Genomic DNA, 144179 nt, shown 5'->3' on the forward strand with positions numbered 1-144179 from the left:
CTTTTCCACTGGACCTGGCAGCCGAAACTCAGATTATGTGTTGTCCACCCCATTGGAATGAGCTCCTGGGGAGCAGACTCTCTCTTTCTGTTGGTATCTTCAGTGCTTTGCATAAGGTCAGCACTTCAAGGTTATTTTCAATCCTTCCTTCACTTATTCCCACTGACACATGCCGCTCTCTTCCTGGGAATGACAACCGGAGGCTCAGCCCGGCCCCAGGCCGGCTTTCTCTAACTGCAGCCCTCCTGGGGCCGAGATGGGGCTTCATCCTCTAGAAGAAACCGCTGCCCGGGGAGAAGGGACGGGCCCAAGTGGCAGAACTGGCATGCCTGGCCTCCACCAGCAGTCCACCACGCTGGCCTGCCCGCCAAGCCCACGCGGGAAAGCTAGCCGTGGGGGAGAGGCGCGCGGCTCCCAGGCTCGGCCCGGAGGCTGCGAGTCCCGCCCCGCCCCGCCCGGCCCCGCCCCGCGCCGGCCCTCACCCTGCGGGCGGGACCGCTCATGAATATGCAGATCGCGGAGGAAGGCTATTTAAAGGCATCTGGCCACGCGCCGTTTCCCTCCGACTGCTGCCCGCCGCCCGCCTTGGCCTCGGCCTCCCTGCGGCCTCGGCGCCCCCATCCCCGAAGTCTCCGCGCCCTGGTCTTTGCTGAGTGATCACATTAAGGGATTACGGAGGAGGCCGTAACATGGCTGACAAACTGCCCTACAAAGTCGGTAAGACGGCGGGGGTTGGGGGTACCGTGGGGTCACGGCACACTCCGGGGCTGCACGGCCCGGGGTTTGCAGCCGGCCCCGGAGGTTGCACGGGGGCGGCGCTAGGCCCGGCCTGGGGGGGACCCGCGGATTTGGTCTCATTGAATTGGAGGTTGGGCACGTTGGCCTGGGACACCCTAGCGGGGCGCTCGCGCGGTGCCCACTGGGGGCTGTAGTTCTCTGGTGGTTCGCGTATTACAACAACCCAAGGCGGAATGTGGAAATGAAACTACTAGTCCCAGCGTGCCCTACGTCGTGGGGCTGCCGGAAGACTCGGGGCGGCGGACGGCGTGCTGCGGGGCGGGGCTTTCACCGGCAGGTGGCTGGAGGACCCTGGGAAAGCGCGCCGGCCTGGGCTGCCCGGGGCACCCCTCCCCCAGCCCCCCAGCCTCCCCCCCTCGGGAGGCCCTCCTGGCAGGGCGCAACCCGAGAGGCGGGAGACGCCGACCGGCACCCCCCTGCCGGTGACCTCGGCCCCCGCTCCCCACCCCCGGCCGCCTGCGAGGAAGTGGGACGGACGGACGGACGGACGTGCCCCGGGACTTGTTGCTTTGGGGCTCCGAGGGGGCTCCAGAGTGGGAAGGGTCCAGGCCACCTCCCGCCGCTTGACCCCCGACCTGCAGCTGGTGACGAAACACAGCCCTGCTGAGTCCCTTTTTTCCAAAGCTATTAAAAAAGTTGAATGAATGGCCCTTTTTCTTAAATGGGGAGAAAAATAGCACTGACCTCGCAGGTTCACTAGGATTAAATAAGGCCTTATTTGCTTAAGTAATCACTTAATAAAACTGTCTCTGGCTATCTCTCCTCTATTTGTCTCTGTATCTCCATCTCCCTCTCAACTCTGTCTATGCATCTGTATCTGTCTGTCTCGGAGCCCGGCTCCGGTTCCCTCCCTGCCCCAAAGGAATTTACGGGTGAGGTGAGGAGACCCTTCCTGCACGTACATAGATAAACGAGCTCCCGAAGGCCTACGCGTCAAACTCTGTGCCAGCCCCAGGGGAGGTAGGGTTTGAGCTGGACTCTGGAAGAGTATTAACAAGTACCTGGAAGGTCTGCTGAGGAGGTTTTTGTCTGTGTGTCTGCCTGTTTGTGTGCTGTAGAGGTGGAAAGAGTGCCATGCTTTTTCTACAATACCTTGTCTGCTCAGTGGTACTTAGGGAGGATTTTGTGGTGGACCTCTGTTGGCCTGGCAGAAGGGCTAGGGATGGTGATGGTATTTTGTCTCTGCACATAGGACATAGTGTTCTTCTCTATCCCTGAGGCCCTGTTGATCTTCTGTCTTTTTCTTCCCTTGGTTCTTCCCCTCTCTGTCTTGCCAAAAATAAGCTAGTTCCCCCCCCCCCCCCCACTGGATTAGAGATCCACTCAAAGAAGCCCAAGAAACTTTTCTGAGTCTGGAAACCCCTTAGGGGTCAGGGAAAGGAATGGTGACTGATAGAACACAAAATTAATTCAATAAATATTTATTAAACACCAATTATGTCCTCTGTCTATAGGACTTTTGGCACCCAGGATTACTCAGATACACATTAGGTGATGGGACATGCCTTTCACAGGAATCGGAGCCTCTCCACAGTACTAGATTGGATGTTAGGACAATCCTTTTTGTTTCAGCTTTGACTCAATGGCTTGATGTAAGACATGGGGCAAGACCCTTTCCTTTTCTGCTTCTCAGTTTCCTTTTCAGTAAAGTGAGGGTGATAGGGCTCAGATGATCTCTACCAGCTTAGTCTGTATTCTGTAGTTTAAGGCCCCTTTCTAGTTCTAACAGGAAATGACATAGGAAATGTTTTAGAAATGTTTTCTGAATTGAACCTTCTGTGCTGTTAACCTTCAGAGCTCCCTCTGACAGTCTGTATTCTATTCCAGTCCCTTTTGATCTCCCTCATAACATTGAATCTATGTTGCTTTATACTGTATATAATCAAACCTTTGCTGCAGACTGTCTCCTAGTATCTTTGGCTATTTATGCCATTATGGCACCTTTTGAGGGTGTTTTATAGTTTATGACGTACTTTTCCTCACAATCAACCCTGTGAAGGAGTTAAATGAACATATTAACCTTATTTTACAGCTGGGGAAACTGAAAGGTTTATGTGACTTCCACAATATATTATATGTCTAGGGTTTGTAATAATCAGTCAAGGGGAGTTGAAGCCCTCACTGTTCCATGATGGGGAGCAGACATCCTTCCCTTTCATACTTTTGAAGATCTAGGAGGGAAATAAGGGCATGACTAGCAGATGGTTTAAATAAATATCTTTATAGCAATGTTTGGTCTCATTATTTTTTCAACGAATTCTGTGATCAGAGGAAGAAAGAATAATAATGAGCAATCAACAAGCATTTATTAAGCACCTACTGGTTGCCAAGTAGTATACTGGGAATACAGAGAAAAGTAAAACACATCCCCCCCCCCAAAAAAAACACCCCAAACAAAAACATCCTTTGCTCTCAAGGAGTTCACAGACTAAAGGGGAAGAAAACATGCAAATAGCTACAATGTACAATCAAGAGAGACTAGATAAATGGGAAATCATATTAGAGGACATTAAGAAGTTTTAAGGAAAATCTTGTGGAAGATGGGATGTTAGCTGAGGCTTGAAGGAAGCCAGGAACAGGAAGAAAGTTTTAGACATGAAGTAGTGAAAACAATTTTGTTTTTTTTGGTGAATTGACAATCAGGGTTAAGTGACTTGCTCAGTATCACACAATTAGTTTTTGGGGTCAACTTTGAACTCAACTCCTCCTGACTCCTGGGCCAGTGTGCAATCCAATGGCCACCTAACCACTGGATTTTAAAGAGTACCCCCATCCTCAAGGAGCTTTTATTCTATTGGAAACTATATATACCTATAAGTAAATACAAATATATATATTCCCACAATAAATTCTAGATAGATTACACATAAAGGGTAATTTTGCTAAGGTGTGGGTAGGTACTGGGCAATTTGGGGAAGCCAGTAAAGACTTGATGTAAGAGACTACTTGGATTGAGCTGTGGATGAAAATGAGCAACATCAAAAGCAGAGGTGAGGAGAGAATGCATTCCAGCAATGAAAAACAGTCTTGTAAAATCTTGAAATATTGCTTGAATAAGAAGCAAATCATTTTGGGGTGGCTGCAGAATTTAGGAAGGGATATGATGTGTTACTATACAAATCTGGAAAGATAGCCTTATATCATTGTCAAAAAAGAGCAGTTTGTATTTAGAGACAGTAGGAAATTGCTTTTAACGTTTTTGAACAGGAGAATGATGATTATATAGTGACACATTTAGAAATAATGTAAGTAACTGATTTTTATCAGTTGTTAAAGCACTCTTTTATTTTTATTTTTAAAGCACTCTTTAAAGTTTGTAAAGCATTGTGTGTGTATGTGATTTGAATCTCATAAAAACTCTGGTAGGTACTATAGATTCTACTTTATTTTTACAGATAAGAAACTCAGAAAGATTGATTTGCCCCTGATCATATAGCTTATGGGGAGAAAGAGAAGAGATTCAAATCCAGATTTTGACTACCAAGTTCAGTATTCTAGTCAAAATGATAGGCCACTTTTCTGTCTTATACACTTCTGTAGCCAACGTCAGATCAGTGTTTTCATTCAATAACCTAACCATCTGGCATATTGCACTAAGTCTTTGAGGACACTGGTCTATATGTGATGTATATATTTTTGAAATTTATTTTCCCTACTTACATGTAAAAACAATTTTTAACATTCTTTTTTTAAAACTTGAGCTCCAAATCCCCCCCCCCCCACTTCACCCTGCCCCTACGTTGAGAAGGCAAGGGTTATAGACAAAGTTGTGCAAAACATTTCCATGTTAATTGTGTTGTAATAGAAAAGATAGACCAAAAAAAAAAACCCCTCAAGAAAAAGTAAAAAAGTATGCATCAATCTGTATTCAGAGAACATCAGTCCTTTCTCTGGGAATGGGTAGCATTTTTCATAAGGCCTTCAGATTTGTCTTGGATCATTGTATTGCTAAAGAATAGAAAAATCATTCCCAGCTGACCATCTTATAATATTGCTGTTATTTTGTACAAAGTACGTTTCACTTTGTATCAGCTAATGTAAGTCTTCCTAGGTTTTTCTGATAGGATTCTGCTCATTGTGTCTTTTAGCACAATAGAATTCCATCATAATCACACACCACAATATGTTCAGCTATTCCCCAGTTGATGGATATCCTCTGAATTTCCAATTTTTTTTGTCACCAGAAAAGAATTGTTATAAATATTATTGTACATCCAGGTCCTTTTAATTTTCTTAAATCTCTTTAGATACAAATCTACTAGGGCTATTGCTAGATTAAAGGGTTTTATATAGTTTATATAGTTACATAGATCAAAGGGTTTAAATAGTTCCAAATAGAGATATTCAATCAGTTTACAACTCTACCAACAATGCATTAATGTCTCATTTTTCCCATATTCCCTCCAACATTTGTCATTTTCATTTTCTGTCCCATTAGCCAATCTAATAGATATGAGGTAGTTCCTCAGAATTGTCTTGATTTGCATCTCTCCAATCAATAGTGAGCTAGAGCATTTCTTCATGACTTTATTTTATTTAATTTTTTAATATATAAATATTTTATTTGTTTTTCAATTATATACAATTGTAGTTTCTACCTGTCATTGATTTTTTGGTAAGGTTTTGAATTTTACACTTTTTTCCATCCTCCCTTCCCTCCCCCCTCACAGAAGGGAATCTGATAATCTTTATATTGTTTCCATCTTCATATGACTTTAGATAGCTTTGAATATATCTTTTGATCATTTATCAGTTGGGGAATGACTCTTATTTTTTCATAAATTTGGCTCAGTTCTCAGTGAGGCCCTTATCAGAAAAACAATTCAAAATTTTTTTCACAGTTGTTATTGGTAATTATATTTCCCTCCAACCTATTTTCCCCTACCTCCCACTTGTTCTGTTTTCTCTTCTTTTACCCTGGCCTTTCTCAAAAATATTTTGCTTCTGACTACTCCTTCCCCCATTCATCCTCCCATCTATGGAGCCCCTTCTCTTTTCTCCTTCCCCTTCTTCTTTCCTGTAGGATAAGATAGATTTCTATTCTCATTTGAGTGTATATGTTATTCCCCCTCTGATTCAGTTTTCATGAGAGTAAGGTTTATTTACACTTCTCCATCTCCCCCTCTTCCCTTCCACTGTAAAAACTTTTTCTTGCCTCTTTTATGTGAGATAATTTACCTCATTCTACCTCTCCCTTTCTTCCAATATATTCCTTTCTCATTCTTTTATTTGTTTAGATATCATCCCTTTGTATTTAACACATACCTATACCCTCTTCTTTCTTTCCTCTCTCTATGTATATCCACACCTACATCTATCTATCTATCTATCTACTCCTCACTCTGAATAATGAGAAAATTCTTATGAATTACAAGCATCCCTTGGGTAGCTAGGTGGCAAAGCGGATATAGCACTGTCCTTGGAATCAGGAGGATGGCAGTTCAAATCTGGCCTCAGCCTCTTGACAGTAACTAGCCATATAGGCCATATATGGCCTTGGGCAAGTCATTTAACTTTGATTGCCTCATGTCCAGGGCCTTCTCTAGTTGTCCTGATTTATATCTGGCCATTGGACTCACATGTCTCTGGAGGTGAATGTGAAACTGGTGACTTTGCACATCACCTCCTCTATCCAATTCATGTACTTATCATGGCATCATTTTACCCTGATGCATTGGTCTTCTAGATTGAAGGACAGACATCTTTATCCACATCTTTCCATGCATGAATGTGAACCTTTTAACTGTATTAAGTCCCTTATGATTTCCCTTTCCTGTTTACCATTTTATGTTTCTTCTGCATTTGAGAGTTACAATTTCTATTCCTCTCTGGCCTTTTCAACAAGAATGCTTGGAAGTCCTCTGTTTCATTGAATGTCCAGTTCCCCCCCCCCCCCCCCCCCCGACAGAATATACTCAGTTTTTCTGGATAGGTTACTCTTGGTGGTAATCCTAGTTCCTTTTTGTCCTCCAGAATATACTATCAAGACCTGATCCTTCACAGAAGCTGCTCGATCTTGTATTTATCCTGACTATGACTCCATATACTTGTATTGTTTCTTTCTGTCTTCTTGGAATATTTTCTTGAGCTGGGAGCTCTGGAATTTATAATATTCCTGGGAGCTTTGTTTTGGGATCTCTTTCAGTAGCACATAAGTGGATTCTTTCAAATTTCTATTTTACCCTCTGATTCTAGAATATCAGGGCAGTTGTTCTTGATAATTACTTGAAAGATGATATCCAGGCACTTTTTTGATCATGGTTTCCAAATAGTCCAATAACTTTTTTTAAGGCAATGGGGTTAAGTGACTTGCCCAAGGTCATACAGCTAGGCAGTTATTAAGCATCTGAGATCAAATTTAAATTCAGGTTCTCCTGACTCCAGATGGGTGCGCTACCCACTGTGCCACCTAGCTGCCCAGTCCAATAGTTTTTAAAGGATCTTTCCTGAATCTGGTTTCCAGGTCAGTTGTTTTAACAGTGACATATTTCACATTGTCTCCTATTCTTTCATCCTTTTGATTTTTGTTTCATTGTTTTTTTGATTTCTCATAAAGTCATTAGCTTCCATTTGCTCAGTTCTAATTTTTAGGGAATTATGTTCTTCATGAGCTTTTCTGTTTAACCAGTTCTACTTTTTAAGAAGTTTTTTCTTTTAGTGAATTTTTGTGCTTCTTTTTCCATTTGGCCAGTTCTGCTTTTTTTATGGTATTCTTCTCATTGACTTTTTAATTCGTCTTACTATATAGCCTAGTCTGTTTTTTAAAGTATTATTTTCTTCAGCATTTGTATGACTCCTTTACCAATTTGTTGACTCCTTTTTCATGATTTTCTTGCATCACTCTCATTTCTCTTCCCAATTTTTCCACTACTTTTCTCACTTGATTTTCAAAATCTTTTTTGAGCTCTTCTATGACGTGAGATCAATTTATATTTTTCTTGGAGGCTTTGGTTGTAGGAACTTTTACTTTGTTAGCTTCTTCTGAGTGTGTGTTTTGATCTTCGCTGTCACCATAGTAGCTTTCTGTGATCAGAAGTTTTTTCTATTTGCTTATTTTCTTGACTTTTAACTCTTTGTTAATTTTGTTAAAAGTAGGATTCTGCTTCCACAGTGGAAAGTACACTGTTCCAAGCTTCAGGGATTTTGTACAGTTATTTTCAAAGGTACTTCCAGAGACCTGTAGGTTTTCAGTTCTTCCAAAATAGTATGATCTTTGTTTACTACTCTTCTGATCTGTGCCCTGATCTGTGAGTGACCATAAGTACTCTTTTCTATCCTGGAACTGTGACAAGGGCCCTTGCTCTTCTGGGGCCACAAATTCTAGAGTGCTAGTGCTCCTCCTTGCCCTGGGACTGCTACTCAGAACTGTGATCTGGATCACAGTAAGGGTAAAAAAAGTGAGTCTAGTTTCAGTACTAGCAAAGAGACCCCTATAATCTTTTTTTTTTTCATTTTTAACACGATTTGTTTTCTAATTATATACAATAGTAATATGTACCCATCATTTTTTGCAAGGCTCTGAATTCTACAATTTCCCCCCCTTTCCCCTCCACAGAAGGCTGTCTGATAGTCTCTACATTGTTTCCAGGCCATACATTGATGTAAATAGAATGTGTTATAAGAGTAAACATAACCCCCCCTCCCCCAAGAAGATGAGAAATCTCAAGAATAGAGAGAGAGATAAAAAAAAATGTACTTCAGTCTGTGTTCAGATTCCAATGGCTCTGTCTCTGGGAGTGAGTTGCTTTCTTTATCATAAGTCCACTAGAGAAGTTGCTTCAATATTTTTCCCACAGTTGCTATTACTAGCTGTACCTCCACTCTTTCTCCCCACTCTCATTTATTCTATTCTCTCTCTTTCTCCTTTCATCCTGACCCTGTCCAAAAGTGTGTTGAATTTGAGTACTCCTATAATCTTCTGACTAATTGTTTGACTACCTCACCATTGATGGACTGAGAAGCAGTCATTGCCGCTGCCACTGATAATTCAGTGTCTCCCAAAGCCTGCTCCTAGTTTACTGAAGCTGGGTCTATGATGGACTGTGCTCCACTCTCAGAGTTTTGGGAAGTGTTCTGGCAAATCACTGCCTTTTCTCTGTCATCTTTGCTCTGCTCCCTGTGATGTATATTTTATTTTATTTTTTCCAGTTACATGCAAAAACAAGTTTCAACATTTACTTTTAAAACCTTGAGTTCTGAATTCTCTCCCTTCCTCCTACCCCAATCCCTCTCATTGAGGAAACAAGTTATTTAATATAATTACACATAAAAATGTGTAATGGTGAAAAACATTACCACAGTAGTTATGTTGTAAAGGTAAACAAAACAGCTCTTGGAATTCTGGGATTTCCTGAGGCTTTCCATCTCTAGCTTGGGTTCACTAAGATTGACAAGGTCCCTGCCCTCAGAGAGCTTGCAACTTTGTCAGCAAGTTCAGAATATACTGGATGATAGGAGAGCAAGGGGGGAGTGGGGGGATTTCATCCTCATTTTCCACCCCTCCACTGTGGTGCTTAGTTTGTCTTGTCCTCTGTTCTTGCAGCTGACATTAGCCTGGCCGCCTGGGGACGCAAGGCCCTGGACATAGCAGAGAATGAGATGCCTGGCCTGATGAAACTTCGAGAGATGTATTCCACCACCAAACCCCTGAAGGGTGCCCGGATTGCTGGCTGCCTCCACATGACCGTGGAGACAGCTGTTCTTATTGAGACACTGGTGGCCCTGGGAGCCGAGGTGAGTCCTCATGTTGCTTCTGAAGGTAAAAACACATGGGGCTTGCAGTAGTTTAGTCTGTTCTGGAGGCCTTCCTGGATAGTGACCTCTCTACGGTGGAAAGAGTTCTGGATTTGGAACCAGAGGGACTTTGGTTCCAATCTCAGTTCTGACATTTACCACCTGTATGGTCTTGGGGAAGTCAGTTGATCTCTTGGGACCCCAGTTTCCTTATTTGTAAAAATTGGACCTCAAAGGCTAGTCAGTCTCTTTCAATTCTAAATCTATAAAAGTAAATAATCCCTCCCTTTTTTACTGGCATACTTGTCATACTTTTTATTTTTTAATTGTCCCTATTTTACAAATAAGGAAACAATCACAGAGAGGGGAAAATGACTTGTGCAAGGCTATACAGTGAATGGCAGTTAGATCTTGAACCTGCTTTCCCTTATGCTCACCAGAGAAATTTTTTAATCTACTTGTTATGAGTTGACCATAATCCATCATATGGTACTGATTGATAGCTCCTTTGGCCTCCATCCTAGTTGACATCACTCCATTGACTTTGGGCTGCTGTTCTCTACTTTTGTGAATGACCCCTTGTCCCCTGATCTTTATAGGTACAGTGGTCCAGTTGCAACATTTTCTCTACTCAGGACCACGCAGCAGCTGCTATTGCCAAAACTGGCATTCCTGGTAAGTCCTCTTCCTGTGAGTCTAGCTCCCATCAAGGCCAGGGATTCTTGGGGAACAGGAAGCTGGAGGAAAAGGCCTTCAGGAAAGGAAGAGTAAAGCTACTTATAGGGCATATGCATGTGGAAGAGACACCAGACTTATTCTGTATGGTTCAGAGGGAATAAAGAGTACCAACCAGAGAGAGTTATAGGGATGCAGATTATGACTGGTTTGAAGGAAGAACTTAACGATTAGAGCTGCCTCAGTAGATGGTGGTGCGGATAACTTTGAAGATGCCACTCAAAGAACTCCTGCCTTGGCATGATGCTGGAGGTGGGAAAGAGGGCAATCAGTCCTCTCTGAGGTCATAGGAGATGCTGCTTAGATGCTTGGGAGCATGAGGGGGCTGCCCTAGACAGGCTCCCACTAAAGCAGAGAGCAGCCAGAAGTGCCTGTGATTCTCATGCTCTGGCTTGTTGGGGAGGTTTGCAGAGTGGGCAGCCCTCTTTGGTTTTCCATCTCTGTGTGTTGGGGCACTGGACTTTGAACTAAAAGGAAACAGCTTTGTTTGCAGAATGTTTCTTTTTTGCCCTTTGCCCAGAGTTTGCAACATTAGTGGCTTGGTGTCTTATTTCCTAAACTACCAAAATGCCTTGCTTGTAGATGGCCCTTGTTTGTTGAAATATGATTAAATTCCAGCTAAATAATAGATTTGGATATCATTACATATTATTAGTCCTTTTCCTGTCTACAATAAAAGCATTCCACTTTTACTTAGGTTGATTTGGTAGCCATTCTATTTATGGCATCCATGCAAACCTTTGAATTCCATATAGGCCAGAAAAATAAAGTTTTTAACAATTATTTTTTTAAAAAATAAATATATATTAAGTTCTTATTATGTTCTAGGCAGTATGCTAAGCTCTAGGGTTACAAAAAGAGGCAAAAATCTCCTCAAGGAGCTTACAATTCAATAAGAAAGATAACAGGCAAACAAATACATGTAATGCCAAGCCAGAGAAAGATTAAACAGGAAATAACTAACAGATGGGAGGCACTAGAATTAAGAGAGTTTGGGAAAGGCTTCTTGGAAAAGATGGCATTGAATGACAAAACCCAAGACTCTAAAAATCACTTCCAATAACTTGAAATTAAATAGGGATATGTAAATTCCTATACTTGAGTTCCAAAAATTATACAGTGGCAGGATGGGGGAGGCACAGCTAAACAACAGTTTTTAATGAAAAAAGATCTGTTATTTAGGGGCAAAAATGATCAACTGTGTAGTATGACAACCAAAAAAATTATAATATTGGGCAGAATTTATAAGGAGAATGAAAAAAATGTTAGTTCTGTTGTATCTTGCCCTGACTTCCAGAATACTGTTTTCAGTTTGGGGTAGTAACAATTCTTTTTGCTAACAAAATGGTGGTCTAGAAAGATTAAAAACATAAACCTGATAGTCATGTGAGAAGTGAGAAATTTTTCCTTCCTACTCCAGAGCTTTTCTCCAGCAATTACTCATTTGGGTACCTAATATCCAAGTGAATGAAGAGTCAAAGTCCAGAAACTCTTAATACCTCACTGTGGATAGTTGTTTAGTAATCTTAAAATTCATCCAAATTACTCAATCAGAAAACGAAGTTGTTTTCATGTGATGAGCTGGTAATAATTGAAGGAAGAATTGTAAATAGCATGACATTTAAAAAATATTGACCATTCATATTTCATTTTTAAATTTTTTGTAAATTTTTTTACTTTAAATACCTTGAAATTCAATTTGGACTGTTAAATATGCATGAGTTATTTATTAACATTACATAAAGAATATTCAAAATGTTTTAATGGCTAAAGTTAAGAAATCTGATTTCTTCTATTTTTCTGCCACTTGAAACCTCATCTTAATCTTGTATGCTTCAATTTATTTGCTAATTGTCATGAAAAAAATTCTTTGAACTACTTGGAAGAAAGGTGCCATCAATACAAAAATTGCCAAGTTGAATTAAATGTAAAAAATATACTAAAATTTTTTTTGAAATTAATTTAAAATGATTTCCATATAAATTTTAACCCAAAGCATTTAATAATTGCATTTATAAAAGAAAAAATAAATAAGAACTTGGAAAAAAAATTAGTAGTATAAAGCCGATCCTTTGCAATACCCTTTTCTTCCCAGACTGTGCTTGGATCAGAAGTTTCTGGTGTTTGTACACTGAGATGGAAGATGGCATCATGAGTTGCTGCTCACTTCTCCCTGCTCCTTCTTGGCAGTGTCTTATAAAATTCTTTATTATTCTCTGATTCTTCTCTACTTTTATCTCTACCACACCACTCCCTCAACACAGACTTTGTGATAAATATGACTGCTATAGTGTTGGTGAAGCCCTATGGTTCAGGGGTAGTCTTTGGTTCTTAGATTAGGGTTAGGTGGAAAATCTCATAGGTCTCTGATACAACTATAAAAGGCAAGAAAGACACATTGGGAACACTAAGGTTCCTTGGGTAGAGACAGTGAGACTCTTCTACCCTTAGGAGCCTTGCTTAGAATTTAGAGGAAAGCTCTTAGTGGAAAACTTCTCCCTGTTCCCCAGCCCTGGAGATCAGGGCCAGGGAGATTGGGGTTTTCCTGGTGCCAGCTACTAGTTGGGTGGGCTATGTATGAGAGCTGGCCCTGATTCTTCCTTCAGTTGCTCTTTATTTGCCTATAGAATTAAAAAAATGTCTGGCAGGAGTATGCGTCTCCATAATGTACCTGTCCAGACTTATATCATCATTCTATTTTCTTTCCTCTTCTGGACTCTAGATGAACTGTACCATTGTCTGTTCCCTGATCTTGCCCTGTCTGCCTTCATGCAGGCCTGAACCTCTTTTCTGTCTTTTGTCTCCATTTGCTGAAATCTTCTTATTCAAGACCTTGCCCAAGGGTCACCTCTGTGGGATACTTTCCCTGATGGTCCCTAGTTGAAAGTTATATCTTCTCAAGTGTTCCTAGAGCACTTTGTCTAGGTCTCTCCTCTGCCCCATCACATGCTTTCTTAACTTCCTTGTTTATGTAAATTTTGTATACTTAGCTTTGTCAGCTGTAAGCTCCTTGAGGGCAGAGCCTTTGTGATATCTCTAGTTTTGTGCCTCCTGTACCAAGAAGAAGGCTTTTAATACTCAAATGTTTGGTCAGTTGCATTGAATTCTCCACCCCCATCTCCCACTCTTGTTCAGTGTATGCTTGGAAGGGAGAGACTGATGAGGAATATCTCTGGTGCATTGAGCAGACCCTCTTTTTCAAGAATGGGCAGCCCCTCAACATGATCCTGGATGATGGTGGGGACCTCACCAACCTCGTGCACACCAAATACCCTGATCTCCTGAAGGGTAAGGAGGAACATGGGGGTTGGGATGGACAAGAGTAGACTCCTGGGGATGTGCAGGGATGATGTGTGGGGGTCCTTGTAAGGAGTCTAGTTAGGGAAGAGGCTGCCGGGCCTTGAAATCTTGGCTTCATGAAGGAAGGGTGGCTGGATGATGTCAAGAGTTCCCCTGTGTTACTGATGAGGAGGTCTCAATGGCTGTTTTTGGCCCTCTAAAGGAGAAGAATACCTTTCTCTGTGGTTAAATGACTTGCCTTAGGGTCATACAGCTAGTAGGTGCCAAATGTCTGAGGTTGGAGTTGAACTCAGACTATCCTGACTCCAGGACCTGTGCTCTCTCCCAACCCAGATCTCAACTCTGTTACTAGCTCAGTCACCTTGGACAAGTCATTTTCCTTAGCTGAGCTTAGTTTATTCATCTGTAAAGTGGGAGTTGGACTAGATAATCTTGAGGGTCTCTTCTTTTGCTGGTAAAGAAAGCTCAAGGGGCCATTTGTTTATGGAAGATCTAAGGTGGAATCTCTGCTCTTGGCCCTTAGCAGACAGACTTTAGAATCTCCAGGCTTTGCCCTCCTGGGGAGCAGGTAAGACCAGGATGATAAAGTGACAGCTCATAGCTGCAGCCTTCCCTCCTGAGCTCCTCTGCCTCTGCCTGGGTCCCTCCTCTAACATGGAATCATCTTCAGATTAAGCCTCCTCCGAGGCTAGAGTGGGAGGGGAAAAGGGGAGGAACCTTCTAATGGCCTTGGGAACTTTTTTCCTGGATTTAACTATAATCTCAAGTTCTGAGAGGGAGGAAGGACATTTCTCTGTATTGGTTTGGCCTCACTTTGGAGTCTGGCTCTATTCTGGAATAGGGGCCTCCCTTTTTGCTGGAGTTTGTACAGGAAGATTTGTATATGTGCTGCCGAATCGAGCGCTGTCCAGGAAGATTTGAAAGAGGAATTATCTAAGATTGGAGTCAGGGTTGGGGTGGAATGGTAGAGTACCCTATGTGTAGGCATATTGGGATCTTGGATTCCTTTTCCCAAGTATCCCTGGCCCAGACCCCTTTCCTCAGCCTTAGGTCAGAGGGACTTTAAAGCCCTATACAATAAAAAAAAAAATTGAGTTTGGGGACTAGAGAAAAAAATCGGTGACTTGGACTGAAGTAGGTGTTTCTCCTGTTCCTCTCATCTGAGTCGTGGATCAGAGGTTTACTGCTTTTGGGGGCTGGAGAGAGTACCTTTGTTAAGCCTCTGAGTTATTCCCTGATTGCTACTGATATGCAGTAGCATTATTGGGGGTAGGGAGAATGATGAAGTGATAAGAGGAATGGATTTGGATCTCAGTTTCTTCCTTTTAAAAACAAGGGACCAGACTAGATCATCTCAGACCTACCTCCCAACTTCACTTCCAAAATCTGAAAAAAAATGAGAATATATGATTCCAAGTAGTAGTTGTTGTTTGTCCATCCTTTTTTTTTTTTAAGAGATTTTATTTGAATTTTACAGTTTTTCCCCACATTCTTGCTTCCCTCCCCGTACCCCCAACAGAAGGCATTGTTAGTCTTTACATTGGTTCTATGTTATACATTGATCTCAGTTGAATGTGATGACAGAGAAATCATATCCTTAAGGAAGAAAAATAAAGTATAAGAGATAGAAAAATTATATAATAAGATAATATGTTGGGTTTTTTTTTTCTAATTTTACGGTAATAGTCTTTGGTCTTTGAACAAAGTCCTTATTTCTTTCTCTGGATGCAGATGGTATTCTCCATTGCAGATAGCCCAAAATTGTCCCTGGTTGTTGCACTGAGGGATGAGCAAGTCCATTGTTGATCATCACCCCCATGTTGCCCATCCTTTTTTTTTAAGATTTTATTTATTTTGAGTTTTACAATTTTTCCCCTAATCTTACCTCCCTCCCCCCACCCTCACAGAAGGCAATTTGCCAGTCTTTACATTGTTTCCATGGTATACAATGATTCAAATTGAATGTGATGCAAAAGAAATCATATCCTTAAGGAAGAAACATAAAGTAAAAGAGATAGCAATATCAGACAATAAGATATCAGGGTTTTTTTACAAACTCCACAGTTGTTTCTCTGGATACAGATGGTATTCTCCATTGGAGACAGCCCCAAATTGTTGCACTGATGGAATGAGCAAGTCCATCAAGGTTGATCATCACCTGCATGGTTCTGTTAGGGTGTACATTGTTTTTCTGGTTCTGCTCATGTCACTCAGCATCAGTTCTTGCAAATCCTTCCAATCTTCCCTGAATTCCCATCCCTCCTGGTTTCTAATAGAACAATAGTGTTCCATGACAAACATATACCACAGTTTGCAAAGCTATTCCCCATTTGAAGGACATTTACTTGATTTCCAATTCTTTGCCACCGCAAACAGGGCTGCTATGAATATTTTTGTACAAGTGATGTTTTTAACCCTTTTTCATCATCTCTTCAGGGTATAGACCCAGTAATGGTATTGCTGGGTCAAAGGGTATGCACATTTTTATTGCCCTTTGGGCATAGTTCCAAATTTTTCTCCAGAAAGGTTGAATGAGTTCACAGCTCCACCAACAATGTATTAGTGTCCCAGATTTCCCACAACCTTTCCAACAATGATCATTGTCCTTTCTGGTCATATTGGCCAATCTGAGAGGTGTGAGGTGGTACCTCAGAGAAGCTTTAATTTGCATTTTTCTAATAAGTAATGATTTAGAGCCATTTTTCATATAACTATGGATCGCTTTGATCTCCTCATCTGTAAATTGCCTTTGCATATTCTTTGACCATTTGTTAATTGGGGAATTTGCCCATCTTTCTTGAAGAAGACCAAGACATCAGGGAGGCCAGGGCTCTATCTGCTACACCATCTAGCTGGGTCCTAGCAACACAGTGAAAGGGGTATCTGAAGGGGAGAGATAGAAGGGCTTGAAACTTCCTCCACTCACCTTAATACAACTTGAAATTATAATTTTTTCTTTCATTTTTGAAGAAGGTCATGACATCAGGGAGGTGATGCCATGACAAGCACGTGAATTGGATTTGAGTGAGGTGATGTTGTGCTAAGTCACCAGCCTCACTTTCTCCTCCATAGCCATCTGGATCCAGTGGTCTGATATGAATCAGGATGATTGGAGATGACCCTAGATGTGGGGCAGTCAGTTAAGTGACTTGCTCAAGGTCACACAGCTAGCAAGCGGCAAGTGTCTGAGGCTGGATTCAAATTCCTGTCCTCCTGAATCCAAGGCCAGTACTCTATCCACTACATGAAATTACTTCATTGTGGGGAGTGAAGGGAGGGTGAAAAAACAGTTGACTTACTTCATTACTGGTCTTTTCCTTCTTCCTCCTCCCTCAGGGATTGGGGGGAGTTTACTTCCCACCACCATCCTCTTAAGCTGCAGGCTGTGAGCAAGGTAGCACCTGTGAAATATTTGTTGAAGGGGATTTAATTAAGGTAGTTCAGATGGCTAGAATAGTAGGGGACTGGACTTGATGGAACATCCTTTGACTTAGGTATTAGAGGCATCTCAGAGGAAACCACCACAGGCGTCCACAATCTATACAAGATGAAGGCCAATGGAGTTCTGAAAGTGCCAGCCATCAATGTGAATGATTCTGTTACCAAGGTATTATCTGAATTCCAAATCCCCTCTTTTCCAGGGACTCAGTTCCTACCCCCCCACCCATTCCCAAAGAGTGGCATTTGCCTGGCTTCTATACAGGGGAAGATTTAGTTTATAGGATCCTTTCTACAGTTTTCAGGGATACACACACACAGATTATATTATTAAATATTATAATAATGTGATATATCATAACATACAATATAATTTTTAAAATTATAGAGCATATTTTATAATGTATAATTATTATAATATATTATTTGCATTATTTATAATCTGTTTATTCATATATATATATTCTCTCATCTGAGTCCCACAAATAGCCCTTGTCAGCAAACCAGGTGAGATTGTCTCTAAGGCTAGAATGATATAATGGACAGTGTGAGATTTGAATTTATATACAGATTCCCCTTATGTCACATGCTAGCTATGTTACTTGAGGTAAGTCACTTCACCACTCTGGGCCTTAGTTCCCGCTTCTATAAAATGACAGGGTTGAATTGGATGATTTCTGAGGTTCCTTCCAGCTCTCAATCTGTGATTGTCAGATTCTATGATTTATTAGCTCTGTGAGCGAGACAAGACATACAAACATTGAACCTGTTTACACATCTGTAAAATAGGGATTAAAATGCTTGCACTGCCTATCCCACAGGATTGTTGTGCTAAAAGTGTTTTGTAAATCTTGAAGTGCTTGAGAACATATGTTGTTACTTACAGATGTTCTTGTAAAAGGTTAGGAAATTAGACCCTCAGATTCATAAAGTCACAGAATGAATTGGAAGGACCCTTAAAAGAGATAAAACTGAGGTCTCAAAAAAAGAGGATGTGACTTACCAAAGGCCATATCACATTAGTAGTAGAGCTGGAACTAGGGTCTAGGGCTCCTAGATTCAGAGGGATATCTATATTTATACCTGTACCTATATCTATATATATTTATATCTACATCTATATATATATGAATTCTTGAGCTGGAGAGAGACACAAAGCTTCCTGGTATCCATGTGGTATTGTTTCTTCCTTTCCCTCTCTCCCTACTCTCCCTCCACCCTCCAGAGCAAGTTTGACAACCTGTATGGCTGCCGTGAGTCCCTCATTGATGGCATCAAACGAGCCACAGATGTGATGATTGCAGGCAAGGTGGCTGTGGTGGCAGGTTATGGTGATGTGGGCAAGGGTTGTGCTCAGGCCCTTCGGGGCTTTGGTGCCCGAGTCATCATCACAGAGATAGACCCCATCAATGCACTGCAGGCCTCCATGGAGGGTGAGTAAGAGCCAGAACAGGCCATGAGGGTCTTGACTTGGGGTCCTCAGGGGTAATCATAGGGCTTATATCTGTATATATGTATGTGTCTATGCTCAGGCTTTGAAGTGACTACCATGGATGAGGCCTGCAAAGAGGGAAACATCTTTGTCACCACTACAGGATGCGTAGACATCATCTTGGGCAGGTGGGGCCCAACTCCTTGGGGAGGGCCTCCATCTGTCTTCCCAGTGTCCTTGCCCATCTCCCTGTACATTCTTCTAAATCTTTCTGCCCTACTCTGTATTATACTTCTGGCCCAATGCTCCTGTGATTTTCCTTTATTACTGCCTCCCTTCCATTTAGTCTTCCTTGGGCCCTCAGGCATTCCCTTAGCTTTGTTCCCTTCTAGTCAAGAGTTTCTACCTGCATTGTTCCCTAGCTCCTTTTTCCTCTCTCCCTCACCTTTGTGAACCCTGTTTCCTACCCCCACCACAGGCATTTTGAGCAAATGAAGGATGATGCCATAGTATGTAACATTGGCCACTTTGACGTGGAAATAGATGTGAAGTGGCTGAATCAAAATGCTGTGGATAAGGTGAATGTGAAGCCTCAGGTGAGTGTTCACCCTTGAGGGCCTGGATGTGAATTCATTGGGTTCTTTCTATATTCTTTTTTCTTTTTTTAATTTTTTGTTTTTTTTTCAAGGCAATGGGGTTAAATGACTTGCCCAGGGTCACACAGCTAGGTAATTATTATTAAGTGTCTGAGGCTGGATTTGAACTCAGGTACTCCTGACTCCAGGGCCAGTGCTCTATTCACTGTGCCACCTAGCTGCCCCCTTTCTATATTCTTAATGATCATAAGTGAAAAAGCTCTGGAAGTCTTAGGCTTCTGGTCTGTGGCAGAGGGGACATGACATAGTGGACATATCAAAGGCTTTGGAGTTAGAAGGTCTGAATTTGAGACCCACTTCTGATACTACTTCTTATGGTATCTGGGCAAGTCATTTGTCATTTGTCTTCCTTGGACCTCAATTTCCTCATTTGTAAAATGAGAGCTTGGATCAGATGGTTTCTGACATCTCTTCCAGCTCTAGATCTGGAATCCTAGGATTTTAGACTGGAGCAAAGAAATGGAAGGCTTGAGTGGGAAGAGGCTAGGGGCAAGGTTGTCCTTGGTATGCATTAAGGGAGTTGGGGGATGGGACAAATGGTCTATAGGGTGACTCACCAAGAGACTGGATTGAGACTGGAGGGGAGTTTTCAGGTGGGGTAAGATCAGAGCTAAGTGTGTGCTGTGAAGCCCTGATCTCCTGCTCTTTCTTGGGGTTTGCAAGTTCTCCTCTGTAGGGGCTTATGTTGGAACATTCCCATATATTGATTGACATGCTGGCACTGTTTTCTCTGTCCTCTGGTCCACTTAAAAGAGACACAGACTATGGTGTCACTGTTTTTGATGGCTACATTAGTTGAGGGAAGGAAGCCTGGTTGCTGATACTCATTGGAAAACGTTTCTTCAACCTCCTTGAACTGCCACAGACCCCAAGACCACCCCCTGGATCTTTCTTGGGTTGGAAGGAACCAGATTAGTGCCTTCTTCCATTCTCCAAATTCTGATACACAGCTTTGGCATATGGCAGTATGCATGTGTATGTATGAACAAAAGCAAACTGGTGATTATTAGTGGATGGCAGAAATCCAGGGTCTCACAGTGGTTGCTCTGCCCTTGGCCCACCCAAACTTCCCTCTGGCTTGGTTCCATTCATTAGATTACCTCCTTTTCTTGTGTGTTAATTTAGCCCTGGAGTTACTTGGCACTTACTCTTACCACTTCTGCCCATCTCTGAGAAACTCTGCCAGGGTGAGGGAAGAAAGGAGAATGTGGCATTTATGTGGGCAGAGACAGGGCCAGAGTAGGAGGTACTTGGCTAGTCTAGACAAGCGGTTAAGATGACCACTTGTTGACTATTGTGTAGGAAGATTACTGTTTAATTATGGTTAGGCCTAGATGACTTTTGAGTCTGCTCTAGCCTTGAGTTTCTGTGATTTTGGAGGATACAGGAGTCTTGTTGGAGAGGGGAAAGAAGAGGGGGAGGGCCATTCTTTGTCTCTAGTTCTCACCTCTCTTACCCATCTGACCAGGTGGACCGTTACAAGTTGAAGAATGGACGGCGGATCATCCTGCTGGCAGAGGGTCGTCTTGTCAACCTGGGCTGTGGTATGGGTCATCCCAGTTTTGTTATGAGCAATTCCTTCAGCAACCAGGTGCTGGCCCAGATTGAGCTGTGGACCCACCCGGACAAATACCCTGTGGGAGTGCACTTCCTCCCCAAGAAGGTCAGTGGATGCTGCTTCTCTCTCCCCTTTGGTTTCCTGCTCAGTAGTTGCCAAGGTGACTTAGGTGTGGTTGGGTCCAGGGGACACTTCTAGACCAAACTGGATGATACTTCTGGAGCTAATCTCTTCTTCTATGTGGGTTTTGGTGTCCCTCCCTCCTCTTCCTCAACTCTTATTCAATGAGGAGGAGGCTACTCTGAGAAACAAATGGGGAGACAGTTGATGAGTGTGGAGACTAGATTATGGCTCAGGCTAGCCACATGCTCAGGTTTCCCTAGGTGATTCATTACTATGAATTGTTTCTCCTGTTGTCTCGATCCACTGTCCTCCCCAGCAGGCATTCATGGTCCAGTTTCATAGAAGAGTAAACTGGACTCAGATAGGGTGGGCGCCTGCCTCCAGCAGCTTTTTCATCTTGGGGGCTGGGAAGCTCATCTTCCCCTTTAGTTTCTACCCAGTTCTCTGGGGAACAAGACTGTGCTTTGGAGGAATTGAGCCAGGCCTTTACCAGCGCCTATTCTGTACCATTCATGGTGTGAGGTGTTGTTTAGACATAAAGAAAAGAAGAAACGATCGTTCCTGCTCCCTGGGAGCTTACACCCTTCCCATTGATATGGAAGAGTAGATAAAAAGGATATGGAAAAAATGATTATTTTGGTGGGGGAGGGCATGGAGAGGGGCAGTAAGGCAACTCAGACTGGATCTGGAATTAGGAAGATCTAAATTTAAATCCAGCCTCAAACATTTATGTGACCCTGGGCAATTCACTTAACCGAGTTTGTCTCTTTCACATCAGTAGAGAGGTTGGAATTGAGAAAGAAGAGACTTGAGGCAAGGAGTCTAAATGAGAGATGATAAGGACCTGGGTTCAAGTGATGACTATGTAGAGAAAAGGGGATGGATCTGAGAAATAATGATCTTCTTTCTGACTTAGTCCAAAGTCGAGGCTGTACACAGGGCTCACATTGTCTTGTTCTCCTTTTACAGTTGGATGAAGCTGTGGCTGAGGCCCACCTTGGCAAATTGAATGTGAAGCTAACTAAACTGACGGAGAAACAGTCCCAGTACCTGGGCCTGCCCAGAGAGGGCCCTTTCAAACCTGACCACTATCGGTACTGAGCATCGGTGCAAAGACTCCCAGTGACCAACCATGTTTTCTTGCCTCTCCAGCCTCTCCTGCACAGAATAAATAAATGGTATCCAAGTTTGGTTGAGCATTCTCTGCTGATTCATCCCTGGAACTTGGAACTGCCAGCCAGCCTGGCTCTTTGGGGATCATGTTGGTGTCTTGTTTGGTGTTGGGTATTGCAGTCACAGGGAGGAAGCAAGCTTCCTTACCCCCCACCCCACCCCAAGCATCCTTGCCCTGACTGTGTCCTCCCTTGTCCACCACAGCCCAGGCCTATAGTCTCTGATCTTAGGCCTCCAGACAGAATTTGCTCCAAGGTAATATATAGGATGTTAGCTCTGGAAAGGACATGAAGACTAACTAGTCTAACTTTATCCCCATTAGTGGCAGAACCCAGGTCTCCTTACTTTTTTAGGTCAGAATGCTTTCCATAGCTTACATAGCATTGGTGTGCTTGGTTTTCCTAGCCCCCGAAGTCACCTTGTTATCGTTCAGTCAATCAACAAATATTTATTAAATACTTTCAGGAATACAAAAAGAGGGAAAACTCATCTGCCCTCCAGGAGCTTACAGTCTAAGGAGGGAGACCATGTGCGATCAAATATATACAAAACAGCTATATACAGGGTAAATTGGAAATAATTAATAGAAGGAAAGCTGAGGCATGATCTCTTCCTGGTACTGTGGCAGTTTGGGTTGGGCAGTTGAGAAAAGCAGCTGAGAGGTCAGTACTGGGTCCAGCTGGAGGCTGCCATCCACAAATGATCGAGGTGGCCTTTTGTGCATGAGGGAAGGTCAAGAGGCAGGGTTGTTCCCTCTACCTGGGGTTAAAATGAACAGGTTGAGCTTCCAGGTATCCAGGAAGTTCACTTTATTCTGTTTTAAGTATTCTAAAGATACTTTCCCCCATTTTACAGTGGGAGGAAATCAAGGCCAGGTCCCTCCCTGATCTAATGTTCTGTGGCTAAGAGCCCTTCGGCTCTGACTTCTCGTATTTAGGAGGCTCAATTCCAATTGGATTTATTTCTGCTCCTAACCCTGAAACCACACCCAAGCAGGTCACAAGGGACCCAAGTATCTGTGTGAACCAAAGGAAATGAAGGGGACCCAAGGAAAATGGAAGATCTAGTTCATTTGAGTTGGTTCAGATAGAAAACCATATGGATGCCATAAATTTGTGCTCTTGGGTGACAGATACCTTTCCACCTCTTTAATTTTCCCATTGGTTCTATAAGTGGTGTAGACTTGGAAGTCTGTTACACCCTTGTTCTTGGACACTCAGTTGCTTCATCTGTATAAAGAGAGGCCCTGCTAGCCCTCCCACTCTGCACATTGTCACTTAAGCCATCTCAAAGGCTGCTGTGGCCTGTGGAGGGGAATCTGCATTATCTAATCCTGGTCTTGGGTCCCATAGTTGGGGCAGGAGTTCCTCCTCATCAGCGTAGAAGCAAAGCACTCTCTCAGCACTTGGGTCTAGTACTGGAGGACTGGGGAAGGGGGTAAGGAGAGGAGCTTAATGTAAAGGAGAGAGCACTAAATTTGGAGTCTGAAGACAAGAATTTGAATCCCAACTTTGATGCTCAAGGGCAGCTAGGCAGCCAATAGATAGTGCTGGGTCTGGAGTCAGGGAGACCTGAGTTCAAAGCTGGCCTTAGATGCTAACTGTGTGACCCTGGGCAAGTCACTTAACCCTGTTTGCTTCAGTTTTCTTATCTGTAAAATTAGCCTGGAGAAGGAAAAGTCAAACCACTCCAGTTTCTCTGCCAAGAAAAAAAAAATGGGTCAAAGAGAGTCTGATAGGACTGAGACTGAAATGAGTGAACAGCAGATTTGATACTTAATCCCTACACAGCCTTGGTCTAGATTTTCACACACTTTTTTTTTTAGGTTTAGGTTTTTTTTTTTTTTTGCAAGGCAAATGGGTTAAGTGGCTTGCCCAAGGCCACACAGCTAGGTAATTATTAAGTGTCTGATACAGATTTCAACCCAGGTACTCTTGATTCCAAGGCTGGTGCTTTATCTACTACACCACCTAGCTGCCCCCACACACTTTTTAAAAAAAAATTTAAATTGTATTTAAGGCAATGGGTTTAAGTGACTTGCCCAAGGTCACACAGCTAGGTAATTATTAACTTTTAGAGATTGGATTTGAACTCAGGTCCTCCTGACTCCCAGGTCAGTGCTCTATCCACTCTGCTACCTAGCTACCTGACTTTCACACTCTCAGTTTACTTAACTGCTAAATGAGAGCAGGAGGTCCTGCAGCTCTCAACCCTGTGCTTCCTAGGACTGGAATCCCCAAACCTAGCTCTTCTACTCCTACTAGTTGAATGGTCCTTCCCCTCTGTGGACTTTGTTTTCCTCAATAGCTGATTCAGAAACTCGGCTATGATGTTTCCCCACTCTGGGCATTACAGAATCTCAAGAGTTGGGAAGATCCTCATCAATCATCTGTCTAATCTATTCATGATCAGAAATATTCTGCAGATGATTACTCAGCTCCAGCTTGAAGTTTTTGTTTTTTGTTTTTTTACCAATAAAAAACATTACACCTTCCAAATAACCCATTTATTACACTTTGGGCCAGCTCCCATCATTAGCAAATTTTTCTTTTGTTGCAAGCTAGGTTGTTTCTTGTACTTTCCAGTGCTTCTTCCTTCTGCCCTAGGGGCCAAGTCAAATCCTTCCCTATGATAGCCCTTCACATACTTGGAGCCTGGCATTATGACCCATTTAATTTGCAGACAATCCATCCTCCATTCACCTGGTGCCCATGGACTCTGATCAGCTTGTGTGCCATCTTCACTTGTGCTTCAGTTTGCCAACTTCTTAACTACCTACCCATGCCTCACATTCCTGTGATACAAAATAATTAGATGCTCTTTGTTTCATTTCAGCTCTAAATCTATGAGCCCAACATCCTCCTAAAATTACGCAATTGCCTTTGCCCCTCCCAGCTCTGTTGTGAGGCTACCTGAAAGGAGAGGAGGGCTATGTTATATACCTTTTGTTAATTGTGGGGAGAGGTATGCTGCCAAATCAGGTAAGGTGGGGAAAGAATGCCTTCCCCATCCTACTGGTCTCATTCTTTTTTGCAAAAAGAATGTCTAGGCTGTGTAAATAATGTTGCCTAAAATTTAGTTTAAAATTAAAAAAAAAGCAGAACAGCATTTAATGTTCACTAGACTTTCAACATATTTTCATGAAAAAGAACTTGCAGGGCTCAGAGTTTGGAGAGCATCTTGACTATCATTTTTATTTTCCTGCTATGATCAGAAGGTGGGGTCATCTGTACTTTTCAAGGAATTCCCAGGTGTGTTTTGGGTCACATCCACCAGGAGGATAATTATAAATAGTTCCAATAATTTCTGAAATGGCTCCTTTTCTGCCAACTTTGGGTTTTATCAGTTAAACTGAAAGGTTTTTACAAGCATGGGGCTAGGTCTTATCAGAGTGGGGGGGTCAGGGGTATAGACCCTATCAGATAAAGTTTAGAGGCTCTAAAACAAGGTATACCATTTCAATTGTAAATTGATTTAGCCAACAGGATTCTTTAGGTGAATTTCTATCCACCTTGTCTTACTCATACCGAAATGAGCCAAATAAATATATTTTTATAAGGGCACCATTTATTGATCACAACTGTGAACTATGTCTACCCTTTGCCAGCCTAAGTGATGGGAATTATGTGGGCAGGATCCATGCTGTGGGTAACCCATGTGTGGCCTCACACATGCTGCTAGGCCCAGGGCCCAGGATGCCTCAGGGTTCCTGGGAATTTTGTTGGAATTTTAAACTGAGCAAGCCCAGCCTTTAGGTTGATTGACCAGCCTTGCACCATTCAATGCCAGTCTCTTGGGTGGCCAGCCCCTTCTACTATGATTCCTTCAGCATCTACACTAAAGTTTTCAGGATTCTAGATGTATAGGAAGGTTCAGGCTGCCTGTTCCAAGGAGAGGATTTAGAAAACAAATAATTGTCATTTCTTCAATGGGGCAATATTACTGGATTTCTTTAAAGAAGAACTTTAGAAGTCATCTAATTAATTGCTTTCACAGCAGAGCTGGGAGGTGGGAGGGAGGGAAGGAGTCAGTTTTTTTCTTTTCATTTTCTCTCCCCCCACTTTTAACTGAAGAAACTAAAGACCCTTAAAGTAACATGATTGACAGACTCTCATATGTGCCTGGAATCTGCAAATCTAATTTCCATACAGTTCTCACCACCAACCAACTCCCCCCCCCCCAATCATGGCCATGGGAATACAGAGGGAGGAGTTGGAGTTTTTCCCCTCAGACAATTCTTTTGATTTTCACATCAATTCTGAGAAGAGATGCTCCAGGTGTTATCCTCATTTTGTAGATTAAGGAAACCTCAGAAGCAAGAACTGAGAAAAATATCTGCTTTGCAAAGGGCTAAACAGAAAGGCAAGTAAAGGAGGCTCCTCTTTCCTATCTTGGTTTCCCATTATTGGGAAATTATTTTCTTCACTAGTGAGCAAGACCTAGGAAACAGGGACTTGTGTTTAAATTTGTGACTTCTAGTGTGTCAAACAAATAATACCCAATGAGGTCACCTCCTTCCCCTTAGGGAACAAAATCAGCACTAATATTCTAATGCCTAATGACATTTCCTCGACATGGTCACCAGAACACATAGTCCCAACTCTAGGGACTGACAGTCAAAATGAGAAATGATGGGAAGTTCTGGCTCTTTGTGCTGTACAGAGCACATAGTGTTTCTTCCATCTGGAAAATGTAAAGCAAATTTTTTTAAAGAAAAAAATCATTTTACAAAGGAAGAAAATGATCTTTTTGTGAGGGAGAAAGGGACTTGACTAGGTTTGCAATGTGTGTAAGTTACTAGTGGAGTGCATACTCTAACTCAGAGCTCCTGATTCCTGCCCAGGCCAGAATTCCTCCAACCTAGGTCTGTTTTTTCTTTTTCCTCTGGATCATAGGAAACTAGAATTAAAAGGAACCTCATCAACCCCTCTGGTCCAGGAGTTCTTAACTCTAGGAGTTTGTTTTCTGTGTCCTGGCCCCCTTTGGCTGTTTGCTAAGGCCTAGGACTCTTTCTCAGAGCAACTTAGGCTTCATATTTAAATATGCAAACTAAAATATAGAGTATTGCAAAAAAACAACCCCTAAAAATGCCTGAAATAGAGTTATAAAGTTCAACAAATATCTGGAAGAATCTCCCCTATAACAGACTCAACACATGGTCATTCATATTTCTTTGAAGATCTGCCATGAGGGATGGAATCCACTGCCTCCTCAGTTCATTTCATTTTTTAATAACTAGTTGTTAGGAAATTTTCTTCTTATAACAATCTAAATTTGTTTCCCTGTAATTCCTACACATTGCTCCTTGTCTTGCTCTTTGGGACCAAACAAAATTCATCTAAATCCTCCGCCTTCTTTTCCTTTTAATACTTGAAGACAAGCCTAAACCCTTCAGGCCAAATATCAGGCCTTTCTGTAGATCCTCAAAAGACATGGACTTAAAGTGCCCCTATATCTTGCCCACCCACTTCTGGATGCTGTCTAGTTTATTAATGGCCTTATTAAAAAAGTATGACATCACACTCCAGATGTTACCAGCTAATGCAGAGAGAGCAGCATTACTATCACCCTATTTTTCCTGAGATTTTACCCCTATCCATTGTAGGCAGGAGCGTTGGTTGGCATAGGTAAGCTATGATTCTGGAGGAATTTGAAGAAAGAAAAGCAATAGTAGAAAAGTGGACAGGGAAACAAACTGTTAACATGACTTGAATATTGTCAATTCATAAAACTGCCAGAAATGGAAGGAAAATTACATGTTCAATTTATAGCAAAACAATTCTGAACAGAAAGGGGATTTAAAGACATCTAATTCAACTCCCTACAGAGAAGAAAAGTGAGGACAAAACAGGGAAGGTGGCCCATAGTCACATAGATTGAAGATGGCAGAGTTGGGATTTGAATTTAAGCATCCTAAATCTATAGCTAGCATTTTTTTCTCCTACATATTCTGGGTCATAAATGTCAGTCAGAATTCAAATCCAGATCTTCTGTCGTCAGATCTGATGCTATTATCTAGTCTAACCTTGTCCTAATCAGGGATCCCCTGTAACATGATCTTTCGGCCTTCAGTGATGAGTTCACTACCTTATGAATCAGTCTGTTTCACTTGTGGGTTATATGGCTTAGAAAGGTTTCCTAAGAAAGGTAATGGGAGGTTTACCTTAACTGGCTGCCCTGGCTCCTTCCCTGATCAGACTTTTTGCAGATTTCTTGGAACCATAGTCTATCAAAGCTGGGAGGAACCTTTGAAATTATCTTCTAATTTAACCCTTCTCATCATTTGTTTTAAAGAAAGGGAAAGTCAGGTTGACAAAATGGAGAACTTTGGGTTTCAGTAGATGTCCCTAAACTCTTCAATAAGAATCATTGCAATAGCATTGTCAATTCAATATAACATTTATTGAAGGAGTATTATGGAAATTGAGCATTATGGGAAATGTATATGAATAAAATGTAGTTCCTGCCCACAAGGAGATCACAGTTTAAGTAGGGAGATAAACTATACACATAAATAGAACATGACAGGACAGGAAGTGATCCAGGATATAGAAGAAATACATTTCTAGGAAAGTCACTTTCTACTTGGGTTGCGGGGGAGAGGAAGGGATTAGGGAAATCTGGATAGGCTTTCTGGAGGGAACCAGATGGGACTAGAAGGATGAAGAGGCTTTCCAGAGGGAGAACAAGAGGAAAGATGGGGAGGGGGTATGAGTAGAAATTTGGGTGATTTAATTTGACTAGAGGATAGGAAACATATTGGGAAGCCTTAGACATCTGGAAACTGGGAAGTGGATGGGATAAGGCCTTGTGAGACAGACTGAGGAGTTTGGATCTCATCTGTAGGCAGTAGGGAGCTGTTCAGGGTCTATCAGTAGGGAAGTGAAATGATCAGAGTAAGGAAGGAATCTCTTGCAACCAGTAGCAGCTATTGGCTACATACATCTTAGAATGAGTGATAAGGTGCCTGATCCTAAAAGCAAGAGTTTGGGAGAAGGGAGAATGAGAGTGGAAAGAATGAAAGACACAGGCCTTAAGGCCTGAAGCTAGATACTGTTACATTATTAGGAGTAGGTTAGCCCCACTTTCCCTGCCATCTTGGGGACTTCTCTGTTTGAATTCAGGGTCCTGAAATGAGGGTGAAAACAGCAGCTACATCCAAGGGGGAGCCACTTAGAAGTGAGCACAGAGGAGGAATAACTGAACTTCTGGTGCTATGGGATTCTATTGGAGCAGAGCACTGTGGATGAAGCTTTGGAAGTCACTGGGAGAGTGATACCCAGCCTCTTCCCTCCCTCTTGGAGGGCTCTTGGAGGCTGGGCCTGGAATTTAGCAACTGGGCCGGAACAGGCGGCAGGAGCAGACACTACGGAAGAAGCGGCAGTGACATATGGCACATGGGTTGCAGCAGGGTGATGCCAGGGGCTGGCAGTTGGCCCAGGTGGCTACACAGTTGGCTGGAGGTGGGGGTCGAGAGTTCTTCTTCATCAGGGCCTTTTTCTGAGAATAAGGAGATGACCAGTGATTTCAGAGTCTTCCTTCTATTCCATCCCACTAAACACTGGGCTTACCTTTCTCTTGCTCTCCTCCTTCGGTGTTCTCCCCACCATTTACCCACCCTTCACCTCAGCATCTCCAGACTGGAGCTTCCCTGATTCAGACCAGCTCCTAACTGCTGTTTCCATTTAGTAGCCTAGATCATTGCTTTTATTTTTATTATATATATTATTATTATTATTATATATGATGATGATGACGTATATTTCCAAAATAGGACTTTAAGACTTACAGAATACTTCCCTTACAATGTCCAAATGAACTAGGTTTTATGAAAATTATTACACCCCATTATCCAACTTTCCTCCCTTCCACAAAGAGATCAGATCATTTGTTCAAGGTCAAACAGCTAGTAAACAGTAGTCAGAATTTAACTGGTATCCATGGGGACTCCAAATCCAGAACTCTGCCAACTCCTGTTTCTTTTCCCTCCCATTAAATTTTCTTAGGTTGGAAATACAGACTATCAATGCTAGAAGGGCCCTCTTCTGTGATAGATTTGGAAACTGAGGCCCAAAAAGGAGAAGTCACATGAGGGGACTAGAACCCAGGTTTTTTTTTAATCTCAATCTGAGGTAATTTATACTACCCTTTAAAGTGTGAGTTTTCATAGGGATCTTAAAGTTTTATTCCAAAGGAATAACTAATGGCGGAACTCAAAATCTTTTAGAGGAGTTATTTTGGGGACAAGAAGACATTTTGACTTGTCTTGAACCATATTACCTGGATCTCTAAGGACCTTGTAAATGTTCTCCTTAGTAGTAGTGTGCTAAATAAGTCATTGGTATTAGAAGAAATCCTAGATTTGACAATAGAGGACCAAGGTTCTAATCTAGTCTATATTGAACATTAGCTGTGTGTCTTTGGACAAGTTTTTTAAGTTTATGAGGCCTTAATTTCTCCATCTATAAAGTGAAGGGGGTTAAATAAGGTGACTCCAGTCATAAGAGTTTTTAAATTTCTTTTCCTCCATTACTCCTTTGGGTTCAGGATGACCACATTAATTGTGTGAAAAGTCAGGAACCAATTAAGACTTTCCCTAAAATTTCTATTTAGTTCAATCATGATAAAAAGTTGTTGGTGGTTTTTTTTTGATAAACTAGATATGAATGATTTTCTTCTACAGTTATCTTTGGAAGGTAAATCCCACAAGCATATTTTTTGTATTGTAAATCTTTACTTCCTCATGTCAGAATCTCCTTCATGTCTCTGATGTAATAGATTTTTCAGAAATCTCTGTTTGGAGTTCAGAGTTGTTTTTTTAAAATTATAGTCCTATGCTAAAATATATAATAAACATTGGTTTTGCCTTCTAGGTTAGTGTGTGTTGATAAGTAAGATTGGCAGAAATATTATTTTTAATGAGTTATTGGATATTTCCATAACAGTCTCTGATGTATATAAAAGGTTCAAGAGACATAGTTTCTGGGTAATCAGTCATTTTATTAATCATGCTAGTAATAATTAATAAAAGGAGTCAGTAGCAGTTTTGAATGCCAAAGACCCCTCATGGAATCCACTCAATGGCATATGCCCTTAGAAGAAGAGTAGGTGTTCCTAGAGGTGGCAATCAACTCTGATTAGTTAACAAGTAATGAGAAAAGGATTATTATAATGAGAAAGAGGTTTATTGTAATGATGCTGCAGTGACTGATCACTTAGTCTTGGTTAAAGAGACCTTGTCTAGGGCAATCTATACAAAAAGGAGAATCCATTTTTCCCCCCCAGAACTATTTGAGTAAAAACACAATGGTCTGGAATCCATCAATTCACTTAAACTAAAATATCTTTACCTTTTGAACAGTTCTGAGTTTTCCCTCTCAGTATTTGCCCTGTACTTCAAAGGCTGTCTGAATAACTTACAGGGAGTGATTTCTGAATGAGGAAGTAGAAATGGGGGAAAATCCTTACTCCTAATTCAATAATTGGTTATTAATATGAGAGAAATAATTATTTCTCTCAACCCCTAAGACTCTTTCCACACTCTAAAGCAGTGATATATTTGTTTCCTGAACTGGGGGTAGAGAGCTACATTATTGTTTGACACTATTCTGAACATAGCAAATCATAAAATCTGGGAATATAAGTATCATAACCAATGTTCAATGGCTTTGTGATTTTAGGCAAGTTAATCTTTCGAAGTCTCAGTTTTTTATCTGAAAAAAATGATGAATCCTTGCTTCTCTATTGTATTCCCAATAAACCTCCCCCTCCCCCTTCACCAGATTATTATGGGGATCAGAGGAAGTAATATGTATAAAGTGTGTTGTTGATACAGACTATACATAAGCCATCCTCTCCCATTCCTACCTCTCCCCATTTCATCACTCTTTCCCCTCATCTGAAGACCCACCTACCTCAGAGGATTTCTTGGTTTCTATCTCTTTCCTGATGATCTTCTTGGATTTTTTGTTCAGTGCTTCAAAGAAAACATAATGAATAGAGGATATGTCTGACAGACAAGGTCAGGGGTGGGCTGAATTGGGAAGAGGGAGGCCTCTGGGAAAGTGGTCTACTGGAGGAAGGGGTGGGGAGACATTTTGGCTGAACATTTCAATGTCCAGGGACCCAAAAGAACAAAAGCCAAGGATTGGGGTAAGTGCATCACAACCAAACAAAAAGGAGAAAGCCAGAGAACAGAGGAAGTCTAACATGCTAGAATGAGAAGAAATTTGATTCTTGCCCACTTGTGGTATTCCCTTCCAGCCTCCCAGGGCTAAAGGGAGTTTCTTCCATTGCCCCTTCCTCTCTGTGGCTTCTGGGAATAATTGATACCAAGAGGTTTGTGGAACACTCATAACTGGTCTTGGGGAACTCCTCTCCTAATCCCTTGTCAGGAGTAATGATTTTCATATTGCTTAATAAGATATGTGTAATGAATTTAATAACATTAATTTAGTTTCAAGAGATTCTTTTCACAGGCAGGCTCTGGGTCTGAGAAAACAGTGAAAACAAAGTAACAGAAGTCATCCGTTAATCATGACAGTTCCTGCCCTGAACTGTGCTTGCCTGTGTTAAGTGAAGTGTATCAATATAACTTGTACTTGTACTGTAACGCTCAAAACTATACAATCAACCCAGACATTCCCACAGGATCCCTACTTGTATGGTCACAGTAATATAATTGTATTGACCTGAATAGTAGACTTGTCCTAGGAAGATCACTCAAGCCCCAAATCTGATTGTTCTATGATCCATCTCATAAACATGTATAAAAATCTTAATACTCTAAACAACCAGTATTGCCTAGAGCAAGGGCTCTTAAATTTTTGGATCCGCTGAAATCCCAATGGTTTAGACCCAGTTTTTTTTTCTTTTTTTATTTACTTAAAGCAACGGGGTTAAGTAACTTGCCCAAGGTCACACAGCTAGGCAATTATTAAGTATCTGAGACCAAATTTGAACTCAGGTCCTCCTGACTCCAGGGCCGGCACTCTATCCATTATACCACCTAGCTGCCCCCTAGATCCCATTTTTCAGGCAGAATCAAAGTTCTTGCTAAAGTCTAGCTCTCATACACTGAACATTGGCTTTGGAAGAGAATTAGATCATCTGACTTTACCCCAGATGATTAGTATGGCTTTGTGACTCTTTAGGGGATTTAAGACTGGTAAGGGTCTGGAGGAAAGGCAAGGAAATATTCATTTAGTAGAAGGGGTCATAGGATTCTTAGATCTGGAAGGGACTTTAGGGATCATTTCATTACCCCCCCTCCTATTTTAATAATAAAGAATTATGAAATGCAAAAAGTGGGTATCAGAAGGGATCTTCTCAAGATCACACATGTTTTTGAACTCAGGTCCAGTGGCTACAAATTCCTAGATTGAATGGATAGTGACTTCCACTATCAAAAAGAGTGAGGGTCAGAACTTGAAAGAGGCAATTGCAACTGAGGCTGAGCAATAAAAACTTTGGAGGCAGGAGGGATGAAATCCAAGTCTTTCAACCCCACCCTCTCCAATCCTTATGTCAGAGACAGATTGCTCCCCAGTCCCTCTGGGGTCTGATCAGACTACTCACCTACAATGGAGACTGAAGGAAAGGCAGGCAGGTTCATGGTAGAGTTTCTGGCCAGACCTCTGTCCTTACTCCATTTCTCTTCCTCAGCCAGGTGGCAGTAGACAGCCAGGAACCACAGGCAGGACAAAAGGAAGGGAAGGAGCAGATGCTTAGTTGTCATCCTAGAGCTTGCAAGCAGGATAGAAAATCAATGATTGAGAGCTTGGGATGTCTAAGGGTTGGGGAGAATAAAGGAGTATAAGAGGGTTGGTCTGGATGAGACATGGAATTCTAAAACAGAAGAGGAGAGACAAAATGGAGCGGGAGACAAGGAAAAAACCCCCAAATTATGGAAGAGACAAGAAGAGTTTGGGAGGGTTAGGGAAAGAAGACAGAAGGATGGAGAGGTGTTGAATTGGCTTCTGCTTTGCAGAATTCAGTGTTAGAACCTGGGTATGCCGGAGCAACAAATACAATAAATGTTTATTAAATATCTACTATATCTCATCCATAGGGAATTCATAGTCTAGAAGGGAGATGGTACCCACACATAACTATGTAAATAATGTTACCTTATACATATATTAAAAAGAACTAAAATAATAAAACACCATTGGAGGTATGAGGAGGGCAATAAGAGTGGGCAATAGCATTGATTAATTGCTTTCTAAAGTAGAAACTTAATAAATGTTTATTGATTGATACTTGTCAGACCCTGTCCTAAACTCTGGGAATTCAAGCAAAGGAAAAAGCCTAGTTCCCTACTCTCAAGGAGTTCACTTTCTAATGGAGGAGACAACTTGCAAATAACTATGAAAATAGAAGATATAAACAGTTTAAAAGGAAACATCTCAGAGAAAGTTTTCTAGAGGACCCGGTATTTAATCTGAGCTTTAAAGAATGGATAAGAATGCAACAATCCTAGAGAAGGAAGAAGGACATTCTAGGCATAGGATGTGAGCAAAGAAATGGGAAGTGGAAAGGTCATTAGCATTTCATGGTTTTCTTGATCTGAAGAAAAGAAGGAGAGCTAAGAACAGGAGAAGATAGAACACTCTTAGATTAGTTAATATAGTTTGCTTGAAGAGTGGAATACAGTTAAAAGAAACATAAAAAGGATGGTATTCAAACACAGGCAGTGGATTCCATTGCCTTAAGCCCTCAGTCACCTAAGTTGTTGTATAGTTGTTGGGATGTGTGGAACATTCAGGCAGAACTAACACCTTTGGCATGAGGGCTGCTGAGTCCTTTTCAGGGCTCCTCATTCACCTTTGGCATCTACCTTTCACCCAGCTCTCAAATATTACATCAAGAAGCTGTGGCATGCATAGTGGCCACACCCCAGGGAAACTGTCCTGGCAAATAGGCTTAATCAGGTTGGGGGTGAGAGTCTTCAAGTACATCAGTATGTTAGGGAGATGTCTACTCTAAACATGTGAAAACTTTTCCTGGTGGAATGGACAGATTTGCTTCAGCAAAAAGGAGACTGAAGCAGGGCTGTGGGGTGCTTAGAGTCTGGACAGACATCAGAGAAGCCAAGGTCAAACATTACATCCCTCACCGTTGCCTTTATTTTGCCCCTGGATTTCGATGACTCAGGAGGAAAGAGTGAAGTGGACCATTTAATGCAACTCTACCTCACTTAAATCCAATTTACAAGCAAGTATAATCACAATTATTTGTCCTCAAAAAAATGAAAGATAAACAACAATGCTCTGGGGGAGGGGAAGTGGAATGGTGAGGAAGAAGAATGAAAGGTTAGGTTGGTGGCAGATTGTGGAGGGCCTTGAATGCCAGTCAGAGGATTTATAATTTACTACCTGATAGGGAGCCATGGAAGATTATTGGGAGGGGGGCAGGAAAGGGTGGATCTGTGATTTAATTGGCTCAAGGAACTCAGTCTTGGGAATTCCCTCAACCAAAGCAGCCCAGCAACTTCTCTGCAATATAATGAATTGCCTGTGCTGACAGAAAGCCTAAATTATTTGCCTAGGGATCACATTTAGGATATGACTTTCAGTGATAATATTTTTAGCTAGGTTTTCTTGACTGTAGCAACTTTGCGCCTCTCTACTGACAAGTCTTGAGTCAGAGGAAGGGATAGACCCATTCCTATGGTGAGGAATGCCACAGGGCTCCAACAACCAGGAGGCAAAAGGAAGTGGAAAGGTCATTAGCATTTCATGGTTTTCTTGGCCTGAAGAAAAGGAGCGCTAAGAACAGGAGAAGATAGGAGACTCTTAGAAAGGAATCTTAGCAAAGTTGGGTGACCATGACCCAGGCAAAGAGTGGATCCATGGATCTGGAAAAGTTTCCATCAAAGGAGGGCACCAGGGAGAAAGGTCCCTAAACCCAGATTCAATATTCATTCTCTGTACTTGGGATTGCTTGATTTATTAAAAAAAAAATCTAATTCTATAACATCTTCATTCTGACTACTGAAAATCATAAGGCCCTTTAGGAAACTATGTTGAGTTTGTTGCCAAGAACTATGTCCAGAGTAGGAGGGGGAAAGGGGAACATAATGAGGAAACTGAATTCCCAAGGCTGCAGCTGACAGGAAGGGGCTTCCCTCTATCCTTGAATTGATTTTGGAAGGGGATATAGAGAGAGGATCCCTGATAACAAATATATAGCCTACTCATCTCTCCCTCCCAGAATCCCTACCTTCTTTAGTTCAGACACCTCAGTTATTGGCACACTCTCCTTCTTGAGATTACTTTGTATATGGTTTGTATTTACCTATTTCTATACATGTCAGATCCTTCCTAGCAGAATGAATTTCTTGAGGAAAGGAAGCAATTCATTTTCTTATATTTTCAGCACTTGTCACCGTGCCTGGGCAATTAACAATTATTTGTTGAATCGAGGATTAGGACCTCTTAGTAGCAAATAGGGGCCCAGCTAAGCTCCCTGTGTGTAGGCACAACACATTTTGTTTACAAGTTACATAGATGTGACAGCACTAAGCAGATTTAAATGTTAACTCTAGTCCTGAATTCATGGATACAGTCAAAATTGGATTTCTGAGCAAGCTTGAGATTCACAGATTGCCTGTATTCTTGAATCTAATAATCCAGTCCTCAATCCCTTGACTGTAAAAAAAGGTAAATGCAGTCTTTTGACGTCCCTCTCTACTTTCCCTATTCCTAATCATCAGGGATTTCCCTGTCTCCTGAGTCAAGCCCCCACTTGTGAATAAGGTTGGGCTGGGGTAGAGGAGCATTACAGTGGGCTCAGCTATTTCCACATCAGGGTACCCTGCCTGAGCCTGGCATCTTTTCTCCCAGGCCCCCTCCCTTTTTGCAGATCAACTCTTTCTTGGCTTTGATGGAGAGACTTGCTTCATGTTTCAGCAGCTCTCCTGGGGCTGAGGATCTGCAGCTCTCACAGGCATCAATACTTTGCTGAGCCACAGGCAAACAGCTGTCACTCCTCTGTTAAGTCTGTTGGGCTTTCTCCACCTTCTCTCCTCTCTCTCCCTCCCACTATGTTCTTCTACCATTTCCACCATTCCCTTTCATCAAAGGGAATATGCTCACCATTAGCCTGTCATTAACTCTTCTGGGAAGAAAGGAAGGAAGGAAGAAAATGCCCTAAATTGGGTGATAGAAGATCTAGATCATAGTCCCAGCTTGGCTACTGATTGCTTCATGACTATGGGCAAATCCTTTCTCCTTTATGGTTCTCCTCTGTTTAAGGAGGTGCTTGAAAAAATTATTCCCTAAGGTTCCTAGTCATCTGGTCAAAGCAACTAAGAACGTTTATGTCTGATAATGACCCTGAGTTCTTTATCTCCCTCATTTACCCCTTCTTGGTAGGGACTTGAGATGGGGGGATGGCAGGTGAAGCATACCCCAGAGTCAGGAAGATTTTTAGTTCAAATCCAGTCTCAGACACTTACTATCTATGTGACTGGGCAAGTCATTTAACCTCTGCCTCAGTTTTTTCAACTGTAAAATATAAAAAATAAAGATAGCAAATATTTCCCATGGTTGTTGTGAGGATCAAACAATACATGTAAAATGCCTTGTAAACTTTAAAGCTACTTTTTTCTATACCTGAAAGACAAAGTCTGGGTCAAGCAGTTCTTAACTTTTTTTAAGGAGTCCCTCAAAACCTATTTCCCCTAGGATGACTACATGCTGAAGGAAGAGTTGGCTATCAGCTTCCATAAACACAAAGCCTCTGGTCAGTGTATCATAGATTTAGAACTAGGAGGGGACCTTGCTAATTTTCTGATTTTGCAAATGAAGAAACTGAAGCCTAGGGAGTAAAATAATTTACCAAGGTCACAAAGTCCCTGAAATGAAAAAGTTCTACGGGAAAAGAGAGAAAAGATTATTTCATTGCCTTATTTTCCTAATATTTGGCAGTTAGTGACCTTAGAATGACTCATTGTGATTACCTTTGGATATATACAAAACAGCACAACCTATGGTTGCAAAGTACTATTCTAATTTTGGGGAAGACACTAAGTTTAGATAAGACAATACTTTCACAAACTGGAAAGGAGTTTGAGAAAAGTTAGGTATAGACCAATATTTCATGCCCTATACAAAGATGAGTTACAAATGGATATATGATTAGAGTATAAAAAGTTACCTTATAAACAAATTAGAGAAACAAGGGACTTTTCATAACTACAGAAACAAGTATTCATGACCAAATAAGGAACAGAGAGGATCACAGAGGACAATTTTGAATACATAATATCAGAAAGTTTTTGTACAAACAAAATCAATACTGTTTAAATTAGAAGAGAAAAAAATCTTTGTAGAAAGTTCTTGATAAAAATCTCATATATAAGATCTGTAAGGAACTGAGACTCAAATTCATAAGAATAAGGGTCTTTTTTCTTCTAAGTTTTTGCAAGGCAATGGGGTTAAGTGGCTTGCCCAAGACCACACAGCTAGGTAACTATTAAGCGTTTGAGGTCGGATTTGAACTCAGGTACTCTTGACTCCAGGGCTGGTGCTCTATGCACTGTGCCACCTAGCTGTCCCTGGAGCATTTTTTTCACATCATTATTGCTATTATCCTTTAAGATCTGTCTCTTCATTGCCATTGGTCATTTATCCTTTAAGAAATGACCTAGGTGGTGCAATGGATAGAACACCAGCCCTGGAGTCAGGTGTACTTGAGTTCAAATCCTGACTCAGACACTTAATAATTACCTTGTTGTGTGGTCTTGGGCAAGCCACTTAACCCCATTGCCTTGCAAAAACTAAAAAAAAAAAAAAGAAAAAAGAAAAAATGCTCCAAAATACTGATGGAGGTGTATGAAGGAAAAGAATTCTGAATTTCTACATCTTATTCATAAAATTGGTAAAGAGGACAAAAAAGGAAAATGGCAAGTGTTAGAGGGTCTGCAGGAAGACAGGAACACTAATGGACTGTTGGGTAGTGCTATAAATTTGATCAGACCATTCTGAGAAGTAATTTGGAAAGTCACTCAACTGAGCTAGCAATATCACTACTAGGGTTATATCCCAAAGAGATCAAGGAAAGAAAAAAAAGGAACTAAATGTAAATAAAATGCTTATGGCAGCTCTTTCTGTTGGAAAAAAGAACTAGAAACAAAGGAGGTACCCATTAATTGGGGAATGGTTGAACAAATTATGGTATGCAAATGTAACAGTATATTATTATGTCAAGAAATACTGTAATACTGATTTCAGAGAAATCTAAGAAAGGTTTTTGTATAAACTGATAAAGAGAGATGAGAACAGTGATTGTACAAGACATTGTGACAAATTCTTTTACAAATATTACTTTATTTGATTCTTGCAACAATCCTGGGAGGTGGATGTCATTATGATTTCCATTTTATAGTTTAAGAAACTGAGACAAATAGAAGTTTAGTAATTTTCTCTGGGTTATACAGCCAGTCTAAGGCTGGGTTTAAGCTCAGATTTTCCTGACCTAGACTCCAGGCCTACTACCTAGCTATCTCTATGGAGAGACCAAAAAAGTCTCCATTTGCCTAAATGGAGAAATAAGTGACATCCTTATCAAATTTTCAAATGATACAAAGGAAGGAAGTTAGGAAGGACAGTTAAGCCACTGGTTGGCAGAGTCATTATTCAAAAAATATGAAAAATCAAAAAATTTTGTTGTTGGTCAGTCAGGTCCCATTCTTTGTGGCCCCATTTGGAGTTTTGTTGGCAAAGATATTGAAGTGATTTCCCATTTCCTTCTCTAGTTTATTTTACAAATGAGGTAAATGAGACAAACAGGGACTTGTCCAGAGTCACACAGCTTGTAAGGGTCTGAGGCTGGATTTGAAATTCAGGTCCCTGACTCCAGTACCAGTAGCTGTCCAGCAAAAAATTGGACTAACCCAATAAGATGAAATTTACTAGGTTATATAACCTTAGAGAGCCTGGGTTCAGAAAATAAGTTTCAAAAACATAAGATGAAGGAGGCATGGCTAGAGGAAAGTCTAAAAAAGACTTGGAGATTTTAATGGATTGCCAACTCCAGATGAGACAATTGTGTCATTTGGCAAGTTCCAACAACTAAAAAGCAGTTAAGCTACATAGAGAGGCATAGTCAATCTCTGACTGGAGTACTGTGTTAAGTTCTAGTCACATCTAAGGACATTGTTGTATTGGAGAGCATCTAGAAGAGAGTGATCAGGAAGGCGAAAAGCTCTGAGTTCCAGACTTTGGAGATCACATTAGGCAGTGGCTAGAATACTAGGCCTGGGATCAGGAAGACTTGGATTCAAATCCAACTCCAGACATAAATTAACAATGTGATTTTGGGTAAATCATTTGACAGTTCTGTCTCAGTTTCCTCAGCTGTAAAATAGAGATAAAAATAGCATGAGAGAATTAAATAAGATATTACTGGTAAAGTGTATATCATTGCTCCTGGCTCATAGAATGCATTTAATAAATGTTTATTCCCTCTTTCCCCTGGTTAAAAGAGATGAGTATATTTTGCCTAGAAAAAAGAACAGCTATTATACTTTTCTTCAAATGTTTGAAAGGCTGTTTTGTGGAAGAGTTGTTTGACTTTGTTGGACTTCAGAAGCCAGAACTTGGAGCAATCTATGGAAGTTATAATTCAAATTTTGAACAAATGTAAGGAAAAATTTCCCAACGATTAAAACTCATCAAAAAATGGAATGAGCAAGGGGCGGCTAGGTGGCACAGTGAGTAGAGCACTGGCCCTGGAGTCAGGAATACCTGAGTTCAAATCCCACCTCAGACACTTAATAATTATGTAGCTGTGTGGCCTTGGGCAAGCCATTTAGCTCCATTGCCTTGCAAAATAAAAAACAAAAAAAATCCTAAAAGAAAATGGAATGAGCCACTTGGAAGTCTTCAAGCAAAGACTGTATGACTACCTGTAGGGATTGTTCTAGAGACATGGCTTGGGTGAGATTCTCTCTGAGCTCCCTTTCATCCTTGAAATTCTTCAATTCCCTGATTTTATTTTCCCAATTATATGTAAAAACAATTTTTAGCATTCATTATAGAATTAATTATTTTATCCTAGATAATGACAATAATGAAACAACATACCAAAACCTATGGGATACACTCAAGGTGGCTGTAAGGGGATATATTATATCTTTAAATGCTTATATGAATAAATTAAAGGAAAGAAGAAATCAATGAATTAAATATGCCACTAAAAAATTAGAGAAACAAATTAAACCCCCTCAGTTAAATACCAAATTAGAAATTCTAAAAATTAAAGGAGAAATTAATAAAAATCAAAAACAAGAAAACTATTGAACTAATAAATAAGACCAAGAGTTGGTTTTATGAAAAAAATCAATAAAATTCATAAACCCCTGGTCAATTTGTCATAAATAAAAAAGGTGAACTCACCACCAATGAGGAGGAAATTAAAGTAATAATTTGGAATTATTTTGCACAACTCCATGCCAATAAATCTAAATGAAATGGATGAATATTTACAAAAATATAAATTGTCCAGGTTAAATGAGGAGGAAATTAAATACCTAAATAACCCTATCTCAGAGAAAGAAATTCAACAAGCCATTAAGAAAAAGTCTCCAGGTCCTGATGGATTCACAAGTGAATTCTATCAAACATTTAAGGAACAACTGGTTCCAATTCTATATAAACTTTAGAAAAATAGGTGAAGACGGAACTCTACCTCTTTCTATGACACTAATATGATGCTGATACCTAAACCAGGAAGAGTTAAAACAGAGAAAGAAAATTATAGACCTATATCCCTGATGAATATAGATGCAAAAATATTAAATAAAAATCTTAGCAAAATGATTACAGCAAGTTATCACTAGGATAATACATTATGATCAAGTTGGACTTATCCCAGGAATGCAGGGTTGGTTCAATACTAGGAAAACTGTCAGTATAATTAATTATATCAATAACAAACCTATCAGAAATCATATGATTATATCAATAGATGCTGAAAAAGCTTTTGACAAAAAACAGCACCCATTCCTACTAAGAACACTAGAGAGTGTAGGAATAAATGGACTGTTCCTTAGAATGATTAGCAGTATCTATCTGGAACCATCAACAAGCATTATATGCAATGGGGATAGGCTAGAGGCATTCCCAATAAGATGGGGAGGGGAACCAAGGATGCCTACTATCACCACTACTATTCAATGTTGTATTAGAAATGTTAGCTTCAGCAATGAGAGAAGAAAAAGAAATTGAAAGAATTAGAATAGGGAAGGAAGGGACAAAACTTTCACTATTTGTAGATGACATGATGGTATATCTAGAGAATCCCAAAAAAATCATCTAAAAAACTACTAGAAATAATTAGCAACTTTAAAAAAAATTGCAGGATATAAAATAAACTCTCATAAATCATCAACATTTCTATATATGACTAGCAAGATGCAGCAGAAAGAGCTAGAAAGAGAAATCCCATTCTACCTGTCAAAGAAGACTCAAACTTTTTGAAAACAATTATAAAACACTTTTCACACAAATAAAGTAAGACTTAACTGGGCAAATATCAACTGTTCATGGATAGGCTGAGCTAATATAATAAAAATGACAATTTTACCAAAATTAAACTACTTGTTTAGTGCCCTACCACTCAAAATTCCAATAAATTAATGAGTTAGAAAAAATTGCAAGTAAGTTCATATGAAGAAACAAGAAGTTAAGAATCTCCAGGGATTTAATGAAAAAAAGTGCAAAAGAAGGTGGCTTAGCCCTACCAGATCTAAAATTATATTATAAAACATCAGTCATCAAAACTGTCTGCTACTGGCTAAGAAATAGAGTGGTGGACCAGTGGAATAGGTGCAATAGCAGGAAATGATTATAGTTATCTGCTGTTTGATAAACCCAAAGAGTCCAGCTATTGAGATAAAAACTCTCTCTTTGATAAAAACTGCTGGGAAAATTGGAAGTTAGTATGGGAGAAATTTAGATTAGACCAACAACTCACACCCTATACCAAGATAAGATCAAAATGGATACAGGATTTAGACATAAAAACAATATTATAAGCAAACTAGAAGATCAAGGAGTAGTTTACCTATCAGATCTATGGAAAGGGAAGCAATTTATGACCAATGAAGAGACGGAGAACACCATTAAAAATAGGTAATTTTGATTGCATTAAATTAAAAAGCTTTTATGTAGACAAAACCACTGTAACCAAGATCAAAAGAATATAGTAAATTGGGAAAAAATTTTTATGACTAGTGTTTCTGACAAAGTACTCATCTCTAAATATACAGAAAACTGAATCAAATTTTAAAAAAAAGACAAGCCATTCCCCAATTGTTAAATGGTCAGAGAATATGCAAAGGCAATTTACAGATGAGAAAATCAAAGCAATCCATAGTCATATGAAAGATTGCTTTAAATCACTAATTATTAGAGAAATGCAAATTAAAATATCTCTGAGGTATCACCTCACACCTCTCAGATTGGCCAATATGATCAGAAAAGACAATGATCGATGTTGGAAGGGATATGGGAAATCTGGGACACTAATACATTGTTGGTGGAGCTGTGAACTCATTCAAACTTTCTGGAGAGCAGTTTGGAATTATGCCCAAAAGGCAACAAAAATGTGCATATCCTTTGATCCAGTAATACCACTACTGGGTCTGTACCCTGAAGAGATTATGAAAAAGGGCAAAAACATCACCTGTATAAAAATGTTCATAGCAGCTCTGTTTGTGGTGTCAAAGAAATGGAAACTGAAGGAATGTCTATCAATTGCAGAATGGCTTAATAAACTGTGATATATGTATGTCATGGAACACTATTGTTCTTTTAGAAACCAGGAGGGATGGGAATTCAGGGAAGCCTGGAAGGATTTGCATGAACTGATGCTGAGTGAGATGAGCAGAACCAGAAGAACATTGTACACCCTGAAGAACATTGTACACCCTAACAACTACATGGGAGTGATGATCAACCTTAATGGACTTGCTCATACCAACAGGGCAACAATCAGGCACAATCTTGGGATATCTGCCATGGAGAATGACATCTGTATCCTGAAAAAGAATTGTGGAGTTTGAACAAAGACCAAAGACTATTTATTACCTTTAATTTTAAAAAATGTTATCTTATTATGTAATTCTGCTATATCACATACTCTATGTTTCTTCCTTAAGGATATGATTTCTCTCTCATCACATTCAACTTAGATCAATGCATACTATGGGAATGATGTAAAGACTAACAAACTGCCTTCTGTGGGTAGTGGGGGGAAGGGAAGCAAGATTGGGGGAAAAATTGTAAAACTCAAAATAAATAAAACCTTTCTAAAATAAAAAAAAATTAAAAAAATTGAGTTCTAAATTTTCTTTCCCCTTCCTTCCTCTCCTCCTTCCATAAGACAGTAAACAATTTGATATAGTAATCATGCAAAACATTTTTCCATATTAGTCATGTTGTGAAGGAAAACACAGATTCCCCAAAAGCACCACAAAAAATAAAGTGAAAAATAGCATACTTAGATCTGTATTCAGACTCCATAATCTCTGTCTCTGGATATGTGGATTTTATTTTTCATCTTGAGGCCTTTGGAATTATCTTAGATGATTGTATTGCTGATAATAGCTTAGGCATTCACAGTTGATCACCAGACAATGTTCTCCTAGTTCTGCTCACTTCACTAGGCATCATCAGTTCATTTAGTCATTCCAGGTTTTTCTGAATTCAACCTGCTTGTCATTTCTTACAGTATAATAGTATTCCATTATAATTATATACCACAACTTGTTCAGTGATTCCCCAATTGATGGGATTTTCTCAGTTTCCAATTCTTTGCCACCACAAAAAAGTTGCTTTAAATATTTTTCCCTTTTTAAAAATTGCTTTGGGATACAGATCTAATATCTAGAAGTATTGTTGGATCAAAGAGTATGCACAGTTTGATAATTCTTTAGGCCTAGATCTAATTGTTTTCCAGAATGCTTGGATCAGTTCATAATCCACCAACAATGTATCAGTATCCCATGATGGCTCTCCTCAAAAGCATATAAACTCTACTTTTTAATCGTAGCAAAAAATTGGGGGGGGGGAATAACCCATCAATTGGGAAATGTCTAAACAATTTGTGGGTCATGGGCATATTATTGCCTTGTAAGAAACAATTAATATGAAGAATACAGATAAATTTAGAAAGAACAATTGCAAAAGAGACCTAAGCAAGACCAGGAAAAAAATATACATTATAGGAAAAAAAATGACTACAATGATGTAAATCGAAAGAGCCAAAAAAAGACAGAATTGGATACTGTGCAATTTTACTGACCAGGTTTGGTTCGATGAAGACATGGAAAAATGTTAATCTTTTTTCTTCCATTCATTCAGGGGTTCAGAACACTGCATATATAATCAGACAGTATATATGTTAGTTTTGTTGAACTACTGTTTTATTTTCCTTTTCTATTCTTTGTTGTAGAGTGGCTCTCTGGGTAGAAGAGGGAGAGGAATGTATTTGTAAATGATAGTGATATTAAAATTATCTCAAGATATCAGTACTTTTTTCACTTTATTTTATTTTTCATTTATTACATGCAAAGCAGTTTTCAGCATTCATCCATTTGCAAATTCATGAGTTCTACATTTTTGTACCACCCTCCATTACCCCCAACCCCCCAAATGCATGTACAATTACTTTTTTGGCGGGGGTGGGGGGGGTGGGGGGTGGGGTGGGGTGGGGGGGTGGTTGTAAAGCAGTGGGATTAAGTGAATTGCCCAGGGTGACATAGTTAAATAAATATTAAGTGTCTGAGGTCACATTTGATCTCAGGTCCTCCTGACTCCAGGACTGGTGCTCTAGTCAGTACAATTGCTGTCCCAGTTCAATTGTTTCTTTAAAGAAAATTTTTCAAGAAAAATAGATTGTAACTCCTGGAAGGCAGTAACTACTTTTAATTTTGTTTTCTTTTTTTTGTACTCAAGTCTTAATTACTGCTTATTGGAAACAAGGTGGATTAGATTAGGTGTTGCTGATGAGCACTGTAGGAGTTCAGAGAAGGGGGAGGTTAAAAAGAGGGAGACATTATGTAGGGAATAGAACTTGTGCTGTCTGGGTACTGAAGGATGAGTAGGAGTTGAATAAGGAAGGGATGGTATAAAGACATTTCAGGTTCATTAAATCAGCAGTGTCTAACTAAAAGTACAAGTATTATTCCATTGGACAGTAGAGGAAATTGAGAAGGGGAAAGTGACTTATTTGCTCAAGGTTATCCAGTCAGCATTTAGAATTCATCTCTTTTCTCACTGGGAATATCATTGCTCCCTTTTCACAATACTGGAGATAGGATTCTTTGGGTGGTTAGGAGACTGCTTTCACTGTGTCTGTGTATGGTTAGTAGAAAGGCTAACCTGGTATTTTTGGAAGCAGGCATCTCTTGGGTGAAAGAAAAAAAATACTTGGGTCCTGGGAATTTGTCCAAAGGTGAAAGGTTCCAATATGGGAGAGGATACTCCCATCACCTGTGAGATTTCCCAGAGTGCAGGAGAGAGCTCTTTATAAAGAGCTCAGGCACCCAGTGCTGGGTCAGTGTACCAGAAACCTGACTTCCCAAAGTACTTGATAAGCATGCTTTCTTAGTGTAGTATATGGTTGGGTAGCATGACCTAGAGGGGCTTTTCCTCCAGCTTCAGAGTAGGCAATTATCTTCTGACTCCTTTCTGTCTGCCATGAAGACATTTTTAATTGGTTTCTGAGATGAAATTCCATGGATATAATAAATGCACAGGAAGAATCCTAAGTATGTCCCAAGTATATCAGACTTGTGGGTTCAGAAGTCTGAGTGGAGCTTCCATCATTCAACCTGAAGGGGCTGCTTACTACTGCTACAGTAGTAAAAGTATTGGACTTGAAGTCAGGAGTCTAAGTCTAAGTCCTGGCTCTGACTTGTGCTCCTTGTACAAGACCCTATGTCTCTCTAAGCCTCACTTTCTCCTGTAAAATGAAAATAACTTATTCACAGGCTTTTGGTATTGCAGTTATAGAGCTGGAAAGAAGGGACCTTAGGATCCAATTCCCTCAATGGCTTCATAGTCAGTTATCCTGGGTTCAAATCCCCCCTTAAACAAATTATACTTCATCTTTTATCTCTTTTCCTGATAGCCTTTTTACTTCTCCCCACACCTAAAATGCTCTTCTTCCTCTACTTTCTTTCCTTCAAGATAGCTCAAATCCTACCTTCTGCTCCCACAAGTTACAAGTACCTTCTCCTTTGAGATTTACCTTCAGTTTATACTATTTATCACATATGAACATAGTTGTTTGCATATTATCTCCCTCAGGCAGGCATATAGGTGATTCAGTAAATTGATTTCTGGAATCAGGAAAATATGAGTTCAAATGCCACTTCAGATACTGACTGGTTGTGTGACCCTGGACAAGTAATTTAATCTCTGTCAACTTCATTTTCTCAAACTGCAAAATGGAGATAATAGCACCTACTTCTTAGGGTTTTTGAAAAAATCAAATGAGACAATGGTGGTAAGGTGCAGGACACAGAGGTGCTTTACAAATGCTTATTATTAATAGTGTTGTTGATGAAATCATCCCATGTGACTACAAGCATGTCACTTAACCTTCTGGGGACTCTTTTTCCTTATATGTAAAATGAGGCATTGTTAATCTCATAATAGTCTAGGAAAGGAGAGTGTTCCACTTACTGCTCTGGATTCTAACTTTGGTCATTCCAGTTCCACTTTAGTGAAGTACATTCCTATCCATGTGTGAGTGAGAGTCAGCAGGGAGCTGGTGTTGAGCTAGGAAGCCAGTGCTCATACCCCATCTCTGACACATACTAGCTCTATGAGGCTGGGCAAGACCTCTCAGTCCTCTATCCATTGCAGAGAAAATGATGAATTGCTTTGGTAAAATAAGTTAATTTCTGGAAACTTCTAACCCAATATAGATTTTTGTCCCATCCCTTCAGGAGAGAGTAGTCCTTTGGGTCACAAGAAGTTGAGAAAGAGTTTAGAAGCTCATTGGAATGGGAGACCAAATTTAAGAGATTTCTGAGTCATTATAATTATTCCTATGATAATGACATATGTGATTAAATGTCATAGAGCATAAAGAGCAACTCTTGAAGCCAGAAAGACCTGGGTTTAAATGCCACCTTGAATATATGCTAGCCATGTGACCCTGGTTAAGTCAACTAACCTGTCAATGTACCTCTTTTATTCTTTTCATGATCACCAAATAAATTTATTTAAGGACAAAACTGTTCTGCAATCTTTGAATTCAAGCAAATCTAGGGAATATCCTTGAAATCTACCCAGAACCTATGTGGAACCTTGCTGACTAGTGAGCTTTGAGATCTGGTTAAGTCTGTAACAGTTTAGTTAACTGCATTTCTGAGTCTATTAGGTTAGAATTAGAGAAAACCCTCAGAAGATTAGGAAATAAGTAGTTTTGTTCATATATATATATATATATATATATATATATATATATATATACTGGGTTATTGAAAGCATCTTGAATTGCTAGAGGTAATTTCCTAACCTATATCAAAGAAATCATAGATCTAGACTCTATTTCTATAGTTATTCATATCTAATGACAGAAGTTTGTGTTTAAACATTAAAAGGAAAAGCTGGGGGCCATGGCATCCATGCAGGAAGAAAGTAGGATTGGATGGTAAATAAGTTAAAACATCTTAGTAGGGTTTCTTTAGAAAAAGAGAGGATAGTGCTTCTAGCTTGTAAAATATCATGCTCAGTTCTGGAGACCAATTTTAGGAAGAATATTGATAACTGGACAGTCCCAAGGATAATGAAGGATCCTAAGAGCATGACATATAAGATTTGGTTGAAGGAACTGGAGATCTTTTGCCTGGATAAAAGAAGACAGGAATGAAGGGAATATGATGACTTTTCAAAATGAAGGATTGTAATATGGAAGAGGAATTACTTCTATTCTGTCTGACCTCAAAGGACAGAATTAGGAGTGAGGTATGGAAGTTGCAGAAGAGATTTAGGCTTGATAAATAAAAAACTTCCTAAAATAGGGAGTATTCAAATATGGAATGGGCTGCCTTGAAAGATAGTGGGTTTCCAACTGGTGGATGGATGGATGGCTACATTTTAGGAAAGAAATAAAATAATTTGGCCTTTAAGGGACTTGGTCTAGTCTAGATCATCTACTCACAGAGTGATCAAAGAAGAGACCTTGGAATCACAAAATGTATGATATCCCTTCTTACCCTTATTTACAGAAGGAGGAAGTGAAACCAAGAAAAAGGGGAAATACTAATAATAAAGGCAATACTTGATTCTTGGTCTTCTGATTCCCAGGTCAGGGTTCTTTTCACTACACTGCCTAAACTGTGTAACCTTTCCCTTTCTACCTACTTCCCACTTAAACAATTCTCACAAGCACGAATAGCTTGCACCTCCAGAGGATAATGACTATTTTTCTCCTCAGGGTGTAAAAGAAAATTGTGAGGGGATTAAGTATCTAGTACTATTGATTCTGGGTTCCTATCAGTATGCTTTCCCAACCTGTAGACTCAGGAAGGAAAAAGTGTTTACAAAGATGGTATAATAAGAACAATGATATAAAGAACAACTCCCTCAGAAGTCTGAGGCATACTTTCCCATAAATCTATATAGAATTTATAGGGAAAATGGGAAACAAACTTAAAGAACAAAGATATCATGGCAGCCATGCAGAGAATCTATGATACCTTTTTCCCTTTGTGGAAACCTCATGAAGTTTACCATAGCTGATTTCCTTCCAGCTGGGGTTCACAGGTCATTGTCCTTGTAGAATCCTGAAGTTGCCTTTCCTTGGGGTATCTAGTACTTCTTAGTATCTTTCAGTTACCACCATAGCTGCTATCACCAACTACTTTGGTGGTGACTGCACCTAACCCCAAACTCCAGTAGATCTTCTGATGGTTCTTCTAAACTCACACAAATGCCAATGGGGTCAAGGGCTGGGGTAGTGAAAAGAAAGAGAAACTTTTTTTCCTCCCACCCTAAATGACTCTCTCTGGGGCTTGGTTGAAGTTGCTCCATTACTATACTGTCCTGCTTTAGAAGTGGGTGATTTCAAACTGACATGTTGTGTTAAGGTTAAGAGGCATGCCAATTTTTCTTTTTGAAGTCATTGTAGCTCTGTCTGACTTTATTCAATGATTAAAAATCTACTCTCAAATTGATTAAAGACTTGCTTGAACCTAGTTTATACCTGGGTATAAACACTGTGCACTGTGCTCTATGGGTAAAGCAGACTCAGTAGCACAAAGGAAACATAAGAGGAACTAATCTAGAGACATCTCCATCTTAAGCGTTCAAATGGACTGCTTGTGTTTGATTGGTAATAAAAAAAAGCAGTCACTGACAACTGATCACAGAAGCAGCAAGATATATACAACAAAAGAGCACAAGGTTTGGAATTAGAGGACCTGGGTCTAAATTCCAGATTCATCAAATCATTTTTAAAGGTCCACATTTCTTTCTGAGGATGATGAGAAGTTAGCTCAGAGGTCCTTCCCTTCCAGCTCCAAGTTGATGAGTTTACTTGTAAAATGAGAAACCTTAATAGCATACTGAAGCAAGCACTGGACTTGGAATCAGAAAAATTGGGTTCAAATTCTGGTTTCCAAACCTTCTAGCTAGGGACTTTGGGCAAATCATTATATCTTTCAGTGACTCAGTTTATTCATATTAAAATGAGGATGAAATGATCTTAGGAACATAAATTTAGAGCTGGAAAGGAGCTCAAACTCCAGTTAGTCTAATCTCTTAATTTCATGGAGATAGGAAACTGATGCCCAGAGAAGTTGTATCATGAAATAATAAGCATCAGAGACAATATTACACTTCCTACTTCTTTCTCTTCAGCCATTTTTCAGTCATGTCCAACTCTTTGTGATGTCATTTGGGGTTTTCTTGGCAAGATACTGGGACAATTTGCATTTTTCTTCTCCAGCTCATTTTTTCACATGAAGCAACCAAGGCAAATAGAGTTCAGTGAATTGCCCAGGCCAGTTTTGACTTAAGGAAGATGAGTCTTCCTCTCTCCAGACTTGGCATACTGTGTTACCTAGTTACCTAGGATTGTTTTCAGGGAAGGACTTGATAAACATTAAGGTGCTAGATGATTATCATCATCATTATTATCACATCGAAGTAAACACAATCAGAGTTGTAGGGACCCTAGAAGACATCTAGTAATAATTTATTCCTTCTATGGATGAGGAAACTGAAGACCAAAGAAAATGAAATGACTTGCCCATGGTCATGACAATTACTGGGCTTTGAACCCAAATTCTCTGACTCCAAAGCCATCTCCAGGAAAGAAACCTAACCTCTCTGTGCTTCAGTTTCTTTATCTTCAAAATGAAGAGACTGGAAACCATGGCTTCTGAGGTTCCTTCCAGTTCTAAATCTATAATCCTAGGATCTGCAGTGGGGAAAATAAAAACCAACATACAACCAATGCATACAAAGAAAATCAAGTTCAAAATGGCCATTGTTTGCTATGCTTTGCCCACAGACAGATGAACCAAGAGTCACCGTACAACTAGGGCCACAGTCCTAAACCTCACTCCACAGGAGTTCTTGGAAATTTGACACCAAAAGTGACTTTTTCCAGACCTCTTAAGAGAGGACAAAAAAAATGTGACTAAGTAATTGGAAAAGAGGGAGCTGCTGCTTGGGAGGCTTCCCTCTCCTTCCTAGAAAGAATCACCAGATCTCTGAGTTAGAGGGGATTTCAGAGAGTATCTGGTCTCACCTGTATCTGAACAAGAAATGACCTTAGTAAAAACAGCCTTTATTTGTGAAAATGCCTCTTGAGAAACTAGAAGTAAAGTGACTGTGGTGCCTGGGAGCAAGCTGATATGCCCAGGCAGAATGGAGTGGAAACCCTGCCCTTCCCTTACTAAATTAAAGAGCAAGCAAAGTCACTATCCTGAGACTGGGACAGGAGGACTGGACCCTCAAGGACCCTCAAAAGTGTGGAAAGGCAGATGCCACTTCATTCATTCTGGAGGCAAAATGAAGTCCCTGATACTGATGTCCCTCAGATCCTCTTTTGGAGAGAATGTTGGATGGAAGTTCAACTGCAAATTTGAAGAAAAAGAGCGAGATCAAGAAAAAGGTTTTTTTTTTCAAACACCTCTTTTTCTGTGGGACAGGAGAAGTCCCTAGGAGTCTGTGCTAGGGAACAAAATCCATCCTAGCAGTCCATCAGCAGGATACTTTGGGCTAAGTCTCTTTTCTCCATACTCCATCCTTCCTGGAAAGCAGCTCAAGGAGGCACAACTGAGTTTTGCAATTGGAAGAGAAGGTCAGGAGAAAGAAGTTTCTTTCTGTATTTCTCTATTTTTATTTCTTACTGTTTCTGTGTCTCTGTGTCTGTCTGTCTGTCTGTCTGTCTGTTTCTCTATCTATCTCCCTCTCTCTCCCTCTCTCTCTCTCTCTCTCTCTCTCTCTCTCTCTCTCTCTCTCTCTCTCTCTCTCATCACAAGCCAGAACTGGATACAAACCTCACAAGGGCAAAGAAGACAGGGGACAGAGGATAGAAGACAGGGGTCAGGAGATGAAGGACAGGGGACAAGATTCTTTCCTGAAGGCAGATAAAACAAAAGAAGATAATAGTTCCCCTCCTACTTACAGTACCATGGATTATGTCACTCTCTGGATCTCCTGCCTGTAGGAGTTTTGCTTCTTTCCTGTCCCTGTGACTGTGATCCAAGCTATAATTGGGGCTAGAGTTGGGAACTTCCTCGGCTTGCTGTAGTTATCCTCTCCTCCCTCTTTTTCCTCTATTTCCCTCCCTCTTTCCTTGGCAAAAGTCTGTCCTATAGTCAGCCTATGGCCACAAGTCTTGTGGTTTAGTCTTGCTGTGTCCCCTCCACCCCTGGGCTTTAGAGACAAATTGACCAGCTGGAGACATTGGTGGGTTTGGGGGAAGTGGTTACAATGGGCCCCCATTGTCATTATTGTGGATTTTGGGGAATCAGGTCTGAGACAGAATGGATAGAACCAATAAATTAGCCTGGAAAATCCAAGGCTGTAGAGCCCAACCTGTCTGGGGGATACAGATGGGGTATCAGGCAGTCAATTTGCTGAAATTCACTGTAAAATCCCTTTGGGGACTTTCAGTTGTGCCTTATAATTTATAGATTTCAGCTGCAAACCTTTGCTAGTGGATAAGTTTATCAAAAGGCAGAAAGGTAAAAGGTGAACTGAACCCCACTGCAAACTCTCAGAGCAGCTGAGTTGGTACTTGCCAACATGACTTTTTCTTTACTCAGTTTCTCCTCCAAGATTATATAAGTTCTGTCTTTGAATATGAAATAGAATATTTGCTACAGATTTAGGGAAGAGATCTTTAAGGCTCTATCTCTTGGAATAGTTTTCTGCATGTTTAAATTAGGCTACTTTCAATTTGTATGACCTTGGACAAATCCTTTGACCTTTGAGTCCATTTCCTTGTCTGTAAAATTGTGGGGATTGGCCAGGGTGGAATTAGTTCCTCTCTAAAGACCTTGATCAAGCTCTGCCAAAAGTGTCCTGACAGGTCTCCTTGAGCTGTGCATAGGAAGAGAGCATAGGTGATAAAAATTCTATCTGCTCCACACAAAATTAAATCAGAAGGAAAAAACTTAAAGAAGGCAAGGAAGTCTGGACCTGGCTGAGGGAGCAGGGGCAGTAGTTGAGGCAGCACGACAGGACTCTTGGGTCACAAATTCCCTACTCTTCACTCTCAAGATTATTAAGGAGAATTAAGGCTTCCTATTTAAAAATGCAAAGTTACTTCTGGATAAGATAGCAGCCTAAGGGGAAATAGACTACCCATCTATAACATATCTACTCCAGCAAAATCTTGAAGTTGGAGCAAAATTCTTGGGTCTAAGAGGCAGCAAGAGCAGAGCTTCCCCTGAGAAAGTCCCAAGATGGTCAGAAAACTCCTGGATTGGGACCTTTCTTAGAGGCAGCAACAGGCAAATGGCTAGTGTAGTGCCATAGTTTTCTCAGATGAGGACAGTCCAGGCCTAGAGGTTCTGAGAATTATAATACTCTGGCACTCTGTCAGGAAATATCAGAAGATATTTAAGAACTTAGAGGACTCAGGAAAAGGATAAGCAGTGCCAATTGCCCCACCCCAAAACTCTACAGGGGTAGACCCTGGCATAAAAGCCCAATACAGATACTAAAACTAGAGTAAATTAATGAAAACACAGCTGGTATAAGAAATTTTTGTACAACAACAGCAAATAAAAACTCAAAGGAAAAAATTGGATTTTTCATAAGAGCAACAAGGCTATCTAGAAGGAATGAAGCAAAAAGAAAAGAAATAAAGGCTTTGATGGTCAAAATTGGAAGAATCAACTTAGAAGAGCTAAATGATAAACTTTTTTAAAGAAATAAATTTCTGAAAATTAAAATAAACCAAAAGGAATAGAATCCAGTAGAAGGCAAAAAATATTAGAACAAAATTAGATGATTTATAAAAAAGAAGAAATGTAAGATATTTGACATGTAAAATTGCTGACCTGGAAAACAGGTCATGGAGAGATAATTTAAGAAAAATAGAACTACTTCAAAACCATGATTTTTTTAAAAAAAGCCTGGCATAAACTCACAAGACCTATTAGAAATTGAGGGGAAAAATAATGTATCATATTTGTCCTTCATTTTCAAAGAAGACTATGACTTCAGGGAGGTGATGCCATGACAAACAAGCGAATTGGATTTGAGTGAGGGGGTATCACTTGTCTCACTTTCTTCTCCAAAGCCTTCTGTGTCCAATGGCTAGATGTGAACCAGGACGACTGGAGATAGCCCTGTATGCAAGGCAATCAGGGTTAAGTGACTTGCCCAAGATCATACAGGTAGTAAGTCTCTGAGGGCAGATTTGAACTCAGGTCCTAATGACTTCAGGGTCAATGCTCTACCTACTGTGCCATCTAGCTGCCCTAGAGGGCAAAGTAAAAATAGAAAGAATCCACAGATATACCAAAAGGAAAAGTTTCAGGAATGTCCTTTTCAAAATTTAGAACTTTTAAATCAAATAAAAAAAAATTTATGTGACTAGAAAGAAAGAAACAGTTCAAATACCAAAGAACCATAGTCAGAATCACAAAAGATCTGGTAGCTTCTCCTAATACTGAGAAGACATCTTGGAATACAATATTCCAGCCTTGGCCTTTCTGATTCCATTTCCTCATCTGTAAAATTGGGGGTGTATGTGGAATTAATTCCTCTCTAAAGATCTTGATCAAGCTCTGCCAATAGTGTCCTGTCAGGTCTCCTAGAGCTGTACATAGGAAGAGAGCATAGGTGATAAAATTCTATCTGTTTCAGACAAAACTAGATCAGAAGAAAAAAATTAAAGAGGGGCAAGGAAATCTGGAATTATCTGAGCCTACAAGTATCCATGTCTTTTTTTAAAAGTTTTTTTTTAATTTTTAAGAATATTTTATTTATTTGTTTTTCCAACAATATGCAACCATAGTTTTTAAGCAGTCATTTTTTTTGCAAGGTTGTGAGTTATCAGTATCCATATCTTGAGCTAAATGGTTACAAATCAAGAATAACTTACCCTGGAAAAACTTAATATTGGGGTGGGGTAGGGAAAGGGGAAGTAGACCTTATTGGAATAGAGAATTTTCAAAAATTTCTAATGAAAAGATTAGAGATAAGGAGGAACTTTGAAATAGAAACAAAAAAATCTAGATAAACCTAGAAAGGTAAATGTGAGTAAATAGAGGGAACTGTATGTTATTGAGTGTTAACATTCTAATAGGCTTGGGAGATGAAACAAATGTTCCTTCAGAACCTTAATGTTAGGAGACAGAGCCAAGATGGCAGACTGAGAGTCAGCATTTTTGATCAGTTCTACCTACACATCTCCTCAACAACAACTTAGAAAATGCCAGATCAAATTCTGATCAGGAAAGTCAAGAAAAAGTCACAGTAAGTCGTTTTTCTAGCCCAGGGTAGTTTAGAAAGAGAGGTCAGTGGACACTAATTGGGGGCTGGTCAAGAGCACAATATAGTGGTAGTGGCAAACAGCTATGATACTGGGAATATTCCAGTTCTTAGGAATGAAATAGAGAACCATGGTAGGAAAAACTAAGACAGAAAGAAATCTGAGCTGGGAGGAGGAAGAAGTGCCATTTGGTAATTCTCTCACCAAGTACCTAGTTCCAGGTCAAAGATTCAGGGTAGAAAGAAATGACTGTGTTTGAGCATGGGATTCTAGTTGAATTCTAAGCACAAAAAATAATTCCAGAAATTGAGCTGTGTGACTTTGTGCAAAAGAGAAGAGCAGTGAGGAAATCAAAACCAAAGAAGAGCCAATGTCCAGTCACTCTGAACCTTCAAAACCTCACAGCAAGCTAACAGTGACAGTGTTCAGCAATAACCTACAGAAATTTAATTACATACAATCTATCAGACCCAAATCCAGGTCAGGAATCTGTAGAGTTTAGACCAGAAGGGCTATGAACAGACATCTCCCCACAGACATCACCTTAAAAACATCAAAAAATTGTAGGCCTCCAGACTGAGCTGTGAAATCAATACCCAAGACATACATTCCTCCTCCCACCAGAAGTGAGAAAGTGTCCAATACTAATCTAAAATCCAAAGACAAATAGTAGGCTGTAAGAATGAACAAACAAAAATGGAACCCAACCATAAAAACAAAACAAAACAAAAAATCTACAATAGTGATAGGAAAGTTCAAACACATACACAGAAGTCAATACCCAATACAAGCTCAGTAATAATTCCAAAAGAGTTAAAGAAAGATTTTTTTTTTTAAGAAGAGAGCAAAAACTGGTTTTAAAAATAAATTGGGTGGTAGACAGAAAAATGGGAGAATAAATGAGAGCTATCCAAGAATGATAAAAGAGATACAAAGCCTTATTGAAGAAAGTAACTTAAAAATTTGAATTGGTCAAATGGATACTAATGATCAATTGAGACAACAAGAAATAGAACAAAATTTTAAAAAACTGGAAAAAAAAGAAAATGTGAAACATCTGACAAGAAAGAGAACTGACTTGGAAAATAAGTCATGGAAAGATAATTTAACAATTATTTTTATGGATCTAAGACAATTCCAAAGGACTCATGGTAAAAAATATCATCCCCTGGGGGTGGCTAGGTGGCATAGTGGATAAAGCACCGGCCCTGGAGTCAGGAGTACTTGGGTTCAAATCTGGTCTCAGACACTTAATAATTACCTAGCCATGTAGCCTTGGGCAAGCCACTTAACCCCCTTGCCTTGCAAAAACTAAAAAAAAAAATATCACCCCCTCCAGAGAAATAGCTGATGAAATCTGAATGCAAATTGAAGCATAATATTTTTATTTTCTATATTTTTTCATGATTTTTCCGCATTTTGTTGATGTTTTCTTTACAACATGCTTAATATGGTTAAAGGTTTCACATAATTGAGCATGTATAACCTACATTAAATTGCTTACCATCTTAGACAAGGGAAGTAAGAAAGAAAGAGAGAAAATTTATAATTTAAATTTTAAATATTTTAATTTAAATTAAAATGTTAAATTTTAAAATATTTTAAGATGAATGCTAAAGTCATTTTTACAAGTTACTAGGGAAAAATAAATTATTATTTTTAAAAGAATAATTTCCATACCTGAAAGCCAGGAACAACAACAATAAAACCCTTGATAAATTTCAAGAAATTATAAAGGAAAACTGCCCAAATATCTTCAAACCAAAAGTCAAAGAAATTGAAAGAATCCAGTAATCACTTCCTGAAAGAAATCCCCAAGTAAAAACTTCCAGGAATGTTGTAGCCAAAATCTAGAATTCCCACACAAAGGAGAAATTACTGTAAGTAGCTAGAGAGAAAATAATTCAAGTCCCAAGCAATCACAGATAGGATCACATAAAACTAAACAGCTACTCCTAAAAAGTAATGGAGCATTTGGGATAGAATATTCCAAAGGCAAAGGATCTAGGATTACAACAAGAACAACCTATTATACAATTCAAAAACAATCCTACAAGAAGAAAATGGATATTTAATGAAATGGAGTATTTGTGAGCATCCCTAATGAAAAGACCAAGGCAGAGTAGAAAATTTAACTTTTAAACACAAGACCAAGAGAATTTTAAGAAGATAAATATGATTGAGAAATTCTCAGGGAATCAAAGAAGTGAAAGTATTTACAATATTATATGGGGAGATGATATATGTAATCCTTTAGAACTTTACAACCACCAGGATCTTAGAGGGTATCTAATTAGGCAGAGAGCTTAGATGTGATTCTATTATGTTTAGATGCTTTCAAAAAGAGAATAGAAGGATGGGGAAACAAAATTCACTGAGAGAAGGAGCGAAATTCACTGGGAGAAGGGAGAGGAAAAGTGGGGAAAATTATTTCACATGACTAGAGCATGCAAAGAAGAGTTTATACAATGGTGAGGAAGATAAGAATATGGGCAACACTTGATTGGCACTTTCTCTAAACTGGCTCATGGGGGGAAGAATATACACAGTTGGGTGAAAAAAATTATCTTTTATAACAGGGAAGTAGTAGCAAAGGGTTTAAAAAGGGGGGAGCTTTAAATAAATTAAAAAATAAAAGGGGCAGCTATGTGGTGCAATGGATAGAGTACTGGCACTGGAATAAGGAGAACCTAAGTTCAAATCTTACTAGCTCTGTGACCTAGGACAAGTCATTAACCCCATAGCCCTACCAAAAAAAAATTAACAAAAAGGGAGGAGGGAAGGATAAAAAAAGAGAATAAACTAAGGAAGGCAGTGGTCAAAACACACTCTTAAAGAGGGAACAGGGTCAAAAAGAGAAAGATTTAAATGGGATAATGTAAATGATGTAAATTGAATAAACTTACCCCTAAAATAAAAATAGATTAGAACAGCCTGTTAATTATAATAAACACACTTAAAATAGAAAGATAAGGCAGAGCTAGGTGGTGTAGTGGATAGAGTACTGGTCCTGAAATCAAGAGGATGTGATCTAACCTTAGAACTTAATAGTTATATGACCTTGGGCAAGTAACTTATCCTTTTTTTGCCTCAAAAAAAAAGAAAAGAAATGAAAAGAAAGAAAAAGATACACAGTGTGGAAATAAGAATCTGGGACAGAATCCATTATGTTTCAGTTGAAGAATAAAAAGGTGTAGCAACAATAATCTCAGATAAAGCAAAAAAAAAGCAAAAATAGACCTAATTAAGGGAGACAAATGGGGAAGCTACATTTTAATAAAATAGTATAGACAATGGATTAATATCAATAGTGAACACATTGCACCAAATGGCATGACATCTAATTTTTTTAAAAAAAATATTTAAGGCTGTGGGGTTAAGTGACTTGCTCAAGATCACACAGGTAATTATTAAATGTCTGAGGTCAAATTTGAACTCAGGTCCTTCTGACTCCTGGGTGGGTACTCTATCCAATGCACCTCCTAGCTCCCCCAACATCTAAATCCTTACAGGAAAGGTTGAATGAGCTACACCAAGAAATAGTAAAACTAGGACTCCTTAATTTATCTCTCTCAACCTAGATAAATTTACAAAAAAATTTAACAAAAAAACCCCACCAAGTCCTGTTGAAAACACTAAAAAACACATTTTCTGAAAATGATAAGTTGTATCTATCTAAAACAAAGAGTATGCATTACCTATTAAGGGGATAAGTTAAAATCCTTTCCCGTTAGATTGGAGGTGAAGCAAAAATGTACATCAGCATCATCACTATTCAATACTGCACTCTAAATGTTATCTAGAGTGATAGAGAGGAAGAAATTTGGAGAAATAAGCTTAATTAATGAGGAAACAAATGTATCTTTGCAGATGATATGATGATAAACTTAGAGAATTTAATGAAGCAACTAAAAAACTAATCAAAACAATTAGCTTCAGCAAATTTGTAGGACACAAAAAACCCCACACCAATCCTTAACATTTAAGTATTTACCAACAAAACCCAACAGAAAAAGAGAATTCCATTTAAAATAACTACAGAACTACAGATAATAGAAAATACATGAAAGCTGCCACAATTAAAAAATTCTCTTCCCTCAAATACAGATCTATATAATTGTAGTAATATCAATAGCTCATGAGTAGGCTAGGATAATATAATAAAAGTGACAATACTTCATAAATTAATTTACTAACTCCTAACCTTATAATGATTATCAACAGTGAAAGATTTAACTACTCTGATCAAGACAATTCCAAAGGACCCATGATGAAAAATGTTATCCACCTTCAGAGATAGAGAACTGAAAAACTCTGAGTTCAGAATTAAGTTTATTTTTTCACTTTATTTTTCTTGTACTTTTTTCTTTACTTTCCAATATGGCTAATATGGAAATGTGATTTGCATGACTTCACAAGTATAATTGATATCATTTTGCTTGTCTTCTCAATGAATGGGGGTAGGTGGGAAGGAATGAGAGAATTTGGAGCTCATAATTTTTAAAAATGAAGTTTAAAAAGAAAAAAGAAAAGAAAAAAATCAATTTTATTTTATTTTCAATTACAAATTATCTCCCTCTCTCTTTGTATACCATATATAATGAAAAGACAAAAAATAAAACTCATTACAGATATGTTTAGAGATGCAAAACAAATTCTGCTTTAGCTATATTCTGGGGTAGGAGGAAGACAAAAAAAAATAGAAGATTATATGTTTCAATCTGACCTCTAAATTAATCAGTGCTCTTCTGGAGGTGGATATCATGTTTCATCATGAAGTCTTTGGAACTGTGGTTGACAGTTGTGCTAATCAGCTACTAAGTCTTTCAGAATTGATTATGTTTGCAATATTGCTGTTACTACATAAATTGTTCTGGTTCTGCTTCCTTTATTTTGCATCATTTCATATAAATTTTTTCATGTTATTCTGAAATCACCTTTCATAAGTTCTTATAGCACAACAGTATTCCATTATATTCATATACTATAATTTGTTTAATCATTCCCCCAGTTGATAGGCATCTCCTTAGTTTCCAGTTCTTTGCTACCAGAAAAAAAAAGTAGCTATAAATATTTCTGTACATAAGGGTCCTTTTGCCCTAATAAGTAAATTAATTTATGAAGTATTATCACTTTTATTATATTACCCTAGCCAACTCATGAGCAATTAATATCAAAGCACAAGTAAGCTCATTCCATACCATCTTCTCCAAAAGATTTACCTTTTCTATTGTCCCCACTCATACTTATTTTCAATCTCCCTTTAGCTACTGACTGCTTCCCTACTATATACAAATATGTCCATGTTTTGCCTATCCTCAAAAAACACTCATGTGATCTATTCATTCCCATCAGTTACCTTCTCTCCCTTTCATGGCTATCTTCCATGAGGAAGTTATTTCTAATCAGTACCTCTGTCCTCTCATCCTAACCATTCAATAAATGCCAGTGTTTCCTGTCACCTTCAGGACCAAGTTTAATATCTGTTGTTTGGCATTCAAAGCCAGTCACAATCTGACCCTCTTCTACCTTTCCAATCTTCTTAGACCCATCCACATATCCTGTGATCCTGTAATGCTGACCTCCTTGTTATTCCCCAAATAAGCCACTACATCTCCCAATTCCCAGCATTTTCACTGGCTGTCTTCATTGCCTAGAATTCTCTTTTTCCCATCTTCCCTGGTTCCCTTCATATCCCAGCTAAAAATCTTTCCTTCTATAGAAAGATTTTCCAATCTCCCTTAACTCAGATGCTTTTCTTCTAAGATTATCTCTAGCTTCTTTTGCAGGTCTCTTATCTGTCCATAGCTGTTTGCACATTGTCTTCTCTCTTTGGACTGTGAGTTCCTCAAAGGCAGAGACTATCTTTTTGCCTTTCTTCATTCATACCCTCAGGCAGCACAGTGTCTGACACACTGTAGACTTAAATTCTATTGACAGACTGAGTTAGTAAGAGTCTGAGGTCAGATTTGAAATCAGGAAAATGAATCTTTCTGACTTCAAGTCCTGCACTATATTCTCTGTTCCATCTAGCTACCCAGCCCTTAGCTAGATCCTATGAAGAAAAAAAGAAAAAGTTCCTGATCTCATATAACTCTTGTCACATGATCTTAAGTTGAGCAAAGAGGATTTTTCCTTTGAAGACACGAAAGCAGAGACTTAGTATAATATGTAGGAGGTTATAAGCAAATCTATTTTAATGGTAGAAGTGAAATGTCAGTCTCTTAATATCCTACCCAGTTCTATTCTCTCTCACACTTCTGATATCCTCATGATTCTCATTCTTTCTGCTGATTCTTCTTGGAATCTTTTTCATCCATTTCTTTATCCTTCTTCATATTCATCTTGTACTCTTTTTTCATTGACTTCCTTTCTTCCCTACTTCAGTGGCTATAACCATAGAGGTGCCATAGGATGCTTCACAGGAAGAAACTTTAGGGGTGAGTTTGCTTGACATGCCTGGGATTCCTCAGGGACTCAGGGTTTCTGTGGCTTGCTGGAGAAAAGTGAGAATGTCATTTTCCAGTGGGGAAGTCTTTTGAGATGTTTGGGGTGGTCCGTAAGGAGGGGTCATAGATCTGCCACGAAGACCATCTGACAGGCAAGTCTGCCACAGTAATTTCCTCATTTTTCATTGAACTAACCAGCTCCTAAGTTGTTGAAAGATTCAGTACTGCCTGTGAATAATGGGAAGCATTATTGGCACTATGTTTACTGAAAGTTTTGAACTTGTGAAAAAGAATTACTTCTAGGCAAGGTATCAGGACCTAGAGGCTCTGCCTGAAAATAGGAGCATAATTTTCTCCTTCTATATAGACCCTGTGGAAGGAGTCCATGGAGACTCTTTTAACCTGAAGAAAGTGGAAGGAATACTGGGTTTGAATCATGACTATCCTTTTCTATTTGTGTGGCTTTAGAGGGCTACTAGGTGGTGCAACGGATGGAGCACTAACCTTGGAGTAAGGAGAATGAATTCAACCTCAGACACTTACCATTTACTAGCTGTGTGACCTTGAGCAAGTCACTTAATCCTGATTGTCTCTCTTCTAAGGCCTTCTCCAGTTATCCTGATTCATATCTGGACACTGGCCCCAGATGGTTCTGGAGGAGAAAGTGAGGCTGGTGATTTACCATAGCACTCTCTCACTCAAATCCAGTTCACCTACTGGTCATGGCATTACTTCTGATGTCATGATCTTCTTGGAGAATGAAGGACAAACATCATCATCATCACTGTGTGGTTTTAAGCAACTCCCTTCCCCATTTTGAGTCTTAGTTTATTTATAAAGTAAAAAGTTTGTACTAGATGACCTATGTGCACTTCAATGTAGCCTTTATTAATCACATACTCTTGGGCAGGCACTGTGTGCTTAATGTTGGGGATACAAAGAAAGTCCCAAACAGTCCTTTCCCCAAGAAATTCACATTCTAGTGGAGGAGACATGTAAATAATATATATCTATATCTATATGTATATATATATATATATGTAAATAAATGGAGGTATCTACAAGATATATACAAAGTACATGGAAGGCAATCTGAGTGGCAATGATGATTGAAGCTGTGAGAAGGGTGGGGGCTAGAAAAGTCTTCCTGAAGATTTAAGCTGAGTCTTGAAGGAAGCTGAGGAAGCTAAGAGGTAGAGGCAAAAAAAGGAATGCAATCCGGATAATCAAAGGTATGTAGACAGAAGATGAAATTTTGTGTAAGGAATAGCAAGTAAAAAGGAAGGAAGGAAATTAATATTTTCCTTTGAAGACATGAAAGCAGAGACTTAGTATAATATGTAGGTTATAAGCAGATCTATTTTAATGGTAGAAGTAAAATGTTGGTCTCTCAATATCCTACCCAGTTCTATTCTCTCTCACACTTCTGATATCCTCATGATCTATGTTCTTATATTTTACTAAAAGTTTTTTAAATTATATATTTCATTTTATCTCCCTGACAACCCTGGGAAGTAGGTGCTATTATTACCTCCATTTATAGTTGAGGAAAGTGAGACAGACCAAAGTTAAGTGACTTACAAGGGATCACACAGTTGAACTGAGCTTGGATCCAGGTCCTGGTCTCTATCTTCTCTAACACTGTAGCTGCCTCTATCAGGGGACAGAATGTCACTGTTGCTAGATTTCATAGTGTATGGAAGGGAGTAAAACAAAAAAATTTAAAAGGTAGGAAGAAGCCACATTATGAAGAGCTTTAGACATCAAACAGAAGATTTTATATTTGATCCTAAAATTATAGGGAGGAAGAAGTGACATGGTCTTAAAAAAATCACTTTGGCAGCTGAGTGGAGGATGATTTAGAGAGGGGACTTTCTGAAGCCAGGTAGACCAACTAGAACACTGTTGCAACAGGGTGGTGGCTAGGTGAGTTGAAAGACTATGATGTGTCCAAGCAGCATAGTGAAGAAGAAAAGGATAATATTTGGCAATAGATTAGACAAGTGGGGTGAGTGATAGGAAAAAATTGTGAAAGACAACTAAATTTCAAACCTTAGTGATTAAGAGGAGAATGATAACCTTAACAGAAAGAGAAAAGTTTGGGAGAGGGAAAGATTTTAATTTTTTTTGTCAAGGTAATAGGGGTCAAGTGACTTGCCCAAGGTCACACTGCTAGTTAATTGGTGTCTGAGGTCAAATTTGAACTCAGGACCTCCTGACTCCAAGGCTGGTGCTCTATTCACTGCACCACCTAGCTGTCCCCAGAGGGGAAGATTTTAAAGAAACCAAGAAGGAGAAGGTAAGTCTGATAGATGAAAGAATCAGAAGAGAGTAATAATAAAACCCAGAGAGGAAGGAAGTAGGTAGAGAAGAAGATGGTCAACTTTCTGTGTGGTCAAATGTTACAGAGAAGTCAAGAAGGATAAGGATTAAGGAAAAAGGTGATTTGATTAGGCAATTAATAGATTACTGGAAACTTTGGAGAAAGTTTAAATTGAGTGATGAAGCCATTAGGCAGTACTTTCTGAGTGCCCACCATGATCTCAAAGCTGTTTCAGAAAAGAAAGGTCTGTTAGACTATGTCTGCTTTAAACTAGTTGGGGAAACAAGACTCCGGTATAAAAAAATGAGAGAATTTTGCATAATGTTGTTTGACTCAGCTTTCATTCAGCTGATTCCCTTCTCTCTCTTTTTTCCCCCTTAATTTAAAAAAAAATTGTAAGTTACTGTCCAGTTTTGGTGAATGGAAGGGGATAGAAAATGAATTTTTGTGTAAGAAACATTAATATGATCAGATTTAGAAGAAGTACAGTCTCCAGATAAAATGATGAGAGACCCAGACTATTCTGAGGATCTGTAAGAGAACTGCTCCTCAGGTTAACCCACTGAGAAGATTTGTTTGAGGGTAGAGAAAAGAGAAAAGAAAGTTATGATAAATATAGGGCCAGTTCATCTGAAGAACTTACAAGCTTATTACAGGGAAGTTATACATCAAATGACTGTTTGGGGAACATCAGAAAATGATATACAATCTATTGGAATCACATCATAAAGAAAGATGGAATGATTGAACTTTGTGTCAGATGTTTGGGATGGGTCATATATTATAAGGAGGCAGTGATCTGAGACATTAGAAATGGTAGGAGGGCAGCTAGGTAGTGCAGTGGATAGAGCACTAGCCCTGAAGTCAACAGTACCTGAGTTCAAATCAGTCTCAGAAACTTACTGGCTGTGTGACTATGGGCACAATCCCAATTGCCTCTAAAACCCAAAAAAACCAAGCAAACAGAAAGAAGTGATAAGAAAAGGAAAAAAGAAAATCAGAGAGGTATCAATTAGTCAAATAGAAGTAGGAAGAGAGAAAGCTGAGCATGAAAGGAGTTAGGGAAAGAAGGTATAGGAGGGTAGGAAAACTGATGCTAGTTGAGCCAACTAATTGAAAACTGACAGTTCTGAAACTTCCCAGAACTCAATGACAGTGTTGAATTCTGCTATGCTGTGGAGGGTTGATGGGTTTATACCTCTCTAGAATCATCTATAGCTGGTGAAAAGGGAGATCTCTATTGTTCTTTGGTTTTAGAGGGAAAAGCAGACGGGGGGAAAAGCAAAAATGTTATATCTGCTTTACATTGATTAGAGCTGGTCTAGACTTGATGAGAGCTGATTAGAATAAGTAGAATCCTCTGCTCTATAGAAGAAGAACTGGCTGGGGAAGGCTTTCTGACTCTGCTGCTATCTACAACTTAAGAGGGAAAGTTTCTTAGGGCCCCAGAACAGATCCTAGGAACTCAGCAGTTCTCTGACTTAAGGCAATTGCTTCTCCCTGAAAGAACATAACACTTGCTCAGCTTAAAGATTTTTCTCACTGCTTCAGTGACCCAAGAGGATCAAAGAAATTGTTTTCCCTGCAGAATAGTTGTGAAGAACAGAAGGGGAACAGATAATAGAAAAGTAGTTTTGCCTAGCAGGAAATACATGGTGTAGACTATTCTCTTATGGGTATCTAACCTTTTAGCTCTTCTGGGTCACATTGCCCAACAAAAAACTTGTCAAGGTCTGCATATAGAATTTAATATTTATTTTTGACTACAATGTATAACCCATATCATCAATGAGTATAATAATAAAATGCAATAATGCTTCATGAATGGACTTTTAAGGTTGTAGTCTCTGGGATGCTGGTTAGACATACTTGCTTTAAAGTGATCAAGAACATCAAAACCTATCATCCAATTTGAGAGTTTCTCAAGGAACATAAATTGCTCTTCTGGTTTGGTTTTTGTAATTAAGTGCCCATTATTCCCCCATAGGAAGAATGCATTTTTGGGAGAGTATGACTTAGATTTTTAGGAGGACTGTTATATTTTGATAAAACCTGATTTTCCTTTTAAGTGTTATTTTTATTTCTTCTCTTGCCTTCAACTCAGTTAATCAAAGATTAAATGGCTTGTTAGACCTTGAAGGTACCTTAGAAAGTGTTCCATTCCCTTACTTTACTGATGAGAGACACTGAGGTCCAGAGAAATTAAGTGAATTGCCCAAGGTACCAGAGCTAGGATAGCCCGGGTCTGCAGAATCCAGAGGACTTAACAGAAATTCTCAGAGGAGCCCCTTTTGCTGATCTATAGGTTTTAGGTTCTTCTCCATGGTCTGAAAACAATCTAGGCTGCAGAGCTAGCCAACAGATGCTAAGACTTTCCAAGTCTCACAATTTTTGGAAGTTTTTCATTAAAGTCTCTTCAGAAAACTCAGAGAGGGTAGTCTCTGGGGTCTTGCATAGTTATTTGACTGTCTCCATTGATTTTCTGATTCTAATTCTCTAGAATTATGAACTGGGTCTTCATTGCCCTTTGATTCTCTATTCCCCAGCATTCTTTAGGGTATTGGATGCCTCTGCTTCATTCCCATTCCTCAATGACCATTTTGAAAATAATTCTTTTAACATTTAAGCCTTCAGAATCATTAATGAGCCCCATCTGAACTATTACCCAGGATAAAAAACAATTACCCAGGATCTCTTCTATTAAAGTGGGGTGATTCTTCCCACACTGGGAAACTTGTTGTGGAACTGCAAGGTTGTGGATCTATAGGCTCATCCTGCTTCCTCCAAGTTAACCAGCAAGACCTCCTGCATCAGCCTCATAAAGTGTTCATTCAGTCAACCCAGGATTTTGTCTCTAATGATGGCACCAGAGGGTCATAGGAATGGGCAAGGCATGGGTTCTCCTCTAAGAGAATGTTTACCAATGCTAAGACTAGGGGCCTGTTGTTCCTGGGGAGTCTCTGGGGCCCATCTGTGAACCAGGCTCAGAAAGCAAGCAGGCTGGGGCTTCTGGGAGTAACAATTTCTCAACCTTAGACATTCATCCTTGCCCTTGTGTAAACCACTGACAGATGCCTCTCATTTCCCTTCCAGTTTCTCCTCCCCCACCCTAGTCTTATCCCTCTGACCCTAGAATTTTTTTTCTAGCTCAGGAATTTTTTCACCTGTAATTAGATAGTTAATTACTTCAATATGCCAAGGATTCATGATTCTATCAGTGTGAGTCTTCCCTTTCCATGCAGTTCATTCTTCCCGCTCCCCCACTGTGGATACTTGTTAGTATTTTCACATTCTCCAGTTTTATTCATGCTATTATGTTTATTTGTGTACAGTTGTATCCTTTTCTTTCAAGTTGAATGCAAAACCTACTTTGCTCTAGAAATCTCAAAGTTGGGTGACTACCCCAAGGCAGTAAAAAATAAAAGGAAAGTTATCATATGAATCAAAGTGTTTATAGTAGCACCTTTTCATAGAATCCTTGATTTGTAGATTTAGACCTGGAAGGGAATTCAGAATCCTAATTCAAGGCTCTTGATTTTACAGATAGGGAAACCTATAAGTAACTTTTCAAAGGTGACATAGAGACTTTTAAAAAAGATGTTTTAGTAGCAAAACATTGGAAACAAAATAAAGAATATCTAACCAAATAATGTTGCAATAGTGTATTACCTAACTAAAAGAAACAATGAATATAAAGAGTACAGAGAAACATGGGAAGATTTGTATCCCCTCTGAAAAAAGCAAAATAGGGGTGGGGTAAATAAAAGCAATGATTTTGACAATGTATATGTTAAAAAAAAAAAAAGGAAAAATGAAATAACACTGTTTAATTAAAATGATGCTCATACTTGAGAAAGAATCGAGAAAATACACCTCCTTACATTCTTTGTAACATAGGAGCAGCTAGATAATGCAGTAGATAGAGCACTGGGCTTAGAATCAGGAAGATTCATCTTCATGAGTTTAAATCTAGCCTCAGACACTGACTAACTATGTGACCCTGGACAAGTGGCTTAACCTTTTTTGCCTTAGTTCCTCATTCATAAAAAGAGAGACAATGCCAAACCACTTCAGGATCTTTGTCAAGAAAAATCCTGTGAAGATTGTAAATGTAGAACCTATATCAGATTACTTACTGTCATTGGGAGGAGGGAGGGAGATAGAAAAATGTGAAACTCAAAAACTTTCAAAATGATGACTATTAAAAATTTGTCTTTGCATGTAATTGAAAAAATAAAATAAAGTAACATTCAAAAAAAAGGAAAGAAAATCCCATGGACAGAGGTCCATAGGGTCATGAAAAGAGGGATATAACTGAACTATAATGACAATCATTAAAAGATTGGTCCAGAGATGGTGAATTTTTTTTTTTTTAGGAGTGACAACAAAGCTCAGTGAATAGAATTCTGGGCCTAGAATCAAGAAAACCTAAGTTCAAATCAGACCTCGGATACTCACTAGCTGTGAGACCTGGACAAGTCATTTAATTTTTGTTTGCGTTAATAATCCACTAGAGAAAGAAATGGAGAACCATTCCAATATTTTTGACAAGAAAACCCAAATGACAATATGGGACGCAGGGTTACAAAGAGTCAAACAGGGCAGAAAGACTGAACAACTCTTGGGAGGGAAGATATATTTGGAAATTATAAACATTTTATGAAATAGAATACTTAAAGAAGGGCTTCATTTTTTGTCTTCTGTAACTTGAAGGCCTAATACAACACATTGCATGGCACAGATATTTAATATTTGTTGAATTTAATTCATCTTTATGAGTTACAATAGCTGAAAAATATTACCAGCTTCTGACCTCTGAAACTTCAGAGGTTATATAGTCTAATCTTTCACCCAGAAGATTGGAAGCTAATGATTTTATGAGATATCAAGATACCATCAAGAAAAATCAAAATAATGAAAAAACATAGAAGAAAATGTCAACTATCTTACTGGAAAAACAACTGTCCTAGAAAATAGATCTTGGAGAGTTGGTTTAAGAATTATTGAATTATCTGAAAGTCATGATCAAAAAAAAGAGTTTAGAAATCATTTTTCAAGAAATTATCAGGGAAAACTACCCTGATATTCTAGAACTAGAGAGAAAATTTGAAATTGAAAGAATTCACTGATCTCCTAAAAAAAGATTCCAAAATGAAAATTTCCGAGTATTATAACCAAATTCCATATCTCCCAGATCAAAAAGAAAATGCTGTAATCAGCCAAAAATAAACATTTTAAATATAATAAAGCCACAATCAAGTTAGCACAAGATTTAGCAGCTTCTTTATTAAAAGATCAGAGGACTTGGAATATGATGTTACAGAAAACAAAAGAGCTAAGACAATAACCAAAAATCACTTACCCAGAAAAACTGAATATAATCCTTAAATGGAAAAAATGAATATTCAGCGAACTAGAGAATTTTCAAGCACTTGAGATGAAAAAAAAATCAGAGCTGAATAGAAATTTTGGCTTTAAAATACAATATGTAAAAAGAAGAATAAAAAAGGTAAACAGGATCATAGAGGATTTGAAAAGACTATACTGTTTATATTCCTACATGGGAAAATGATATTTATAATGTCTAAAAGCTTTCTCATTATTAGGGCAGTTAGAAGGAATATACATAGAAAGTGAAGGTGAGAGCTGAACATGATGGTCTGATTATATTTAAAAATATAAAAAATATAAGGGTTGAGAAAGAGATGGGGAAAGAGAGGGGTAGAATGGGATATTTTATTTATATTTAAGATCTATTTATAGATATTTTATAGTGGAGGGGAAATGGGGAAAGTAGGGAAGGAAGCAAATGAGCCTTACTCTCATTGGAACTACTCAAAGAGGGAATAACACACACTCTAAGCTGGGTATAGAAATTTATCTTACCATACAGGAAAATAGAAAGAAAAGAGGATAAAAGAAAGGGAGGACAATAAAAGGATAAGCAATTTGGGGAAGTTAAAAGAAGGAAAACACTTGAGAATTTAAAAGGGAAGGGGGAAGTAGGAGAGAGGAAAATATATATTTAGTAATCATTAATGTGAAAAAAGTTTTTACAGTGAGTTTATCTAACAAAACTGCATTTTTCCAATGAATAGAAAACTGAGTCAATTTATAGAGATAAGTCATTCTTCAGTAATAAATATGAATGGACAACTTTTCAGACAAAGTAACCAAAACTATATCTATAGTCATACAAAAAATGCTCTAAATAGCTATTGATAAGAGAAATACAATTAAAACAATTCTGAGCTAATATTAGATTGCCTAATATGATAGAAAAGGAAAATGACAAATACCATAGGGGATGTAGGAAAATTAGAACACTAATGTACTGTTGGTGGAGTTGTATATTGATTCAACCATTCTGGAGAACAATTTGGAACTATGCCCAAAGGGCTATAAAATCATGCATAACCTTTGACCAAACATAACCACTACTAGATTAAAAAAAATTGGTAGCAGCATTTTTATTGCTGGCAAAGAATGAAAAATTGAGGGGATGGGGGTGGCTAGGTGGTATAGTGGATAAAGCACCAGCCCTGGAGTCAGGAGTACCTGGGTTCAAATCCAGTCTTAGACATTTAATAATTACCTAGCTGTGTGGCCTTGGGCAAGTCACTTAACCCTGTTTGCCTTGCAAAAAAACTAAAAAAAAAAATGAGGGGATGCATATCAATTAGCAAATGGCTGAAGAAGTTGTATATGATTAAGATGAAATACTATTGTGCTTTAAGAAATGATGATCAGGATGGTCCCAGAAAAATGTGGAAAGACTTATATGAGTTGATGCAAAGTGAAATGAATAGAAACAGGAGAACATTGTACACAGTAATATCAATATTATATGATGAGCGTATTGATGATAAATAACTTAGTTATTCTTAGCAATACAATGTTTCAAGACAATTCTGAAGAACTTATGATGAAAGGTGCTATCCATCTCCAGAGAAATAACTAGCAGAGCCCAAATGCAGATCAAAGTTATTCTTTCTTTATTTTCTTTTTCTTTTGGTTTTTTTTTTTTTTTGGTCAGGAAAATGTGTTTTGCATGACTACTATAACCTATGTCAAATTGCTTGCTTTTTCATAGAGAAGGGGAGGGGAAGGAGATAGAGAGAGAGAGAGAGAGAATTTGGAACTCAAAATTTGAAAAAAAAGAATGTTAAAATTGTTTTTACATGTAATTGGAGTCATACAATCCCCTAACTATAATTGTTATGAAGTATTTCATAGCATTGAGCCAAGTTCTTTACCTTTTTATAATTTGCTCCACCCCACCCCACCTCCCACACTGGGGCCTAGAAAGACAAATCCAATCCTTTTAAGTTAACAGCCTTCAAAATCCTTGAAGAGAATTGTCACTTCTTTCTTAAGTGTTCTTTTCTCAAACCTAAACATCTTTTGTTCTTTCAATCAGCAGTTATTTGATGCTTTAGTAATTAATATGTGTCAAGTACTAAGGTAGATTTCAACCTTTCACTTTATGGTCTAGTTTCTAATGCTTTCACTTTATTGATTTTCCTCTTCTGGATACACTCTAGTTTGTCAGTGCCCATTCAAAAATGTTACCCCCAGAATTGAGCACAATTCTCTCACTGGGGTTCTCCTGTATCGCCCTTCCATGCTAATGGGGTATCACCACTCCTTTAACAATGCATCTGGAAGACACTGGGACCTTCTGGCTGCCATGTAAACTCATGGATTCATCTTAAACTTGCAGCCCCTAAGGCCCTCTTATATTCCTCTTTCTCTTAATGCTTTCCCCATACTCTTTCTCCTCTTCTCTCCTTGCCCCTTTCCTTGGTATCTACATAAGGCCTAATAGGATAGGTAGCACTTTTCCCCTTATATCCAGAGACAATGGAGAAAGGGACTTTCCTTATCTTGACTTAGCTTGCCTGTCCTACCCCAGGAAACTCTGAATGTTCATGTATGCATTCATGGGTATTTGTGTCCATATGCACATATGTCTGCCAGTCCCAAGAGCTTTTGGCAACACACATCTGGTTTGAGAAACTTTCGGAAATTTTAACTTAAAATTAGCTTAAAAGTCAGTATTGGAATGAATCTCCCTTCTCCATTTTTCCTATTAGGTTGATCACAGAAACAACTGTGCCTGGGGACCAGACCAGAATGGCTGACATCTAAGACCTATAAAAGGGAAGGGAGAGGAGGAGGGCTCCAGGTGCTGTTTACTGAGCTATAAAACCCACATGTGGCAAGGGAAACTCTAAATTTCCTTCCTGGGGTATAACGAGGAATGAGAGTCATTTTGTCTAATTAGATGGGGAAGAGAATGTATTTGTGTGGCTTTTTCACTCTTTTCTCTGCTGGAAAATTTGTAAGATTTAAACAGTATGTCTTGCTTTGAGACTGCTTTCTTCCCTTTTGAGAATATGGATGGACAGTGTGGTTCTTTTCCTCTAATGATGCATAAACCAAATCTTTATAATAGCAATCCCATCCCATCCAAGGATTCTCTGTTTATCTCCAGGGTTGTCAGCAAATACTCAAAATATTTTCCAAAACAAAATTAATTTTAATTTAATTCATTTGAACTAAGTGGGAAAAATGAACCACAAAATTATTAGAATAATCATATTGCTAGAGCATTCTATGGTATACAAAGCACTGTTTCTCACCATGCTCCAATAAGGTAAGAGTCATTTTCCTCATCTTAAGTGACTTACCCAATGTCATATTGTATTGTTGAAGGAGGACTGGACCTAAAGGCAAATTAGGAAGCTAAAACAAAAACAATGATTCTATTCCCACAAAGTCAATGATTCCAGGATACTGTTGTTTTTGTCTCCATAACGACATGGTAGGAAAGGTTAGTACTATTATCCCCATTTAACACCTGACATAGAGTAATTGACTGGCTTGCCCAAGGACAGACATTGGATCAAATTCAGAGCTCTGGCCAGAGCTCACTGCTGTGATTTACTAGACCACTTGGATGACCATCTTTATGTTGTGGAGAATCAGTAGTTAGAGGGTTGGATCTGAAGTCCAGAAGACCTGAGTTCAAATTCAATCCCAGATACTTACTGACTGTGTGACCCTGGATAAGTCATTTAACTTCTGCTGGCTTCAGTTTCCTCAACTATAAATTGATTCTGATAATAACAGCTACCTCCCAAAATAATTGTGAGGATTAAATAAAATAATATTTATAAAAAGTGCCTGATACATATATACTTATTCCTTTCCCTTCCCTTTCTTCTTCTCCTCCCTGTTCATTAATGGCATCTTGAAGAAAACCAGAAACTTTTAAATGAGGAATTCTTAACTTTCTTCTTGTCCTGAATTCTTGTGGGTGAATTTCTCAGAATGTTTTTAAATGTATAAATTAAAATATATAGAATTACAAAAGGACCAATTTTTAAAAACATAGTTATAAAATTTTTTTAAGGTGGTGGACCCTAGGTTAAGAACCAGTGGCTTTACTGCTTGTTTCCTTAATGAACTGGATTTAAGCTAATATCTATGCCACTCATCACCCTGGAACACAGGAGCAAGTGTCAAGTGGCAGGACATTGGGCTATAATCACTTCAAAATAGTTAAGTTTCACTTTCAACAAAGGAATCAATTATTGTTGAACAAACTGAGGTTCCTTCTTCATTCCATGGGTTTTTATTCTTGTTTTAAATAAGTGAGGCAAGTTTTCTACTTTTCATGCTTCCAAGCAATGGGTATTAGAACATGCCTTGTAGCTATTCATTTTACAGAACATCTTATATGGTTTCTTTTGTTTGCTCCCAATTTATCTTTCTTAAAAAGCATAATTGTAAAAAGACAAAACCCTGAGTATACATTTAGGTGGGCCACGGCTCCAACTGGTAATGAGTTTTTGGAGCAGGAATAATTGGTGGTCATAATTATTTTAATTTGAGGTGACAGGGGTGAGTTGGCCAATCCTTAAGGGAAATTGTTAGAGTTGCAGAAGCTTTGGAATGATTGGAAATGATAATTGTCATCTGGAGGTTGGTGTTTACCTGCCTCCCTACTCTGTCTCTATCTTTGAATTCTTGAAGCTGCTTGCCCTGTGATCACTTTCATCTATAAATTTTCTGGAAAGCAACATGACCCAAAGCAAATTTTGAGATTACCTTTGAATGACGGAAAGATTTCCATACAGATCAGGCACAAGATGAGAATAACAGAATTTTAGATTTAGAGCTTAAGAGGACCTCAGAGGTCACCTGGTCCACTTCCCTCATTCATTTATGAGGAAACTGATGGGCAGAGAGTAACTTGCTCAAGAACATTTTGTATTAGGTGGATATTAAGTGGGGCAAAGGAAGGATTTGAACTCAAGTCCTTTGACTCAAGAACCCAGCACTATTTCTACCATGCCATGTTACCTCTCAATATTGGACATAACTTTGAAGACACCCTTATCAGCTTCCTTCTATATATAGCCTAGAACCTTCTCAGTGCCCAAGCAGAATTTTGAATCTAGAATAAACTGATTTGTTTAGCCTTGGAGAAATCTATTTTCTTCCATGACAAGGGGTGAGAAAATCCTTGGATCTGTAATCAGAAAACTTGATTCTAGTACTGGTTCTCCCCATGTCTCCAAGGCTGTTTTCTTATTAATAAAATGGGGATAATTTATCTCTGACCTGTATTAGTTACAGGGTCGTTGTAAGGATCCAATGACAATTTGTAAATGTGAGTTCACTACACATATTCCAGGTAAATTGATATTGTCTCCCTCCTTGAGTTCAAGATCTCAACTATTCACTTTCTAAACCACATCTGCTACTTCTCTAAAAACTTGTGTCCCTTTTAAGTTGATTTCCTGATGACTTTCCCCTTTATTCAACTCTGGACACCCAGCTCCCTCTCTGCCCCTAATAGAACTATGCTTACCTATGACTATTTAGAATACATACCTTTTCCAAGATAAGTTTGGAAAGAAATGAAAACAGGGGCACAACCACTTCTTTATGAGTTTTCCATCATTCTTTAATTCCTAGGACTATATCAATTTCCCTTCAGGAAAAATGATGTCAACCTAAGTTATAGTAACAAAGATTATAACCATTACTGTGATAGCTCATTGTCTTTAGGAAGTGCTATTCTTGAATTCTATTTGGGTAGGCAGTTTATTACATTCTCAAATATAAGGGGGCCACGTCATCACACAGCAAACAGCTAATCCAGTCATACTCACAATTTGAGTCATTTACTTCTTTATTTTTCCAGAACTGGAGAGTTCTACAAGCGGAGAAATCTTGGTAGTTTGACTTTTGAATCTCTCGATGATATACAAGAAAGATGAAACTCCTCTTCTTTCAAGGACCCTCCCTTTCTCCACTCTACTCCCCATTTTGAACGCTGAAATCACTGAAGGCTTTGCCGACAATTTACAGAGCTCTGGTTTGGCTGCCACAGCAGGGCCTCCTTCTTGAATTTGTCCCCACAGAATATGGAATGACCAAGAGAAAAAGATGGAAGCTGCCAGGACCATTGGTCCATCTATTACTTTTGTATAGGGTTTCTCCCATATGAAGATAATAAATACAAAAAACCATTAAGGATTCCGTCCAAAGAGACTGTCAAACCAGCTCCTTTCTTCCCTACAGAGATCCTGTGGCTTCAGGAAGAAGTAACCCATATATGAGCTACCTATGGTAAGAACCCGATTCCCTTCTACTATTATCCCAGGAGGTTTCCCCCTAAGGCAAGTCCTTTACTCTAGGAGAAGTTGAATTCCAAGCAACTCTACTTCCATTTTTCCCTCTTGGGAACTCACAACATATCATCAGTGCCTCCAATAGCTCAGAGTCACTTGGTGATTGTTCTCTTTTCTTAGTGAGGTTCAATCCTGTGACAAAGCTGTGAGCAAAGGACCATGAAGGATATCATCAAACAAATCTGTTATGGTACTTCTTATCTAGCCGTCTACCACAAGTGAGCTGCAGCTGAATTCTCTTACCTGAGAATTTTTAGATCTTGAAAAATTCTTCCCGAATCAGGAAGTCTGTGGTATTAGCTTTTTATTGAATAACCATAAACTAATTCTCTAGGAGTTAAGATACTAACTCAAGAGATCCTAGGAATGCAAAGATTTAAAGCTGAAAGAAATCTGAGAAATCGTCCAGTTCAAGCCCTTCTTTTAACAGATATGGAAACAGAGACCTAGAGAAGCTAAGTATTTTGTCCCAAAATTGCATAATTAAAGAAGTTATAAAGTTGGGATTTTGATCTAGGTCATCTGATTCCAAAACCAGTAATCATTTTTAAGTTGTAGCTCAAAAATTTTTCATTTGGTCAGAAAGATCCCAAGGCAAGGAAAAAAGCAATCATAGGATTAGAGTCACAAAGTAACAATGACTAAAGAAGACTCTTTAAAATGTTAGGCACCCCAGTGATTCCCCACTTAGGGCTCACCTCTCCTTTATGCTGAATAGGCCCTGATCCACAAACGTTCTCTTGAGCTAAACAGGAAGGTATCCAAACCAAATGAAGGGTCTCCAGTACTGTTTTGAAATCAAAATGTCTTCTCCAGATCGGTGGTTCTCAAAGCAAATTTATAAAGGTCTTCCTGGTGATCCAGTAAGATATGCAAAATTGTATTAGCTTGCTCTTAGGGCTCCTAAAAGTCTGGGTTATTCCCCTCTGCCCCATATCATATTTGCAAGAAGAACAAAACCAAAAAAATATATTTTTTAAAGGATCCATTCGACAGTGCAAAAGCCCCACAAGATGACGTCTGTATTTTCTCTAAAAAATGGGTGGTGGCAATGAGGTAGCAGCTCTCCAGGCTCTTCCCTTCCCAACTGGTTCTTGGGTTAATTTCTAAGAATCACTGGCCCAAATGCACAGCTGAATATCACAAGATTCTTAGATGTAGCATTCGAGCGGATAGAAAAGTGGGGTGGCTTTCTTCCCTTGGCTCTGCACTCCCAGTTACCATTAATCGATTGTTTCGACTGGCAGGACCCCTCCAGCTGACCCCAGACCCAGGCCCTGCTGCTGCCGCCCCAGAAGTTTGCAGGAGAGGCTGTGGACATTCTTAGGTTTCCCTTTGGAGAAGTTAGTGTTCAAGAGTGGGCAAGAAGGGACCGACTGGAGGTCAGGATACAGCTAGGGCTCAGGGAGATCTGTTTTCCCTCATCCTATACAGAATTAACCCCAGCAAAGCTTAAGCCTGGGGAACAGCTCTGTGAGCAGATTTAATAACCCCTTGTTAGCCATTCACTCCAGGCAATGCTGGGTTTCTCATAAGATGAAGTGGCTAAGTTCTCTTTCATTTCTAAGAGGGCCAAAGTCAAAGTCAAAAGTAGTGGATTGGTGACCAACCTTAGGTCCACATGGCTTCCTGGGCAGATTCATAAAGAAATGGGTTGTCTATATAGCCAGCAATTGACTTAGGAATTGCTCTGATTTTAATATGCCTTCTGTCCTCTAAGCAGATTTGCCCAAACCTGGTACACATTCACTTACCTAGCTGGATTCCTACAGTTGTCCTAGGCACCAAATGATAAAAGTGACTCATGATCCTCAGGAGGCAGGTGTTATCTAAAGGAATCAGGCATTGGCCTCCAACATTTGAGTCTGTGCAGCATAGATCTACACGCTGAGAAGGGGAAGGTGGTTTTCCCACCTTGCTGAATAAGGTGAAAACCACATTTGCTCTTTGACTAGGATGAAGAGCAGGGTAAAGGGGGGGAGGAAGTGAGGAAGAAAATTCAACATCTGGATAATATTTGTTACATACCTTTCTGAGAGTCCTTGGTTCCTGGACTTCGTTGCTAATGAGCCTCCCTTCCTGGTCTGCAGAGGCTCAGTGTCTCCAGCTGGCCAGTGAATGACACTTTACTGCCACGCTCCGTGAGCTGGCTTATATGGGTTGTCGGGAGCTCTGACTAGATTTCCAGAGGGGCGGTGCACATTTTCATGCACATGCACACACACACATATACATATACATCTGAATTTGTGGACATACATGCTTAAATTAGGTTGTATTTGTAAAGGACTTATGGCACTTGGAGAATCTTTGAGCCATCCGTGAGATGTAAATAGTGCAGGCTCTCGATCAGATAGTGGCAAACTATGGTAATTTTACCATCCTTACCACAGGGGCTATCTGTTCTGGGGGTTTTTCCATAACCCCAAAGACTCTTGATAATACTATCTATCCATTGTCCTCTCAAAACAGCTACTTCAGTAAGGCAAGGTCAGTCAATAGGCCTAGCTGCAAAGAGAAACTTGGATTCAGAGAAGGGATTATGAGATCACAGATCTTGGGGACCATCGGAAGTCACCTGGTCCATCACCTTCACTTTACAGATGAGGGAACAGAGGCTCAGGGAGATTAATTGTCTTGCTAAGGTCACCACAATATTATATATGAAAGAACTGAGGTTGAAACTCAGGTTCTTTGTTTGCAATCCTGGTGCTCTTTCCATGGAGTCTAGGGCTACCTCATCCAAACCAGTAGAGTCAATTTCTGTAATTAAAAACCTAGCCTGGATTAGATTCAGTGGTCTCATACCTACAATGGTAAATGATTTTTCCCAAGTTTGGAGAAGATACCCTAATCAGAAGTTGTTCCCATATCCCAAAGCTACTTTCAAACCATCTTGTGGAAAAATGACAGTGATTCCTATTTTTATGACACTGTAAGGATCCCAAAACACTTTAAAAAAATTCTTTGGATTTTATTTTTTCAGTTACATGTAAAGATAGTTTTAATTACTCTTTTTCTGTAAGATTTTGAGTTCCACATTTTTCTACTTCTCTCCCTTCCCTCTCCCCTCCCCATGACAGCGAGTAATCTGATATAGGTTATACAAGTGCAATCATGCTAAACATTTCCATATTAGTCAAGCTGTGAAAGAAGAATCAGAAAAAGAGGGAAAAATCATAAGAAAAAAAACATAAAAAAATTTTAAAAACTGAAAACAGTATGCTTTGATCTGCACTCAGATTCCATAGTTCTTTCTCTGGATGTGAATGGTATTTTCCATCACACGTCTCACAAAGCACTTTCTTTACCATAAACCTTTGTGATAATAAATATTATTTTCTCTGTTTTGCAGATGAAAAAAATAAAGGGTTAGTTAGGTTAGGTGACAGGCCCAGCCAGGATCACAATGTCAAATCTGGGTCTCACACTCAGTTCTGACTCAGAATTCAACAGTCTTTTAGTACACTGGTCCTCCCATTTGATGTGGAGATTACACAAAACCAGAATTGGAAACAATAAAATATGGGCCCCATCACAAACTACCCATGTGACTTTGGACAAGTTATTTCCTCTCTCATATCCTCATTTCTTCATCTGTTCAGTAAGGATCAATGTTAAGAGTAAGAACCAGAAGAGATCTTAAAGAAGTTTGAGCCAAGATAATTTTATGAACCTACCCACAATCTAACTCCTGCATTTTACAGATGAGGAATTGAGGTAGAATCAAGTGACTTGCCCAGGGTCACACAATTTGTAAGTGTCTGAGGCTGAATTTGAACTTAGAAAGATAAGTCTTCCTGGCTCCAAGCCCTTACCACTCTGCTACCTAGCTAACTCATTTTACAGTTAAGGAAAATGAAGCAAGCAGAGGTTAAGTGACTTGCCCAGGGTGACATAGCTAATATTGATGATGATGATGTTTGTCCTTCATTCTCAAAGAAGCCCATGACATCAGGGAGGTGATGCTATGACAAGCACATGAACTGGATTTGAGTGAAAGAGTACTGTGCTAAGTCACCAGCCTCACTTTCTCCTTCAGAGCCATCTGGGTCCAGTGGGCAGATAGGAATCAGGATGACTGGAGATGGCCCTGGATGTGAGGCAATCAGAGTTAAGTGACTTGCCCAAGGTCACACAGCTAGTAAGTGGCAAATATCTGTGACCAGATTCAAACTCCTGTCCTCTTGATTCTCAGGCCAATTCTCTAAACACTGTATCACCTAGCTGCCCCACATAGCTAATAAGTCTAGAATTGAAATTATGTCTTTTTGACTTCTGGTCTAGCTCTTTACTCACATTGCTGCCAAATTGCCTCAATATACAGCTTTACTCTCAGAATATTTGGGGCAGCCCAGTTAGTGTCTCCTAGGTAGAAAGAGCCTGCTTCTAATAACTCTGAAAACAAGAGTGCTCAGAAATCCTCGTTCTCCCTACCTTCCTCTATTCCAGTCTTCCACATTTCTTCATCTATAAAATGAGGAAATTGGTTCAAATGCCCTCTGAGGTCGTTCCTAATTCTATGCTGATGATTCCATAAACTTTCTTCTCAATACTTATATATACTTCCCAGGAAGGACCTAGGAGGACTCTGTTAAACAATTATTCCTGGTTCAGAGATGAGTTCCATAGTTGAGGGACCCTAACCTATCTTATGATGACAAAACCTATATTACTATTGGGTCTTATGCACAATGAGTGGCTGAGGAATTAAGGTAATGAATGAAGCAGTCTATTCCTTAGGACAAGGTCATTATGTCATTATGTCATTATATGTTCTTTTCATGCTCAGTTAAGTTACTCCCCTAGTATGGAATACTTCATTTACACTTTCAACTTTTCCTGGCAACACCTTTTACTTAAAAAGGACTGAGTAAAAAGGAAATAAGGACAAACCCAGTGGTAGGAGATTCATCCTTCTATCTCCTGATCCTTCTTTTCACAGGTCTCTTACTTTAGGAGTTTGGAAAGGGAGGGAATCATGATTTCACATCCACACACCAACCTTTTCTGGAAAAGGAACAGCAGGGGAGAGTTTTCCCTTCTTGTCTCAGGATTGGGATGATGAAAAAAAGGAAATCAGACATATTAATAAATGCTTTTGGAGAGAGAGCTCTTGTAATGTCTCTATCCTGAGGTACAGGGAGCCAAGGTTCCAGGACCAGTGGTTAACAAGTACCGGCATCTTTCTGGAGACCAAGCATCATTAACTCTGGTGAGGCAATGACTTCTTTTTCTTTTATGACATTTGAGTTGACTGGCATTTCTTTTCTCCATCTCCCTCAGAACACTATCGATTCTGGTAGCTATATGGACTGAAATTAAATGCAAGTCTAGAAATCTAAACTCTCATGCCCCATCCTTATCTGGTTTGCCCTCTTTGGAAGAGGGAGGGTTGTTATTAAATTTAAATATAGTTCAGAGGCAACATTGAGTAGTAGGTAGAACACCATCCTCAGACTCAGGAAAACCTGGTTTTATCTACCATGTCACTTAACTTTCAATGTTATAAATTACATTCTGGCCTAGGACCATAAATTGCAGAGAAGGTGTGAATCTGCATTAGTAGAAGTTACTTAAACTTAAGAAATCACAAGTCCAGTTTTTTAAAAAAGGCAATTCTCCCTGCATTCCTCCCCCCAAACATTTCTGTAGCACTTCCTTTTTTTCCCCACTTTATAGAATTTTCCTCACAACAGTCCTTGGAGGTAACGAGTTTAGATACTTTCCCCATTTTACAAAGATGAGAATCAAGACACAGAAAGCTTAAACCATTTTCCTGCAATCATTCAACCAATAAATTTTAGAGCCCAAACTTTGAACCCAGGCAAGAGTATGCAGATAAATGTGTAATAACTGGTTCTCCAGAAATGAAAGTTACATAAAATTTAATATACATTATTAACTTTCTTAAGTCTAGACAATCAGCAAATTAAGTCAAGCCCTGATTTATAGGGTTTGCAGATTTCTGAGGGGTAAATGCTTACACTGAAAATTTAACTATCAGCTCCTGTGCCCAACTCCCAGGTGCATTTCCTCAAATTTCCCTTCTGGGGGCTCATTGATATCAAATAGTATCCATATTAGACAATACCAAGAGGAATCTTTCTGTTTTTTTAATTTTCCCCTTCTGTTTCACAGAAACAGGAGTGTGTGTGTGTGTGTGTGTGTGTGTGTGTGTGTGTGTGTGTGTGTGTGTGTGTGTGTAGGAGGGCAGTTGGTTATTCATTTTCTTTGTCATTGAGGCTTTTCTGACCTTAAATTTCCCTGAGGTCAGTTATGTGACCTTGGCTAGAAGTATTCACCAGGTTAGGTCTGAAGATGGGGAAAAGAGGGAAGTACTGATCTTACCTTGGACTAGCGTTGTTTTCCTGTCTTCAGTTCACTGCAAAATAAATCATCCAAATGGTTCTGATTCCCACTATCAGTCATTCCAGGATATACCTGGAACCTCTTTAAATGGTGGTTCCAGGAGGAGGCCCATTTTCCAAGACTTGGAACAGCTAGGACCCACAGCCTGGGAAGTCTCACTGAGAAGCAGATCCAGGAAAGGTGAGATTTGATGTGGGGGAAAACAAAGGCCCAGAAAAAGAGTATGTATTGTCTGTCTGAAAAGGTCCTGCTTTGGTTGGGAGATGAGTGAGTCAAATAGGCTTTTGGGAAAGAAGGCTTTGAGGAACATTGTTAACCAGAAGGGAAAAGGAGATACTAAAAGGGAAGAGTGGATTTCCATAGTTAGGACAAGTCTGGAAGATTTCATAACAATGTCATATTCTGAATTGGTTCTGTTGTATCTCTGCCTCACCTTATAGCAAAGGATTGTACAGAGGAAGGACCTTGAATTTCATCAGCTGTTGAGAATTTTCCTCACTATGCTTTTAAGTGGGAACATCTATGCATGTATGTATCTGTGCAGTATGCAATGGCTTAAACAGGGAAGAAACACAAGGTACAGAAAGGAGTGATGAACTGGGATATAAAGACAAAAGTGAAAGTCTCTGCCTTCAGATTACATTCCATTGGGGTAGATATCTAGTGCTTGTACAGGCACATCCAAAATATGCAATATTAATTAAAATAATTTTGGGGAAGGGAGAAAATACTACCAATGATGAGGAAAAGCCTTCTTATAGAAAGCAAAGTTTGAACTAAGGCTTAAGAAAACTAGAGATTCTGAGAGACATAGATGAAAAAGTAGAGTGCTCCAGGCACGACAGGTCAGGATGGAGGGGCAGAAGCGGGATGTGGAAAGGCAATGCATAAGAAGGGAGGCAGAAGATGGAGCAGAGAAACAACAATAAGTGTAAATTGTCTGCATTATTCAGGTCATGAAGAAGAACAAATTTTCCTATATAATTAAGCTGTAAAGGTAGATCGAACCTAAGTGTAAAAGGCTTTAAATCCCAAGTAAAGGAATACGTGATACTAGAAGTAATAGAAGTTCCCAGAGTTTATTGAGTAGGGGAACAATATGTTTTGTTCAGTTGTGTCTGACTTTTGGGTGGCCCATTTGGGGTTTTCTTGACAGAGATACTGAAGTGGTTTGTCATTCCCTACTCCAATTCATTTTACAGATGAAGAAATTGAAGCAAATAGGGTTAAGTGTCTTGTTTGAGGTCACACAGATAGGAAGTATCTGAGGTCAGATTTGAATTCAGGAGGATGAATCTTCCTGACTCCAAGCCCAGCTCCATCCACTGTACCATCCAGCTACCCTTCCCTGAGATGGGGACTCTAAGAGGAGTTTTATTCAATCCTTTTTTCCCTCCTAGTTCTTCACTGAACTGGAATGAGATGATGGTCTGACTAATTTTCCTATCATGCTGCTCTGTTCATGCAACATCTCTTCTCAAAACCCTTCAGTGACTACCCAGTCTGAGAGATTAGAATATAAACTCTTTGACCTGGTATTCAAAGAATTCCACAATCCAATCCCAAACTCCCTTTCCAGTTCCCAGCTCATCTCAGTCCTCATCACATACTACGTAATAACTAATCTATCCTTTTCTACTGCCCTAACTTAACCTGTTTTTAATTATCTTGTTACTACATGATAGCAAGGTACCTGATACATAGTAAGCCCTTAATAAATGCTTATTAATTGTCCCATGCCTCACTGCCCCACTTTTCTACCTGTTGAAATTCTATTATGACATTGAGGCCCAGTTCTGGTACCATTGCCCCCACAAAGTCATCTCAAACATGATCCTCACCTCCCCAACTAGAAGTAATCTCTTTCTTCTTATATCTGACTATTTTGTCTGGACCTCTTCTTGTACTTATCACATTTTGACCTAAATCAGTTATTTGAGGGCATCATCATTATCATCCAGTTTAGTTAAGTTTTTAAATTTGTTTTTGTGGGGCTATGGGGTTGAGTGACTTGCCCAAGGTTACACAGTTAGTAAGTAAATATCAAATGTCTGAGACTGGATTTGAACTCAGGTCCTTCTGACTCCAGGGCTGGTATTCTATTCACTGTGCCACTTAGCTGCCTTCCTCCCCTTTTTATTCATTCTTTTTTTATTTTTTAGGTTTTTGCAAGGCAAATGGGGTTAAGTGGCTTGCCCAAGGCCACACAGCTAGGTAATTATTAAGTGTCTGAGACCGGATTTGAACCCAGGTACTCCTGACTCCAGGGCCGGTGCTTTATCTACTATGCCACCTAGCTGCCCCCCCCCTTTTATTCATTCTTTTAAGTTTTAAGCTCATTGAGAACAAGTATGTTTTATTTCATCTTCTTCATTTCTCAAAGACTGGATGATCAAGAATCAAATTCAAAGCACTAAGGTCCACAACTCTACAGAATGTGGTCAGAATCTGATTAAAATGTAGTCCCTATTTGATTTTAATATTTTGAGATATATACACTCATGTGTGTATGTACACATACATGTTTATTGCATACATTTGCATATATGTATTGTGTGTATATATAATATAAACGTGTGTGGGTTGTCTAGGTCAATATCTGACCCACAAGCATCCTTATGGTTGATTTAATGGTCTCATTACTATTTGAATTTGACACCACTGAATTAGATGGCCCCTGAAGTGCCTCCTAATACTGAAATTCTGTGAATTCCAAGTAGGTGCTCAGCAGGTCTACACTGCCCTCTTGTGACAAGATCTCACACTGCATGCTCTGTCCTTGGTATGGGATTAAAATAAAATGTATGTTTGCCAAAAAAGACTATTTTATGGAGAACTCATACAAGGCAAGCGCTCATGACCGGGGGTGGGGGTGGGGGTATGGAAGAAAGGAGAGGTGTACCAAAAAAAGAGATAAAAATATACTCTCAAGAAGAGCATTTGAACTTGGGAATTGATTGTGCAGCAAGGGAGATACTGGCACAGGACTGTCTAGCATGTCGTGCCCTCATCAGAAAGGATGCTGTGCTCTATGAGCAAGGCAGAATTGAAACATTCATAGGAAACATGAGATGTATAAATTTAGAAAACTCACTCCAGGTGTCACATGGATTATTTGTGCCCAACCTATGGTAAAGCACTCCGAGCTCATATTGATCTGATAAGTCATAATTGGCCACACTGTAACTTGTCTCTAACATAGTGGTGTCATTTTGGTCTTCTTCAATAATGAAGGACAAGAACAAACCAAATAAAACTCTAGGCTGATGGAGGCAATTCAAGACAAAAAAAAATTAGTTCCTTGAAGCCTCAAAGAATCAGAAGAAAAATGGTAACCCAAGATTATAGAATCTCTCACACCTGGGAGGATCCTTAGAAGAAAAATTTTATCCGAACAGGAATCCCCCTCCAGAATAGATTGAAGGTCTTGAGAAACAGATCACCTGGGTTTGAGTTCTGGCTTTCATCTTAACTAGGGAAACTTTTTTCTGCCAAGGGTAGCCTGCTATATTTGGTCAAACATTTAATTAATTCATCCCTAAAAATTTTCTAAATTTATTGAATTTTGAGTCCCACCTGTGGTTGCCTTGGCAACACTGTTCCCAGTCTCTAATGTAAAGTGAAGGAGTTGGAATTTGGAATTATGCAAGAAATATTACCAAATTCCTGATACTTTCTGATCTATCAATCCCACTACTGAGTTTATTATATCAAGGTTATTGACAATAAGAAAATGAATAATAACCTGAGGAATAAAAAGTGACCTTCTAGAAACTGGCTAGGGGACTTAAGAAGAAATTTTCTATTGCAGTCATGCTGCATCTGGGAAGAAACTTTATGGGACCAATGCCACATTAGAATTGAACCATGTTGAACCTAGAGGAGGTGAAGAGGGTGTATTAGGGGAAATGTACTTTGTTCTTGCTCTCTCTTTGAAGTAACTCTCCCTTTGTGAATTCTAATTGAAGTGGTTAAATGGAATGTGGAGGGGGAAAAGGGGCCAACTCATAAGCCTCTAATGATGGGGAGAACTCAGCTGGTGAAGGGCTCCAGATGATGGCAGAAGAGATGTCCCTGCCCTTCTGTGTACCTCCTAAAAACCTGATGGGAGATATAGCTTGCTTGGCTCTGGGAGAATAAGTCAGGGTTTACATGATACTTTATATTCAACAATATAAAATGGGACTCAAATTTAGCATAAAACAGCTTACAACTTGAAAAATAAATGTTTTATTTGATCCACTACATGGAATCAAAAGTTATTGAATGTTATAAATTTATTCCTGATAATGTACATTCATATGAGAAATATTATTTGACCTCAGTTGTTTTCTTTCTTTTTTAGGGTTTACTGTATGTTATAATTGTTACTTCATTTGATCCTCACAACAGCCCAGGGAGGTAGGTTCTATCATTATCCCCATTTCATAGATGAGTAAACTGAGGCAAATAGAAATTAAGTGACTTGCCCAGAGTCACACAGCTGGTAAATATCTGAAGTTGGATTCAAACTTAGGTCTTCTGTATCCACAAAAATTTATGTCTTCCTCACACTGAATAAGAAATAAGAAAAAAAGTAAATCCCTTTAGAACAATTGTGGTTCAGTCATTCAGTTGTGTCTGATTCTTCATGATCCTATTTGGAGATTTCTTTTTTTTTTTAGGTTTTTTTTTTTTGCAAGGCAATGGGGTTAAGTGGCTTGCCTAAGGCCACACAGCTAGGCAATTATTAAGTGTCTGAGGCCAGATTTGAACTCAGGTACTCCTGACTCCAGGGCCCATGCTCTATCCACTGTGTCACCTAACCACCCCCTTATTTGGAGATTTCTTGACAGAGATACTAGAATGGTTTTCCATTTCCTTCTCCAGTTCATTTTATAGACGAGGAAGCTGAGGTAAACGGGATCTGTGGGTGAAGTCTCTGTTTCTTCTTTATGTTTTTGATATTTATTTCCCCAGTTCCAAATTATTCTTTGCTTTTTATATGATTCTCCAGAATAATTTGGGCTTAACTTTCTTTGAAAAGTTTAATAATTTTCCTGGAGAAAAATTGTTCTGAACTCTATGGCCTTTAGGATTGTTCCTAGTTCTCTCGGCAATGAAGACATAGTGTGGTTTAGAACATAGAAGAAAGTCTGTGCAAAGGAACAGAAATGGGAGATAGAATTCTGCTTGTGAGCAATAGCAAGGAAGACAATTTGGCTGTACCAGAGGAATGATGTATAAGAAAGATAGGGCAGCTAGGTGGTGTCTCGGTGTGCAGAATGCTGGGTCTAGAGGCAGGAAGACTTATCTTCCTGAGTTCAAATCTAGTCTCAGACACTGTGTGTAAGACCCTGTGCAAAACATTTAACCCTGTTTGACTCAATTTCCTTATTTGCAAAATGAACTGGAGAGACATGCAATGATAGATTTATTTAAGTTGTTTATCTTTACAATACTGTTGCCTTATTTTCTCCCATATATGTCCTGGTTCTGCTACTAACTCATCACAGGAATATATATATATATATATATATATATATATATATATTCTGGAGGGTACTTCTCGCTGGGCTTCTGGTTCTTCATCTGTGAAATAAGGTGGTTGGATTAGATCTCAAAGGTCTTTTTTAAATTTTTAATTGTTTTATTTATTTTGAATTTTACAATTTTTCCCCCAATCTCACTTCCCTCCCCCCACCCTCCTCAAAAGGCAGTCTGTCAAAGGTCTTTTCTATTTCCTATATTCTTCATTTCCAGCATTCAACAGTTTTTCAGTGAGTATTTTTTTAAAAAGTTATTTTTATTTACTCTGTCTTTCCACACGAAAAAGAAAAATTTAAGTCCCTTTAAAATAATTTTTCTTGTGGTTCAGTCATTTCAGTTGTGTTTAACTCTTCATGGCCCCTTTTTGGCTTCTCCAGATCATTTTACAGATTAGAAAACTGAGGTAAGCAGGGTTAAGTGACTTGTCCAGGATCATACAGCTACTAAGTGTCTGATTTAGTCATAAAAACAAATTCCCAGAATGGCCATGTCCAAAAAATACATCTCACTCTGAATCTTGGGTCCATTCTGTCCACATCATGTTCACAACAAAGAAGGCACTGTGCTCTATGTGCAAAGTAGAATTGCAGTAGTTCAAAAGAAATGTAAGATGAGCAAATCTTTAGGCATTTCCACTCCAAATGTTCCTATAGACTATTTGTGCTCCATCTGTGATAGAGCTTTCTGAATTTGTATGGTCTGATTAGCCACAGTTTGATACATTGTACCTTGACCCCAATATGGTGAAGTCATTTGGTTCTCTTCAAAAACAAAGTACAGTCAACCAACCAGAATGCTCTATAATTAGTCCTCTGGAATTAGAGTTGGTCATTGTATTGATCACTTCTTAAATATATTAAAGTTGTTCATTTTCACAATGTAGTTCCCTTATTTTTTTCCCACATTGTAATAAAGATAAAAAGCAACAAATGAGAAGGTTTCCTTTTGAGGGAGGAGGGTAACGAGACTGACCCAGTTTCTCCCTTAGTCCAGGCACAGCAAAGGCAGAAGGCAAACTATTTTGGATTTTAGTCAGGTTTAATCATAACCTTTTAGTTTGTACTATAGCTCTACAGCTGGGACTCATCATGTCCAAGAAGAACTCATTATATTTTTCTCAATACTTTTTTCCATATTTCCATAGTGGGTTTCAACATCTTGCCAGTCACCCCATTTTGCAAATTTGAATCATTCTCAGATCTTCACTCTCACCCTGTATATCCAATTAATTGCCAAAACTTGTAATTTCTTAGCCCTGAAACATCCCTTTCATGTGTTTCTTTTCTATACTCACACAGTCACTACTGTAATTCAGGCCCAAATCAGGCCCAAATGGACCATTATAAAAGTTTCCCTATTAGTTTCTTTTCTTCAACACTCTCCACATTCCAATCCATCCTACATTTAGCTACCAATGTGATTTTCTGCAAGAACAAGTCTGTTTATATAATTACCTGCTCAACAAAACCTGGTGGAAATCTATTATCAAATATAAAATACTCCTCCTAACTTTAAAAAAAAATAAAACTTAAAAATTCTTCACCACTGATCCCATCTTTTTCCTTCCTTATTACACATTACTAATGTCCTCAAACCATATGGCTTGTGGTCTTTTGGTTGCTTCTCACATATGACATTCCATCGCCCATGTTCATATCTTTGTATACATTGTTGGAATGCATTCCCTCCTCACCTTTACCTCTTGGAATCCTTCATTTCCTTCAACTCAACTCAGACTTCAGGTTCAGCAAAAGTGCTTTCCTGGTTTCCTCAGATGTCAGAGATTTTCCTACACTAACAAACTTATTTTGTATCTGGTGTGTGAGTGTGTATGTGTGTCCGTGTCTTGTCTGTGTCTTGTCTATGCGTCTGTGTGTTTTAATTGAATCTCTAGGGTTCTCTAAGTAAAGCATTATATCATTTGCAAATAGTAATAATTTAGTTTCCTCTTTGCATATGCTTATTATTTCAATTTCTTTCTTTCTCTTTCTTTTCTTCTCCTTCCCTCTCTCCCTCCCTCTCCCTCCCTCCCTCCCTCCCTCCCTCCCTTCCTTCCTTCCTTCCTTCCTTCCTTCCTTCCTTCCTTCCTTCCTTCCTTCCTTCCTTCCTTCCCTTTCACACAGTTATTAAATTTCTGATTAGGCATAGGCAAACGCATCAAATTCCCATATTGATCACATCCAAAAACTACATCTCACTCTGAATCTTGGGTGCATCCTGTCTACCTCCTGACACTGTCACAGGACCATCCATGGCACACCCACAACAAAGAAGGCACTGTGCACTATAAGCAGCTTTCATTTTTTTGATATTTATTGTTTACCATTTTAAAGATGGTTACATTTAATCCTGTGCATTCTAGAGTGTTAAAAAACAACACAACACAATACAACAACAACAATGATATAACTGAGTGTTGTATTTTTGTCAAAAACTTTTTATGTAGTTTTTGGCATGATAGTATGATTTTTATTATTTTTGTTATTCATGTGATATATTATATTTGTAGTTTTCCTTGTGTTGAATCAATTCTGCATTTCTGGCCTAAATTTGAGTTATTCTAATTAGTAATTTAAAAACTGTTTCGGGCAGCTAGGTGGTACAGTGGATAGAGCACCAGCCCTGGAGTCAGGAGTACCTGAGTTCAAATCCGGCCTCAGACACTTAATAATGACCTAGCTGTGTGGCCTTGGGCAAGCCACTTAACCCCATTGCCTTGCAAAAACTAAAATCAAAAAACAAAAACTGTTTCTATAGCTTTTTTGTTGTCATTTTTGTATCAGTATTCATTAGTGAAATTGTCAACAGTTTTCTTTCTTGACTTCATTGTAGACTTCTTATTGACCTCCTCCCACTGCCACTGATCCTCATATGTGTTTTCTTTCTCTATTAATGCCTAATTTCCTTGAAAGCAGAGACTGTCTTGCTTGCTTATATTTATATTCATAGCACCTAACTCAGTGCCAAGTATATAGAAAAGGCTTACTGCTTACTTGCCATTTATTCACTTATTCACTCATTTATTCTGATGTGTCCCCATTATAAGAAATAACAATTTTTTCCTCTTCTCCATTTCTTCCATAGTACATCCCTTTCCTTCCCTCTTCTTTTTCTCATAAATCAAACAAAACACCACAATTCCCTTAGTTGGTCTTTCTTTGTTCTATCTTTGGTTCATTGAACACAATGGGTTTTAAAGGGTCAATGGTTCCACCCCCCCCAATTAGGATATAACACTTGAGCATCATTTTGCTACTTTTAATTGTTCAAATATGATTACATTTCTAAATTTCTCTTGTCTCCTGCATTTGTATCTTAAAGATTGTATCTACCTCTGCTTTTTTTTTAAGGTTTTTGCAAGGCAATGGGGTTAAGTGGCTTGCCCAAGGCCACACAGCTAGGTCATTATTAAGTGTCTGAGGCCGGATTTGAACTCAGGTCCTCCTGACTCCAGGGCTGGTGCTTTATCCACTGTGCCACCTAGCTGCCCCCACCTCTGCTTTTGACATAAATAATATTTGAAAATTATGAATTTTAGAAAAATTCCATTTTTTTATCATACAGAATTATATACTCAGTTTTCCAGGATAAATTATTTTTTGGCTATAAGTTTTTTCTTTTTACTTTTTTGTACATGATATTATGGGATTTCTTTTCCTTTATAGTAATTTCTGCTAGGGTTTTCTGTGATCTTGACACATTATTCTCTTTCTTCCTGACTGCTTGAAGTTTTTTTTTCCTTTGTCCTGAAAATTCTGGATTTTGGTTATAATATTCCTGAGTCTGTTCAATTTGAGATTTCTTTTAGGAGGCAACCTGTAGAGTCTTTCTATTTTTGTTTTCCCCTCTGACTAATGGTTTTCAACAATTTTCTTTTTATCATAAAATATGGTACATAAAGATTTTTGGGGGAGCAACTGGTCATGGTTTTCAAGACATAATACTTAAATTTCCTTCATTTGGTTTTGGTTTCAATAGTGGATGTTTCATTTATTCACAATTTTTTTCAATCTTTTGATTTTGTTCTAATATTGATTTTTTTCTTCATTAATGGGAGATTCTTGAGGATGTAATGGAAATGCCTCAGTCTGCTAACAAAGAACCTTGGTAATTGGGGATTCATTCTAAAGTTTGAGTCAAGGATAACCTCCTCCACTTCCCTCTTGATTTGATCTCTTCTCAGCTGACTTCTTTCTGTCAGATAACTTTTGGTAAGAGATAAATCTGTAAGGGGAAAGGCCTTGGGTCTCCTCCCTATCTGAAGACAACATATGACATATGAAAAGAGGCTTCTTTTCTTGCCTTGATGTTTGTTAGTTGACTGGTAGATTGAAATGGTTGACGGAGAACTTAAGAGTTTTGAAAATTCAAGAAAGTGAACTATGTTAGAATTTAGCAGCCTTGAAGTCTGAGACTTTTGGAATAGTGTCTATGTTTTAGAGTCAGCCTTGCATCTTCCTCAGGAATGAGGAATGAGGTCTTCCTGAGGAAGGCCAAGGCTGACTCTAAAACCATAGTCTTAGGGTAGCTGAGACCAAGATTCATGCTTCTGGGAGACTACATTTGAATGTAAATTTAGTGAGGCTGGTCTACTGGCTTATAGTAACTGAAGTTACCATCTAGCTTTGGTCTCCTCTAAACCCACTCTCCTCAGAGACCAAAGTGAGCTAGAGAAAAGTATGCTCCTGAGTTGACAAGTAGAAATGTCTGTACTTCTTTTCTTGCAGATTATATATCCTTTTGTAAAAGCTAATTGATATTAATTGGTTAAATGGAATTGGGGTGCTAGTCACAGGCGACTAGGGTATGGGGGGAGTATAGCCAGAAAGAGCATTTTAACTGATAGCATTAGAGAAAGACATCTCAATTTTTCAGATAATCCTAGATTCCTGAGATAAAGAAATAGATGGCCTCACTTTGGGATAGTTAGTTTAAAGTTTCATTTAGAATATAATTCCCTACTTGTTAAGAACTCCTGGAAGGCAGTCTGGTAGTAATAAGGTTTTTACCAACACAATCCACAAGAAATTAAAAATGAATATGTAACCTGAATATTAAAGATTCTCCAATAAAAAATAGAAAAGAAACATTTTTTAGAGATAAAGTAGGTAATTCCCATTATTAGTCGTTGAAAAGTTTTGCACTAATAAAATGCACAAGTCTAGGATAAGAAGGAAAGTGGTTGCGGGGGAAACTTTGCATGAAATATCTTGAAAAAAAATTTGATATCTAAGAAATATAGACAACTCAAAGAAATATATGTTCAAAATCCATTCCCAGATAGAGAAGTGGTCAAAAAATATGAACCAATACTTCTCAAAAGAAGAACTACAAGTATTAACACCCATTTTAAAGAATATTCCAAATCACTAATAAGAAGAAAATGAGAACTGATGCAAAAAGAAGTGAGCAAAAACAGGAGAAAACTGTATATAGTAAAAGCAGTATTGTAAGGATGATCAGTTGTGACATTAGCTGTTCTCAGCAATACAATGACCAGACAATTCTGAAGGACCTATGATGAAAAATGTTATTCACCTCCAGAGAGAGGACTGATGAACTCTGAATACAGATGAGGATAGGGTTTTTTCACTTTCTTATTTTTCTTGTTTTTGTGTCTGTTTTTCTTTTGAAACATTGTTATTATGGAAATATGTTTTGCATGACTTCACATGTCATATATAATTAGAATCACATTGCTTAGACTTCTCAGGGAGAAGGGGCAGGAGAGAGGGAAAGAACTTGAAACTCATTTTTAAAAAAATGAATGTTAAAATTTGTTTTATATGTAATTGTGAAATATTTAATGAAACAAAAATATATATTTAAAAATCCTGAGTTTTTCTTTTCTACCCAGAAAATCAACAAAATTGTCAAACGATAGGAATAGTCAATTTTAGAAAGGTTATAAAAACAGGCACACTAATGTTACATTGTTACAGTTTTTCTGGAAAGCATTATACAAATAATTAATGTCCATATCTTTTGACTCAGAGATTCTACCATTAGATACATACACCAAGAAAGTGGCAAAAAGAAAGCTCCTACATATTCCCAAAATAGTAGCACTTTTTTTGTGGGAGCAAAGAACTTGAAACAAAGTAAATACCAGTCAATTGGGGAATGACTAAACAGATTGTGGTTAATGGATATAATAAAATATTTCTATGCTATAAAAAATGAGGAACAAAAGAAAGAGAAGCATAGAAAGAATTATGCGAATTAATGCAAAATGAAATAAACAAAAACAGGAAAACAATATGTACAATAATCACAACAATATAAATGGAAAGACTAGCTACCACAAAATAATTGAAATAATAAATATTTCAGAGATAATAAAATTAATTTAAAAATAATAAAAAGTAAGCTTATTCCAAAAGAGATATAAGAAGGTTCCTTCTTTCATAGAGATTGAGATCCATGGGAATGAAGCACTACATATAATACCAGATTTTTTCAATGTGTTGATTGATTTTGCTGATTTTTTTCCTCATTCTTTTTTAAAAAATGTTTGTTATAAAGGATGATTATCTGGGAAGTGGGGAGGGATTTGGGGAAATGTAGCTAATGTAAAAACTAAAATATTAATTAAATCCATTAAAAATGTAAAAGAATATAAATTTCCTGAGAGCAGGGACTGCCTTGCTTTTGTAGTTGTATTCCCAGAACTAAGACATTTACTGGCATATAGCAAATCCTTAATAAAGTATTTTTTCATTTATTCAATGAAAAGTTCTTTTAATATTAAAACCAATGCTTCAGGGGGGAAATAAAAAAGAGAAGTTACAAGGAGATTGTTGCTTTTCAGAAATGTGTTACTCTTCATGATCCTATCTGAGGTTTTCCTGGCAAAGATACTAGAGTAGTTTCTCATTTCCTTCTCCAATTTATTTTACAAATAAGCAAATTGAGACGAACAGGGTTAAATGAATTGCCCAGGATCACACAGTAAATGTCTGAGGCTGGATTTGAACTCAGAAAGATCTGTCTTTCTAATTTCAGGCCTGGCATTCCATCTACTGTGTCACCTAACTGCCCTATAAACTGAGGAGAATTATGTTAAAAGGGTGAAATATTCTCATAAAAAAAAGAGGAAATAGAGGAAGAAACTCTGGGCTATAAAATAAGCATGAGATTATTTCTGAAAGCATAAGAGCCTGACTTAATGGAGGGAGCAGATTTTTGCATTACAAGGCATTCTTAGTGGGTGAAAAGCCATCTAGTGATGGGTAAAGGAAGAAGAGAACAGTAGCAGTAAGTAATACTACTTACTTCCATGTTACCATTGGCAGATCATCTCATCTTCAAGGGCCACAGTGTCCTCATCTATAAAATGAGGGAATAGGACTAATGCCCTTTATAAACCCTTCTAGCTCTAAATCTATGATCCTATGAAATGCCCAAAGTTTGGGCAATGAGGGAAACATAGTTGGTGCTCAGAGTGCTGAGTCTGGAGTCTTCTTATGAAGTCTCATCTTCATGAGTTCAAATTGGGCCTCAGAAACTTAACTAGTTGTGTGACACTGGACAAGTCAATTAATCCTGGTTGCCTCGGTTTCCTCATCTGTAAAATGAGCTAGAAAATGGCTTACCAATCTAGAATCTCTGCCAAGAAAACCACAAATGGGGTCATGAAAAGTAAGACACAACTGAAAAAAATGACTGAACAAAAATGGTTAATGGACAAGGTTTACTGGAGTCCACAGCCCCTTGAGCTTCACAACAGTAAATACCCTCTACTCTCTGTGACCTTTCCTACTGATTGACGGGTTTCTCCCAGAATCTCCATTTTAGAGGACAACAAGTTACTCATGTTTTCATTTGTCTCTAGGCTGCATGTCTGACCTTTCAAGACTTTCTCTAAGGTCTCACAGAAAGTTTTCCACCCAGAAAGTTTACTTCTTCCCACTTTTCTACTTTCTTTTATATATGGTCTGACCCCATTAGAATGTAAGTTCCTTGGGGCAGTTAGGTGGCAAAGTGGATAGAGCATTGGCCCTGAAATCAGGAGTATCTGAGTTCAAATCCAGCCTCAGACACTTAATAATTACCTATCTGTGTGGCCTTAGGCAAGCCACTTAACCCCATTTGCCTCACAAAAACCTAAAGACAAAAAAAGAATGTAAGCTCCTCAAGATAGGGTCTGAGGGGTGGCTAGGTAGTGCAGTAGATAGAGCACTGGCTCTGGAGCCAGGAGAACCTGAGTTCAAATCAAGTGTCAGACACTTAATAATTACCTAGCTGTGTGACCTTGGGCAAATCACTTAACCAAATTGCCTTGCAAAAACAAAAAACAAAACTACCCCTCCAAAAAAGACTGTCTTACTTTCTGTTTATATTTGTATTCTCAGCACTAGCACAATAGTAAACTCTTTTTTTTTTTTAGGTTTTTTTTTTTACAAGGCAAATGGGGTTAAGTGGCTTGCCCAAGGGCACACAGCTAGGTAATTATTAAGTGTTTGAGACCAGATTTGAACCCAGGTACTCCTGACTCCTGGGCCCGTGCTCTATCCACTGCGCCACCTAGCTGCCCCCATAGTAAGCTCTTAATAAATACTTGTTTGATTTGTTAACTGCAATGCCCACTAATATAGAAAGATGGCATAGTAGAAAGTGCTAGACTTGGAATCAGGAAGGTCTGGGTTCAAATTCTGCCCTAACATATCACTTATGTGATGGTTGTCAAATCTTTTTTTTTCTTTTTAACTTCTTTGCACCTGTTTCTCATCCACAAACTGGGAAAGCCTCACCGGGCTTTTCATCTAAGGAGATAATTATATATTGCATAGACAATATTTTGTTGGGGACACTACCATCCTTCCAGGCACCTGAGTTCACAACTTCAGAATCCTGGAAAATCAGTTGCCAAGTCAAGGAAAGTGTATTGGAATTATCAAGCAAATTTATGTGAGGTCAGAGAGGAAAAGTCATTACCAAGAAAGGGAAACCTTCATTTCTTGGAGAAGGTAACTTAGAATTCCACTAATTTCATGCCATTAGATTTTAAAGAATTGACTTTCTCTTTTAGGAAAGGATACCAAAGGTCACTAGGAAATAGAAGAAAAGTTGCCTCCTGGCCCTGCATTAACTGGGCTTAGTGAACACAAATGATGGGGTCAATGAGGTTTTACCCTGGCCCTTTCACATTAGCAAGATGGGGAGGAATGCAGACTGATCTGCCAGGAAGATGTCACTAACACAAAATTCTGATAAGAGTCAGTTCACAATTACCTGTATATCATCATTCTTACCCTCTTTGCCAGAATCTCCAATATGGGGAATACAGAATTGTTTTGATCTTTGGTTTTCTGCCCTTCATGTCATCATTCAATGATAATCAATTATACTGGATTTTAGCCTAGGGGACAAGTAAGTAAGTCTGCTGAGGTAAAATGGAGATGGGGTATAGTTAGAATGGGGAGGAGAAAGCTTCCAAAACTAATGATGGTGGATTATCTGCTATAGACAATTTCCTCAGATGGTTTAGCCTTGATTCTTCCTCAGACACTTCCTGGTCTGCAGTGCTGCTCTCTTAGGATCTGTGCTTATCCTCAAGGTAGCTAATATAACCCATCCAACCCCAAAGTCAATTTCCCTTTGGACTTACCTATGGGAGGAGTTGAGAGGGTATAACCCTCAGCTCAAGGACTCCACAGCTTGATTAGGTCATGCCTGGTTTCCAGCTGTCTTTTATGCAGCTGCGGGTTTTTGATGACCTCAAGATGTGAGGCCACCCAGCTGTTCAGAAGGGTGAGGGGTTGTCTTCCCTGCTCACTGGCCCCTTTTGCCAGGCTCCTTGTCCCCTGGGTCTCAATATGCTCAGCAAGGGGTTCTCTAGACCTGAGCCAGAGGCATTTGAACCATCTGATTTCCATTAGGTCAGAAGCCTGAGGTTAAGGTGCTGAAAACCAGACCAAGTTGAATGTCAAGACTAGAGGAATTCCCTGCAAATAAACTGCAGGCACAGCTGGAGTCCACTGACACGTGGGGGTCTCCTGCCTTCTCTATCTTTGGAGTTGCTTGATAATTTAAAACACTGATCTCCTGTGGCCTGGTCCTGATGGGGCCAGCATCCTGCTGAGTTCCTTGAGCTCAGTGCCCAGCTCCAGTTTTTCCCCTGAGCCCCTTCATTCTAAGGAAACAGAAACAGTCTGAGCTTGGGGAAGCCTGTATCCTGCCACATAGTGAAAGTAGCTTTGGTAAAACCTTCTCAGGATACCAAATGAATCCTTAGGTCCTGAGAGATATCAGAAGCAAATACTCGGAAGGTTTGAGTGTTTCCTGGTCTTCATCTCTTAACCTGGTGTGTTATATCTGGAAGGGACCTTAGATATAATAATATTTATTACTATTATTTAGCAAGTGACAAATATTATTGGTATTAGTTTGTTATGATGTCATCTCAAATTTAACATGCTAAAAATAGAACTTGGTTTTCCTCCCATTCCCTGACCCTTTTTTCAACTCTGCTATTTTGGTTTTTGTTGGGAATGCCACCATTCTTCCAGGTACCTGAATTAACAATCAGAATCATGGAGAATCAGTTGCCAAGTCTTGTCAATTCTATCTCCTGATCTCTCAAATTTATTCCTTTTTTACTTGCCTATCTATTGCCTTAAAGGTCCTCATTACTTTTTATCTAGACTTTTGTAATGGTCTCCTAATTGGTCTTCTTTCCTTCTCTCTCCACGTGGTTGCCAAAGAGATATTCCTAGAAAATAGATTTTTCTGTGCCACTTCCTTAATCAATAGATTCCAGAGACCTCTTATTACCTCTGAAATCAAATAAAAAGGCATTTAAAGTCTGTCACCAACTGACTAGTTTTTCAGCCTTATTATGTATGTGTTCCCCATGAGCCCAGTGGTCCAGATGAACTGGCCAGGATTTTCTTTCCACCAATATTTCAAGTCCAGCCTCTGGTTTTTTGCACAGGCTGTTCTTTTTCATTCATGGAATGTGATACCTTTTTTTAATATCTGCTTCATATAATTCCTTACTTTCCTTCTAATCTCAACTTCAACATGAAATTTTTCCTGTTCACTTCAGCTGCTATTGCTTCCCCTTGAAAAATTATCTTGTATTTATCTTATATCTACTTAATATGAGTATAAACTGTCTCCACCAATAGAACATGAGTTCTCTGAGGGCAAGGAAAACTGTTTTTGTCATCCTATCCCTAGCATCTAGGCTATGTCTTGAATAAAGTATGTATTTAATAAATGCTTATGGAATAATTGATTGGATGTTGTTCTGAGTTGGGTCTGATTTCCATGGTAGTTTAGGTTCCATAGTAGAATAGAATGAGACCCTTGTGGGTCATTCAACAATTTAAAAAAGGAAATTTTACTTAATCATAACAAGAGAAGGATATTCAACAAGGATAGACCCTGAGGTCACCTTGAATTGATTCAACTGAGAGAGGCTCCCATCTTGAAAAAGTATGTGGGAGCTAGTCCCCTTGCACCCTTCCAATGATTACTTTGTACTCATGTGATAAGGAAGGGAAGTCAACCAACCCTTAGTCTCCTAAAGCAACCAAATCCAAAAGAATGTCTCAATAATCTTTAAAAAAGGAACAAACAAGCAAAACTATCTAGCTTAAACTGCTTAGGAGGAGTTAACATTTTGTTCCTAGCACAGATTTTTTAAAAAAAATTTAACTTAATTTTTATTTTTAGCTCCACATTGTCTCCCTCCTTCTATATCCCTACCCATTGAGATAGCAAGAAACATGATACCCATCATACATATACATCATGCAAAAAATATTTGTACATTAGCCTTCTTCAAAAAGAAAAAAGAAAAAAAAAGGAAAAAGTGCACCCTGAATTTAACAGTTCTATATTTGAAGGTAGTCTATCTTTAGATTGAGAACTGCTTCCTGGGACCAAAAATTGCAAAAACTTGTCTGGAACTATGGGTCACTGAAGTGAATTCTGTACCAGAATGCTAGGATGCCAGTGTACCTTCTATACCTTTCAGACTCTCAGGGCCTTAAAAGTTCCATGCCTTCCATCTTAAACAAACAAACAAACAAACAAACAAACAACAAACTGCAACAAACTCAGATTCCATGGTCATAGAAAGTAGAAAGCCTCTTATAGTATCACAAGAAGTTATAAGCCAAAGAATGATACCAAAAATGACTGAACTTAAGCAAAGCTTAGTTATTTCTCTTGTCTAGGGTCTCCCAAAAAAGGGCTTAAGTTTCCTTCTGGAAAACATTCCCAATGTTTGAGACACCCAATGATCTGGGTTCAGATCTAACCTCAGGAGGCAGCTAGGTGACACAGTGGATAGAGCACCAGCCCTGGAGTCAGGAGTACCTGAGTTCAAATCCAGCCTTAGGAACTTAAAAATTACCTAGTTATGTGACCCTGGGCAAGTCACTTGACCTCATTGCCTTGCAAAAAAAAAACCCCAACAAATCTACCCTCAGATGGAACTGTGTGACCCTAGGTAAATTACTTGAACTCTATTTGACTCAGTTTCTTTAATTGTAAAATCAGGAATAACAGCAACTATCTTCTAGGGTTACTGTGAGGATCTAATGAGATGATATTTGTAAACCTCTTAGCACAGTGATTGACACATGATAAGTGCTCAATAAATATTTCCTTCCTTCCAGTGTATAAAATGGGTATTTGGTATGGGACAATTATTTTATTATCCCTATCAGAAAAGAAAATTTTAAAACACGAAAGACTCATGAACACAAATACACAGAACAGAAAACTAAACAGTCCATCACCAACATTAAATACTCTAAAAAGGTAAAGAAAAGCACATTGTGAAATTGCCGAACAGATATTTCATTTTCATCTCATTGTCAGTATCTCATAAGGGACAGATGTGCTGAGCATGGCTCAGGTTTTTTTTCCTTTTTTTAATTTAAAAAAAAATTTAATTTGTCAAATGTTTATTGGGTAAATGGGCAAGGCAGGCAGGGACCAGTTTAATCCTTCTTGGCAGCAGCCTTCCTCATGGCAGCTAGGACATTGCTGAGCTCCTCTCTCTTCCTCTTGGCACGGATGTGAGTTCCCACCCTTTTTTGATGAATTTAAGGGCTCTCTTATCCTTGGAGACCTTTAACAATTCCATGACCTGCCTCTCATAAGGGGCAAACCCACACACCTCCCGGATCATATCTCTCACAAATCTGGTGTGTTTGGTCAAACGCCCACGGCGGCGGCAGTGTAACGGCTTCGCCACGTTTTTGGTAACTTTGTGGCCCTTGTTGAGGCCCACGGCCATGGGGGATCGGATGGCCGTGGCTGCGGCGCGAGCTAGCCCCAGCGGCAGCCCCAGAAGAAGGGAGGAGAGCGCGTTCAACTCTGGGATATGTAGCTCCACTCGCTCAGGCTTTCTTAACCATTCTAGTTCCAAACTGCAAAGTCCTCTAGGGCCAGAAGTGTTCTCTTTACCAAGAAGCGTGTTAAAATGTGGACCTCTCCCAGATAGCCAATACCAACTCAGGAACTCAGGAACTCAGGAACTCAGGAACCCTGGAACTCTTAAGGATGCTGCCAAGACTGGAAATGTCCATTTCTCAGGATTATCAGTTGCTTTTTATAGTTTTGTGCTCAGGGAAGAAACACAAAGTCAGAAGAATGTAGGGTGTTAAGGTTTAGTTTCAGAATTACCTGTATAAACATATGTCGATCAACAATGCCATGTACTCAACACTGTAAATCACCATTGTCATTGGTCAATGGTAGCATAAGAAAACGAAATTCCTCTCCCCCTCATTTTTTTGCTGAAGATTCGAGGGACAGGGTATGCTGGGAGAATCTCAAAGTGCTGCTCCAAGAGAAATGGAGCCTTTTTCTTTGCTCCTGATATTAGAAAACCCTGAGAAAACTTGTATGAACTAATGCAAAGTGAAGTTAGCAAAACAAGAACACTTTAGTTCATGACAAGAATCCTGGTAAGACAAACAACTTTGAAAGATTCAGGAATGCTGATCAATACCATAATTCCAGAAGACTAATAATAAAATTATTATTAAATAAAACTATGCTTCCTACCTTCAGACAGAGAGGGAATGAACTCAGGGTACAGTATGAAGCATAACTTTTTTGGACATGACTGATGCCAGAATTTGTTTTACTTGTTTATACATATTTTCAATAGATTTAATTTTTCTTGCTTTTTCAATGATTAGGGGAAGAGAGAGGGGAGGGAGAGAATTCAGAACTGAAAATAAAGTTGAATAAAAAATTATTTTAAGTACATCCTCCTTGACATTGAGTAGTCAGTCCTCTTTGACACAGATCCCAGTTATGGGGGTAGAAGGTTGTTCCATCATCTCAGTAAAGTGCAGAGCACTTCCCTCAGTAAGAGGTTAATGAGCATATTCATCCTCATAAAGCTGAAAATCAAGTCCAACTCCAAGAGATCACCCTGCTGAAATCATCACTAGAGGTGATATAGAGGTATATCTAGAAATTCTGGCCCTGGTGGGCAAGTACCACTAACTTGCCCAAGGAGAGCAGCATAAATTCTACATTAAATTGATTTTTAAAAGAAATTAATTTATTTGTTTTCTAACAGCATATAACAATAGTTTTTTACCAATCAATTTTTATTCTGAGTTTCTTTTGCAAGGCAATGGGGTTAAGTGACTTGCCTAAGGTCATACAGCTAAATAAGTATTAAGTGTCTGAGTTCAAATTTGAACTCAGATCCTCCTGACTACAGGGGAGGTGCTCCATCCACTGCATCACCTAGCTGGCCCCCTATTTTTTAAAATTAACTTTTAAAGACAAATTCAATTGAGAAAGGTGGGAGTAAGGGGAAAAGGAGCAGAATTCTGAATATCTGTTCAGAAGGCTCCATGGCAGAGAGAAAGCCCCCAAAACATGAAGTTATTGTAGGGACAGTGCTAAGGTGGGGAAGTGGGGACAGGGAAGTGCTAAAGGAGGTAACATGGGGCTGAGCTGGGGAGTCATTCTCTTGACATATGATTGCTAGAGAGGAAAGGGCACCTTCAAAACTTTCCATTTTATTTTTATTTGTTTATATATTTTAATTTTATTTTATTGACAAAGTTATATCCTTAACAACAATCACAACCACAACCAGAAAAACAGACATTTATATAATTTAAGATTTCCAAAGTGTTTTGTCATATTTATATGCTATCTCATAAAAACCTTATGAGATATATATACTCAAGCTAGTTTCACAGATGACATGACTTTGTGAGGCATTTAGTCTAGTGCTTCTCAAACAAGTGGGTTGAATTATTTATGCTCTGAGATAATAAGAAGCTTCTCCATTACAAATGTAGGCTCCCAGGAAGTCAAAGGTAGCATAGTTTGAGCCTTAGTAGCATGGAGTAATTATATCACTGGCACATTTTGGTCACTTTTCAAGGAAAATTTAGCCTAACTCATACAGAGAAAGGGGTAAGAATTTTACTTTTACCACTCCTCTGGAACCAAAAATGCCTCTCTGTAAAATAATGAGGACATCCTGCCAAGATGACTGCCTGAATAGAGTCAGACCTCCCAATTTCCCCCTGCAAAGTAGACTAGGCCAGTTTGGGCCCTGGGCTCTGATGCCACCATCATATCAGGTGTGATGGAGCTGCCCACCTTGGACAACCCCAGCATGTAGGAGGTGAATGTCAGTTTTCCTGTACTAAAAGTTGCAGTCAATCTTTATGGTGCACAGTGTGATAAAGGCAACAAAAATTTTATGCTTTGTTATTGGGAAGAGAAAGATATAAGGTGATGTTTATGGGAAGAGAAATTTGCCAATCAGTATGCTCTGAATTTCTTCAGAAGTATAAAACACATTGAACTGAGGCCTTTAACGAATATTGGACCCATATTGCTTATTCAGAGCTTCAAAAATTTTGATGATGTTGTAAGGAATAGCAAAAATTGAACAATGGTGTCCAAACTGAGCTGGTGCACCCTGACTTGGGAGAACTGTCAAAGATTATAAAAGTGAGCAGAACTTGACCTCTACAGAGTAAGGTCATTCAAAACCCAGACCAGAACCAAATCTTGCTTATGAGAGAGATTTGAAGTTTATAAAACATGGCAGACAATTATATTTCTGGAACTGGTAGAAGAAAGAGCTCAAACTCAAAGACAATCTCAAGCAATGAGTACAAAATTAAGACTCATCCAGTTTGTCTGCAAAATCAATAGATCCTTTCCAGGAAAATAAAAAAAGAAAACCTAAAAAAAAATAAAAACCTGAAAGTCATATCAAACTAAATAATTATCGAGAAATTCAATGAAAACTTCAGTGACTTTTTCCACTTCAGAATTACACAAAAACTAAGTCAGGAGTTATAGACTGTGCTAATATTCTAATCAGAGAGAAAAAACAAATATCCCCCCACAGCCAAAATGTCTTCAAAGAATATCGAGGGAATTAAATAAAAATATCTGCAAATTGAATTAATTCTGTTCTGAAGTAGTAAAAAAGGAAAAAGAGAAGGGAGGGTAAAAGGAGCTAGGGAACTCAGTGGATAGAATGTTAGGCTTCAAGTCAGGAAGACTTCTTCCTGAGTTCAAATCCAGCCTCAGACACTACTTGCTGTGGGACCCTGGGTAAGGTCACTTAACAATCTTTGCTTCAGTGTCCTCATCTGTAAAATGAATTGGAAAATGAAATGACAAACCACTTCAATACCTTTGCCAAGAAAATTCCAAATAAGATCATGAAGTCAGACAAGTCTAAAAATGACCCAACATTAATAACAATAACAAAACCACTAGGAAATAGGATGTGCTACTTCTCATAACTGAGATAATTAGAAGAAGAATATACAAACATGAAGGAAGGTAGGGTGAAGAGTGAACATTAGATGAATCTCACTCTCATCTAAAATGGAAAAAAGGAAAACTGAACTCATATAAAAATGGATGTGTAGAAAAACATCTAATTCAAAATGGAAATGTACAATGATAGGGAAAATTGATTCAAGCAAAAGAAGGAACAGTTACAAGCAAGACAAAAATCCTGATCCAGAAGGGAGATTAAGGAGAAGAAAAAAAAGAAAATCAAAGAACTATAAACTAAGGGGATACTCATAGCATTATTGTCTAGTGAGCAATGCTAAAAGATGATTTCAGAGAATCTTGGATAGTATGAACAATTGCAGAATGAAATAAGCACAATTGGGGGAAAATCATATAAGAACAATAATATTATATAACAGTGATGGCATTGGCCCTCACTGCCTGAAGGCTGCCATATGTGTTACATTTCATCCTTCCCCAGGGCTCTCTGGTTCCCTTAAGGAGATAGGAGGATGGTATTTTTCTCTCTGTCATTGACTCAGACCCCTACCAATTTTATTCTCCCAATGTTAGGAGTCCCCATGCACCTTAATTCCATTTAATCACTCGTCAAGTTATCTTTTATAAAGTAACATTTACTTCAAAGATATAGCAAGAACAAAAAAATAAACATCATTTCTTTCACAGCATATAAGGAATAATTTTCCCTCATATCACCTCAGTCTCTAAGGAGAAGAGAGGGATTAGGTTCACACTTTAATTTAGTTTCAATATAACCTGGTTCCAACAAGTTCCATATCAAAAGTCTCTCTCAGGCTTGTCTCCTGGCAAACTGGCTTCTTTGGGCTTCCCTGCTACATTGGCAGCAACATCCTGCCTGGAATCTTTTCTTCAAGGTCATCATAGTTGTAATTCTGAGAGCAGGAATTCCATTGCCTAGATCTAGAATTGAAAAGAACAAATAAAACCCAGACCTGATTCTTGGGGGAGGGGGGACAAAGGACCTTAACAAGGCGGAGTTATTACCTCATGCTTTGAAATATAGAGGGCAAAGTTTTCTGCTGCAAGATATAATGGTAAAAATAGCTATATTTATATGGTAGCTACACAGTGTCAGACTCTGAGCTAATAATTTTGCAATTATTATCTCATTTGATCCTCAGCAACTCTGGGAGGTAGGTCCCATTTTACATATGAGGAAACTAAAGCAGGCAGAGATTGGATAACTTTGGTTAATTCAACTGAAATTAAAAGTGCCTCCCATGCACTGATGCATTGTTGTTGGAGCTGTGAACTCATTCAACTTTTCTGGAGAGCAATTTGGAATTACGCCCAAAGGGCAATAAAAATGTGCATACCCTTTGATCCAGTGATACCACTACTGGGTCTATACCCTGAAGAGATCATGAAAAAGGGTAGAAACACCACTTGTACAAAAAGAATTGGGAACTGAGTGAATATTGTTCTATTGGAAACCAGGAGGGAAGGGAATTCAGAGAAGCCTGGATGAGGCAGCTAAATGGCGCAGTGGTTAGAGTGCTGGCTCTGGAGTCAGAAGAGCCTGAGTTCAAATCTGACCTCAGACACTTAATAATTACCTAGCTGTGTGGCCTTGGGCAACCCACTTAACCCCATTGCCTTGCAAAAAGCAAACAACCCCCCCCACACACACACACAAACAGAGAAGCCTGGAAGGATTTGCATGAATTGTTGCTGAGAGAGATGAGCAGAACCAGGATGCTGTTACACCCTAACCACAACATGGGGGTGATGATCAACCTTAATGGGCTTGCTCATTTCATCAGTGCAACAAACAGGGACAATTTTAGGGTATCTGTGATGGAGAATACCATCTGTATCCAAAGAAAGAACTGTGGAGTTTAAACAAAGACTATTACCTTTAATTTAAAAAAAAATGTATCTTATGTAATTTTGCTCTTATATTTTATTTTTTCCTTAAGGATATAATTTCTCGCTCAACATATTCAATTTTGATCATTGTATAGTATGAAAACAATGTAAAGACTATCAGACTGCTTTCTGTGGGGGGTGGGGGAGGGAAGCGAGTTTGGGGGAGATTATAAAATTCAAAAAACAATTAAAAAAAATGCCTCCCATGGACCTTGTCAGATAGATGACTCCTTTATCAAGCCTGTATCTTATCTATCCTCATACCTGTGGTAAAACAGATTGTGCTTCATGAAGATTGGACTAAAAATGTTGATAACACACAAAGGGAAGTGATGGATATAAGAAGCTGGAAGCAGAGATAGGTTTTTCTGAAGATGTAACCATAAAGAAGATTCCCTAAGTCAATAGATAAATAATTTCAACTCTAATTCTCATTTCCATAATTCTTTTGGTTGATGCCTATAAAATCTTGTCTGTCCTTGGATGTGTAATTATCATGCCCTGCCTATCTTTTCCAAAACCAGGTTTCTGCATGTGCCTTTCAACAGACCAGGGGGGTAATCCTGAGGGTTTGGGAGATCTCCTTTACTTCTGTATTCCTGTACTTTTACTAATTGTCTTCCTCCATCATTGTCAGTGACTAGTACCCCTATTCCATTTAATCACTTAATATTGAATAGCTTTCACAAAAAGACACTTAATGTAAAGATGTAGCAAGAATAAATGTACATTTATCTCTTCCACATTGAGGTGGTTAGGGGGTTGGCACCCTGCTAAGCAATCTGGAAAATCAATGTAAAATTTTTTGACCCTTCCTTCAAACCAGAGAAGTCTGAATTATTATTGTATTAAAACATAAAATTTGTGATATTGTATTTTTTTCATTTCTGAGTTTCTAAACTTTCTCTGTTGACCTTTACTTGTCATTTGTAGCTTCCACAAAACTTCCCCCAAATTCCCATTTACTTTCTTATATCAATCCACAGTATATCAAAACCACAAATAGGGCAAGTGGTGATGTGGAAGGGATGACTGCATGTGCATTTCTCCCAAAACCATGAGGGCACACCATCCTCTACCCTCTTCAGTCTTTGAGGGAAGAGGGAGCAACTTAGTTCAGTTACTACATAACATTCATTGGCCCTACCAAGTTCACATCTGAAAGTGATATCTCTGCAGGATGAGTCCTTGTCTCCACCAACATTGGACTAGGACCCCAAAAGACAGGGCATGATCATTACATATTACATCATTACACAGACAAGATTTTTGTAGGCATCAACCCAAAGGGTCTAAGATTCAGCTTGGACCCCAGTGAGTCAAGGTCAAGGTTTGTTGGGAGGAAACCATAAACAACTATGGAAATGAGAATTAGAGTTAAAATTAAAACTATTTATCTATTGACTTAGAGAATATTCTTTATGGTTACATCTTCAGAAAAACCTATCTCTTGATGAAAAAGGGTAAAAACTTCACTTGTACAAAAATATTCATAGCAGCCCTGTTTGTAGTGGCAAAGAATTGGAAATCAAGTAAATGTCCTTCAATTGGGGAATGGCTTAGCAAACTGTGGTATATGTATGTCATGGAATACTATTGTTCTCTTAGAAACCAGGAGGGATGGGAATTCAGGGAAGCCTGGAGGGATTTGCATGAACTGATGCTGAGAGAAATGAGCAGAACCAGAAGAACATTGTACACCCTAACAACTACATGGGAGTGATGATCAACCTTAATGGCGTTGCTCATTCTGTCAGTGCAACAATCAGGGACAATTTGGGTCTGTCTGCGATGGAGAATACCATCGTATCCAAAGAAAGAACTGGACTTTGAACAAAGACCAAGGACTAATAACTTTAATTTAGAAAAAAACTGATATCTTATTGTCTGATCTTGCTATCTCTTATACTTTATGTTTCTTCCTTCAGGATATGATTTCTCTCTCATCACATTCAATTTGGATCAATGTATACCATGAAAACAATGTAAAGACTGGCAAATTGCCTTCTATGGGGGGGGGAGTAAGATTAGGGGAAAAATTGTAAAACTCAAAATAAATAAAATCTTTTTTTTAAAAAAAGAAAAACCTATCTCTACTTTCAGCTTCTTATATCCACCACTTCCCTTTGTGAATTACCAACATCTTTAGGCTAATCTTCATGAAGCACAATCCACTTTACCACAGACATGAGGATAAATAAGATACAGGCTTAATAAAGGAGTCACCATGGGGGCAGCTAGGTGGCATAGCGGATAAAGTACCGGCCCTGGAGTCAGGAGTACTTGAGTTTAAATCCGGCCTCAGACACTTGATAATTACCTAGCTGTGTGGCCTTGGGCAAGCCACTTAACCCCATTTGCCTTGAAAAAACCTAAAAAAAAAAAAACCCCAACAATAAAGGAGTCATCTATCTGACAAGGTCCATAGGAGGCACTTTTTTAAATTGTTTTTTGAATTTTACAATTTTTCTCCCAATCTCACTCCCCACCTTTATTCTTTGGGTTGTGGATGTGGCATCACCATGCCTGGAATTCAAACTCTGAAATACCAAGATACTGAAGGGTCTTCTTTTGAACTCCAAGATCAAAGGCACTGCCCCACTGGAGACAGAGTTAAACATTTACCAGCACTCCATTGCCCATTATAAATATAAATGATAAAAAAAAGATTCAGGAAATTTTTCTAAGGGAAGTTCCAATTTTATCTGAATTCTCATCTCACAGGATTGTAGAACTTTGGGGATCACTGGAGAGACTGACCTCCTCATTTTTTTAGTTGTTTTTTTTTTTGCAAGGCAAACGGGGTTAAGTGGCTTGCCCAAGGCCACACAGCTAGGTAATTATCAAGTGTCTGAGACCAGACTTGAACCCAGGTACTCCTGACTCCAGGGCTGGTGCTTTATCCACTATGCCACCTAGCTGCCCCTTGACCTCCTCATTTCAAAGATAGAATTTGAGACCCAAGGAAGGGAAGGCACTTGTCCCTAAATTGAATTGGATTGATAGAGCCAATCCAATCCTATCTAATCCAAAAGTGTTTATATATATTTATTAAAAGGAACCCTATTTTATTGATATAGTTATCAAAATATTCTTTTAAAAAGAACCTCCAGGTTAGGAACCTCTGTGGTTTATCATTTCTATCTAACAACAACAACAAAGCCCTTTGGTCTAGTGCAGAACCTTTCTTTTAATTTTTTCTTGTTTTTTATTGAGAGAAATAGAAATTTTTTTCTTTTAATGATTTTCCCCCCAGTTACATGAAGAGACAATTTTCAACATTCTTATTTTGTAAGATTTTGAATTCCACATTTTTCTCTTTCCTTTCCATCCTTCCCATTCCCCTTGACAATGAGTAATCCGATATAGTTTGTACACATACAACTTTGTTAAACATATTTCCATATTAGTCACACTAAGAAAGAAGAATCAGAACAATGGTGGGGGGAACCATGAGAAAAAACATAAAAGAAATTTTGAAAAATGAAAGTAGTATGAAGACTCCATAATTCTTTCTCTGGATACGGATAGTTTTTTTTTCCATTACAAGTCTATTAGAACTGTCTTTGATCATTGTACTGCTAAGAAGAGCTAAGTCTATCATAGTTGATCATCACACATTGTTGTTGTTAATGTGTACAATGTTCTGATTCTGCTCACTTTCCTCAGCCTAAATTCATGGAAGTCTTTATTAAGGCTATTTATTAACTACTTACTGTGTACAACTAGGCAGCTTAGGTGATCAGTAGTTACAGTTTTGGACCTGGAGTTAAGAAGACCTGAGTTCAAATACAACTTCAGACACTTACTAATTGTGTGACCTAGGCAAATCACTTAACCTCTGTTTGCCTCAATCCATGGAGAAGGAAATGGCAAATCACTCTAGTATCTTTACCAAGAAAACCTCATGAACAGTATTAGTAAGCTACAATCCATTGCATGGTGAAGAGTAGAACATGACTAGAAAAACAATGTACTGGGCAGTTGGTACTAAAGATACAAAGAGAAAAAGGAAAAAAACATACCTTCAGGAGCTTTTATTCTATTGGGGTGGGTGGATGCAGAAAATAAACATAACTCTAAATACCTAATTATTTAAGGAGAAAGGGAATACTAACAACTTGGGATATTCAAAAAAGGTCACCTTTCCCCTAAAAAGTGAAATCTGAGCCTTGAAAGAAGTTAAGGATTTTAAGAGGCAGAAACTGAAGGGGGAATGTATTTCAGACATGAGGGACAACCTCTGCAAATGCATGAAGATAGGAAATGCAATGCTGAGTTCAGAGAATTGGAAGGTTAGTTTGAACCAAAACTAGGACTCAAGTGTATAGACTTCTAGTTCAGAGTCTCTTCTATTACAGCACATTTCTTTCATACTTCTCTCTTTTTTTTCCTCTTCTTAGGGGGGAAAAACCCTACTCTGTCACTAAGACCTTAATAAAGACTTCCATGAATTTATGCTGAATTAGGGCAGAATTAGGGGAATATTGTACACATTAACAGCAACAATGTGTGATTATCAACAATGTGTGATTAGCTTTTCTCAGCAGTACAATGATCAAAAGCAATTCTAAAAGACTTGTAATGAAAAAAAAATCCATATCCAGAGACAGAATTATGGAATCTAAATACTATTTTCACTTTTTAAAATTTGTTTTATGGTGTTTTTTCCTTCTCATGGTTTTCTACCCTTTTGTTCTGATTCTTCTTTCCCTATCTGGACCCATTTTCAGTTTACAATCCTAATAGCCTCCCAGTTCTTTGCTGTCCTTTAATGACTTGCCTTTGGGAATTTCTGGCATTTCTCCTATGGCATGGGAAAGAATAAATGAAGTGTGAAGATGAGGTGTTTCTGTTTTTTGATGACTTCTGACACCTAAATTTCTGTCAAGGGTTCCTTGTACTGTCCCTCTGTGATTGTCCTAGTTGGGTTGACATTTAGCTGTTTTCCCAAGTTGGTTCATTCTTTGAAGATGTGGACAAATTTTCACCATTTTCTAATTCTTTGAATTACCCTTTGATCCATTCCTCATCCCAGAAAGTTCTTATTCATAATAAACATCTTTGTAAAATAGGTTTAAATACTAGAATTTTAGATGCCTTTATTTGTTGCTTCCTCCTTTTTTCAATTCAGGCACCAGATTTCTGCAAAAACTTGTGGGGTGACCTTCCAGATATTCTCTACCAGTCAAGCATGAGACCAATGGGAATCTTTATAGCTAGCTTTTGGAACATTGTATTTTTGTGTATTTCCTGAAGAATTGTCAGCCTTGTCAAGTCAGAAAACTTGGTCATATATCCCTGTTCTGTTATTTATATAATCTTTTAACCTGTGTATAGAAGCACCTTAGGTATTGTTGAAGATACTGAAATTGGAATCAGAAAAACCTGGGTCCAAATAACGTCCCAGGTACTTTTTAGCTATGGGATCCTGGAAACATCCCTTAACCCCTCTGTGTTTTAGTTTTCTCAAATGTCAGATGAGGGAGGTGAACTTAATGGCTTCTAAGACCCATGTAGCTTTAAGTAAATGATTCTATATCAAATTCCTTTTGCTTTCTGTCAAGTTACCTCATCCATTAAAAAAAAAAGGAGTTGGACTAATGATGATTTTAGGGAGACAACATGTTGGAAAGAGATTCTGGAGTTAGAGGCCATGAGTTCAAATTCTGTACCTGATTCATAATACCTGTGTGATCTTAGGCAAGTCCTTTAATCTCTCTAAATGTTGGTTTCTTTATATGTAAAATGAGGGGTTGGACTAGATGACCTCTGAGGTCCTGGTTATCTCTAGAACTATGACCTTTTCCTAACAGATAATTACCCAACTCTGTCAAAACCTGTGGTTCCTTATTGCCAGGATAAAATAAGACTCCTTTGTTAAGCTATTAAAGTCTTACATAACTTGGATTTACTGGATATCACTTCCCCTTCTGCACTGGCTTTCTCTCTGTTCCTCATGCAGGACACTATATCTTCAATCTCTGTGACTTTATTTATTTTTCAAAGCAATGAAGTTAAGTGTCTTGCCCAAGGTCACACAGCTAGGTAATTATTAAGTGTTTGAGGCCACATTTGAACTCAGGTCCTCCTGACCCCAGGGTCAGTACTTTATCCACTGTGCCATCTAACTGCCCCTTTCTGTGACTTTATACTGACCAATCTATCTGCCTGGAATATACCAACTCCTTTCCTTTGCTTCGTAAAGTCCCTCCCTTTTTTTAGATACAACTCAGGCACCATCTCCTGCATGAAGCTTTTCTTGATCTCAATTGCTACTGCTCTCCCTTTCAAGCTCCTGGTATTTTGTATATATTTATTCATATTATATTTATGCTATGCATAACAGGACTGACCAATGAGATCTTAGTCTGGGAAGCATGTATGGGGGGGTTACTATGAATCTACATGGAGACTATATATGTGCAATCATATAAAACATTTCCATATTAGTCACAGTTAAGAAAGAAAAAACAGACCAAAAGGAACCAAAATTATCTCCAGAGGAAGCTGACAGAATTTAAGTAATCTGCCTATGGTCATGTAGTTGGTATATACATCTGAGGCAGAATTTGAATCCAGTTCTTTATGACTCCAAGTCTAGTAACTCTATCCCCACCACACTACCTCTTCCAAAAACTAATCAATCTTTAAGGCTCTTTCCTGCTGATACTCCATGATTCTCTATTTGAATATTTGTCTCCTGAACTAGATTGTAACTCCCTTGAAGGCAAAGATTATGTCATTTATTTCTTTATACCACTAGTATTGAACCTAACTTTCTACTCACAGTAGGAGTTTAGTAAATATTTGTAATAGGAAATTAAAGGGGGGGGTTCTTTTGTATGTGTTGAGGAACACTTTTTCTAATCATCCCTCACAGTGGCTATCTATTTTGTATATATATAAGGCTAGACTTTTATACAATATTCAGAAATTTCTATCTTCTCTGCAATTAGTCTGCTCTGGAGTTAATGTATGTAGTAAAGATATAGCAAAACAAAACAAAATAAAGCAAACCAAAACCCTCAAACATTTAGATGGCACTTCTGGCTCTCAGAATTATCTGTGACTGGAGAACTAGGGGAGGTGGAGGGAGGGGTGAGAGAAGAGAGGACTATGCCAGAGTTTGAGAGAAGGTAAGGCATGTTTGGAGAAGGCAACAGCAGTTTGTAAAGTGGAAAGAAGTTTGATCTGGCAGTCAAGAGACTTGGGTACTGATCATCTCTGCCACTGAATCACCACATGACCTTAAGAAAGTATCTACTCCATCCCTGGGCCTCAGTTTCCTTTTCTGAAAATTAAGGAGTTAGATTTGATCCCTGGGGTCTCTCTCAGCTTTGATGTCTTAGGATTCCCCAACTTCCCTCTAGAATTATGAAGAGCTTTAAGCTGGCAGCTTTAAGAAGAAACAGCTGCTAGGCCCCTCTTCTTTGATTCTAATTGGGATGAATAGAACTTGTCTCTGCTAGGTTGTGCAATATACAGGAAACAAAAGCCTGAGAAAACCAACTCTGACTTGGGATCTGCCAGCCAAACAATGAGGTTCATTTCACCCGAAATTGTCTTTTAAGACACATTCTAGCAAACAAAGGAGGAAAATATTTCAATTATTGCTTTTCAGATCTTCCCAAAGCTTTATTTAAATGACTGTACATATGTTAGGAGTTTGGTTTCCATAAGAAGACAGTTGTCTCTTATTATAGCTTCAGGTAAAAGTTATATTCCTTTCCTAAAGGTGATTTTGAAAAAAAGAACAATAATTGCTTTGCCCTGGACCTGATCTTTTGGCCTTAAAAGATGTTGAAAACCCAAGTGAAAGGGGACTTTTACTCAGACATAAGTAAATATCATGACCAGCTTAAAATTAGAGGCAGCAAGATGTGATGGAAAGAACACTTAAGAGTTGGAGTTCAAGTCCCAGTTCTGCTAATTACTCTCCAGGAGACCCTAGCAAGTCACCAGATCTTCTTAGACCTCAGTTTCTTTCTCTTATAAAAATAGTTGCTCCAGATAATTTGAAAGTTAATCAGAAGTTCCCTGATCAATCTCTTTCTTCTAGGTCCATTTGATGGAATTATGGGAAAATAAAATGGCAAAAAAGGAAAGAAATTACAGTAAACACAGGGGCAGGTAACAAAGAACTATGAAGGAAGTACAATGAAATTACTATCTTCCTTTCTCATTATGAGATTGGCCCCTAGGTGCTCTTTGAAAAGTCAGCCACTCTTTAGGGAAGCAGTGGTGTTGAGAGGCATCTCTTGAGTGAGCTTTATGAGTAAAGAAGAGAAATAGCCTTGGAAGATGCCCACCCTTGAGAAGAAATCTCACTTCAATTTTGGGGAGAAGGAATTTTCTCTTCTCCCACCAAACCTGCCCAGATACATTGACCTCACAGCAAGGCTGTACATCTTAAAGAGGAGTATCACAGCCTACAGGGAACAGATCCAAGACAGTCAAGGCATTGTATCAGAGTTTTATAAGTTAGAAGAGTTAGATTTGACTGTTGGGAAATGAACTTTAGAGAAAAAGGTACTTAATTTAATGACCTGCCTGGCAGAGATGTTAATCCAATGGGATCAGTAGGAGGCTATCATAAGAAAGAAAAACACATAGGAGTTTTAAAAGGCTGAATGTGCAAATTGTGTCATAATTATGTATATGTATATGTATTTTTATATATATGTATATATATATATATATATATACTTCTTTTCTAATATGTTCTTCATTTATTTCCACTCTTCCCACTGTTTCTCTCTCTCTCTCTCTCTCTCTCTCTCTCTCTGTGTGTGTACTTGAACACCCAGGTCTATAGGGGTGGGGGGGCACAATGTTTTATTATCATTGTTTTTACAATGCCATCATAATAAATGTCTACTTTTAGCTAATTATATCTACTGGTAAGCACACCAGTGGAAGCTTATGAAATATATTTTTAGAAGTCTGGATCCACAGAGTATCTTGAAATAGGAGTCATTGTCCCTCCAGAACATCCAACCTGTGAGTGCAAGCTGCTTAGGGTATAACTTGAAGGGTGTTTTACTTAACAAGGTAGACTTCCTCTCACTATATCCCACTTTACTGCCTCAGTACAAATCTAACTTCTTTATCCTATCTTTCAAGGCTTTCCACTATCTATCAATATCATTTTCTACTAATCCCTTACAAGAAGCTGCTACTCTCATGAAGATGATCTTATCGTTATTTTCTATGATCATTTCTGTGAGGCAGTGAGATATAGTATATAAGATAATCAAAAGGTCTTATTCAGTATGCCAAATAAATTTGCTTCACTGATAGGTATTCTGTAAAATCAGGATTTAGAAGGTCAGTACTTATTAAGGACCTACTGTGTTCCAAACTCTATGATAAATGCTGGAAATATCAAAAAAGGCAAAAACCAGTTCCTATTTTGAGGAGCTCACAAACTAATAGGGGAGACAACTGTGTCACTACATACAAACAAAATATGGGCAAGATAAATTGGAAATAAAAGAGGGAAGACATTGGCAATAAGGGTGATCAGAAAAAGCTTTGCTTAGAAAATGGGGTTTTAGCTGGGGTTTGAATAAAGTCAGGAAGTTTGGGAGGCATAAATTGTAAGAAGATTGGATGGTGGTTATTAAGGCTTTTGAACATTAAACAGAAGATTTTATATTTTGATATTTTGATCCTGGAGGTGAAAGGGAGTCACTGATTAGTGAGATGACTTTCAAAAGCATTGCTGGAGAGCTCTGGGTGGCTAGTGAAATCAGGGCTGATGAATGGCTGTCATGTGGGCTTGTTATACTCCAGATGTAAAGAATGATATTTCAAAGAAGCAGTCATTTGATAATTTGTAATATGACTGATGAAATTGTTCGGATTTCAGATAGCCAGCTTTGTCAGCCTTCATTATTCTCTGCTCTTCCTCCTCTTTCACCTCCTTGTCCCAAAGAGTTCTGAGTTCTCTCACTTTACTTCTACATCTGACATTTACAAACTGTATAAACTTGGGTCTGTTGCTTCTTGCTCTGTGTCTCAGTTTTCTAAACTGAAAAATGTAAATATTAATCCTAATCCAACCTTCCTCACAGAATTTTTGTGGAGAAAATGTTTTGTACAAAAGAGGTCTTCTACAATAGTAAGAAAATGTTGGGGGAAGAGAGAGATAGGGGAAGTAATCAGAAATGGTTGATGCAAAAAAAAAGTCCCTATAAAAACACTTTGAGAACATGCAGAAGAAAATGAAAAGGAGTTTAGGAGTCAAAAACAAATAGCAACTCTATGATCACATTAAATTTAATATATGTATATATATTTTTAAAGAAGCTATGTAACTGAAATTCAAAGTTTCATATAAAGACTTGTTTGCTTTTCTTTGTATATTCAATTGTTTTCTGACATTAAGTATAACAAAATCAGGGAGTGTTTTTACCTTTCTTTATATTGTCAGTCATCATTGCACTGCCTGGGTCATAGACTTAATAAATGTTTGTTGATTGATTGAGCTGTAGAACCTTCGAAGGTTTTACCATTTTTTAGCAAAGGACATTTAGCATATTTTATTTGTTAAATATTTCCCAATTACATGTTAAAAAATGATAACATGCATTTTAAAAAATTTTGAGTTCCAAATTCTCTCCCTTTCTTCTGTTACTCTCTCATCTTGAGAAGGTAAGTAATTTGATAGTGGTGAATTGAGGGTGTGAGTGAAGTTTTCCTCACCTGAAATACCTCACCCCCAGACTCTCATACCAAGTCTTCCTGCTACCAAGGAAATAACTCTAGTCTCAGAATGGGGAGATTTGGGTTCTAGTAGGCCTCTATCATTATGTGATACTGGATTAACAACTTTCCCTTTCTGAGTCTCAACAACTCTCTAACAACAACAATAACAATAATAATAATACTCTTACTAGCTGTTTTTCAAAGTTGTGGTAATGATCAAATGAAATCTCAATTGTTACTTTCTGTACTTTGTCACAGGCAGACAGGGAAAGAGAAAGTCACCTCAGAAGTCAAAGACTGGAATTGGGAGGACTTTGCATCATGGACCCTTAGAAGATGAAAAAGTGCTCCCAGGACGGAAGTTTAGGGTTCTCATTTTTTAGGGCTTTGGGGTGACCAATTCTCTTTCATGACATCTTGGAATTAGTTTGTTAACTTAGCCACATGATTTCAAAGTGGTAAGCAAAACCTTAAACTTATTATATCCCCATCATTTCAAATTTGAGAGTATCATTTGATGTTCTGCTGGTCTTACTTCAAAGATCTGGAGTTTATCTGGGGTTTACATATCACAGGATCAAAAGGTCCTGACAATAAAGTCTAGCTGAATTCCCCTGATTTAGCATATTTTACCAGGGTATGATTTTGGGGTAATAAATGATACAATTTATAATATATCTTCCTTTGATCTATGAAACAGGCTATATACATGACTTTATATTTCCCTTTGCCATTTTACTTCCTGCTACTGTTACTATATATTGGCTACTTATGAATTTATTTTATTGTCTACCTTGAGGAGGGAGGTTGATCAGGAGGATCAAAACAAGATACAATTTTAACACAATGAGGCAACCTCCCCAGCTTCCTCTGCTTGCAGAGGTTGTATAAGCTAGGAAAAATGATGGAATTTGACTGATTTCATGAGCAAGAAGAATTCTGTAGCTAAAAGAGATGACATCCTAATGGAGAATTGCAGAAAACAAGAAGCATGGTTTAAAAATGGCAGAGAATTGGGAGAATGACTTGACTCTGGATAAGTTATGGCCTTTGTTCACCTATCAGAGCCCAGAGTCCTTTTGGTGGCAGAGCCCAAGTTCTGTATTGATGGTTTGCTAGATTGACTGCACTACTCTGTAGCTCCAACCATGTCACATCCCTGCTCATTTGGTCATTTTCCAAACCCTAGGTCTTTGATGCCTTGCTCTGGTTTGCTCTTTCTGTACTCTTCCCCGTGGAAAATATACAAACTCTTACAATTTCCACTAATTCTTTTACTACAAGTCACTTAAATGTTTCCAAATCCCAGATTTGACATATCAAACTCTCCTCATTAAATAGATTCTGCTAGCTCCCTAGTCCCTGAGGGGTCAATTATATTCTGTGAGGTCAATTTATGTATAGATATAGATATGTATAGATAGATAGATATGTATATGTATAAATATATCTATATATAGATATAGAAAACTTGTTGCTTGTCACTTGTTCAGTCACATCCTCCTGACTCCAGGCCCAGAACTCTATCCATTATGCCACCTAACTGCTCTATTCACCATGTTATATTTATATTTATATTTATATTATTATTTATATATGTTATATTTATATCTCTCTCTATATCCTTCTGCTTGACTTTCAAAACTCTTTATAACCTAGCTCCTTCTTACCTTTCTACTTTTCTTACATTTGATTTCCTTTCCCATATTCTTTTATCAAGTGATTTGGCCTACTTGCTGTTCCTCATACAAGATATTGCATCTCTCAACTCACTGCATTTTCCCTGGCTGTCACCCAAACCTCTCTCCCTCTTTATTTACTTTCTCCTGTCCTCCCTGGCTTCCTTCAAATCCCAGCTAAAGTTCTACCTTCTCTACAAGAAATCTTTTCTGGTTCTCTTGAATGCTAGTGCCTCCCCCTCTGAAGTTAGCTTCAATTTATTCTCTCTAAAGCTTCTTTGCAGATATTTGTTGCTATGTTGTTACCCCCATTAGTCTGTGAGTTCCTTGAGAGTAGATACAATTTCTTCCCCTTTCTTTTTTCCCCTAGCATTTTGGACAATGTCTGACACATAGTATTTGCTTAATAAATGCTTCTTTACTTGACCATGTGCAGCTTTGAACTATCTCCTGAACTCCAACAGCTTAGATTCTCTGCCATTTGGGCATTTCCACTTGGACTCTCTCTGTTGGTCCAGATAGCTATGATTGGATATATCTGATAGGATGATAGGCTCCAGAGCCAAAAGGGAATTTAGAGATAATCTCATTCAGCCCTCGTTTTACAGAAAAAACAAGAACAAAAAACAAATCTGAAACTCAGAGGCAGAAAGATTTACTTAAGGTGAGAGTTAATGTTAGAGACAAAATATTTGAATCCAGGTGTTTTGACTCTAAATCTGGTTCTTTCCAGTCTTATCTCCTTCTCCTTGAAACCAGATCCTTATTCTGTTTTCCTCCTTTCTGTCCATTTCTGTCATCATTCTTCCAGTCAATTAGATTTAAAGTAGCAGAGCATCTGACTCTTTCCTCTTTTTATCTTTAAGTGCTGTCACTAAGGCCAAAGATTGATGGACTCTTCCTCAAAATGTTTTTGGTTGCTATCACTTCCTTTTCATTTCTATTGTTACCATAGAAGTTCAGGCCCTCATCACTTGAATTTTTTCCCTTACCCCAAATCCATTGTCTCTACCTATGCACTATTACCATATTGTCCTTCTCTAAAATATGGTTCTCATCATGTTATATTGTTGGTCAATCACTTTTCTGTCACTTATTCAGTCACATCCTTCTGACTTCAAGCCCAACACTCTTTCCACTGTCACCTAACTGCCCCATTCACCATGTTATATCCCCATTCAAAAATCTGTAGTGATACCTCAATTACTAATAACAGCTTGTAATTCTATGAATTTTTATGGTTTATAATATAATACTTCCTCTCATAGCATCTCTGTAAAGTAGCAAGGATGAGAAATATTATTTCCCTCTCCCACTTTTTTTAAACAGATAATGGAATGGAGACTCATAAAAGTAAGGAACTAATCCAAGTTCACAGTCAATAGATATTAGGGGTAGGAATTTAACTGAGGTCTTCTAAATCCTAAGAATAGAGTTCTTTCTATTTCAACAGACTATCTTTGTAACAAGTAGGGATCAAATTTAGAGGTAGCAATGTGATGAGGACTACAGAGCATTGGGGCTAGAGTTAGGAAGACCTATGTTCCAGTCTATACTCAAACACTTAATTGTGTGTGATCCTAGGCAAGTCACTTCCTCTGTCTGCCTCCGTTTCCTTAGCTATAAAATAGGGAATATAAACAGCATTGGAATTTTGGGTTTTTTGTGGAGATCAAATGAGATGATATTTATAAAGTATCTATGACATAGTAGATATTTAATAAATGCTTGTCTTTTTCCAAACTCTTTAGCTTGATATTGAAGGATTTACTCTATACTCAATTCATCTTCCAGAGCTTCCTTGTTTCAACATTTATGATTCTTGACATATTTGACCCTTTCCTACTCCTATGCTTTTACTCAGGAATAACTTCCCTGCTCCATTCCACTTATGGAAATCTGATCTAACTTTTATAAATTGACTCAAGTGCAGTTTTTTTCATGTAACTTTCCTTGACTACTCTAGCCTACAATAATCTCTATTTTTTCTAGTTTTGGAGCAATTTTCAATTCTTGTATTATTTGTGCTACTTGGTTAGATGTTGACTTGAATCCTCATGTATTATTTTTAATCTTTGTGTTTCTTAGTTTTATACCTAGTTTGGAAACTCCTTACAGGAAGGACCTGGAGATTATACTTCTTGGTATTCCCTTGGTTCTCAGAAAGATAATAATAGTAAATATTTCTTTAACTATAAGGTTAACAAAGTCTTCCTTTTTTAAAAAATTAAATTACTCTTAATAAACAAAAATCTATTTTCCTCTTTCTTTCTCCTCCATTAAAAAAAGAGCAAAACAAAACCTGTATAGTCAAGTTTGACAGATTCTTGCATTGACTATGTCTAAAAAATATGTCTCAGTCTGCACCCTGAGTTCATCATTTTTATTTCTGGAGATGGATAGCTTCATCTAGGGACTCTGGAACTGTGGTTGATAATTGTGTTGATCAGAATTCTTAAGTCTTTCAAAGCTGTTTTTGTGATGTTGTTATTGTACAATAAAAAAACTTTTCTACCAATAGACCTGTGAGGAAGGCAAAACAAAATATTGTTTCTATTTTTAGAGATGACAAAACTAAAGCTCAGAGAGATTAAATGATTTGCCAATAATCATGTAGGCAGAAAGTACCAGAGAAAGGATTGCAATCCTTCCATATCCAATCAGTTGGCAAATTCTATTAATTTTACCTTTACCCTATCTATTGCAACCTTATCATTCTCTCTACTCTTACCACCTCCCTAGAGCAGGGTCTAATCACCTCTCACCAACTGGTCTCTTGACACCAAGTTAGTCCCTCCCCACTGTACACATTGCCTCTCATACTGCTGACATAGTGTGAAAAGATGCCCAAATTTCCATAGTCCAGGCTTCCTTCTTTCACATTAATCCTGAAGGGCTATTGCCTAACTCTCTTCCCCTACCTTGTAGAATTACCAGTTGGTATCAAAAATGCCAATATATGATTCATTTGTAACCCAGATAATACATCCTTCCACAAGCATTTAAATATCTCCTGTTCCAAACACTATGCTGAGTGACAAATGACAAAGACAAAATGAAACAGTCTGCATTTATAGAGATATATGCAAAGTAAATAAAGGTGTTGTTAGAGAGAAAGGAATGAGCATCTAAGGGAATGAGGAAAAACTTTCTGTCAAAAGTAACTCCTATTTTTATTGATATTTTATTTTCTAATTACATGTTATGAAAGTTTTTCAAAGTTCATCCATTTGTGTATTTATTATTTATTTATTATTATTTATTTTACATATTTTTCTACCACCCTCCCTTCTCATCCCCCCTCCCAACAGCTGTGAACAGTCTAGTAAAAATTGCATATGTTCATTTGCATTTAACTTGTTTACATATTAGTCACTTTGTGTATGAGGAATTAGAATTAAGCATGGGGGGGGGGGAGAAAACCATGGAATGGGAAGCAAAAACCAAAAGATGTTTTAAAAAAAGTGAACATAGCATCCATTCAGATTCTGTGGGGTTTTGTTTTTTATTTTTTGTTTTGTTTTGTTTTATTTTCCTCTGGATGTGGATGTTGTTGTCCATAACAGGTCTCCCAGAGTTGTTCTAGATCTCTGAACTGCATCCATTATAGTTATCAATTTACAATATTGTTGTTAATACAATGTTTTCTTGGTTCTTCTCCCTTCGCTCAGCATCAGTTCATGTAATTCTTTCCATGCTTCTCTAAAGTCCAACCATTCATGATTTCTTTTTTTTAAGTTTTTGCAAGGCAGTGGGGTTAAGTGACTTGCCCAAAGTCACACAGTTAGGTAATTATTAAGTATTTGAGACCTAATTTGAACTCAGGTCCTCCTGACTCCAGGGCCAGTGCTCTATCTACTGCACCACCTAGCTGCCCCCATTCATGATTTCTTTAGGATACTTTTTTTTAGGTTTTTGCAAGGCAATGGGGTTAAGTGGCTTGCCCAAGGCCACACAGCTAGGTAATTATTAAGTGTCTGAAGCCAGATTTGAACTCAGGTACTCCTGACTTCAAGGCCTGTGCTCAATCCACTACACCACCTTCATTCATGACTTCTTACCAAGCAATAGTACTCCCTAACATTCATATACCACAACTTGTTCAGCCATAGAAGATAATTCTTGAGGTAAATCTTGAAAGAAATCAGGGATTTTAAGAGAAAGAAGGGAGAGAGAAAGAGCACATTTGATGGCACACATGATAGGTCTGGGAAATAATGTGATAAAAGGTTAGAAAGATGAGTCACACCCAGAATATGAAAGGTTTCAAATGTCAAACCAAGAAATTCATTTTTTAATGTACATGCGGTAGGCAGTTACTAAAGATTTTTTTTCCTTAGCAGAAGTGTGAAATATATGATTAGACATGTGCCTAAGAAAGATTTTTGTTACCTATGTGAAAGATGAATTGGTAAAGCTAGAGAATGGAGTTAGGTAAGCCAGGGAGAAATTTAGTTGCCTAGGTGAGAGAGGCATAGAGGATAGAGTACTGGACCTGGAATCAGGAGGACCTGAGTTAAAATCTGGCCTCAGAAATCTCCTAGTTGTGAGACTCCAGGCAAGTCACTTAACATTCTTTGCTTCAGTTTTCTCATGTGTAAAATGAGCAGGAGAAGAAAATGAAAAACCACTCTAGTATCTTTACTAAGAAAACTCCATATGGGGACACAAAAAAGTCAGACACAACCTGAGCAGCACCAGTTAGAGAGGTGACAATTTCCTGATCTATGGAAGTGGTAGGAGTGGAGAGAACGAGATAGCTGCAAGAGATATTGTGAAGTTAGAATTAATAGGATAGTTGGATGTGGAAGATGCCCAAGAAGAAGGAAGAAGCAAAGATATTCTGGATGTTTGGGAGAATGATGGACACAAATAGGAAATTTAAAAATAAAGGGGAAGTTGAGTTCAGTTTTTGACACATTAAATTTGAGATATAGATCTGTAACACAGTATAGAGATAAATAAAAGAGAGGCACAAGCATAGAGATAATAAATGGAACTGGAAGAATGGATGAGATCATCAAAGGAGAGAGTATAGAGAAAAGAAGAGGAACTGAATCCATTTTGGCAGCTGGTATGATGAATAGATTGCTAGGTTTAAAGCCAGGAAGGGAAAAGAGAATACACAATTATTTTTTTAATCAAGGATACTGTACTAAGAACTTTGTAAATATTATATTATTTGACTCTCAGGACAAACCTGGGGGAGGCACTCTTATTATCCTCATTTTACAGTTGAAGAAACTGAGGCAACCTAGTATTCTATCCAGTGTGCCTTTGAGCTGGCATATAAAATAGTATAATAAAAAGGTGATTTCAAATGAAATTGCAAATCTATTATGTGTAACTATTTCTTTTAAGTATATAATAAAGTCAGCATGCAAATTTCTTTTTTTTTCTTCCTTCCCTCCTTTAGACATATATATATATATATGTGTATATAATATATATGTAAAATCATTCTATACATCTACTTATCAATTTTCTTTGGATACAGATAGCATCTTCCTTCATGTGCCCTTTGTTGTTACTTTGGGTATTTATAATAGTCAAAATGAGATTGCCCAAAGTTATTCTTAAAATAATATTGCTGTTACTATACTCAGTGTTCTCTTGGTTATGGTCATTTCACTCTTCATGAGTCTATCCATGTTTTTCTAAGATCATTGAGCTCATCATTTCTTATAGCATAGTAATATTCCAGCACAATCATATACCACAACTTGTTCAACCATTCCCCAATTGACAGGTATTTCCACAATTTCCAGTTCTTTGCCACCACAAAGAGAGTTGCTATAAAATGCTTTGAAAATTCCTTTTCCCCCTAATACTCTTAAGAAAAAGACCTAGTAGTGGTATTACTGAGTCAAAGGATATAGGCAGTTTAATAACTTTTGGGGCATAATTCTAGATTGCTATCCAAAAATTGGTGAATCAGTTCAAGTTCCACCAATAGTGAATTAATGTCACAATGTTAACATATTCCTTGCAATGTTGCTTTTCAGTTCAATCATTTTAGCCAATCTGGTGTTAAATATCTCAAGGTTGTTTAATTTGCATTTCTCTGATCAATGATTTGGAACTTTTTTTCATATGGCTATAAATTGTTTTGATTTCTTCATTGGAAAAATGCCTGTTCATGTACTTTGGCCATTTATCAATTGGAGAATGACTTGTATTCTTATAGATTTGACAAAGTTTTTTATATATTTGAGATATGAAACTTTTATCTGAGAAACTATGAAACTTTCCCCCATTTATCTGCTCTACCAATGTCTCTTAGAAATGTAAATCTTACAAATATATTTGATTTTTAAAAACTTTTCTTTTTCTTTCTTTTTTGGCTATTATAATTTCTCTTTCTAAATTATATATTTTTTTCTTCTCTCTAACATAATTAGAAACTCTGTAAACTTTAGGAAATCTCTGTCCATTATTCGGAGTTAATTAAGAATTCTAGGTCTCTGCTGACATATAATAAGCCTTGGTTTAAAATGTCTCTGCAATCAATAAGTATGACTTGCAGCAATTCATATCATTGGTTATTTCCTTAATATCTAATTTAACTAATTGTTCCTGCTACCTAGTAGCTAAACTCAGATTTTTTTTTAAATGTTCCTCTAAATTTCATTTCACTAGAATGAAATCCCTGTCATCCTTCCCTAGTTACAGCTCTGGTTTCACAGGTCAGAGAAACTTTTTCTTCTTCACAGTTCTTTTTATGTCTGGGCCTATAGGCCAATGATGAGTATAATCAGGGTCTGTCACATGTGCAGACCACCTTTGATGTGGGTCTCACCCCATGTGGAAGAGTCTGTGGGATTTACTTTTGTGAGAGTTCTGATGATGTACAATAAAAGTGAGTTAGAGAGATTTAAACATGAATCGATGATTATATATATAACTGGTTCCAGTCTTCTAACCACATGTCTAGACTGTAACTAGCAATAGAAATTGTCTTCAAAAGACAATAACAATGAGAACCTCAGACTCTTTGCTGTTTGGCAAACACTCTTTGTTTGTCTCCTTTGCTGTCAATGTGTGGTAAGAGACAATGTTGGCAAACAAAACCACTGTAACCAAGATCAAAAGAAATGTAGTAAATTGGGAAACAATTTTTACAACTAGTATTTCTGACAAAGGACTCATTTCTAAAATATATAGAGAACTGAGTCAAATTTATAAAAAAAAAAAAACCAAGCCATTCCCCAATTGACAAGTGGTCAAAGGATATGCAAAGGCAATTATAGATGTGGAAATCAAAGCTATCTATGGTCATATGAAAAACTGCTCTAAATCATTACTGATTAGAGAAATGCAAATTAAAACATCTCTGAGGTACCATCACACACCTCTCAGATTGGCCAATATGACTAGAAAGAGCAATGATCAGTGTTGGAAGGGAAATGGGAAATCTGGGACACTAATACATTGTTGGTGGAGCTGTGAACTCATCCAACCTTTCTGGAGAGCAGTTTGGAATTACACCCAAAGGGCAATAAAAATGTGCATACCCTTTGATCCAGCAATACCACTACTGGGTTTATACTCTGAAGAGATTATGAAAAAGGGTAAAAGCATCACTTGTACACAACAATATTCATAGCAGCTCTGTTTGTGTTAGCAAGGAATTGGAAATCGAGTGGGTGTCCATCAATTGGGGAATCGCTGAACAAATTTTAGATATGTATGTTATGGAATGCTATTGTTCTATTAGAAACCAGGAGGGATGGGATTTCAGAGCAGCCTGGAAATACTTGCATGAACTGATGCTGAGAGAGATTAGCAGAACCAGAAGAACATTATATACCCTAACAACAATATGGGGGCAATGATCAACTTTAATGGACTTACTCATTCCATCAGTGCAATTGTCAGGGACAATTTTAGGGTATCTGCAATGGAGAATGCCATCTGTATCCAGAGAAAGAACTGCAAGTTTAAACAAAGACCAAAGACCTTCGATTTTTTTTAAAAAAAGTTGTATTATGTGCTACACAATTTTTCTATCTCTATTATTTTATTTTTTCTTCAAGGATATGATTTTTCTCTCAACACATTCAATTTAGATCAATTTATAGCATGAAAATAAAGTAAAGATTATCAGACTGCCTTCTATGGGGAAAAAATTATAAAATTCAAAACATTACAAAAATGATAGGTAAAAACTACTATTGTATATAATTGAAAAACATACATACATATATGCACAGGGTATTGAAATCCTAACACAAAATGACTACTCAGAGTCCTCTCAAAGTGGCAGCAAAGAGTTAAAATTTAATTCGGTTCTTGCAAGAAGTGGGGCAGTTCCTAACTCTCTATGACAGAGAGAGCAGGAAAAGCTGAATTACAGAAGCTGAAGCAGGGTTAAAAACCCACAAAAACCACAACCCCCTTTTCCTTTTTTTCTGCTGACCTTTATAACAATTGGTCAAATTTGATGGTCCAAAGAGAAGGGGAGGCTTGCCTGACTTTGTTTACACCTTATATGGTTAGGGTGACATAATTTTTCTAGTCAGAGATCTGGGTTCTCACACTTACCTGATTCTTGAGAAATAGAAACTGAGGCCTATGGCTTAGACTAATTTAGCACTATTTCTGAAAAGTCAGCATTTTTGCCCCTCACAATCCCTCCTCTTCTTTATTTTATTCTCTGCTGACTTTTCACCCATTCTATCCCCTGTTCTGATTGAAGTTTTGCAATAACTCCTCACAATGCTGTTCAATTTCTTCATCTCCACTACCTCGGCTCACAGGAGTCCAACCTTCTCTCCTTAACATCAGCATTCGGGCTTGGTCTTCAGCCAAAAGAATTTGAGGGAGGATTTTATAAACTCTACTAGTACCCAACCGTATCATACATGGTATACAGACAGGGAGGATTATCAAGACTCCTAATACTAGAAATCCATACTATACTAATTGATGCCACCAGCTCACTCCGAACCAAGCCCACCATGAAGTGTTAAAGGTAGAGTTCCAAGTCTGGACAGGGACATGGGCTATTTTTCTAATATTTGTGGTGATCTCCTTCACCAGTTTTCCATTGTCATCAATTTTCATACAACAAGTGGACAAATTCAATTTTCCACAAACACCCCCTTCCTCAGACAACAGATAAGCTAACACTAATCTGTGTTGTAGTACAGCTTCCCTAGTTTGGGTGATCTCATCTGCCAATAAGTCCAGTGCCTTTGCCATTTGATTAGTTATAATTTCCACTACAGCCTGAAGTTTAATGATTCTATTTAACATATAAATTAGTGTCCTGTACCCCCAACTCCCATCTTGTGCCCATGTAGTAGGGCCACACTCCTTTAATTATCCTTTGTGGGGGCCAGGCATTCCCCCAACCATTAGTATCTCCAGTTATCGTTTCTGGTTTCCTATGTCATCATCTAATTGAACACCTAAAGAACTTCTTATTTGATCTGGGAGGAAAAATAACTTAGGTCTAATTAATCCTGTATAGCATATCCCTATCCAATTTAGTGGGAGGTGTGCATAGACTGTTTGCCCACATACCCAATAATGCCCTTTTAGAGTCTAATTCTTTTTCTGGAAAATGCTGGTTGATTATATTCTTTTACAAGGTAATACTGTGTATCCTGATCCCCTAGAGGGCCTCCATCACACCTCATCTGCCTATCATTTTTGTACTGGCATTTCCACAATTGTGGCCCTTCTTCTCAGCTACAATGTACTCTCAATGCAAGGTTCTCCACCTCTATTTCGGGCACTCCAAGTTAACAAAGAACCCTTCCTATCCACTGCCATTTACCCATCTCCAGCTTTGGAGCTGAGTAATCAGGGGACCATTGTGCTGATTATACTTTTTATATTCTGCTATGGATAGGTCACCTTTACATCTTCCCACTCCACTGAGTATATATTGGCAATGATTCTCATCCATTTTGCCAGTATGACATCTAACCTAGGTGCCATCATTACACTGTACATGGGTCCTATCCCAAGGGCCTGGTACCTACTGCAATCTGGCACTGATTGTATATTGTCAACCTTAGCAGAGAAAGTCCACCTGCAACTATTTTGTCCTAAGTCAAATCCCTTCCCAGTTTGGTTAAGGCAATATCTCCTTGTCATGGCTTCCTTCTCATTCCAAAATCCAATTCCACTATGTACTAAGGACTTTTTACTCAATAACCAAACAGGTTCAAGTGGAATCGGCACCCATGGCCACGTGTTCAATCCTTGAGGCCCCCCACAAATCCAACAGTAAGTTACATTGAAAATATTAGGGCAGCTAGGTGGCGTAGTAAATAAAGCATCGGTCCTTGGGCAAGCCACTTTAACCCCGCTTGCCTTGCAAAAAAAAAAAAATATATTAGCAATGGTTTGAATTAAGTTCTGAAAAGTGTTTTCCTCTTCAAAGAAGGTGTCTAAAACTGAGGCCTGATATAACAATAGGCTCAAATTTAAGAGGGACACTCTCAGAACATGATATCTAAGGCACATTTCTGCAGGATTGTAGTCTTGACCAGAGCCTAGAAAGCAAAGGGGGCCAACCCCAGGGAGTGACACTGTAATTGCACCCAAGAATGGGTCCCACGTGGAAATCCCTTAAGTTATATACAATTATACCAGCTAGGAAGCAAAGAAGTGATAACAAAATTATAACAAAGGGGAGAATACCAGGAATCCTCCACCTCCCGGGAGAGGTGTTGGAGAGTCCATTTGTCCTATACTCGCTTAAAATGCAGTTTCAATTCATTTGTGGGTTCAGAGTCCACAGTCAATTCTTTTGGTGGATTCACAAATCTTTTTACTCTGGTATGGTGGGTCCAACCTTGCTCCTGGGTCCGCATGGCAGCGTCTGAGGTCAGGAGAACCTGAAACAGTCCTTCCCAATTCGGAGTCAACTTCTCCTCCTTCCACGTCCGGATCCACACCCAGTCGTCTGCTTCAAATTTGTGGACTGCAAACCCTAAAGGAGGAGTCTGTGCAATAAGTCCTTTTTGTTGAATGTCTTCCAAATGTTGGGCCAGTACCTTTATATATTCCCTGACAAACTTATAGTTATTATCTAAACTAGGATCCCATTGTTCAATTGGTCTAAGAAATGGATGGCCATACAACATCTCATAAGGAGATAACCTGATGTCCTGTCTAGGCTTTGTCCTGATCCTTAACAATGCAAGGGGCAGGCATTTGGTCCAAGGTAATTGTGTCTCAAGAGACAACTTTGTTAACTGTCTCTTAATTTCCTAATTCATTCTTTCCACCTTGCCAGAGGAGGGCAGATGCCAGAGTATGTAGTTCCCAGGAAATATTTCCAAGGCTTGAGCCAGGGACTGGAGAACCTTGGAGGTAAAGGGTGTCCCTTGATCTGAATCAATCCTGTCCACCATACCATACTGAGGAATTACTTGTTCTAGCAAAATTTTGCTGACCATGGGGGCAGTTGCCCTTGAAAGAGGGAAGGCCTCTACTCAGGAGGTCAAATGGTCTACTATGACCGGTAAGTATTTTATGCTCTGAAAGGGTCGAATTCCCAGAGGCCATCCCCCTGCCAGTGTTTGGCTCTGGGCAGCCCTATTTGTCCTTTGACAAATGAGACACCCATCTACCAATTGCCTGGCTATTGTATGGAGGCCAGGAGACACATTCTTTTTTTTTTTTTAGATTTTTTTTTTCAAGGCAGTGGGCTAAGTGGCTTGCCCAAGGCCACACGGCTAGGTAATTATTAAGTGTCTGAGGTTGGATTTGAACCCAGGTAATCCTGACTCCAAGGCCAGTGCTCTATTCACTGCGCCACCTAGCCACCCCTAGGAGATACATTCTTGTCTAAAACCACAACATACAGATTCTGAACGCCCCAATGACTGCCTTGATGTAAAGTCTGCAAGACTTGCCTCATACTTGCTTTGTCCGGCATTCCCGTCCTTCAGGCAAATGCCAACACTCCTTATAGGACTCCTTAGCCCCCAGGTCCAACATTTTCTGCTTTTTCTTATCAGTAAAGGATGGTGGAGAGATGTATGAAGGGATCTTTGATATTAGTAATAACATACCTTTTGGTCCTCCAAGCTTTTCTTCCCCAGCTGCTGGAGTCGTCTCATCGGCAAGGCAATTACCTCTAGCTTCAAATGAGTTCCCTGATTGATGTCCTTTGACATGTACTATTGCAATAACAGGGGGGTTTCAGCAAATTATTTAAAACTCCTCTTATTAGGGCATCATGGACCAAATCTTTCCCTTTACTATTTATCATTCCTCTCTCCTCCCATATTTTCCCAAATACCACTCCCCAAGCATATTTGGAATCAGTATAGATAGTCCCTCCTTTGTTTTCCAATCCTTTTAATGCCTAGTTCAGTGCATACAGTTCACAAGTCTGAGCAGACCATCCTTTTGGAAGGTCTGTATTTTTATTCCCATCTATTATAGCATATCCATTCATCCTTTTTCCTTCCACCACCCTCGAGGATCCATCTACAAACCAATCTTCCCCACCTGGAATGGGTGATTCCTATAAGTCTTCTCTCACTTTAGTATGAAAATTCACAACTTCCAAACAACTGTGTTCTAATTGCTGAGAATCCTCAGGGGAAACAGACGGAAACTCGGCTGGACTCTGATTATGATGCTGAGTTGGTATCAAATCATCCCTTTCTAAGAGAATCATTTCATATTTTAATATGTGAAAGTCCATTAACCACCTGCCGGCTTTTTGGCTCAAAGTTGTCCTCATCTGATGTGGTACACTCACAATAAAACCTAATTTCTATAAAAGACCCCTGGGTGTGGCTGCCCTCTCTTATTTATGCTAGTACCCCTAAGGCCACCCCTTCTTCTAAATAGGTAGAACAGCTTGTCTGGGGAGGCAACAACAGTACCAGGCAGAAACCAAAATAATTCTTTATTTGCATAAAACTCTCTTCACCTTTTGAATCCCATAATATCCTATTTTGGTCTTTCCTCTAATAGATATTCATGCAGTGCCTTTGCATAGGAGTTGTTCCAACTCTTGCAATGCCCTATCAATCCTAGAAATTTCCTCCAAGTCTGCTTATTCTTGGGCTTGGGAATATAGATAATTTTTGTGTGTGTGTGTGTGTGTGTGTGTGTGTGTGTGTGTGTGTGTGTGCGCGCGCGCGCGCGTGTACATCCCTTCAACCCAGGAGGGATCTACCTAAATATTCTACCTCCTTTTCAGTAAATTGCAACTTCTTCCGGGACACTCTAATCCCTTCTACCCCAAATCATTTACTGCTCACTTCGGGGGGTGGGGGTGGGATTGGTGTTCCAGCTAAAGCTGCGCCTGATGGTAAAGACGCACAGAGTAGAGTGAGAGCAAGGAGGGGATCCCATGTGTGAGGTGGGACCTCTCTTTCCTCCTTTTTCTCCTCCTGTGTTTTACTTATGAATAGCTAGGTGTCCCGGAGCCAGATAGTTGCATATAGCTCTTTCTGGGCTCTGGGGATCCCTGTCATTTACAAATAAATTCAACCTTTGACATACCCAATCTTCAGCGGGGCCATATTTGGGCCAAATTACTCCATCATCCAAATTTTATCAACCCATATAAAACAACAATATTTAATTAGCTTTTCTCTTATCCTTACTTTGATATTTTGGTGATTGGTCCCAGTTTTGCAACTGGCTGCCTAATGGACTGTCCTTTGGTATTTCCTGATCTGCTGCAGCTTTAACTTCAGATTGTTCTTTTTCCCCATAATTTAGCATGAGGTCCGGCACCCGCACCTCCGAGTCTGTGACTCAACGAATCATCCTAGTCTCTACTAGGCTCACAGTGGGGTTGGCCTGCCTACCAGCAGTCATCCTAGAGCGCTTGGTGTTCCGATGAGCCAACTACCCTTTTGACTCACCAGATTGCGTATCTCTGGGTTATACGTAGAAATTGCCTGACTGAAGCTCCACCGACCGGGTTTCCTTAGGAGAAATTTCTCGGATCCGTTCCTGGTCTTTTCTTCCACTGAGTTACTCAGCTTCGGGTCGTTTGTCTCAGGGATAGGGAGACTCCATGACCAGCATCAAGGACTGTTGGAGTAAAACTCTCAACAGGCGCCTGCCCTTGAGCTGAGTCAGGGGTCATCTCTCCCTAAGACCACTATCCTGAATGAGCCCCCCAAAACTGTGTGGGGTATTGAAATCCTAACCCAAAATGACTACTCAGAGTCCTCTCAAAGTGGCAGCAAAGAGTTAAAATTTAATTCGGTTCTTGCAAGAAGTGGGGCAGTTCCTAACTCTCTATGAAAGAGAGAGCAGGAAAAAACGAATTACAGAAGCTGAAGCAGGGTTAAAAAACCCACAAAAACCACAAACCCCTTCCCCTCCTCTCTTCTGCTGACCCTTACAACAATTGGTCAAACTTGATGGTCTGAAGAAAAGGGGGGGGGTTGCCTGTCTTTGTTTACACCTTATATGGTTAGGGTGACAAAAAGATCCTGGTTCTCATGCTTACCTGATTCTTGAGAAATAGAAACTGAGGCCTATGGCTTAGACTAATTTAGCACTATCTTTCTGAAAAGTCAGCATTTTTGCCTCTCACATATATATATTTTAAAAAAGAGAGACAATATTGGAAGGGGAGATTCTCTCCTAACTGATACCAACAGGTGACCTGTGAATACAGACCTGGGTTATTTGTCTCTCTCATGTTTATTTTTCTACTTTTGGTGTTGTTGTGTCATTTCAGTCTAGTCCAACTCTCTGTGACACCATTTGGGGATTTCTTGGCACAGAAGTACCAGAGTGGTTTGCCATCCCCTCCTACATTTTTGTACATGAAGATCTGAGGCAAACAGGGTAAAGTGACTTGCCCAGGATCACACAGCTAGTAAGTATCTGAGGTTGGATTTGAACTGAGGTCTACCTGACTCCAGGCCCAAATTCTATCCACTGTGCCTAGCTATCCTCTTGCTTTACAGAGAGATTAGAGACAGTAACCTTATGATTGTTGTAAGGTCAGCATATATAGAGCATATATAGAGGGTCTTTTGGTGTCCCCTATACCAAAGTCTCTTGGTTTTGCAGCCAGCACAGCATAGATGCCTTAGAAGTGACCTCTGGGACCCAGTCCACTAGTAGGTAAGATAAGAAGTTATCTGTACTCAGGTTTATATGTATGTCAACTTGATAGGACCAATGCTATGTAAGAACTAAGATAAAATTGAGCCCATTCTCTCTAGAGACCAAGAAGGAGAAACAAGTAAGAAAATATGCCTCCAAAGTGTTGAAGACAAATGTTTGTACATTTGTCCTTGAAGTAAATATTGTGTAAAGTAGTTAAATGGAACTGGGGTAGTCACAGTTGGGAGAATCAAACCAGTTGGACCTGAAACTGATGGGATTAGAGAAGAAACATCCCAAACTCCTCAGGGAATACAAGAGCCCTGAGGAGGAGATGTTTCTGGCTTGGCTCTGGGAGAGTGAGCCCAGAGTATTGGGCATTAGCTATACAAACATATTGTTTTTGGTCCTTTGTTTTCAAAGATGATTAATGACATCTCAGGTGATGTCTTGACTTACACATTGAACTGGATTTAAGTGAGTTAGAGTTGCACAAAATCATCAAGCCACACTATCTCTTCCAGAGTCATTGAAATCTAGTGGTAGAGCAAAAGTCAAGACAACTGATGATGGCTTGAGATGCAATGGATGTCTAACCAACCTCTGGGTACTTCATAGGCTGCTTCAGTCACCTTTGTGGTCATTGGAACATAATATTTTCATCCACCCATTCTTAGGGAAAGTCTTCAGATTAGCTGCACAAATCCAAAAGACATAAAGAAAAAAAAATTATCAATACAGTCATAGAAGTGATCTCATTTTATTGAGGGCCAGAGAGGGAAATTAAATGACAAAAATCAGAATCCAGATCTCCTAATTCATGGGCCATTACTGCTTTTACATGTGAAGGGTTAAAATTCCAGGCGATTCTTTTTGTTTTGATTTTGCAAGGCATTGGGGTTAAGTGACTTGCCCAAGGTCATACAACTAGGTCATTATTAAGTGTCTGAGGTCACATTTGAACTCAGTCCACCTGACTCCAGGACCACTGCTCTATCCACTGCACCACCTAGTGGCCCCTTATCTTCTTAAAAGGCAAGATGATTTAGATAGTGAAGAAAGGGAAAGTGGAGAGAGCGATGCAGTTGAGCAAGGGTATGGCTTATAAACATGTGACTGAACTTATAAACATCACCTTTGGTTTCCCTTGCTATTATATTTCATATGAGTTCATAATAGGATTATAATTTTATTGGGGAGGTAACCCCACCCATACTCTCACAACACCACCTAAGGCCCTTGTGAGTCAAGACATTGCAGAGCAGACCTGAGGCAAAGTTAAATTTGAACCCCATGTGAACATATTAGGGACCCAACTTTGAGATCTTTGGTTTTAGGACTTTAGCAAGTAGCTCTGGAAAGTTTTACTTGCTTTTACTTCCCTTACCATTTTAAAAAATCACTTCTTGACCTGCTTTACCTGGATATATTTATATTTAATGAAATATTTATCTGAACCCTCAGGCTCCGAATGATTCAGTGCATCAGACCAGGACCTCCTTTACATAAAAAGGAGAAGTTAGGCTAGATTGGGGGTTCTTGCATGTTTTGACATCTAGTGAAACTAAGGACCCCTTCTCAGAATAAGATTTTTTGATTTTTTTTTGTTTTTTTTTTAGGTTTTTTGCAAGGCAAATGGAGTTAAGTGGCTTGCCCAAGGCCACACAGCTAGGTAATTATTAAGTGTCTGAGATCAGATTTGAACCCAGGTACTCCTGACTCCAGGGCTGGTGCTTTATCCACTACGCCACCTAGCCGCCCCATAAGAATTTTTTTTAGAAAGATTTTATTTATTTTGAATTTTACAATTTTCCCCCTAATCTTGTTTCCCTTCCCCCACCCCCCAAAGAAGGCAATCTGTTAGCCTTTACATTGTTTCCATGGTATACATTGATCTAAGTTGAATGTGATGAGAGAAATCATATCCTTTTTTTTTGAAGGTTTTTGCAAGGCAATGGGGTTAAGTGGCTTGCCCAAGGCCACACAGCTAGGTGATTATTAAGTGTCTGAGGCCGGATTTGAACTCAGGTACTCCTGACTCCAGGGCCAGTGCTCTATCCACTGCACTACCTAGTCATCCCAAAATCATATCCTTAAGGAAGAAAAATAAAGTATGAGATAGCAAAATTACATAAGATAATGATTTTTTTTCTAAGTTAAAGAAGATAAGACTATCATCTTCAAACTCCACAATTCTTTCTCTGGATACAGATGGTATTCTCCATTGCAGATAGTCCAAAATTGTCCCTGGTTGTTGCACTGATGGAATGAGCAAGTCTATCAAGGTTGATCATCGCCCCCATGTTACTGTTAGGGTATACAATGTTTTTCTGGTTTTGCTCATCTCTCTCAGCATCAGTTCATGCAAATCCCTCCAGGCTTCCCTAAATTCCCATCCCTCCTGGTTTCTAATAGAACAATAGTGTTCCATCACATACATATACCACAATTTGTTAAGCCATTCCCCAATTGAAGGATATTTACTTAATTTCCAATTCTTTGCCATCGCAAACAGAGCTGCTATGAATTTTTGTACAAGTGATGTTTTTTCACTTCTTCATAATCTCTTCAGGGTTTAGACCTGGTAGTGGTATTGCTGGATCAAAGGGTATGCACATTTTTGTTGTTCTTTGGGTATAATTCCAAATTGCTCTCCAGAAAGGTTGGATGAATTCACAGCTCCACCAACAAGGTATTAGTGTCCCAGATTTCCCACATCCTTTCCAGCATTAATCATTGTCCTTTCTGGTCATATTGGTCAGTCTAAGAGGTGTGAGGTGGTACCTCAAAGATGCTTTAATTTGCATTTCTCTAATAAGTAATGATTTAGAGCATTTTTTCACATGACTATGGATTGCTTTGATCTCCTCATCTGTAAATTGCCTTTATATATATCCTTTGACCATTTGTCAATTAGGGAATGGCCAGAATAAGATTTTTAAAAGCTATATATACAATTTAAAAATTTTAAATGCTCTCTCTCTTTTTCTCTAAATATGTATTGATATATGCTACTTATAAAATATTTTAAATAAGTTTTAAACTCCTATATATAAATATAAAGAGGATTATAAAAAGATATTGAAATAGCTAATAAAACAATTTTTAAAAGTTTATAGACTCTAAGTTAAGAATCCCTGGATTAGATGGTCTTAAGGTCCCTTTTAGTTCAGGCATTCAATCATTTTATAAAATCTGTACTTCCCAGATAGGTGGATTATGTTAGGTGGGATTCATCAGGACTCATCACTTTCTCCACATTGGCTGTTCCCATGTTCTCTTCACAAGGTGGAAGCCCACCCACTACTACTCATATGCTTTTTTTATGCTGAATAAAATTTAATATTTTAAACAAATTGTATGATCTTACAGTGCCTTGGTCGTTATCATTGACATTTATTTTCAAGTTCTACCAAGAGGTATTAAGAATTGAGGCTGAATCTTGGTTTTGACATACCTTGTAAATGATTTCCAGAATAAAACTGACATCAGATCAGCTTTCATGAAGCTTTAAGAACTTTACTCATATGATTTTGAATGTAACTAATGTTATATGGAAAATTTCAAACTGTGCTGCCTATGTCTATTGCTAATTTATGTTACCTCATCTCAATTGAGCCCTCACTGCAGCAAACCAAATCTTCTGCTTTTTCCTAATTGCTTCTCTATCTTATACATGTCAGAGGCTCTTCCAAACCTTCTCTTTCCTCAAACCTCCCACAAGCTGAAGAGCTCGATTCATTCTTTGAGAAAATAGAGATCATTTACTGGGAATTACCCCTTCTCTCTTCTCTATATTTCATGACCCTTTGACATTATTCTCCATTTCTTCCTCCTTTACTCCTCTATCAGATAAAGAGGTAGTCCATTTTTTCCCCAAGGTCTACCTCTCAGGTCTGGAGTCAGGGAAAATCAAGTTCAAAGTTGCCCTCAGACATTTAAAAGTTGTGTGACTTTGGACAAGTCATTTAACCTTTGTTTACCTCAGTTTACTCATTTATAAAATGGGGATAATAATAATAGCCCCTATTTCCCAGGGTTATTTTGAGGCTCTAATGAGGCATAGATTGTAAAGTACTTACCCATTGTCTGATGCAAGGTAGGTACTATATACATATTAGCTGCTGGGGCAGCTAGGTAGTACAGAGGATGGAGCATTGGCCCTGGAGTCAAGAGGACCTGAGTTCAAATCCAACCTCTGTGTGATATTGGGTAATTCACTTAATCCCATTGCTGTGCAAACAAACAAATAAATAAATAAATGTTAGCTACTACTTTCACTATTATTCCTATCTCTTCCCATCTTTATCAGATTCCTACACTCAGCAATATTCCACCTTCTTCTGTAAAATAAATCTCTCCTTATTGACTGGCTTCTTTCCTACCATCCTCAGACATATCCAGATCTCTCCCATCTTTGGGGGGAAAAAATTCTTGCTAGACCTTCCCATTCTTTCAAATTCTCCTCCTATATCTCCCTTCTCTTTCTTAGCAGTCCAAGAAAAAGTCATCAACGCTAAATGACCACACTTTTACTCTACTAACTCCTTTCTCAGTCTTTCATTGGTTTCCAGGTTCCTCCCTCAATTGAAACTCCTTTCTCCAAAGTTAATCAGAATTCACTTTTCTCTGTCCATATTCTTTTTTGACCTCTCTTCAGCCTTGGAGACAGCTGATTCCTGTCTGACTATTCCTTTTCAATCTCCTTTGGTGACTCATCATTTATATCATGTCCCATAAATATGATTGTTCCCCAAGGACCCTCTTTCTCTCTCTCTTTATCTTCTCTTGTTGAATTCCTCAGCTGACATGGGTTTGATGATCATATCTCAGTAAATGAACTGGGCACTTCCCAAGCTCTAAACCCACATCTCCAAATGCCCAGTGCATATTTTAAATTGGATTTCTCAGTTCTAAAAGACTCTTGATAGAACATGCCACCCACATTAAAAAATAAACAAACAAACAAACTATGGAATCTGATTGCAGATCAAAGTTGACTATTTTCACTTAAAATTTTTTTCATGTGATTTTCTCCTTTTGTTCTGATTCTTCTTTCACAACAAAATTAATATGGAGATAAGTTTGCTATATTTGTTTATGTGTAATCTATCTCAGATTGCTTGCTATTTTTGAGGAAGAGGGAAGGAAGGGAGGGAGGGAGAACAATTTGGAACTTAAAATCTTATAAAAATGAATGTTTAAAAGCATCTTTACATGTAATTGGGGAAAAATAAAATACTATTAAGACAAAACAAAATAAAGCATACATAAATTAAAGAAAAACAAATCAGATGTCCCATAGTTATCTTCAGCTCAACGTATCTAAAACAGAACATTCCTCCCATCTCTTTCTCACCCATGTCCCTACTTCTGTCCTTTCAGCTGGACAGCTTTGTATCCTTAGTGTCATCCTTTGTCTTATCCCACATATCAAATCAATAGCCAAATAGTGTTATTTCTTCCTCTACAATACATCTATCATCTCTCCTATTTCTTCTACTCACACAGGAACCACACTAGATCAGGCTCTTACCACCTCCTAGTGATTTTCCTAAAAAATTCCAAATTCCTTACTCAAATTCAGTGGCCTCCTATTACCTCTAAGACCAAATATGAACTCCTGTTTAGCCCCTAAAACTCTTTACAATTTGTTCCCAACCTAACTCTCCAGCCTTGTTACATATTACTCCCCTTCACACTGCTGGGAGCATTCTGGTTTTCTTATAGTTCCTTATATCCAGTACTCTTATCTACCATCTCCATGCCTTTTCACAGGCTTTTCCTCCAAGCCTAGAATTTATTCTCTCCTTTGAATTCCAGTTTCTCTCAAGATTCACTTCTACATGAAACCTTTCCCGACCACCTTTCTCCTATGCTACTGCCTTCCCCTAAAATTTATCTTCTGTCTATTTTGTATGTATTTCATGTTACTTATATAATTTTATGATCTCCCAGAGAGATTCTAATCTCCTTGAAGGAAGAGACTATTTTAAAAAATCCTTTGTTTTAGCATCCTTATCATATAGTGCCTGGCACACTATAAGCTCTAGTTGACATTTAGATCAATTCTAATTGAAGTCACCAGCCTGGTTCAGGTCCTATTATCAAAATATTTCTATGGCCTCTGATTTTTTCCCCTGCCTCAGATGTCTCCACTCTTCCACACAATTACCTAAGAGAAGGGGGTAAACTATTTAGTTATTTTACTATTTAGTTAAGTATACATGCACACACAGACACATACACAATATATATATATATAAATATATACATATATATCTATCTACAAACACATAGATACATACCTATATATGGACACATATTCATATATGTCAATACACAATCACACATGTACATCACAACTATGTGAACATAATCTATATATAACTGTATGCACATGTACACATAATTCATGTATGCGTACATGCATGTATCTATGCATATTTGTGATATAATTTTATTCTTTTTTGCAATTACAGCCATAGGGAGAAAAAAATGCTTTTAATTGAAAAATCAAATCAAATAAAAAACCCTCTTCATATTTTGATTTTTCTCCACAAACACACATGTACCCTATTTCCTCATGGAATCCTTGTCTAAGGGCTTGAGATATAACTCTGTGTCTCCAGTATAATTTCTGCCTTTGGTAATGAGACAGAGAAGTATGTTGTTGAAAAGTACCCTCTTGATTAATATTTTATAGACTAGTTATTATAAGTACACAGTCTCATAACTTACTTAAATTTGTAGGAGTTCATGCACATCCTAGATCTTTAAAGTCTTTTTTATAACCTACTTTCTAATTCATTCATTCTTGCATCTCCAGTGCCAACGAGAGTTCTCCTTTTTAGCTCTCCTGGTCACATTTACACACACACACACACACACACACACACACACACACACACATGTTTAATAAAAGCAAAAAAACTCCTTTAAGTGGTAGAAGTTAACAGTGCATCATTTTGCTTGTCTTTAATGTTTTGCTTTGTGTCTTGAGATGATAGGTGAATTTGCAATAAAAAGAATTTAAAAAAAAACACAGATCAAGGGCAGCTAGGTGGCGCAATGAGTAAGAGCACTGGCCCTGGAGTCAGGAGTACCTGGGTTCAAATCCGGTCTCAGACACTTAATAATTACCTAGCTGTGTGGCCTTGGGCAAGCCACTTAACCCCATTTGCCTTGCAAAAAAAAAACAAAACACAGATCAAACCAGTCACTCCTTTATTCAGTAAACACCAGTGACTAGTTGTTTCTTCTAGTATCAAATACAAATACCTCTTTGTGGCATTTAAAGTCTTTCTCTACCTTTCTTTAATTTCTTTTTATAGGCTTATTCTAAGTCCCCCCCCCCCCCCCCTTCTCTTCAGTCTCACAGTCCACCTGGTCTCAGTGTTTATCCCACAAAATATCCCATCTCCCTCATGGACCTTTGAGGTTTTAAAAAAAGATTTTGTTTGTGAATACTTTGCCATTTTTTTTTTCAGTCAAAGCAAAAGCAAAATAGATTTAATTAAAAGAGATAAGCATTTTGCTAGAAAGTGACATAGATAATAAAGTAATATCAATATTAAATATATACTCACCAAATGGCATAGTATCCACATAAATGCATTTTTTTTTAGGTTTTTCCAAGGCAATGGGGTTAAGTGGCTTGCCCAAGGCCACACAGCTAGGTAATTATTAAGTGTCTGAACCTGGATTTGAACTCAGGTATTCCTGACTCCAGGGCCAGTGCTCTTATCCACTGCACCACCTAGCCACCTAGCCACCCCCCACATAAATGAATTTCCCTACAATTACCTACCCTCCACTTTCATATTCCCCATCCCCATATACACACCAGTGAGACCACTGGATTGGTCACCACTGTGTATCCACCAAGCTCCAGAGATAGTCACTGATAAACTTCTTAGAGTGCTGGGTGCTATCCAAATGGATAGGCTGGGCAATGTTGGGACCATGATGAATGCCTTTGATTATAGTCGGTTCACATTCATAATCCCATTCTATTTTACTGACTGGAAGATAAAGTTGAGGTATGTATATAGCTGGAGGGATCTCAGCAGTTGAAGCTCCTTCTGTTTTTGTGAGGTCTTGCTCCATTTCCTTCAGTTCTTCCAGCTCTTTTGTCAAAAGATGTAGATCAGCCTTTAGATTGGCATCCTTCTTGCTGGCCTTCTGAAGCTCAGATTCAATTTTCTGTAACTCGGATTCAACATTTTGTGCTGTTTCATCTTCATCAATAAGTTTTTGGGCCACATCTTCCTCCACAGAAAGGATCTCTGAGAGGAGCTGATAGGTGGTCTTTTTGGTGTCCAGCAGCTTCTCGAGCATCCGCTCCTGCTGCCCCAGGAGCCGCTGCACCCATGCCCCTGCCCAGTTGGGGTTGAGTAGACTGAGCAATCCCTGGCTCACCTCCTCCATGTCCCAAAATACTGCCATGGCCAGGGCAGGAAAAGTCTAAAGAAGCTTGGTGGCACCAAGCCCGCTCAAACTCAAACCATCACCTACTTTACAATTCTTTTGAGAACTGTTTGTTCTTGTCCTTTGACCATTTTTCTAATGGGGAATACTTATTAATCTTATATGCAGATATTTATTAATTACTTATATCTCTTAGATACTAACCATTTATCAGATAACTTCATATTTTCCCCTATTCAATCACTTCCCTTCTTATACTAAAGCCACTAATATTGTCTGTGCAGAGGCTTTTCAGTTTCAAGTAATCAAAGTTATCTATTTTGGCTTTTTCTAATTTCCTCTCTTTCCTGTTTGGTTAAGAATACATCTCTTCACAGGGGGCGGACCCAAGATGGAGACAGGAGAAGAGCCTTTCTAAGGTACTCTCTCTTAAAACTTATAGAATAAGGACTCTAACTAAATGTTCAAGAGACAGAACCCACAGAGGGATCCAATGAGGCAGTTCTCCAGCCAAAGGTAAATAGTAGAAAATAGGGGACAGGTTCTGCTCTACAGGGTTAGAGGGGCAGCCCTCCAGAGTGAAGGAACTTCAGCCTCCTGGAGGCAGCCCCAGGGCACCTAGGAGCTATGGCTCACAGCAGTAGGAGCAATTTCCTGACCTATACCCCAGGGAGCACCTGGCACAACTTGGAAGATGGGGTGGGGGACACATCTGCCAAAGCAAGCTCCTGAAACCCAGCCCTCAGGGCACTCAGCAAGCAGTGTGGCCACAGCAGCCCAAATCCAGGAACCTGAAGCAGGCAGAGCTGGTAAGCAGTAGCCTCCAGAGAACTGAGCCTTGAGAGCTCAGCAGATGCAAGGTAGGGGAGTGGAGAGAGATTTCTGAGGTCTGTCCTCTAGACCTAGAACAGGACTCTAGGGCTCTGACCACATTCAGACCCTGATCACAGTCCAGGCCCCCCATAGAACAGCAGGGCCCCCCCACTTCAGCCCTGTGGCAGAGGGGTGCACTTGTGGTCATTCACAGACCAGGAGGGAAGACAGAGCCTTACACACTGAGATCCTTGTGGAGGCGGGGTGTCCTAATAAAACTCAAAAGTTCAGGAAGCACCCCAAAACCAGGCACAGGCTGGGTAAATGAGTAAACAGAGAAAAAAGAGGAATACCATTGAGAAATACATTGTCAATGATCCCAAGAAAGATCAAAATACTCAATCTGAACATGAGGAAGTACAAGCTCCTGCATGTAAAGACTCCAAGAAAAGCAGAAATTGGGCTCAGGCTATGAGAGAGCACAAAAAAGATTTT

The 144179-nt window shown here is 38.6% G+C and overlaps 2 protein-coding genes and 3 pseudogenes across 2 annotated transcripts; 2 read left to right on the forward strand and 3 right to left on the reverse strand.

The window, feature by feature from the left end:
• Positions 1 to 546: 546 nt before the first annotated feature.
• On the forward strand, positions 547 to 21972 carry AHCY (adenosylhomocysteinase). The gene is made up of 10 exons (XM_074212131.1): positions 547 to 717; positions 9341 to 9531; positions 10131 to 10206; positions 13402 to 13554; positions 17061 to 17173; positions 18230 to 18437; positions 18537 to 18624; positions 18915 to 19032; positions 20561 to 20755; positions 21743 to 21972. Exons 1-10 carry the CDS (start codon positions 690 to 692, stop codon positions 21872 to 21874), a joined length of 1302 nt encoding a protein of 433 aa, XP_074068232.1. The 5' UTR covers positions 547 to 689; the 3' UTR covers positions 21875 to 21972.
• Positions 21973 to 28377: 6405 nt separating this feature from the next.
• ASIP (agouti signaling protein) lies at positions 28378 to 77417 on the reverse strand. The gene is made up of 4 exons (XM_074212132.1): positions 77112 to 77417; positions 33524 to 33690; positions 31861 to 31922; positions 28378 to 29446 (listed from the first exon to the last, which is right to left on the reverse strand). The coding sequence occupies exons 2-4, from the start codon at positions 33681 to 33683 to the stop codon at positions 29276 to 29278; spliced, it is 393 nt and encodes a 130-aa protein (XP_074068233.1). The 5' UTR covers positions 33684 to 33690; positions 77112 to 77417; the 3' UTR covers positions 28378 to 29275.
• Positions 77418 to 101273: 23856 nt separating this feature from the next.
• On the reverse strand, positions 101274 to 102017 carry LOC141499740 (large ribosomal subunit protein eL36-like; annotated as a pseudogene).
• Positions 102018 to 102230: 213 nt separating this feature from the next.
• LOC141499785 (NADH dehydrogenase [ubiquinone] 1 alpha subcomplex subunit 8 pseudogene) lies at positions 102231 to 104399 on the forward strand (annotated as a pseudogene).
• Positions 104400 to 142307: 37908 nt separating this feature from the next.
• On the reverse strand, positions 142308 to 142889 carry LOC141517826 (kinetochore protein Spc24 pseudogene; annotated as a pseudogene).
• Positions 142890 to 144179: the final 1290 nt, after the last annotated feature.

Source organism: Macrotis lagotis, chromosome 1 (assembly GCF_037893015.1).
Source record: "Macrotis lagotis isolate mMagLag1 chromosome 1, bilby.v1.9.chrom.fasta, whole genome shotgun sequence".
Lineage (NCBI taxonomy): Eukaryota > Metazoa > Chordata > Mammalia > Peramelemorphia > Peramelidae > Macrotis > Macrotis lagotis.

Coding starts and splice junctions, on each gene's coding strand:
- AHCY (XM_074212131.1), top strand. CDS start 690: ATGGCTGACAAACTGCCCTACAAAGTCG. Junction 18,625..18,914: donor GTAGACATCATCTTGGGCAG/GTGGGGCCCAAC, acceptor CCCCCACCACAG/GCATTTTGAGCAAATGAAGG. Junction 19,033..20,560: donor AGGTGAATGTGAAGCCTCAG/GTGAGTGTTCAC, acceptor CCATCTGACCAG/GTGGACCGTTACAAGTTGAA.
- ASIP (XM_074212132.1), bottom strand. CDS start 33,683: ATGACAACTAAGCATCTGCTCCTTCCCTTCCTTTTGTCCTGCCTGTGG. Junction 31,923..33,523: donor TCCTTCAGTCTCCATTGTAG/GTGAGTAGTCTG, acceptor TTTTCTTTGAAG/CACTGAACAAAAAATCCAAG. Junction 29,447..31,860: donor AAACCAAGAAATCCTCTGAG/GTAGGTGGGTCT, acceptor CCTTATTCTCAG/AAAAAGGCCCTGATGAAGAA.